The sequence below is a fragment of the Pleurodeles waltl genome, chromosome 1_1, assembly GCF_031143425.1.
Source record: "Pleurodeles waltl isolate 20211129_DDA chromosome 1_1, aPleWal1.hap1.20221129, whole genome shotgun sequence".
NCBI classification, from domain to species: domain Eukaryota; kingdom Metazoa; phylum Chordata; class Amphibia; order Caudata; family Salamandridae; genus Pleurodeles; species Pleurodeles waltl.
This window is the reverse complement of record NC_090436.1, coordinates 271,437,729-271,581,907: the sequence shown is the minus strand read 5'-3', so window position 1 is coordinate 271,581,907 and position 144,179 is coordinate 271,437,729. Positions and strand designations below refer to the sequence as shown.

At 45.3% G+C, this 144,179-nt stretch overlaps 1 long non-coding RNA gene across 1 annotated transcript; it reads right to left on the bottom strand.

The window, feature by feature from the left end:
• Positions 1-45,994: 45,994 nt before the first annotated feature.
• Positions 45,995-100,661, bottom strand: LOC138283671 (uncharacterized). The gene is made up of 2 exons (XR_011201287.1): positions 100,578-100,661; positions 45,995-46,834 (listed from the first exon to the last, which is right to left on the bottom strand). It is a non-coding gene; the product is annotated as an uncharacterized lncRNA (long non-coding RNA).
• Positions 100,662-144,179: the final 43,518 nt, after the last annotated feature.

Sequence of the window (144,179 nt, the reverse complement as noted above, 5' to 3'; positions counted from 1 at the left end):
ATATGGCGCCCACATTCAAAAGAGGTATCTCTTCCACTACTATTGACTACTTCTTAGTGGATGTTAGGTTGAGGCCTCTATTGAAAGATATGAAGGTGGAATCCTGCTGCGAAAGTGACCATAATCCCTTGCTTCTTACTCCATGTGGAGATGTATTCGGGAGATCCTCACACACTCAATGTACAGTGGTTCCTACTCCATTGCCGAGCAGCAATCATGGAAGAGTCTGTTGGCCGAAGGTTCTGTCCAACCCCTACTTAATAACTGGGATTTATAAAGCTTTTATTAGTGTGATGGCAGATTACGAAGAATATGAAGATAGCAACACTCCCATCCTTAGCATTCATAAATCTTTGTTGAAGAAACTGCAGAGTTTCTTCTATAAAAACATCTCTTCTAAATCTTTAGCTCCTAATGTGACGGTTACCAATGTATGGTTTAATGAGGATTGTGCTAAGGCAAAGTTGGCATTAAAAACTGCAATCATAGAAGGCTTCCTGGGGGAGATTCGATCGACTAGATGTACATTCAGAAAGGCCACAATCCACGCCAAAAAGGTTTGAGAAGATTCTGTCTGGCAGGATCTGCTTGTTGCAATTATATTAAACCAAGAACACATTATTTTGGGAGTTACTATCCAAAAGACAAAGAGGGAATAAGTGCGACATTAGGAATCATATACAACCAGACACTTGGGTAACTCACTTTTCCCAACTTTATGCTGCTCGCTGGAATCCATCTTACAGCAGTTTATGTGACTCAGCCCTCTCATTACCACTTACTTCTAGTGATACCCTTTACCTATTTGGCCAGGATACTTATACTCCAGGAGACAGCATTGTTTCTCTTTGAAGGAAACATTAGATGCGATTAATTCTTTAAAATCAGGCAAGGCGCCTGGACCAGACAAAATACCTTGAGATCTATATAAATCAGCACCAACTATTTGGTCCTGGTATATAAATCTGCTCTCAAATAAGATTGCCAACGGTGGTGCTATCCTGAGTACCTGGAAAGATGCTGAAATAATTCCAATGTATAGGAAAGAAATGCTAACTTGCCTGTTAAATATAGACCCATTAGTCTCGTTGATAATCTCCTAAAAAAATTAGCAAAACAGCTTTTGGAGAGACTTACGAATTGGGCACAAGATCACCAGGTTTTTTCTCTGTTGCAGGCGTGGTTTCGTCCCAAAACCAGCACAATAGACCAGGTATTTAGATTGGTGCTTCTATATTGGAAGTACGTAGTTCTTGCCAAGCTACCTTTATATGTTGTTTTCGTGGACTTGCGATCAGCTTTTGATCTGGTCCTGAGAGAGAAGCTATGGGAAGTACTACTTAGGCTAAAAGTTCCATTTAACATAGTTGATCTTCTATGGTGGTAAAACAGAGTACTTATGCACAGGTGAGGTGGGGAGACCAAGGAGAGTTGACAGAAAAAATTCCCATTCAGAGGGGTGTGCGCCAGGGTTGTGTTATGGCCCCGTTTTTATTTACTTTATTTATCAATGAGGTGGTACCAATATTGTTCTCTTGTCAGAATGATGTCCCTATATTGAATGCTTACAAGATCCCCATTTTACTCTTCGCCGATGATTCACTCCTAATCTCTAAGACTCCGATGGGTCACCAAATTCTAGTTGATAAGTTTAAATCTTTTTGTTTGGATTATGGTTTGTGGTTGAACGCTAACAAAACTAAGTTAATAGTGCTTGGCCCGGGTTCCCATTGGAGATGCACCATTGACTTGGATGGGTCTTTATTGACTTGGGTTCACTCAATAGATTACTTAGGTGTGAGGATATCAAGTAATATGTATTGGTAGGACCAAATCGGCAAGAGTGTAGGGCTTCTTCACCATAGAGCAGCCGCTATCTTGCGTTTTTATAAAAGTTCGGTCTCGAAAGCTGTTTCTCCTGCCATTAAAATCTATTTGGCCAAGGTGCAGGGAGCGACTGCCTATGGTGCTGAAATATGTTTTTTTTTCTATTGTAAAAAACTATCAGTGGGAAAAAATAATTTTGCCAGGGCTGTAAATGCTTGCCCACGTAATACCCCTTTAATACCACTGTTTTTGGATCTTGGGTTCAAATGTATAACGGATGTGATAATTTTAAGACTGCTACTCTATTGGATAGGAATTTGGACTGTTCCTGAACTTGCTACATACAGGGATTCCTTTTATGATCTTTTAAAGAGACCAACTGTGCCTTCCATCCCATGGGTCAAACATGTGTCTAAATGGTTTCATATACTGGGATTGACTAGTTTTGGGGAAAACCCCAAAGCTTGGAAAAAACTTACAGTTCTGTTTTGAAAACAACTTATTGGTCCTATGCAAGAGCGGAGTTAATTTGCTGTAACTCCAATGGACGTCTCACTAACTCTTTTATGGACTTCAAGTGGGTTCCCCAGTTTGAACCATATTTTGATTTTATACCTGATATGTGGGGGTAAAGGTTGTATGCATGTTTTTGGTTTGGGAATCTTTCACTGTTATAATTTTCAAGATGTTGGGGGTCTACTCCATTATCCGATTTATGTCCTGTAAGTCATGGTAACTCAGAAATGGTGGAGCATTTTATGTTTTCCTGCCCTGCTTATTCCATTCCACGCTCAAAGTGGATTCGTACTATCTGTCGAGCCTTGGGCCTGAATCAGTGTTGCATAGCAAAGAGAATTTTAAGGAGCGATACTTCTAAACCCTTGATTGAGGCAGTTAGCAAGTTTATTTTGGCTACATGGCACATACGTAGTCGTTTTTTTAAAATAGTAGTTTTTATGAATTACTTTTAGCATACAGTATTTTAAAAAACAAATTTTATGCTTGGGATTATATTTTATAAGATGGTTATATAATGTTATATTTTTGCTATATTTCCTTGGACTTTTTACTGTATTTTGATTGTATATGATGATGCTTTGATGGTAATGTTGACCAAATAAAGCTTGTGTTGATGATGATGATGATGATGGCATGTGCAAGACATTTGGGGTGTCAGCTGGGTAAATTCTGACTTTCAGTGCACTGACAGGCAGGCTGAAGAAGGCTTGGGAACACAACCTAGTGGAACACCACGGATCAGAGACCTATCAGAGGCTTTTGATCTACAGGCATAGTAGGTGAGAAACTACATTTTGCAGGGCTCTATTTCTGAAACACACATACAAAAGTCCAGATATCAAGAATAAGTGGGCCCACCATCTGGGCCTCGATATCTCAAACTAACAATGGGCTTCACACTAGAATATGTGAAGAAGGTATAAGTAATGTCAAATTCAAGTGCATGCAATTCATATATTTGCACCAAGCATACCTCACACCACAACTCATCCACTGAATGTTCCTCATGCATCCTCGGAGTACACTACTCTTGGATTCAGACTTTTACCACATGGTGTGGACCTGTCATGTGCTAGAGTAGGCATAGGAAAAGGTACTGAGGCAGTTATCCGACATTGTTGACTGGGCTATACCCCACAAACCATAGGATTGTCTGCTGGAGTTAATGCCCACATCAAAGAAAGAAAAATGCATAGTCAAATTTATCGACTTTGCACTCATCCTGTTTAGGTAGAGGAGACCGTGTCATGGAAATCTCAGACAGCTCCGAACACTCTGGGCTGGCTCAGTGACTTATGCAAATGTTCAACTTCTAAAGCTGACAGGTCAGCTCTACAAAAAAAGGTGGCAGGGGGCCGGTAGTGTTGATCTGGGATACATACCTAATTAAACTGGGAAACAAAACTGCCAAAAGATCACCATGAAGGCCACACATGCACACAATTGCTCATACTGCGGTCCCACTCCTTAGCGCTACCAAAAACGTACATGGGAATATGGCGGGCAGTACCTGAATGAGATGATCCTAGCTGTTGAATTACTCAGCACTGTTTAAATATGCTCTGTGCCAGGGCATAGTATGCCCACAGAAGGAGCAACGTACAGTAAGTATTGACACAATACACCTGCCATGTTCATAATCTTGCATATAATTTCTCAGTTACCCCACTTGCTCTACTTAACCACGCCATGATGGTCTGGAATACTATCAAAGTCATTGCATTTGCCTCTAGTCTCATACCATTTTTCCTTCTTCATGCGCTATTTGTAACAGCGATGTTTCCCTAGCATATGTGAATTGATGGGCAGAAGCTATGATATAAGTGTTAATTTTACAATGCCTACACTGTGTCCATACTGTGAATGTTGTAGATGTTATAGAAAGTGTAAAATCCATTAAAATATTTGAAAAAAAGGTGGCAAAGTGATCGGCTACATATTTCAAGTTATTCTCACAGATATTAGTGACAAAACTGAGTACGGCAGAGGTACAATTAATTCATCAAGGTTGATCTTGTGGAGCTCTTGCCAGTCACATGATCCTTCCTTGCCCCGCAAGAGAACCCTAGGCTTTACCAAACTTGTGCTCCATCACAATATGTCTGAAAAGATGCTTGGGATTTAGTCACTCTTGCTCCTAGACTATCATTGTTTTTTACACTATTATTGTTTGTAATGGGTGTTAGGTGACATTTATTTTATAAATTCATAGTTCTTGACCCAATTAAGCAATGGTTACTATTCTAGTGTGCTTGTACTTATTAAATTGTTCTTCTTTTAATAAAGTAGTTTGGAAGCTTGAGTTCGTGAATTGTTGATCTACTGTAAAAACTGTATCACAATTGAAGTGTTACCCTCCCAAATTACAAAAACATTGTGCAGGAGTCTGTCCCTCTATGTAATGTGCAAAGCTGGGCACACTGTGCAGGGGGTCCAGGCAACCAAACATTGGTTTACTGGGGTAAAAACTAGATCACCTAGGCCCTGATTTATACTTTTTGGTGCAAAACTGCACTAACACAGTTTTGCACCAAAAGGTTTAGCACTGGCTTGCACCATTGTTGTGCACCAGCCAGGCACCATATTTATGGAATGGTGCAAGCCGGTGCAAAGGGTAGGCTAGCGTAAAAAAAAATGACGTTAGTCAGGTGGGGCTGGCAGTATGGAAGAAGGGGGTTTTGCACCAAAAAATGCTGTTAGGCAGGTTAGAGTAAAAAAAATGACTCTAACCTGCCTAGAGTCATTTTCTGATGCAAACCCATCCATGGTCATTGCACCCAGTGCCATGTAGGAGTCCCCATTTCAGGTCCCTCAATGGCAGTTAAAAAAAAAGAAAACTTACCTGTACTTACCTATACTTACCTGGGATGGGGTTCCCCATCTTCCACTATCCCTCTGGTGTGGGTGGGGGTGTCCCTGAGGCATGGGGGAGGGCACCTGTGGGCTTATTCCATGGTGTTCCACCATGGAAATAGGCCTACAGATCCCCTAACACCTGCCCTGATCCAGGCATAAATAATAGGGCAAAGCAAGCTTTGCCCCATTTTTTTGCTCCTCCTTCCTCCCGTGCACCATTTTTGCACGGGAGTATAAATATGGTGTTATGGCAATAGAGTCCTTTTTTGCACTGGAACGCCTATCGTGCATTTCATTGAGGCAAGGTAGGTTTCCACGTAAAAAAAATGACTTTAACTCTATAAATTTGGCGCTAGAAGGGTCTAGAGTCACAGTATAAATATGGAGTTAGTTTTACACCAAATTAGAGTTTAAAAAAATGATGCTAACTCGGTGCTCTTGTAGTGAATCCTAGTTCGTTTTAATGGGATAACAGGAGTTAGCTTAGCCTCTGGCTTGCAGACTCGTAGCCCCGTCACCTAGTGACTTTTAACCTACTTAGCTTGCTCTGTCTTAGCCCATTTAATTATTTAATTCTTCTAAGATGGCTGCCTTGTTTATAGTTAGGCCACTTGTTATGCTTTGCATTATCAGTATCACTGCGCTAAGGCGTCAAGATTAAGCAACAAAGACAAACAAACAGTAGGTGTTCACACTTAGGGATTTTCCTTCTCTATACTTTTGAGGGATTGTTTATATTAATTGCTGTCCCAAGCATGTCTGTTGTCTATTGTTTGGGAACACACCTACATCAGGGGTTCTTGTAGATCTGTATAAATACATCGCACTTTAGACAGATAATCAGAGGGATTCCGACCAGAGGGCATCGCCACCGTCGCTGATATCGATGCTGCACGTCCTCTTGACGCTGACCCAGTCTTCGTGTCCCTGAGGAGTCTGAGATAGAGACCTCATTCCAAGGTCACGAGGGTTGGGGGCTCCTCTCATGGACATGGCATTGGCAGATTGGGTTTAGCAAACCCAGCTCTTCTTTAGGTAGGAGGTTAGGCCTCTCACATTAGGGTATTAGGGCATATTACATCTCGTATGTCTTTTCCATGCATTGCAAGATGGTGGGGGTCTTTGTAATAATGACGCTCGTCTTTACAATTCTGTTCCTTGCATTATTCATTATCCTAATCATTGCAGCCCATTGCAGTTATGTTAAATAAAAACTATTGAAACTTTACTGCATCTTTGTCATTGCCTGTGTTTGTATGAGACACAACATATCTATGAGAAAGGGGTAATTTCCGTTTAACCACGACACTCCCTGAGATGTCTTATTCTTGAGTCCAAGCGTAAAGGCTGCCACAAATCACCTTTTACTATTGTGTTTCTGGTGAGGTGCTGCTAGTGAGCCGGTAATGTTGGGACAACAGTTGCGACTTGTTGTAAGATAGGCATGGTCGCCTACAAACAAAAGTACTGTCATACTTTAACCAGCAGTCTTGCCTGAGGCAAGAGTCAAAACTACTTTTAAGGTGGCATGATTGAGCAGTTAGGCCAATCTTGGAGAAGTGCAAAGCATTTGTTGTACTCACAGCATCAATCTTGCAACTCACACACTCAATAACACAGGAATAACTTGAGACAAACTTATAAAAACACTTCAGATTTTTATGAAATTTTTCAGACCAATATTATCAAAATCAGTTAAGTACTTCTTGAGATATGAATTTTTGAAGTTTAATAAAAAATAGTCTTTTCGTGAGTAATTATGCACCATGGGAACCAATGGACGATCTCATTTAAAAATATCTATAAAATCATACAGTTGGTTTACCAACTTCTTCTTTTGCGGGTTAGTCGAGGTCTTAGGTGGGCACACTGTGCCCGCTGATGAAGCTCGGCTAGCTCCTGGTTCTGGCAGGAGCAGCGTTGGAAGGTCTCTGGTGCTGGTGCAGATAAATTTAAAGGTAGTTCTTCGGGGTCACCTTGAAGTCTCGAGGTCGCAAGGGGTGGGGGGCCCTTAGGGAACAACAGGTTTTTCATTGCATGGCACAGTGCAGCAGTGTGCAGAGCGAATCAGTGAGCCAGGAGCCAGCAGCTGTACACAAGGATGTCCTCAGAAGCAGGAGGTCAGTTGGTTCAAGGATCATTTGCAGGACAACAGGGACACTCTGGCAGGAGGTACAGGGTGTTCCTGAAGTACCTTGACTTGGGCTTCCTCCTGGTCCTTTTTCAGCCCCGGGCAGGCTGGTTTTCTTGGTGTCTGACGTTAGCTGACCAATACTCAATGTATTGGTACTGTTCGACCACTGGAGGGCACAGTGTCACCAAACGTGGCACACTTGCAGAGATTATCCTCACTGCCATTAGTGTTTCATTTGGTCCAGCTGCATCTTCCGGTTTGGGAGTTAGCAGCTGGTCAGTAAAGTGACCCTCACTGGCTTGCAGGTTACTTGCTCTTGTAGAGTGGTACCTTCACTCTGGCAGGAGCTCTATGGTGATTTTCAAAGCCTGGAGGTCCTCTGGGGTTCTTTGAAGTTTTCCAGCTGTCCAGCAGCTCCTCAGTGGCGATTGTCGGGTCCTGGGTGCAGCAGACAGAGTTTGGTGCCTTTTCTTTGTTGCAGCAGGTCTACAGTTCTCGTGCCTTGAATCTTCTTGGTGCTGGTCTTCTTTTGTCCATTGAATCTGATGTCCTGGTCTTGGGATGCCAGCTAAGTACTGTATTTAGTGGGTGTTGTAGAGGGCCCCTGGTAGTGTCCAATGGGTAACCTACCTTATGGTGCTACACCCACTAAAGTGACCATTTCTTGTAGGAAGATTCACTTCCCTGGCCCTGATTGGCTATTTTTCTTTAATCCAAGATGGAGGAAAATGAAATGAAGTGCCCACCTCGCAGGCAACACCTTAGGGGTGGTGCATGCCAGGTGAGGCCACTCCTCCTACCCTTTGTGTAGTTCCCCCCCCGCTTTGTTCCTACCAAAAGTGGGGGTTTGCAAAGAAGGTGACCATCTTCTGCTAGCATCAGGCCTGAGGGTTGAGTTTCAAAAGTGGTAAGTCCTTTGAAGCTCGCCGTCAAGGCAGTACACATTTCTGAGGGAGGAGTCGTTAGCACCTCCATCCAGGAAGGGCATTGTTCTACAAACCAGAGAGACGGATCTCTTCCCCAAGGTTTGAAGATTGGGTGTCTGGAGGTGGCAGGCTGGATCAGACCAGTCAGCAACCATTCCAGGGTAGTTAGCTTTTACAGGGGGCACATCTAAGATGACCCTTTGGTACATTTTAGGATAAATTCAATACTAGTACCAGTTTGGATTTATCATTCTGAGTTGTTTGATAACAAACAACCCAGGGTTCAGAGTGGCCATCATGTGGCTGGGAAACTCATAGTGACCAGTGTCCAGCACATGTATCAAAATGGCTGCTCTATTCACTCACTATGTCCCAGATTTGGCATGGACACAGTGGGAGCATATTGTCCATGCAGCTATGCCCTCACATATAATATGGTGCACCCTGCATTAGGTCTGGAAGGCCTGCCAGAGAGGTGTCTTATCCATAGTGTATGCAGTGTATGGTGGACACAGTGCAAAGGCAGTGTGTCATGTCAAGTTTGTGTTTTAGGGTTGCACCAGGACACCCAACCTCAAATGGCAGGGCTGGGTGCATCTGGATGCATGACCCTAGAGGGTGGCACAATCAGTGCTGCTGCCCTCAGGGACCTACCCTTAGTACCCCATGCCATGAGTACCTAAGTACCTTTTACTAGGGACTTATAGTGGCAGCTAAAAGTGTATCCAATTGTGACAATGCATCACAACAGTTTTAGGGAACGAGCTCTGGCCCAGGGAACCTGTTTGGCACGGGGCCTGGGCACTACAATTTTTAGACTACATCATGCATCAGGCAAAAAGTGAGGGCTAACCATGTCAAAAAGAGGCCTTTTCTCACACATCGTCAACTCTGCAGCTTCATTATATTGATGTCTTTATGATTTGGGAGGGTGACACTGCATCTGTGATGCACTTTCTATTGTTGATCAACAGTAGGTCACCGGATATACAATTCACCATGGAATATGACTGAAATATCATCACTTTTCTTGATTTGACCATTAAGTTGGATGAGGACACTTTATACACTACACTGTTTAGGAAGCCTACAGGGAGAAACTCCCTATTGATGTCTCTAGCCATCAGCCTAGGAGCCTCCGAAGCAATTTGCCCTATTGGGAGTTACTTAGGATATGCAGGAACCATGCCAGGAAAATGATTTTTTTTTAAAAACGAACTCCCTTATATCCAGGGTTCATGATAGGAGTTATCCACTGAGATAACTAAAACAAGCAAGGAAAAGAGCCTGGTACTCCAATAGGGAAGATTTACTGGTCCCTATAACCAGTCAGATGGAAGGTGTCCATATGATCTTTGTGAGAACATTTAATACCATTAGTAATGCAAATAAAAACAGTAATGCAGTTTAAAAAAAATTGTAAGCATAGGCATCTGGTTCAAGACACTACTTTAAAGGCAAAAAGGGTTGTAAGTAGTGTACCCAAAACCCCAGATTTTCAGATTACTTCTGGAACCAAGAGGAACCTCTGCCAAGGAGAAGAGATGAAGAGCTGGAGGAGCAGTACTGCCTCTGTGCCCGTGACTGTGCGTTGCTGGGTTGGCCTACAGTTGCTGCTCTGCCTGAAAGAGAACAAAGACTGGACTTTGTGTTATATTCCTGTTTGTGAAGAATCTCCAAGAGCTTGGACTGAGCCTGCCTCCTGTTTTGAAGCCTCAGGGCCATCAAATACTTCCTTTGCCAGCACCTGAGACTCCTGCCCTGCCAAGTGGTGCTCTATCTAATCCCTGGGCCCTTGAAAGGTGAAGTTGGTAAAACAAGGACTGAAATCCACACACAGGAAGCCATGCAGGGAAAATTCTGATGCACACCTGCAAAGCGGCTGTAAAAATGATGCGACACCCGCCTCGTGGCTGAAATCGATGCACAACCTGCATTGCGACTGGAAAATCGATGCATCACCTGTATCGCGGCTGGAGAAACGATGCAACACCTGCTTGCAGCTGCTGAAAATGATGCAAACCCCACGCAGTGCGGATTTTAATTACCATGCGGCCAGATTTTTCATGCAATGATGCGTCAAAATCAACATGAACCTGTGTGGACACAAGGTACCACATCCGGAAAAAGAAGCACAGCCTCATTTACGAGTGAGAAAACGACGCAAAGCTGACTTTTTCGACTCACACTCGCCCGTGCAGCTTTATCTTTGACACAAACCAGGTACTTTGTATAACAACAAAGTTTCCATTGTTTTCTATGGAGTAAAAATCTATTATTTTAAACATTTGTAACTTTATTTGTGTATGTTTGATTTTTGTCATTTTGGTCTTGTTTGATTTAGATAAATATATTTTCTTTTTTTCTAAACTAGGGTGGTCTCTATTTGGTAGAGTTTTCACTGTATTACTGTGTGTATTGGTACATATACCTTACACATTGCCTTTGAGATAAGCCTGATTGCTTGTGCCAAGCTACCAAGGGGATGAGCAGTAGTTGTCTCAGGAGTGTAACTCCCTTACCTTGACCAGAGTAAGGGTCCCTGCTTGAACAGAGTGCAAACTGACTGCCAACCAGAGACCCCATTTCTAACAGAAACACAATGCTGTGATTTGGTGATATCACAGCATCATAACGAAGTTGTTCCCAACAATCCGATGCCAAGGATGCCAGTCACGGAGTCTCACAGACCCCCAGGTACAGTACTCCGTAAAAATGAGGAAACAAGCAAGTGCGTGGAGTCAGGGATTGAGGTGTCACTGGATCCTGTGCGGTGTCGGTTCTGGTGCTGCTGAGCAGAGGAGCGGAGGCATAGATGCGAGGTGTCGGGTCCTTCCTGTGGAGCTGTGGAGATGAGGCGATATTGGTATGAAGCATCAGCTCCTTACACTTTCAACAGGGTCAATGTCCTCTGGTCAAAACCCAGTGGGTTGACCTCACAGGGTTGTGGTCACGCTACAAGGTTGCAGGTGCCGCTGTGGAGTCGGGTGTCACGGACGTTGGTGACACGGCACTTTGAGACTCACAGTGTTGTGGACTTCAGCAAGGCTGCGGTGGAGTCGGGCCTGCGGGGATGGTTGGGGACATTGCACTCCAGTGGGGACCATGGCTTCAGTTTCAGGCAGCATCATAGGATCCGGCGGTGGCGTAAGTCCGGGCATCGTCCGAAGTTGGTGCACTTGGTTTTTCTTGGTTTTTCACCAGCTTCTCCTTTCAAGGGACCAGGGCCTGGATTAGGCACCACTTGGCAGAGTAGGAGTCTCATCAAGAGTCTAGGTGCTTGCAGAGGAAGTCTTTGATGGCCCTGAGACTTCAGAAGAGTGAGTACACTTGCCAGGTCGAACCAGCAGTTTAAAACTGCACACACAGACACTGCAGTGGCAGGTCTGACCCATCTTTACAGGGCTACTCATGTGGGTGTCACAATCAGTGCTACAGGCTCACTAGCAGCATTTGATTTACAGGCCCAGGGCACCTTTAGTGCACTTTACTAGGGCCTTACTAGTAAACCAAATATGGCAATCATGGAAAAGCCAATAACACATACATTTTACACAGAGAGGGCTTGCACTTTAGCACTGGTCAGCAGTGGTAAAGTGCCCAGAGTATCACAAACCAGCAAAAACAAAGTCCAGCACACAGTCACAACATAGGAAGACAGGGAGACTTTGCCAAATATGCCAGGTCTAACAGCACTGCAGGACAGGTGACTTATTCCCTAAGTCCTAAAATGGCTGCCAGAAACATTTTCCTTATGTTGCTGGCAGCAAGTGGGAGTGCTTGCTCTTGCTGACTGAATTGAAGTGGCTCAAGGGAAACAAAGCTCCCTGGGATAATCAGAAGACTCCAATTTAAACTGGTGCTCCCAACCATTACAGTTGCCATATGTTTTTAAACATTCAATTCTCAAAAAATATTGAATGGATTCACATTAAATCACAAAAAGCACAATCTGTGAATCAACTTCTAGCTTCTTATCAAATTTGGTGGAATTCCTTTCATCAGTTTTCGCTGCAGTCCTGACTAAATAAGTCGAGGGTAAATGCATAGGGATTTGCGTTGTGGGACTCTCCTTTTTTCTCGGCTCTCACTTGACAGATTTATTTAAAAATAGACACCCAGAGGAAATGTGTACTGGCACGGTGATCCTGCAAAGAAAAGTGAGGAAAATATGCTTTTTTAAGCACATTTTTAGGTTTGCAGGGAGTCTCAGTAAGAAAATGTTGGGGGATCCATGCAAGCCACACACCCCTGGACTCCATGGGCTGTCTAGTTTTAAAACATGTTTTCTTAGATGACCTCCGCACCGGGACCAAAAATGCAGGTGCACCCCCCTGAAAAAACAGGTAGTTTTGTAATTGATCATTTTGACTTGTCCAAGTCCTTTTGTGATGTTCAAATTGTGAAAAGAAATGCCCTTAAGTTATGCTTAAAAGATCCTTCACCCACCCGAGACACATAGCATGTCACAGGTGTGCTTCGACGCCTGATTACGGTGATGTGGGTTTCTTCATTTTTAGTTTTGTGACACATACTGGTTAGATTCGGGACGAGGGTGAGTGATGGTTCAATAGGTCAAATTTTATTAACAAGAGATTTCACAAAAATGAAATGCACTTTAATTAACTAAAGGCCAAAAAAACGGAACCTATGACTCACAGCTCGTGAGCTGTAAAGCCATGACAAGGCACCAACTGCTTTACAGTCCATTGACACACCTTTCATACATGACGCTCACAAGACCATTCACACCACCAGCGGCGGGCCCAGCACATTTCAACACTTGCATCAACAGACAGTGCCATTCTAGGGCCTATCACTTCCAGATGCCCACACACCTGACATACCACTCACATCAGCTGATGGAGTCTGTGGACTGGCATTTGGTTAGCAGTCTCACTATTTACACCGCTAGACTAGCGCCACTCCACGCACACTGTCATCACTTTTGTTTTTTAACAAAAAAGAAAACACTAATTATACAAAACTACAAACACAAAAGCTCTAACTAAATACATGACAGTAATGCCAACCGTGAAGATAAACATATGAAAATATTAAACAGGCAGTTTACGCTCACGGTAGTTCCCAATAATTATTTTGGGTATGGTAACTCCTGAAACAGCCGGCCACACTGCCCAGGCTTTGAAGGACAATCGGGGCAGTACATACGAGTCTCCCCTCCGGATACTTCTTTGGGCACAGACTCTACATTTCTTAGTGGGAAAGTATTTTTTGGGAGTGGGAGGAATCTGATCGGGAAAGTGGTGCTCGTTCAATCTAGCCACATCCTTCACGATTGCTACTCGGGGAACTCTTGCCTAATCTACCACAACAAGGCTCTCTACCACTGACTCCTGAAATTGAATGAATTTCATCATTGACTCAGGGGGACAATCCTTGGACACAATAAAAGAATTAAAAGTTGCTAAAAGAAACAAATGTATAGCCATCTTTTTATACCAAACTTAAGATTAACATACAACAGTGTAAGGCTCCAATGTCTGATCTACTCTATCAATATCACCCATGTGCTTATTGTAGCCTAAAATGCACGCAGGTTTGCGCACTTCAGCAACCTGACCCAAAGTACTCTCATCATGGTGGTAGTTAGCATGTAGACATCCCTCCTGTCTAAAGATTTCACAGCTAGCGGCTCATCATTTCGCAAGGCACTGCACTGTCCCCTCTCAAGTTTTTTACACACAACGCCCCTTGGATAGCCACAAGCAACAGTGTCCACTCTGAACAATTTCCTGAAAAACTGCACTCCAATGTAGAAGTTATCTAGGAACACCTGGTGACCTTTGTTAAACAGTCATCTACCAAGTTCCCACACAATTTTCTCACTAACTCTAAAACTAGACGGACAACCAAAGGGGTCAATACTGGAATCCCTAACAGTGCAGACCCGGAAATTATAAACATGTCCTGTACTACTTTCAGACAGCATATACATCTTAATTCCATACCACGCTCTCTTGCTAGGAGTGTACTGCCTAAAAACCAAATGGCCCTTGAACAAGACCAAAGACTCATCTACAGATATTTCTTTCCCTGGAACACAGACCTCTGGAAACTGATCTACAAAATGATCAAGGACAGGCCTGATCTTAAAAAGACGATCAGAATCAAGGTGATCTCGTGGCAAGGCTAAAGCATTGTCAACAAAATGCAGTATCTGAAGAAGAAACAAATACCAATTACGAGTCATGGTTGCAGGAAATATAGCCATTGCCATCAAGGGACTAATACACCAATAAGAAGCAAGTGACGGCTTCCTTACCAACCCCATCAAAAAGGTCAAACCCAAGAACTTTTTTATCTCTTCCAGATTTGTGGGAATTTACTGGGTAGCTCTAGAATGTGGCCCAAGTCTGGCAGCATTGTCCCTTAAATACTGCTCTGCATACAAATTAGTCTGCTCAACAATCTCTTCCAAAAATACATCGTCCATAAACAACTGAAAGAAACTGACAGCCAAATTGTTTTCTGTATTCACTCTACACCCCGGGAGCCCAATAAAGGCTGGCAACTCTGGCTCCTCCATGTTTGGGGCAACCCAGAGTTCAGGTTTTCGAATGGGAAACTTTTCAGCCCCAGGCTGCTGCACTATTGGCACATCAGTGTTCTCCCCTAAAACAGGCCCTCCATATGCATTGAGAGTGGCTTCCTCATCAGGCAGAAAATTCACTGACAGAATCTCACACTTCCTCCAGACTTCCAGATGCAGAGTCAGTCACCTAATCATGGTCAGAAGACGACTCAAAAAGCATATCAACAACCTGTTGAGCGGTCACCCTGCAGCTTGCCATGATACTTTCTAAGAAAAATAACTTGCCAAATGTGTCTAAAATAAGTAATAAACAAAGTGTGGCTTTATCACAAAGAGTTACGTACTCAAAAACTAAACCACTCACGTGCCTGAAAAAGCTAGACTCACCAGCAACTACTTTGCACACAGCAATCACCAAAGATAGCCCACTAAAAATAAAATGGTAAAGAAAATTATACATAAGACAACACAAATATAATTGTGCACAAATCTAAGGACAATTTCAACCACTGCCAAAACCGCAAGGAGCCACAGCAAAGGAAGCAAAAGCTTTGAACTAGAACCAAAAGGAGAAATAAACTGTTATAATCACAAATGTGAATACTTTGCCGGTTGACAAAATTTACCCTGGTAACTAGTGATTTCTGCCCCCCTCAGGGGCAGATGGGCCTGAAAAAACTAGGTTGATCTGCCGCAACGGTGGGCGGAAATGGCCAACAGTTATGTGCCCCCTTTGGGGGGGGGGGGCGACCCATACCCAAGGGGCTACCCCCCCACACAAATAAAAAAATATATATATATCCCTGGTGTCTTAGTGAATTCTGCCCCACTTGGGGCAGATGAGCCTAAAAAATAAATAGGCCGATCTGCCCCCAAGGGGGGCAGAGATGGCTAAGAGTTGTGTGCCCTCTTTGGGGGGCAACCCTTGCCCAAGGGGTCACCCCCACATAAATAAAACAAAAGAAAAAAAATCCCTGGTGCCTTAGTAGCTTCTGCCCCCCTTGGGGTCAGATGTGCCAAAACAATAGGCTGATGTGCCCTCAACATTATGTGCCAACCTTGGGGGGGGTGGGGCGACCCTTGCCCAAGGCCCCCCCAAACAAACAAAACAAAACAAAAAAAATCCCTGGTGTTTTTGTGGCTTCTGCCTCCCTTGGGGGCAGATGGGCCTTAAAAAAGCAAGGCCGATCTGCTCCCAAGGAGCGCAGAACTGGCCAACAGTGCTATGCCCCCTTTGGGGGGTGGGGGGGATGACCTTTGCCCATGGGACTGCCCCCCCACAGAAAAAAACAAAGAAAAATACCCCTGGCATCATTATGGGTTCTGACCCCCTTGGGGGCAGATTGGCCTAAAAATAATTGGCCAATGACGATAAAAAATATGCCCCCCTAAGGGGAGTGACCTTGCCCAAGTGGCCACTCCCCGCCACATGAAACTGACCAAAATGAACTCCCTAGTGTCTAATGGGCATTCCTGCTGCCCGATCGGGCAGCAGGAATGCTAAAAAAAACATTGAGAGAAAGGAAAAGCCTTTCCTTTCCCCGATGCCCCTTTCACAAACAATCCCACCCAGCCGCTGGAGAGACTTACCTGTTTCTCCGTCGTCATGCTGGAAGCAAATGGCTTTAGATTGGGGTAGGGATGCGGGGGTGGAAGAAATAGCGATTCCCCTTCCATCCCTGCTCGGGGGAGGGGGCGTGGCCGGCCCACGGGACAGAGCACTAGCAATACCCCTGTGGGCCAGGTGCTGGGCATAACGGGTACGTCCTTGGCACCAGAGCACTGCTGACAAGGACATAACCATTACGTCCAGAGCACCAAGGGGTTAATTCTATGGTTGCAGTACATAGACAATTTATTTATAATCTGAAATGGCACACAGAAGGATGTTATGGATTATTTCACAAGCTTGAACAACAACAATATTGGCCTAGAATTTACATGTAGAAAGCTAGACTCACATGACTTTTCTTGGTGTTGCTATATATGTGCAAGATATCACCTTATTCAGAAATGCAACTGCAACAGACATTTTCTTACATGGAAGTAGTTTTCACCCCACCACACTAATTAAAAGCATACATTAGGCAAAGTGATTTGCATGAGGAGAAACTGTTCTAATGATGCTGATGCACATATGAAATATGAAGAGGTCATTCAGAGAATAAGGGGCTATAAACGGAGTGATGTAAACAATAGTAGAGAGAGGGTGATGTTGAAAGTGGAGACTTTGATCACCGACAAAAAAAAAAATGATTGCTAGAAAAGATAAAATTCAATCAAGATTAATATTAACCTACAGCAAAAAAAAGCACTAAAATTTGTAATAAAATTAAGAAACATTGGCACATACTTTTTAAAGATTCGGATATTGTTTCTGGACTGGGAGATAAACCCCTAGTTATGTGTACAGGAGCACCATCGCTTAAAGACAAATTGGTCAAAAAACACTTTTCTGACCAACAGGCAAAGACTTGGTTGGATGATCTACAACTGGGATTTACTAACTGAAACAACTGTAAAGAATGTAAAATTGATATCAACATTAACACATTATTGGATGTCAAGTGTTGAAAATCAAAAATAATTACTTGCAATATGCAGTTTGTAATACATGTGATTGAGAGTTCTTGTGGCCATAGATACATTGGCAGTACGACTTCTTTGTTAAGAAAGAGAACATATCACAACAGTAAAAAATAAAGACATGGCATATGCAACTGCTAAACATCAGGCTCAATGCCATGAGAGTGAGTGGCAAATATTGAGAGACTATGGCATTGACATGGTACCACAGCATGAATGTGGAGGAAATCAAATCCAGACCTTATGTAGATTGGAATCAAAATTCATTATCCGACTAAGAATCATGACCCCTTTTTTACTTAATAATGATGAACAACTGTATGTACATCTATGAAGAACAATGGGTAGACTGTGACAACAAACAGTTTTTTTACAATGTGCTTTAGACAGTTGGAATTGATGAGTTTCAAGCAACCCTGTACATATAAGGAAGTGTGGAGGATGTTTACTCTGAATTGTTGTAAGCAATTAACAAATTTAAATTTTGGGACATTAGTTTGATTGTGTCACATTACCTGGATTCTACGTAAAGGACAGAGTACTATACTGCTATGAGAGACCACACTTCAGTGATTCTTCATGTCACTTATATATGAAGTCTATGAGGCTGATTATGAGTTTGGCAGATGGAAACATCAGTCCGCCAAACTCCTAAAAGGGAGGTCACCAAGGTGCTGGTGACCTACCCACCAGTCCCATTACGAATTTCCCACTGGGCTGTCAGGTGGGACCCACAGTTTCTGCCGGTCAGCCCGGTGGAAAAGGTACGGCAGCATTGCTGCTGGCTCATAATAGAGCCAGTGAAAAAGTAGAGCAGACAGTGCACATTATAAGGGTGCTGGGCCGGGGGGACCCTTGTGGTGCTGAGTTCAGCGCCACCCTGACTGATTACGACCAGCCCACCGGCAGCCAGTTGGGATCTATGATCCTGGTGGGGACGGCGGTAGGTTGGAGGGTCTGCAATCCAACCTCATAATGTTGCGGTCAGACCATCACAGCTGCAGCGGTCTGACTGCCACTGCAAGTCTGGCGGTCCTAGGATCGTCAGACTCATAATTGGGGCCTATATGTTGTTAGTGCCACTGAGGTTCATCCAACAATATCCAATATTGAGAAAGTTGGATAATCATACTACAAGGGAACATTAGACCTATGGGGTATACTTTTTAGAATCCAGTATGATCAGAGAAACATCAACACATGATTAGTATGTTAATTATAGGTCCATGTTTGTTAACATCATCACTGAATACAAACATTATTATTTAACATTATAGTGATTATTAGCTTGAATTGCCTACAGCTCATGTTACATACATAGGCAAGGTTCTTGCTGATTTTTTGGTGTAACAGGTAGATGCATAATATTATTGTGCTATACCATGATTGTTACTGTGTGCTCAGCATTGAGGTGATTAAGGGCCATATGTACGAACACTTTTTCCCATAGACACAGAAAGGGTAAAACCTTTGCTACATCTGGCCCTAAGTTCCCTTATTGTTTTAAATATTAAGGGCCTCATTACGAGTTTGGTGGTCATGTTGGCGGTGGTGGGCATACCGCCAACAGGCTGGTGGAGAAGACTGCCAAAATCTGACCATGGCGGTATTCCCAACAGAATACAGCCAAACCACTGCCGGCACCTGCGGAGCGGTCTGGCCGCCACGGACAATGGTAGTCACCTGCAGGCCGGCAGAGACCATGGTTCGCCGAACAGATTACGAGGTTGCATACCACCAAGGTTTCCGTCCAAGTGGAAACAAACTCCATAAAAGGAGACACTCACCTCTAGTAAGCCATTCTCGACCGAAGCCACCATGGAACTAGAATGCCACCTCATCCCGCTGTTCCTATTCACCGAGAGACTCACCCACACTTACCTGTTACTGTTGTAAATTGTCAAAGTTCATACGCTCACATAGCATACCATGGGGAATGGGGCGCGAGGGAGACACACACACACTCCTAACCTGACACTGACACGCACACTCACAGACAGCCACATACACCCCTGCACATACACAGTACACACACTGTGGCCATCACATGTACACACAAGTCAAAAACACACACCAACTCCTGGAAACACAGCACCGGCCCAGTCACACACAATAACCCACAACACGTCACAACAACACCACAACCGCTACACCATCAATACATTGGCAAGCACTCACAATAGACACTACCCAGTGACAAATCACACATACAGCACAACGTACCACCAACAGGGAACGAGCACACACAATCATCCAACCATACAATGCAGCAATCGACATACACAGAAAACACACAGCACATCATATCTGACATACCATGCACCAAACATGCACATGTCACGATTCACCCTGAGCTTACCGTCGATGTTGGAGAGAGGCGGTGAGCGGCCCCGGTTCCTGCAAGTCCTGCTCTGCCCGAGGTAGGGGCGACCCCTTCCGGTAGCCACGGTGGTGTTGTACAATAGTAAGCCACTACAGTCCGTGCCCTCTAGAAGGAGTCCCAGAGGAAAAAACCCAAAAGGGTAAAAAACCTCCAACAGGAACTCCCTGAAACAGATGGAAGACACAAGGAGTTAGAACTTAAGATTCTGTAATTCTGTAATTCTGGAGACTGAAGTCAGATCAAGAACAACTGGCGCCACAAGAGGAAACCAGCCGGAGCGTGACTACCACTGTAGGAGTGTTGCAACGCAATGAGAAGGAAGATAGATTCCCCTTATATACCCCTACACAGGAAGTGGGAAACAGGAAGTAGTAATACCACCATCTTGGTTTGAGAAAGGTCATAACTTAAAATAGAAAACATGCTCCTGAGAAAAGAGATACAATGCATGCAGGGAAGAGAGGAAGTGAACAGCATGCTGGGAAGGAGAAAGGCATGCATATAAGCTAGTCATGTGTAGGCAGACGGCTTTTGAATGTGTTACAGGTAAGTGGGTATAAGGAGGGAGGTCCCGGGCATCCTAGTGCGTTAATTAGTGTTTGCGTGTTGAGCGCAGCAAGGACCGTGACCCGATTCGGGGTCGCTGGCCCTGCCACGCTTGCCAGGTAACTAGCGGCCGGAGAAAAGTGCTGCGGCAGATGCCGCGACCCTGGAACTGAGCCGCGGCTTCTCCTGCGGCCCACCCACGGGCCGCCGCGGTTAACTCGGATTGCGCCGCAGTGGCTCGTGCTCACGGCCGCGGCACAACAGTAGGTCCCCCCCCCCAAGGCCCCAGGCTTGTGAGGAAAAAGACGGAAGAAATGACAGACCAAAAGAGGGGCATGAACCGAAAGTGCATCTTCCCAGGAACACTCACTCATAGGGTAGCCTTTCCAATGAATAAGATATTGGAGGCGACCACGGAAAAACCGAGAGTCACAGATCTCCTGGACCTCATATTCGGGCACATTATCAATCAACAGAGGAGGAGGACAGGTGAATTGTCTGTGAAAAGGATCTGGAAGGTAAGTTTTGGGTTGTGAGACATGGAACACAGGATGTATTTTCCAAGTCTGAGGCAGACGAAGGCGCACAGACACAGGATTGATCTTCTGGAGAATCAGGAATGGACAATAATAACGAGGTTTAAATTTGTTCTGGGTAAGTCGGAGAGGCAAGAATTTAGAGGAAAGCCAGACCTTATTGTGGACCTGATAACGCAGGGCCTCACAACGCTTCTTATCAGCCATCCTTTTCATGCGTGTCTACAAGATTCGAACGGATAACACATTGGATACCCCGTAGTTGCCGGACATATGAGGAAATGGCAGGAAGATTGGAAGTATCTTTCAGAGGAGTAGGAAAAGCCTTAGGATGGAAACCATAAGAACCATAGAAAGGGAAGACTTTCGAGGCACTGTGTACTGAGTTGTTGTAGGAGAATTCCGCAAGTGGCAAATATGTAGACCAATTACTCTGCGTAGCATTGCAGAAGCTGCGTAAATATTGTTTGAGGCCTTGATTCAGCCGTTCTGTCTGTCCATTAGTTTGAGGATCAAACCCTGATGATAAGGCCACCTCTATTCCTAGGGTCTTACAGAATTGTTTCCAAAACCGGGAGATATATTGAGGACCCCGATCTGAGATAATGACCTGCGGTAGTCCATGACGCCGGAAGATCTCCTGAGTAAAGATTTGGCTTAGTTCCTTAGCCGTTGGTAGTTTTCTTAACGCTGTGAAATGTGCCATCTTTATGAAGGAATCAATGGTTACCATTATCACTCGATTTCCAACTGAAGAGGGCAAAGAGCACATAAAATCAGTGGAGATAGTGTGCCATGGACCTGGGGGAACAGATAATGGGCGAAGTAATCCCACTGGTTTAGTACGGGGTGTTTTGGCTTGTGCACATATGGGACAGGACGACACATAGGGCCTGATTCTGACCCCGGCGGTTCCTTACCGCCGGGGCCAGGGTCGGCGGCAGCACCGCCAACAGGCTGGCGGTGCCCCGCAGGGCATTCTGACCGCGGCGGTTTTGCCGCGGTCAGAAGTGGAAAACCGTCAGTCTCTTGCCGGTTTTCCGCTGCCCATTAGAATCCTCCATGGCGGCGCAGCTCGCTGCGCCACCATGGAGGATTCTGACAACCCATGCCGCCATCCTGGTCCTGGCGGTTCTCCCGCCAGGAACAGGATGGCGGTATGGGTTGTCGTGGGGCCCCCGTAAGAGGACCCCACAAAGAATTTCACTGTCTGCATTGCAGACAGTGAAATTCGCGACGGGTGCCACTGCACCCGTCGCACCTTCCCACTCCGCCGGCTCAATTCTGAGCCGGCGTCCTCGTGGGAAGGGAGTTTTACACTGGGCTGGCGGGCGGCCTTTTGGCGGTCGCCCGCCAGCCCAGTGTAAAACTAAGAATAGCCGCAGCGGTCTTCCGACCGCGGTGCGGTATTCTGGAGGGAGGAAGTCTGGCGGGCGGCCTCAGCCGCCCACCAGACTTAGAATGAAGGCCATAGTCCTCATTATCAGCCTTGATAGTGGGCCACCAGAAAGAGCGAAGCAGAAGCTCTTGGGTAGCTTTCATTCCGCGATGACCTGCAATGGGGGAGTCGTGGCACATACGTAGGGCTTCTCTCTGGACTATCTTAGCAGGTAAGAACAGGGCTTTGTTGTGGTAATAGTATCCCTGCTCTATATGAAGCTGCAGGCGCAAATTGTTCATCTCTGTAGTTTCCAAGTGGGAATATTCGGATTTGACCTGGTCTAAGAATGTCTGTACTAAACCAATGATCTTATTACTTTCAAATAGGTTCTGTACAGGAGAATCGCTACACTCAGGGTAACGCCGAGACAAGGCATCGGCCAAGATATTCTGAGAACCAGGGATGTATGTAGTGTAAAAATCATATTGACTAAAAAAGAAAGGCCATCGAGCCTGCCGGCTATTCTGACACTGAAAGTTTCTCAAGCATTGTAAGTTTCGGTGATCTGTCCGTGCCTCAAAGGGTTCTTTCGAGCCCATCAGGAAGTGTCTCCATTCCGTGCAAGCTGTCTTCAAGGCGAGTAACTCTCGTTCTAACACCGAATAGTTCCGCTCCGAATCGGATAATATTTGCGAAAGGTAGAATACAGGATGCTCTAACCCATCATCATCTTGTTTCTGTAGTAAGGCAGCCCCTATGGCTCTTTCTGAGGCGTCTGCAACAACGATGAACTGTTTGGTGGTGTCTGGGTGCCGTAAAATGGGAGATTGAATGAAGGCTTCCTTTAATTCTTGAAAAGCCAACTCTGCGTCTTGTCCAACAAAAACCTTTACTGAGATTGTCTTTCATAAGGGTTTGTGTAATATAACTGGTTCTCTGGGCAAAGTCCGCTATAAATTGTCGATAGAAATTGGCCAATCCCAAAAAACACTGAGTTTCTTTGATGGAAGAGGGGGACGGCCAATCCAGAATAGCTTGAATCTTATCTGAATCCATGGCAACACCTATTTGGTTAATGCAATATCCCAGGTATTTTACCTCTGTTCGGTCAAATTCGCATTTTTCTGGCTTGCAAAATAGATGATGTTGTCTGAGTCTATCTAGGACTTGGAGTACATGTTTAGTGTGTTGTTCTGGGTGGACAGAGAATATTAAAATGTCGTCCAGATAAACAACCACCGTTTGATGTAGAAGATTGGAAAAAATAGCGTCCATGAATCTTTGAAAGATGGAGGGGGCATTGGTTAGTCCAAAAGGCATTACTCGGTATTCATAATGACCGAAAGGTGTTCTGAAGGCGGTTTTCCATTCATCACCTTCCTTTATCCTTAAAAGATGGTATGCTCCTCTAAGATCCAACTTGGTGAATCTCTTTGCCCCTCTGACAGCATCTAAGATGTCCTTAATAAGAGGTATCGGGTATCGATCCTTAGTAGTAATCTTGTTTAATCCTCTAAAATCAATACAGGGACGCAAGTCTTTCGTCTTCTTTGGTACAAAGAAGAGAGGAGCCCCTGCAGGTGAGGAGGAAGGGGCAATCAACCCACTCTGTATGTTCTCCTCTAGGTATTCCTTGAGAATCTGCTTCTCAGGTTCTGTTAGAGAGTACATTCGCCCAAAAGGAACCACGGCATCTGGTTCTAAAGGAATGGCGCAATCGTATTCTCTATGGGGTGGCAGTTCAGGTCTTTCTGGTTTCTGGAATACATCAGCATATTCTAGATAATGTCTGGGTACTCCTTGTAGAACGTTAATAGAACATCCCACCTTAGGGGGTGCCATTAAGAGACTCTTTGGGGACCAATAGTCTCCTGCTAAGTAACAGTGGTGTTGGCAGAAGTGAGAGGATAAAGAAATGGTTCTGGTTTCCCAGTTAATGTAAGGGTTATGCCGAGTTACCATGGAATTCCCAGGATCATAACGTGATGTGGTGAAGAAATCAAATCAAAAGAAATGTTTTCTTGATGTTTCTCGAATTGGAGACATAGGGTAGGAGTGGTATACTGTACCGGTACCGAGGCCAAGAGTGATCCATCCACCGTGTGGACTTGTTCGGGTACTTCCTTAGGTATTTGCAAAATCTGTCTTTCCCTGGCCCAGGTTTCGTCTAGGTAGATACCACTGGCTCCACAGTCCAGCAAGGCCAGTACCCTTTCTTCACGGCCATCTGTTAAGTGGAGGATAACAGGTAAGAGGAAAAGAGCAGTTCCTTCCTCCCTTGAGGAACAAATGGAAGGTATTTCGAAATATCCCGTCCTAACCCTTCTCACTGAGGACGGGAATTGGCATTTCCCAAAGGCTTGGCTGGACGAACGGGACATGTGCGAATTAGATGACCAGCAGCACCACAATACAGGCAAAGTCCTTTCCTTCGTCTGTTTTCCCGCTCACTAGATGATAATGGCCCTCGTGCCATGTCGATTTGCATAGGCTCTTCATCGTTAGCACCCTTAGTTTCAGAACGAGCCTCCTCAGAACGATGAGGAAGGGTGCAGGATGTCACCGAGTGTGATGGTAAGCGACTCTTCTTTCTTTCCATCCTTCGCTCATTTAACCAATATTCAATTGTCAGGGTCTGATCCATTAACCCCTTAACATTCTCTACTCTGGCAGAGTGCACCAGTTCATCCTTAATGTCCTCTCTGAGACCCCTGCGAAACAGGGTCACCAAAGTACGCTCCACCCAGGAAGTCTCAGCTGCCAATTGTCTGAAACGAGTGATGTATTGTAAGACGTCCTGATTTCCTTGTTGAGAGCTTCTTCTGCTGAAGACTCAAGTCCAGGATGCTCAAACATCTGCTTGAAGGCAGTGACAAAGCTGGGTCGTTGCTTGTCACCAAAGGGGTTGCCCATGCCAAGGGTGGTCCAGATAGGGCGCTAATCAAATACCCCACCTTGGTCTTGTCTTGCATGAACTGTGAAGGACGGAATGCGAACTAGACCGTCAAGGCATCTAGGAACTCCCGTAATTTGTTAGGATCCCCGGAGAAGCGAGGCGTAGTGGCGGAGACCGTAGGAACATCGGTGGTTCTAGAGGCAAAGGTTTGTCGGAAGACTGTGTTTTCGGTACGTAGCTGTTGGAGTTCTTGGGCCTGTTCTTGTATAGTCAGGAGCAGGGTTTGGCTTGTTGGTTCTGTACTCATCACTGGATTCTCCATGGTTCCGGACGGCAACTGGAGTTTTGGGCGTTGCAATCTGTCACGATTCACCCTGAGCTTACTGTCGATGTTGGAGAGAGGCGGTGAGCGGCCCCGGTTCCTACAAGTCCTGCTCTGGCCGAGGTAGGGGCGACCTCTTCCGGTAGCCACGGTGCTGTTTAACAATAGTAAGCCACTACAGTCCGTGCCCTCCAGAAGGAGTCCCAGAGGAAAAACCCCAAAAGGGTAAAACACCTCCAAAAGGAACTCCCTGAAACAGATGGAGGGCACAAGGAGTTAGAACTTAAGATTCTGGAATTCTGGAATCCTGGAGACTGAAGGCAGATCAAGAACAACTGGCGCCACAAGAGGAAACGAGCCGGAGTGTGACTACCACCGTAGGAGTGTTGCAACGCAATGAGAAGGAAGATAGATTCCCCTTATATATCCCTACACAGGAAGTGGGAAACAGGAAGTAGTAATACCACCATCTTGGTTTGGGAAAAGGTCATAACTTAAAATAGAAAACATGCTCCTGAGAAAAGAGATACAACGCATGCAGGGAAGAGAGGAAGTGAACAGCATGCTGGGAAGGAGAAAGGCATGCATATAAGCTAGTCATGTGCAGGCAGACGGCTTTTGAATGTGTGACAGGTCAGTGGGTATAAGGAGGGAGGTCCCGGGCATCCTAGTGCGTTAATTAGTGTTTGCGCATTGAGCGCGACAAGGACCGTGACCCGATTTGGGGTCTCCGGCCCTGCCGCGCTTGCCAGGTAACTAGCGGCCAGAGAAAAGGGCCGCGGCGGGTGCCGCGACTCTTGAACTGAGATGCGGCTTCTCATGCGGCCCGCCCACGGGCCACCGCGGTTAACTCGGATTGCGCCACAGCGGCTCGTGCTCGCGCCGCTGCGCAACAGCACAGGCACATAATCAAAGCACACAAAGTCACACAACACTGTAACAAACAAATGTCAACACCATTCAATACCATGACCACAACATGACCCCAACATATACATGCCCATTACTCAACACACACCCATCAGTGTGGGACAAAAACACTGCACACAACCTTACATGTTGACCAGACAAAACAGGTAGCACAGGCACCACTTACATAATATTCACACAGAAACAATGTCAGCCATGAACAAATCTGCCCCAAGAAAAAAAATCAGGGCAAATATATAGGGCCTCATTCTGAGGCCGGCGGGCGGCGGTCACCGCCCGCCTGGCGGGAACCGCCATATGGCCGCTCCGCGGTCGAAAGACCGCGGAGGCCATTCTGGCTTTCCCGCTGGGCTGGCGGGCGACCGCCAGAAGGCCGCCCGCCAGCCCAGCGGGAAACCCCTTCCCATGAGGATGCCGGCTCCGAATGGAGCCGGCGGAGTGGGAAGGGTGCGACGGGTGCAGTAGCACCCGTCGCGAATTTCAGTGTCTGCTAAGCAGACACTGAAATTCAAAGTGGGGCCCTCTTACGGGGGCCCCACGACACCCCTCACCGCCATCCTGTTCCTGGCGGTCGGAACCGCCAGGAACAGGATGGCGGTGAGGGGGTTGGAATCCCCCATGGCGGCGCAGCAAGCTGCGCCGCCATGGGGGATTCCTCAGGGCAGCGGAAAACCGGCGGGACACCGCCGGTTTTCCTGTTCTGACTGCGGCCATACCGCCGCGGTCAGAATGCCCTGCGGAGCACCGCCAGCCTGTTGGCGGTGCTCCCGCCGACCCCGGCCCCGGCGGTCCTTGACCGCCGGGGTCGGAATGACCCCCATAATGTCGAAACCAACAACTGGTTGGTCCAAAGGTGTATAAATTATAAAATAGATAATTAATTAAATGTCCAAGGCCATAGGCCAGTCCAATTAGAAGATGTGCAACATGCATACAATGCATACAATGCACATCTGTGTGGGAGGGGTGTTTGGGTCCACGCTTAGTCTGACGTGTATGTGTGGGTGTTGTGGATGCGTGTTTGTGAGAGGTATGCTTGTGGGTAGTGTGTGTCTGTTGGGTGGGTGAGTGAGGGTGTTTATGTGTACGGGACTGAGAGGGGGTGGAGGTGCTGGAGGATGACGTGGTGGGTCGGTGACTGTCTGTTGGGGTGGTGACTGCAGGTATGCAGTAGGAGTGTAGGAGTGTCAGTGGTTGTGGTGTCTGCAGGTCTGGTCACTGGGGTACATATCTGACGGTCAGCTATTGGGCTGACTGTGGGTAGGATAGGTGTAGTGGCTGGATCTGTGAATATTAGTGTGGTGTCGGCAGGTTAGGGATGCTTGGGGAGTTAGTGCAGATAGTGAGTGTTCGTCTGCAGGTGGGTGTTGTTTGTGTGCATGCCGGTGGTGGGTTTTGTGGTGCTTTTGTCTGTCAGAGCTACCCTTGGATGTTGAGGTGGATGCATGCCTGTCTGTGTGCTTTGGCTGGGTTGGGGAAAGGGGCTTTGGGTATGAGAAGAGAAAGGTGGAGGGGGGACGGGAGACAAAGGGTGACTGTCAGTCAGTGTGGAGGCCAAAGCCTGAAAGGATCTCTGTAGGCCAGCCAGTGCACTGTGAATACCCTCCAAAAACGCATTACTCTGTTGTATCTGGGTTGCCAGTCCCTGGATGGCATTCATGATTGTCAACTGACCCACAGAGATCGACCTCAGGAGGTAAACAACTTCCTCACTGAGGGCAGCAGGGCTGACAGGGGCAGGGGCAGAGGTGCCTAGGGGTATAGAGATGCCCACCCGCTTGGGTGAGCGGGCACGTCCAACTGGGTGAGGAGCTACAGGGAGGGCAGTGATAGTAAGGGGGGTGGCAGACTTAGATGGTGCTTGGGTGGTACCAGATGGATCCGCCACCGCCAGGGAGTGTCCACTGGAGGAGAATTCTGAAGATGAAGAACTGGATCCTGACTCCCCCTTGGCACTCCCCTTGCCCTCTGGGCCACTGGGTCTCTCCGTGTCAGTGGTATCATGACTTTGGGCCCTGTGGCCAGCAATTTCCCCACTCGGCTGTGCCCAGTCTCCTTTGCCTGCTGGTGCGATGCTGAGAAACAGAGCGAGAGACAGGGTCAACACATTCTTAACATACATATAAATTACCCCATACACAACAGAAACATCACATCTATGTGTAAAACACCCCCAGGTACAAACCATTTTGAGTCAACATCATGTCACAACAATATACTTTCCACAACCATATATAAGACAACATTTTCACACATAACTAACTATCTGACCACAACATCAACATCCTTTCAGTACAGCTTAACACAAACTATAACTGCATAAGATGCTTTGTCAACATTAACAGTGTGTCCTTATACAGAGCATCACTGTGAAACAACATTCCATCAATGGTTATTAGTATTGACTCTGATATCACATTTATACATATTCCACATCTACACCTGCTCAGTCTATTACTAGATGTCACGTCGTATGAAAATTACTGCATCACATTCCAATGACAATACAACATGTTGCTTAGCAATCACATTCATAACTTGTAACTGTGTCTGTAACATTCACAAAGGCAAAATCTACAGATACACCTACTCCATTTGGCACATCTAAAGTTGGAGTATAATAGATTTCAATTCCATTTCAACAACACAAGTATCAGTGGTGTTTTTGCTAAGGTTGATGCATACTTTGAGGACCTACTCATCTTAATGATTCTCACATAGTAAACAAAGTTGCAGACAACAATAGGGCCTACTCAGCACACAGGGTGTATACACAGACAACTACCATTTCAACACCTTCAATACAATGGACACCTGTCATGTGCATGAAGGCCACATACATTTCTACTGATACTGTTGATTATCCATCTCACATCAACAATATCAAAATCCCAACATCACTATCAGCACTTACCTTACATCAGTATCAGTAACCTTACATCTTTGGAGTAAAATTACACTGACATAAGCAACCTCTTCAGTGACCATGATTAAGACATACAACTATAGTCCAGCAAATTGACTGATAACATGTACCATTCCACCAACATGTGAATGTAAACTACAAAACCAGCAACACAATCAAGTAAGTTCAAATTGAGCTGTGCCATACTAACATCCATCAGAGTCAGAATAGCTAAAGCAAGTATGCCAAACTTGGATCAGAAATCTTGAAAATGGCAGGAAATTATCAATGTACACATGATGTTGGCAATAAAGTAGTGTATATTGTACCATTTAGGAGATGTCCTGCTCTATGTCACATGCCAACAATACATTGACTAAGGGAATAGCAGGCTAGCCACTTACCTTCACAATACCATGTACATGGGACAAATAGTCTGAACTCACATTTCAATGACATGTCTTGCACTAGGAATGTAGATATACCACCATGCTTTTCAGCATGTAGGAATGTCCACCCTGATTATACATCAAAGTTTTCCAATGTACAGTCCACATTTAACAATGGTGACACCTCCTTACACCTCTGAGTAAGTGTAGCAAGTATGCCATGTGAAATTTCAGATTGAGATCACACCCTCACATGAACTTCACATCTAGTTCACAACTCATGAATAATTGGCCTGTTTCTCACCTGTCAGCTCCTATCTTGTACATAGAGCTAGATCCAATGGAATAGGAATGGACTGATACCAAAGACCCGAATAACTTACCAACAGGATATCTAGAGTATGGATCAGTATGTGGTAAGGATGACCCAGCAGGTTATATATGGAGTAGTATAGTGGTACACATATGACACTGTCACATGTGCATCACCACATGTTTGAATACAATATGGTTCATATTGTTGAGTTTTATGTCCCATACACAATATAATCTCCACACCTGTATGTCAATTTTATAACCTGTAGACGTAGGTGTACCTAGGGGACACTTAGCCTTTAACATTTACCACATTGTCACAGCTTAAATACTTACACATTATACACTGAGCTGGCAGAGGGATGTACATGTGTGTAGTCAGTACTTACACCCTTGTGGCTGCTGTGCTGCCCGAAACGCCCATCCAGCTCAGGGCAGGCCACCACCAAAATGCAGTCCTTTATGGGGGTCAGGGTCCAACGGGCACCCCTCCCATGCTGGGAGAACATCCCCAGCTGGGCCTCTGTTGTCTTCTGGGGCCAAAATCTCAGGTCCTCCCATCTCTTCCTACAGTAGGTGCTGCACCGGCAGTGGACCCCCAGGTTCCGCACTCGCTTAGCAATGGCATGCCAGAGTCCCTTCTTCTGATGGGTGTTGACCTGCATAGATGACAAAGACAAAACAAGAAAGTTTTGTCCACATGCACAATCCCAAGACAAGTGGTCAGAACACTTCAGTCACAGTAAGTAGGCAAACATACCCTTTCTCTCAGTCAAAACACATTCCCAATTTACCATCTGTGCCAGCCGATGTGTGAAGTGGAGTCTCCCACACAACATGCATGAACAGTACCTGGTATTGGCTAGACACACATGACCAGGCCACATGATTATCCATAACATGGTGTGTCTCTATGAACATTTCTCTATTTTTGTTGTATATGCTTCAATCTATGTTGTGTATCAAGGAAGTTAGAGTACACACTAGCTACCATGTATCACTACTGTATGTCTGCCTATACACATGTACACATTTACATACACCCAGACATGATTGCCCAATCCCTCTCTACCTCCCATTGCAAGTTCACTATCATACACTCTACCTTTCACACATTGATATACCATTGGACTCACCTGCCCCTCCTGTGCACCATATAGCTGTTCATACAGGGGTAGGACCTCATCCACGAGCTTGTCCAGCTCTTCTGGAGTAAAGGCTGAGGCCCTATCACCTGCAGAACGTGGCATGATAGCTCACAGAGGCAGTACACAGCAGCTCAGGTAGTGGAGGTCTTGATAGCAGCAGTGTCAGGATTCAAGTGAGCAATACTACAGAAGATGGTGGTCACGTCCACCACGTACATGACCGTCAACGCTCGCAGACATAGCCATTGGCCAGGTCCGCTAGAGGCAGCAATGTGTTCCAAAGGCAATGTCCACCGTGGTTGTGACCGCCTACCATCACGACGACATCCGCCGGAGGAGTTAGGTCAATTCCTCATCTCCAGTACAATAGTTCAGGCAGATGCCATTTTGAGGCAACTATATATGTGGAAAAGTCATGGATGATTCTCTATATTGTGCAAACTATTAGTAAGTGCTGGCTTCATGATTAGTGGTCTAATTGTGCATGTGAGTAGTAAAGTCTGGGTAACAGAGGAATTTGTGGTAATGGAAATGATAACCTATTCTTAACATCCTATGTGCGACAACAATGGAGTATGGGTGCCAAAAAAGTTTCACATGTAAACTAAGTTGAACTATCAAACACTGACAGCAACAAATAAATATGCATGTATAGTACATCAGAGGAATCAGGGAATGTGTAATAGGATGCATAGCAATATGCTATACTTCTGACATCATATGGAGATATACATGACTTCTATTTGAACATATTCATTGTAAAAGTCACCTGCAATCTATTTTTTCCTACAAAGTTACCCTGGCATGAGGAGAGGAAGACAACCGCCAGTGTACTGCCTACTGGACACCATGGAGGAGAGACACATTATACAGATCTATCACCTAAATAGGCATACAATCATGGATCTTTGTGATCAACTGGAACCAGATCTGATGCCTTCCATTTGCAATCCCTATAGCATACCTCCCATTGTTCAAGCTGTGTCAGTGCTGCACTTCCTGGCCACTGGGCCCTTTCAAAATACAGTGGCCCTAACTGCAGGGATGTCTCAGCCCATGTTCAGTCTAGTTTTGAAGGATGTACTGTGTGCATTGTTGAAACACCTGGACAGCTACATCAGGTTTCCTCAACGTGCAGATTTGGTCTATGTGAATGCAGACTTGTATGCTTTGGCACACATTCCACATGTGGTTGGAGCCATAGATGGCACCCATGTAGCTTTGGTTCCCCCCAGTTCCAATGAACAGGTATTGGAACACGAAAAACTACTACTCTATCAACGTCCAAGTGGTGTGTTTGGCAAACCAGTACATTTTGAAAGTTTGTACAAAGTATCCTTGATGTGTCCACGATTCCTTCATCACGCGGAACAGCAATATCTCTCTGCTGATAACACAAATCTACACAGAGAGGGCCAGGCTGGTTGGTAAGTCACATTTCACATGTGTGTTTGCAAAGTTTATCTCATGATATCACAAGTGTGCATGTTCATGATATATGTGTTTGTGTTGTTGTGACTATTCCTTACAGGGGACTCTGGCTACCCAAACCATTCTGGGTTGTTCACACCAGGGAAGTACCCAATCACACCAGGGGAAGTCTGCTACAATGAGGCCCATGAAAGGATAAGGCGTGTAGTGAATCAGACTTTTGGGATCTTGAAGGCAAGATTTTGCTGCCTAGACATATCTGGAGGAACCCTTCTCTACTCACCCAACAAGGTAGTCAAATAATTGTTGCCTGCTGCATGCTCCACAACCTTGCCCTGAGACGTCAGCTACCATTTATATGAGATGATGGGGAGCTAGCAGAACCTGTGGGTGGAAATGCAGTTTTGCCAAGTGAGGATGAGCCAAATGAAGATGAAGCTGTAGACTTCAGGGCAGATCTCATCAATCAGTACTTCAACTGACTAAAGGTATGTGATGTCTTCTTAATAGTGAGATTTCATGTTGTAACCTACAGTTAATGGCTGGCATGTCACCTCCTATTTACCATCTTCTGTGAGGTCTTATTTAGCTCCAATGCCAATGAGTCAGGTATACATGCAGATTGTAAGTTAGTATTGTGTACAGTACATTGTGGCATACCATCTCCTGAGATATTACTGCACAAACAAAGTCACACTTGTACAAATGACTAGTCAGAATTGATGTCTGTTTACAGATATGTCCTTCCCTTAACTCTGCCAGTCACAGATTTGTTGAGTTTCTGTTTGGATCTTCCTCATTGGCAAGTTACAGACAGTTTCAGAGGCAGATGGGAATTGCACACAGCAATGAGATGTGGACATGGATGAAACCAGGTACTGATTGACATGAGTATGAGGAGTGTAACTAATATGGCCAGACTGTCAGGACACTGTGGTGGAAGTGTGTTTTCCCACCAATAAGACCTGTCTGGTACTGGAATGGTATCATGTATGTGTCCATATGTGTCTGACACCTGTGAAAATGAAAAACCGTAGCCTCTACAATTATAATGGTTTCTGTTGTATGTGACCTACCTTGAACACAGCTGTCAGTGTGTGACTACTTTGCAGACCAATGTGCATGTCTCTGTGGACTGGCATAGGTGAGTGGTAAGCCTAAAAGTACGTGACCATGTTAAATGAAAGGTTCCGGGACTGGGGACATCGGTACTGACCTCTGTCTGTATCATGGGGAAGGATTATTAGGAAGCTAAGGTAGGGGTATGTAATAACATAATGATACAAAGGACCAATCTTTATGGCTGCAGGCTTGTAGGAAGACTGGCATGTCCCTTATTTCTGTGACCTGTGGGTTAGCAGTGTATGACACCTAAGCTGACAATCTGAAGTCACTAGCAGTACTACTCTATCTGCTGTTTGCAAATCTAGAAATAAATGTGTAGAGATGTCCAATACAGCTGGTTTGGCTTATGTCTATGTTACAATCCTGTTACAATCCCAATGTAAAGAGTCTCCTGGTGATACAGTACACATGTGATGTCCATAACAAAGGTTGTACAATACAGAGGAACATATTGCAGGACGCGCATTGAAGCAGCTGGGCCAAAGGACTTCGAGTCCCATGTGAAGTGGAGGCATGGGGTGGAGCCAAAACCCCGGTGAGCACTACAAAGCTCTAAAACTCTTCAAAGCCATGCAGGATGCGCATTGAAGCAGCTGGGCCAAGGAACTTCGAGTCCCATGTGAAGTGGAGGCAGGGGGTGGAGCAAAAAACCCCAGTGAGTGCTACAAAGTGCTGAAACTCTTCACCGCCACGTGGGATGCGCACGGTCTGCGCACGGGCAAAGCCCGGGCCAAGGGCCAGCTCGTCCTTCGCCCATTAGCGATCGACAGAGGCCGGGCTGGGCCACCCCTCTTTATTCTTGCATGTAGGGTAAGTGTGAGACCATTGCTCAGGTATTCAAAGGCTTCTGTGCCATGCTTTAGTGCTTTCAGGCTCCCTCCCGAGTCAAAATCCTTTATCCCAACCTGTACTTGTGACTGTAGTTGATCTGCCCTGTCAAAGGCTATCCCCTGTGTACAGTGATGATGGGCAGGAGGAAGGGCCTGCAAACTGAGGCCAAAAGTGGTGGCGGAGTGCAGGGAGGCTCAAACACAACCCTGGACTCCTTTCTTGCCAGAGCTGTTGGGGTAGTGACCAAGGAGATTGACCTGGGGGAGAGGAGGCTTTCCTTGGATATGGCTGACTGGCGCCAAGCTTCTGTAGCAAGTGATGCTTTGGGGGTCCTGGAGGATGAGGTGGTTTCTCCGGGAGAGAGCAATGTGTTGCTTCTGAAATTCCTCTACCTGTACAAATGGAGGCTTATGGTGGGTCTGGGCCCTCGAGGAAAAGCAAGAGGCTCTTGTTGGATACTCCCCCGGTTTGCCCCCAGGATAGGTGTAGCCCCCCCCTGAAAAAAAAGGCATTGAAGAAAGCTGGAAATAAACCAAAATCATCTCTGTCTGCAAATTCAGTGGGCCTGATAGATGGCATTGACCTTAACCAGCCCTTGGGTGATGGTGTAAATAACTTACTGCCGAAATTCAAGGGGATGATTGAGGCCAGCCTGACTCCTGTTTTGGTGAAATTGTTGGCTCTTGAAAAAGCAGTCTCCCGGCTGTGTGAGCAGGAGAGACTCAGCCCAGTCATAAGCAGACCCTTGGACCCTAGCTGCCAAAACCAACTGTGCGAGGGGGCATTGTTATATGAGGGTGCTCCCAGAGCACTGGAGAGAGCCACATGGCAGCCTGCTCACTCTGTAAATCCAGGGGCACAGGGTTTTTGTGCAGAGACTTTCCCGGCTGTACCAACTGCCCTATCGACAGGTGCAAGGGAGGAAAACAGGCCTAGTCATGGCAGACAACTTGACAGTGGGCCTGGGGAGAATGGGAGGGAGTCTCAACATAGTGGCAGAATACATAATCTGCATTTGATGAAGAAATGTTCCCCACTGGTTTGTTTGGAGCTTCATCCGGCCTGTGCCCCCTATGTGGTGATGTTGACAGACGTCCCTGCTCTTGTTCCATGCTCTAGTGAATCTACGGACCAATTGAAAAATAAGACTGGCCATTGGCTGAGTAAAAACTGTGATTTTGCTTGTAAGGACCTTAGGGATATCTTGTTTGTCAGAAGAATTGATTGGGTTGGGCCCCAAGGAAAAGTGGGAAATGGGACTGGGACCTGGCTTTTTGACAGGGTCATCCCCAAACTTTTTGCCTCCTTCCTCCTATTTCTTCTGACCTGTTGTTGTTGGCTTTTGAACTCTGGGCACTTTACCACTGCTACCCAGTGCTAAAGCGCATATGCTCTCTGTGTAAATTGTACTGTTGATTGGTTTATCCATGATTGGCTATTTGATTTACTTGTAAGACCCTAGTAGAATGCACTATATGTGCCTAGGGCCTAAAGATTAAATGCTACTAGTGGGCCTGCAGCACTGGTTGTGCCACCCACTTCAGTAGCCCCTTAACCTTGTCTCAGGCCTGCCATTGCAAGGCCTGTGGGTGCAGTTTCACTGCCACTTCGACTTGGCATTTAAAAGTACTTGCCAAGCCTAAAACTCCCCTTTTTCTACATATACTTCACCCCTAATGTGTGCCCTAGGTAACCCCTAGAGCTGGGTGCTGTGTGGGTAAAAGGCAGGACATGTACCTGTATAGTTTATATGTCATGGTAGTGTAAAACGCCTAAATTTGTTTTTACACTACTGTGAGGCCTGCTCCCTTCATAGGCTAACATTGGGGCTGCCCTCATACATTGTTGAAGTGGCAGCTGCTGATCTGAAAGGAGCAGGAAGGTCAGATTTAGTATGGCCAGAATGGTAATACAAAATCCTGCTGACTGGTGAAGTCGGATTTAATATTACTATTCTAGAAATGCCACTTTTAGAAAGTGAGCATTTCTTTGCACTTAAATCTTTCTGTGCCTTACAATCCACGTCTGGCTAGGTTTAGTTGACAGCTCCTTGTGCATTCACTCAGACACACCCCAAACACAGGGTACTCAGCCTCACTTGCATACATCTGCATTTTGAATGGGTATTCCTGGCCTGGGAGGGTGGAGGGCCTGCCCTCACACAAAGGACTGCCACACACCCTACTGGGACCCTGGCAGACAGGATTGGACTGAAAGGGGACCTGGTGCATTTCTTAGCCACTCTTTGAAATCACCCCCACTTCAAAGGCACAATTTAGTATAAAACAGGGCCTCTGCCCTACCTCATCAGACAGTTGCTGGAGAAGAAACCTGAACCAGAACCTAAATCCTGTCAAGAAGAACTGCCTGGCTGCTCAAAGGACTCACCTGTCTGCTTTCTATAAAGGACTGCTGCCTTGCTGTTGGCCTGCTGCCTTGCTGAAGTCTTGTCTGGCTGTAAAAGTGCTCTCAAGGGCTTGGATAGAGCTTGCCTTCTGTTCCCTGAAGTCTCAGGACCAAAAAGACTTCTCTTTTTTATTTGGACTCTTCGTGCGCCGAAATCTTCGACGCACAGCTTGTTCCACTGTGAAAAATTCACCGCACGCCAATCCAGAAAGACGCCGCTCGACGCGACGCCTGCGGTGCGACCGGAACTTCGACGCACGGCCTCGCATGGACAACGCCGCCCTACTTCCAGAGGAGAAATCGATGCGATGCCTACCGTGAGAAAGAAATTTCCACGCACAGCCTCCCGGAACGACGCGCAGCCCGATAACAAGCCGAAGAATCCACGCACAGACCCTGGGACATCTGGTAATCCCGCAATCCATAGAAGGAGGCGGTCCGCGTGCCAGAAAACGACGCACATCTTCCCCGAGTGAAAAATAACGATGCAAGTCCGTGTGTGAAGGGGTGCAACCAAAGCACACACCATTTTTCCTCCCGTAGAATGACGCACGTCTCCCCGCGTGAAAAATAACGACGCAAGTCCGTGTGTGAATGGGCGTAACCGACGCACACACCATTTTTCCACGCATCTCATATTCTGCGGCCCTCTGCGGAGATTTTCCACTCCAAACCAGGTACTTTTTGCTTGAAAGAGACTTTGTTTACTTTTTAAAGACTTAAGACACTTCATATCACTTTTTAGTGATATCTTTACAAATTCATATTGCATCTTTGATCGTTTTGACCTGCAAATACCCAGATAAATATTATATATTTTTCTAAACACTGTGTGGTGTATTTTTGTGGTGCTATATTATGTTATTGTATGATTTATTGCACAAATGCTTTACACGTTGCCTTCTAAGTTAAGCCTGACTGCTCAGTGCCAAGCTACCAGAGGGTGGGCACAGGATAATTTGGATTGTATGTGACTTACCCTGACTAGAGTGGGGCTCTTGCTTGGACAGGGGGTAACCTGACTGCCAACTAAAAACCCAATTTCTAACATTGGTGATCAGCAGTGAGGATAGGACTTGTATTTGTGCAGTGACAGACAGTAGCTAAGTATTTCACTACCTACCCAAAGTTGAAGGTCAACTTGATTTTTCATCTTTTTGCTTTTGGTTCTCTGATGTCCTCCTGGATATATTATTGATATTTTGGACTTTGGATTTTGTTTTTTGCCTGTGATACCTTATCAGATTGAGAATGGGTATCTACCGTATGTCATTCTTTGTGACTACTGAATCCCTCACTAAGGCTGACCTAAGGAGGCTTTGCAGAAAATGGGGACTTCCTATGTCAAGGAGATCTACTAAGATGGAACTGCTAGATACCTACATAACCTAGGGGGAAGAAAGATGGGCAGAGGAAGAGGCAGCAAAAAACCAAATGACTAAGGACTCCTCAGATGAGGAGGAGGACTGCTCAGATGAGGAGGAGGGCTACTCAGATGAGGAAAGAGAACCAGTGAGAGATAAATGGCTCCTAGAGGCAGAGCGGTCACTGGAGGAGCTAGATGACTTTATTGAAAGGGCTGAGGCAGCAAGAGCCTTAGCCCTGGAAAAAGAAAGGATTGCAGCTCAAGAGCTGAGCTCTGAAGAGCTGAAACTGGAAGCCGGAAGGGCTGAGTCCAGTTCAGATGGTGGCAGCAAAAATCGTGCATCCAGTACTGCTGAAGAAGGGCACAAGCCCAGAGATGTGGTGCCCAACTTGAAGAAGGGAGTTGACACACCCCAGGCGGTTCAAGAGTATGAGGTAGTTCCCGTTATGCACAGGGTCCCTGAGAAGGATTGGGGAACTGGCACAGGGAGTCATATTCCTGCTGGGGGGAGGGACACTTTACTGTCTCTAGAAGAGAGTGACAGAGAAAAGGGTTCCCCCCTGGTGGACGTCCTGGATACAGAGTGTGGAGACATCCCAGAAGAGTATGGGTGGAGTGTCAGGGACAGTCAGATACTGTGTCACCAGTCTCAGGAGGGTGATGTAGATTGCTTTTTCAAGGCTGAGTCACTGGATGGTTGGGGGAAGGGTACTGTGGTTAATACATGTGAAGGGCAGAGTGATGTAATTGATGTAGAGCATATGTCTGGTCCTTATTTTCCAGAGCTACGCCAAAACCAGGTGGAGTGTGAGTTCTCTGACCCCAGGGACCTTACAATGGAGGCAGACTTTTGGGTGAATACCAGAGAGTCTGAAGAGGCATTTGAGGGTGCTCCTGAAGGGAGTGGTCTAGGTTTTTTTCCAACCAAGTGAGGTGTGAGAGGATTGTAGTGTCTCAGGTAGGTCCCAGGTCCTAGAGGGTTCCATGAGGGAACGCCAGGAGGGAAGCCTAGCCTGTACCGTAGGGTCACCTGTTGAGGGAGGCCCGCAGTGTCAGAAGAATTTGGGGGGGTGACTGTAGCCAGCATCCCACCAGTTCTGGTGTCTGGCAGTACCACTCCTAGTGGGGGGGTGCGGAAGTCCAGACAGAGGGCTGAGAGGGGGTTGTGGACCCCAGTGGAGGTCCTTGAGAGTCAGGGGTCAGCTCTGAGAGCAAAGCCCCCTAGGAATGACCAAGGTGAAACCGTTTCTGGTTTGGGGGAGATCCATACTCTGCCAGATGGGCAGAGGTCAGGAGACCTGCACCAACCAGACTCTTGTGTAGCCATTGGGGACGGTGTGTCTCTTGTGGGGGCGTGAGTGTGCCCCCCAGGAAGTCCTGCCATGCCAGGCAATTGTTCAACCTCAGGGTAGTGACTCTGGGTTGGATGCCAGGTTCAGGAGTTAAGCTCTGGCCTGGTGGGTGGTCAGGGTGCCCCCCAAGAAGTCCTGGTGTGCCAGGCAACTGTTCAACCTCTGGGTGGTGACTCTGGGTTGGATGGCCAGGTTCCGAGGATAAACTCTGACCTGGTGGGGGATCAGTGTGCCCCCCAGGAAGTCCTAGCGTGCCAGGCAATTGTTCAACCTCAGGGTGGTGACTCTGGGTTGGATGGCCAGGTTCAGAGGTTAAACTCTGACCTGGTGGGGGGTAGGCGTGCCCCCCAGAAAGTCCTGGTTTGCCAGGCAGTGGACCAGTCTGAGGGTACAGACCCTGTGCTAGAAGACCAGGTTCACGGTGTCCCCCCGGATCTGGAGGGAGGGGCTACTGATAACAGTGCCCCTACCATGTTGTCTTCTGAGGAGGCCACTCCTAGTTGGAGGGTGCTGGACCCCAGAAGGAAGGGCAGGGGGAGGGAAGCCTCACCCGGGCCCTAGTCCAACCTGAAGGTACAGACCATAGGTTGGAGGGCCAGTTGCAGGTTAACAGCCCTGCACTGGTGGAGGAATGGTACAGGGCGGCTTCTATGAGCACCCTGACCATGTTGGACTCTGGGGGTACCGCTCCAGGAGGGAGGGTACAGAGCCCCAGAGGGGAGGACCAGGTCCAGGCTGTCATCCCTGACCTGGTGGAAGGGAGAGCGGTTAAAGGGTGCCCAGCACCTGGGGCTACCACCCCCACTCTCCACACCCACAGTGGTTAGAGAGCTTTGAGAGGCCTGGGGCCTGGCTCTCATCCCTGACAGCTGTCAGTAACCACTGTGGCTTGCTGTCCGGGTGGACAGAGTTATCCCTGGGGAGGGGACAAGTGTCACACCCCGGGGGTAGTGTGGGCAACACCACTGTGTTGGTCCTGGTGGTACTATCCTGCTCCTGGGATACGTCTGTGAGCAAAGTAAGGTTAGGTGCTGCACAGATGGTATCCGCAGGTAAGGTGAAAGGTTCCCCATGGGTTGGCTTAGTGGGCCCTGAGAGTATGGACAGAGGGATCCATTTGGAGTCAGGAAGGCGGAGAACTGGAGCATGCCCCTGCTGTTGTGGGCCTGGGCACGTTACCACTGCTAACCAGTGCTAAAGTGCATATGCTCTCTGTGTAAATTGTACTGTTGATTGGTTTATCCATGATTGGCTATATGATTTACTTGTAAGACCCTAGTAGAGTGCACTATATGTGCCTAGGGCATGTAGATTAAATGCTACTAGTGGGCCTGCAGCACTGGTTGTGCCACTCACTTCAGTAGCCCCTAAACCTTGTCTCAGGCTTGCCATTGCAAGGCCTGGGGGGGTCAGTTTCACTGCCACTGCCACTGCCACTTCGACTTGGCATTTAAAAGTACTTGCCAAGCCTAAAACTCCCCTTTTTCTACATATAAGTCACCCCTAATGTGTGCCCTAGGTAACCCCTAGAGCTGGGTGCTGTGTGGGTAAAAGGCAGGACATATACCTGTATAGTTTATATGTCCGGGTAGTGTAAAACTCCTAAATTCGATTTTACACTACTGTGAGGCCTGCTCCCTTCATAGGCTAACATTGGGGATGCCCTCATACATTGTAGAAGTGGCAGCTGCTGATCTGAAAGGAGCAGGAAGGTCATATTTAGTATGGCCAGAATGGTAATTCAAAATCCTGCTGACTGGTGAAGTCAGATTTAATATTACTATTCTAGAAATGCCACTTTTAGAAAGTGAGCATTTCTTTCCACTTAAATCTTTCTGTGCCTTACAATCCACGTCTGGCTAGGTTTAGTTGACAGCTCCTTGTGCATTCACTCAGACACACCCCAAGCACAGGGTACTCAGCCTCACTTGCATACATCTGCATTTTGAATGGGTCTTCCTGGCCTGGGAGGGTGGAGGGCCTGCCCTCACACAAAGGACTGCCACACCCCCTACTGGGACCCTGGCAGACAGGATTGAACTGAAAGGGGACCTGGTGCATTTCTTAGCCACTCTTTGAAGTCACCCCCACTTCAAAGGCACAATTTAGTATAAAACAGGGCCTCTGCCCTACCTCATCAGACACTTGCTGGAGAAGAAACCTGAACCAGAACCTACATCCTGCCAAGAAGAACTGCCTGGCTGCTCAAAGGACTCACCTGTCTGCTTTCTACAAAGGACTGCTGCCTTGCTGTTGGCCTGCTGCCTTGCTGAACTCTTGTCTGGCTGTAAAAGTGCTCTCCAAGGGCTTGGAGAGAGCTTTCCTCCTGTTCCCTGAAGTCTCAGGACCAAAAAGACTTCTCTTTTTCATTTGGACTCTTCGTGCGCCGAAATTTTCGACGCACAGCTTGTTCTGCGGTGAAAAATTCACCGCACGCCGATCCAGAAAGACGCCACTCGACGCGACGCCTGCGGTGCGACCGGAACTTCGACGCACGGCCTCGCATGGACAACGCCGCCCAACTTCCAGAGGGGAAATCGACGCAACGCCTGCCGTGAGAAAGAAAATTCCACACACAGCCTCCCGGAACGATGCACAGCCGGATAACAGGCCGAGGAATCCACGCACAGACCCTGGGACATCTGGCAATCCCACGATCCATAGAATCCATAGAAGGAGACGGTCCGCATGCCGGACAACGACGCACGTCTTCCAAGAGTGAAAAATAACTACGCAAGTCCGTGTGTGATGGGGCGCATCCGACGCACACACCATTATTCCTCCCGTAGAACGACACAAGTCTCCCCACGTAAAAATAAAAAACAAGTCCGTGTGTGAAGGGGCGTAACCGACTCACACACCATTGTTCTTCTGCGGCCCTCTGCGGAGATTTTCCACTCCAAACCAGGTACGTTGTGCTTGAAAGAGACCTTGGTGGTCATTACAACCCTGGCGGTCGGTGTTAAAGCGGCGGTAAGACCGCCAACAGGCCAGCGGTAAAAAATTTGGAATTACGACTGTGGCGGAAACCGCCAACAAAGACAGCCACATTAACACTCCGACCGCCATGGCGGTACAAACAAACAGCTTGGTGGTCACCGCCAACAGACAGGCGGGAGACAATGTACCGCCCACACTATTGTGACACGCCAATCTGCCACCTTTTCCGGGGTGGATTCACCGCGGATAAAAACAAGGCGGAAACAGGAATCCCGAAGGGAAAACGCTCACCGCTACACACTCCACGAGGAATGAGGACGCCATGGACCCGAAACTCCAAATTCTCCCTGCAATAGTCTTCCTGCTCCTCTACCAGAAGCACGAATGCCAGCGGCGAAGACCACGGTGAGTACTGCACCTACGACACAGGGCAGGGGGGAGGGAAAAAACAGGGACACACACATGCAACACCCCCACCCTCTACAACACACACACTAATGCATATCAATACATCACAGTTACACCCCCAAGCCCGCCGGAAGAATGCAAAGACAATAGAAAATGAGTGTAACCATTGTAATATATTAAAAGCAAGTAGGCAGAAATATATATATATATATATACACACCATGTACATAATATATACCAAGCATAGTAGTCCAGGTAGTGCTCTAAGAAAGTCCGTGGAACACTGGGATCACACGGTATGGGCGAGGCCCACACAAGATCCCCGACCATGATGGAGAGAACACTGTAGGGGCATCAGACAGCAACTAAACAGGCACCTCAGGGGAAGGGAAAGGGGGGGGACCTCAGCCGCTTGAGTGCACGACGCCAAATCCATGAGGGGGCCACATGAATACTGTTCAATCCTGGGGAGTGCAAAGCCACAGTCCCACAAGTCTCTACAGTGGGTGGTTTGCCCACTGTTCAATCCTGGGGAGTGCAAAGCCACAGTCTCTCAAGTCTCACAAGTGGGTCGTCTGCCCACTGTTCAATCCTGTGGAGTGCAAAACCACAGTCTCACAAGTTTTTACAGTGGGTGGCTTGCCCACTGTTCAATCCTGGGGAGTGCAAAGCCACAGTCTCTCAAGTCTCTACAGTGGGTGGTTTGCCCACTGTTCAATCCTGGGGAGTGCAAAGCCAGTCTCTCAAGTCTCACAAGTGGGTGGTTTGCACACTGTTCAATACTGGGGAGTGCAAAGCCACAGTCTCACAAGTGGATAACAGTCTCCACTGGTTCTGGAGGGGGCTTTGTGCCCAGAGTGCTTCATCCTGCTAAGGACTGAGGTAGTGGATGTATCTCTCCACTGGTTCTGGAGGGGGCTTTGTGCCCAGAGTGCTTTATCCTGCCAAGGACTGAGGTAGTGGATGTATCTCTCCACTGGTTCTGGAGGGGGCTTTGTGCCCAGAGTGCTTTATCCTGCCAAGGACTGAGGTAGTGGATGTATCTCTCCGCTGGTTCTGGAGGGGGCATGGTGCCCAGAGTGCATCATTCACCCCGTGACGGACTCAGTTGCATCAGTGCCCTTGCTGCTCATGGGCCAGCGGTGCTTGAGATGGCGGTGCCCTGTTCAGCGGTGCTTGAGATGGCGGTGCCCTGTTCAGCGGTGCTTGAGATGGCAGTGCCCTGTGCAGCGGTGCTTGAGATGGTGGTGCCCTGTTCACCGGTGCTTGAGGCGGCGGTGCCCTGTTCACCGGTGCTTGAGATAGCGGTCTCCATACATGATTTCATGCACGCCACACTCTCCCCCCTTCCTTCTTACATCCAGCCCTCTCCACACAGGCATAGCCCATACAACATGCTCCCTGTGTACATACCTGTTTGTCTGGAGGACCATAGAGTAGCGTATACTGGGGGAGGACCCCATCCACGAGCTTCTCCAACTCCTCCGATGTGAAGGCAGGGGCCCTTTCCCCAGACACTCGAGCCATTTTCTCTTCCAGACCGATTTCACAGCAGCACTTGCAGTGTAGGTCCTCTCCTGTCGAATATCAGGTATCAAGTGATTGAACAGATAGAAAATGGCAGTCACGTCCGCAGCGGTGCGTACCGTCACCGCCGGCGTACATCGTCATTGGCTCCTGGGACCCATAGGGTCCAATGTTAATTAATGCAGCATTGCGCCGCGGTCTTCGACCGCCTACCGCGACGGTGTAGAACGTCAGCGCAGTTACCTCACATCCCATTGTCCCACTTTAGAGTTCAGGCAGCCGCCATTTCAGGGGCCCACATGGCTTCATTTCCAACTGCGTCACACATACCTAGGCCTAGACTCAACACACATACAGGCCACCTTTTGTGTATGATTGCTATTCTGGGTAAACTGTGGGTACGTACCTCTGAGTTGGTTGACTCTGTGCTCGCTGTTGTCCTTCATAGGCACTGTCCGCTGGGACATGTGAGGAGATGGCGGCATCCTCCGGTGTACCGACCGTTGGTGGACCTGTCGACAATGGAGGAGCGACATGTCATAATCACATACAGGCTTGACCATGCCACAATCCAGGAACTGTGTACCCAGTTGGAGCCAGACCTGATGTCAGCAATCCGCCATCCCACAAGAATCCCCCTTCAAGTGCAGGTGCTGTCAGTGCTCCATTTCCTTGCAAGCGGGTCATTTCAAACAACAGTGGCCATAGTATCAGGGATGTCCCAGCCTATGTTGTCCAACGTATTGTCCAGAGTGTTGTCTGCCCTTCTGAAACACATGCGGAGCTACATCGTTTTCCCTCAGGTGGAGGATTTGCCTACAGTGAAAGGTGATTTCTATGTATGTGTCATGGTGTGCAATGGGTGGGTGACCGTGTACCCCAGTGCTTGCATTCCTGTGTGGGACCTTGTGTGATGATGGTTTAGGGGGTTGTATGGGCATCTGCAGTGGGCATGCTTTAGTGATGTGTGTCCATGCTTTGTTGTTGCATGCAGGGCTTGGTGTTGGGATGGGTGGTTTGTGATGTTGGGACATATGTGAGGAGTTTGGGTGCTGGGGGTGAGGGTGGGTTCTCTTGATAAACTTCTATAATGCTGTTTGGGATGTGGGGTGCCAAATCAGGGTCCTTTTTCAAGTTCTCCAGAGGCTGGCATGTCCCTTATTTCTTTAACCTGTGGGTTAGTACTGTATGACACCTAAGCTGACAATCTGATGTCACTAGCAGTACTACTCTATCTGCTGTTTTCAAATCTAGAAATAAATGTGTAGAGATGTCCAACACAACTGTTTTGGCTTATGTCTATGTTACGATCCCAATGTAAAGAGTCTCCTGGTGATGCAGTACACATGTGATGTCCATAACAAAGGTTGTACAATATAGAAGAACATATTGATAACAGAATTGTCACACATGACAATTGTACATGGTTGATCAATGACACTTACACAGAACCTGTTTTTAAGTTGTATTTATTGGGGAGTGCAAAACAATATGTGTGAATTCAAACAGAAATAACCCAAATAAACAGTGAGTTGTTCAGTTATGGTGGCTGAAATCATCAGCGTATCTGCTACACCATTTGGAAACACAAGCCTAGTGTCCTTGCACCATAGGTAAAAGGAGTTAGGTTTTAGAGCAGTCAATAGGGTGTATCTGTGGCACACAAGGAGAACCAATCAGAGAGGTTCACTTCCTGGCAGTGGATTTGGTCTTGGCATCTGCTCCTCCTGGATGTCTGGGTGGATGTCCATGTTTGCGCGGGGTCCTCTGCTATTATAGAGGGTGGATGTCTGAGGCATGTCCTTCCCAGGGCAGGGCCTCCATTCCACTAGTAGCTGCAGTTGTTAGAGGGCCAGAAGAGTCATTACTAGTGGAAGAGGCCTGATGTTGTGTGACAGACCTACTCAGGGTAGTGTTGATGTCCCTCAGCACCACAGCAATGGAAGCCAGGATGGCATTTCGTGCCTGCCACTGCTGCATGACTTCCTGGTGGTTGCCCCTCTGCAGCTGTTGGATTTCCGCCATCACGGTGACTATCTGGCCCATCATGGCTTGGGAATTTTGGTAGGCTCTCAAAACTTGGGAGGCTCTCAAAACTTAGGAGATGGTTTCCTGGTTGATATTGTACCTTTGAGCCCCCAGGCTGACAGTTGTTGACTGACCAGGAGTTCCTGATGGGCCAGCTTCGTTCTCGGTGTTCACTCATCCAGGGGTGTTGTACTCACTGGGGCCTTCATCCAGAGGGCTAGTGGCAGTCTCTGGTATCCTGTTCATGGTGCAATAGCAAGGTTATCTGTGGGAGAAGTAGAACAGAGAGTTGATATAAGCAATACAACCAGTGATGTTTCAGTTTGAGTATTAGTGAAGTTGTGTGAGATGCACACAGTGACTTAACACGATCCCCAGAAATGACAACAGCTGCTTCCAAATCTTACTTAGTACAACATGAGACTCAGAAATGACAATACCATACACCATGCTCAAAGATGTTTAACTATGTTGGTAGGTATTAGACTGCTGACACCCTTTTATATTGTCTGACTATTGACATTGGTGTTATCCTTTCTTGCCTAGTGAAGTGTCTGGCATGATACATGGCACAAAAAGCTGCACAATGCACAATAGTGTCAGAGTTTGGGACACAGTATGGGAGTAAGCAATTGACATTGACTCCTATCTGGATGTACTGCATGTGCATCTACTTTGGCATCTATGACCCCTCCACTCCAGATGTACTGCATGTGCATCTACTTTGGCATCTATGACCCCTCCACCCCAGGTGAGTCAATTCCATTTTTGACATTTTTTTGTTAAGGGCAGTTTGATGGGGCACTCAGCTTTAGCTTTTGATTGTAGTGATAGTGGGAGTGGGCCATTGCATTACTGCCATTGCCATAAACTGTTCCACAGTGGAACATTCATGATGTATTAGATAGGTATTTAGTTTCACATGCGTGACATCTCACACTTGATGCACTGTTCAGGTTTTCTTAATGATGGAATATTGCCTTCTGAGAGTTGTAGTGCTATCAGTTCCCAGTACTTCACATGCCATTCCAAAGGGTTGTAGAGCCAGGTAAGTTTAGTGGGCATGTGACATGCCAGAGAGGGGTATTGGGACATTTGGACAGAGGGGTGATGGGTAGTTTGTTAATTGAGGTGTGGTATGGTGGTGAGTGAGCATGCTGGACAAAACAATTGTGTGACATGAATGTTGCGGGACTTACTAGACTCCACTCCCCCAGATATTCCTGTCAGGCCCTCGGGATGCAGGATGTTGAAGACATTCTCCTCCCAAGATGTGAAGATAGGGGGAGGAGGTGGGGGCCCACCGCCAGTCTTGAGGACTGCCAGCTGGTGCCTGGTGGCCATGGAACGTACCTTCCCCCTTAGGTCATTCCACCTCTCCCTGATGTCTTCCCTTGTGCATGGATAGCTGCCTACAGAATTGATCCTATCGACTATTCTTTGCCCCAACCCCGTTTTTCTGGCTATTGATGTTTGCTAGACCGGTGGCCCAAACAGGTGTGGCTCTACCCTGAAAATTTCATCAGTGAAATGTGGGCATTTTTGTGGGGACATGGTAGTGGTGGTAAAGACTGTGATGTAGTGTTAAAAAATAATAAAATATTGAACAAAAGGTAAGTGATGAGGTGTAGGTGCTGTGATGTGAGCGGGTGATGGTTGTAGTGTGTTGTGTGTGAAGGTAAATTGTGTGTTGTGTATGTTGTGCAGGTGTGTGATGTTTGTGTGATAAAATGTGTAGGTGACAAAAGTTGTCATAGAAGTTCAGTGATAATAATTCCTCCTCTGTGGCTGTGTGTGGCATTCTTGTTGCAAGGGATTGTGGGTTCTGTAGGGGTGTGTTATATAGTGGAGTGTGTAGATGTGTTGAGTGTTTGGATGTGTGTCAGGTGTTTGATATTCAAACAGTGTAACTCTTAATATGGCTGTCCGATTACTGCTAACATGGCAGCCACCACCGCGGCGGTCTTACCGACAGACCACCAAAGTAGTAATGAGGCCCTAATTGTTTGATTGTTTTATGTTTGGACTACAAATCCCAGAAAGCTTCATAAGAGGCAGAACCGGCTGTACTATAAATACAGAAAACAACAAAGATCTCATCAACAGTGAAAAAGACCAGCATAAGTCAAAATGCCCACTCTTTTTCATGCAACTCTCTGCCTCCCATGTTTCTCGTAAGTGCTGCAGAGAGAGTCTAGTATGAGTGACCAGTGCCCTCATGATATAGGTTATCCTGTCAGCTGTCCTGCTCCCATGGGAGCAAGAAACCCTGCAGGAGCTCACTCTGTGACTGGTTGGATGCAACTTGAAGAGAAATGTTGTGGCTGCCATTACAGCACATGGGGATTTGGTGCCTGTGTCCTGAAAATGTAAACTTAAGGTACAATGGGCCCCCCTGGTGGGGAGGGAAGGGGTCCCCCTGGGGCCTCATTTAAATAAAAATATTTATTTGGGTTGCTGTGATCCTGTGGGACCCTTGCACCTGTGAGAGTCCTGTTTTCCTGTCGGAAAATTATTATTTAAAAAAATGGGGTGTGGGTCTCTGTGGTGGGTTGGCTGAAATAGGCGGTACCTCTGCAGCCAATTCATGCATGCATGGCTGAAGACCATGAGTGATGGAGGGGCTGCTTGCTGGGAGCAGTTGGATGCAGGGTCTGACTGCAGGACAGGCCCTGTTGCCAAACTTATGTCAAAACAGGCAAGGGCAGTGAGAAGTGGGAGGCTGGCATAGTTATGTATGGTAATAGACTATTGTTTTACATTACAAAAATCTTACAAATTCCCTAAAAAGAAAAAGGTTAAAGTGACGTCATAGTTAGATGAAAATGTCAGCTTAAAAGTAATATTTTAAACTAGCCTACCACAACAAATACTACAAAGGTAAACAAATCTCATATTACTAATCTACTCTCTATTTACATCTAATCTTGAGTTCCAGACTAGCATGTTACTAGCAACAAAGCCTTTCAAGGCATCTTGAGAGATAGTAAGGGGCTCATTACGAGTATGGCGATCCCAATGCAGGACAGCCAAACTTGCGCAGAGGATGCCCCCCCACCCAGCCCTATTACAAGTTTTCAGCCAGTCTGACCTAGCTGACCGTCAGAAACCTTGAAATTGAGTGCTATTGCCAGTCAGTCCAGCAGGAACAGTGCTACAAGAAAGCACTTGGCTTCCTTAAAGGAGCCGAGTGCTATCTTGTAGCACAGAGGAGGCCGACCAGCACCCTTCCGAGGGTGCTGGGAAGGGGGTCCCCTGCACTGACCATGACATGGTCAGTGCAGGTGCCCCCCTGTGGCCCACTGCACTACCTTTCCACCAGCCTTTTCATGGTGGAGTCCCTGCGATGAAAAGGCTGGTGGAAAGTGGGGTTGTAATCAGCATGGCAGTGAAGAGTTCAGCACCACAATGGCTGATTACAAGCCCGACTGCCATCATGCCATCGGGAACCATGTTCCCGGTTGAGACCCCAGTCCTTTGGCAGTCTGACTGCCAAAGTTGTAATTTGGCAGTCGGACCATCAAAGTTGCAGCGGTCCGACCGCCACCGCGAGTCTGACGGTATGAAGACTCCCAGACTCGTAATGAGGCCCCATGTAAATACAATTTACAATTACACTTTGTTCTCCTTAGCTTATATTGTTTCTTTTGTGGTGTAAATAACACCAGGCTGGTGAAATATATTTGCAGTAATTTTGTAATTAAATTAGAGTAACACAAATTAGCAAACATGCAACTGGTTGGACGTAATGGCCCTCTCAATCTAATTGCAAATATATTTAAATGTCAGAAACTTGCCTCACTGACTTTACACATATGCAGCAACAAGGATTGTTTTGTGACCAGTGCTCCCAGGCTGGAGACATTTTCTGTTGTATGTTTGCTAACGATGGAAAAAAAATTCATTATATGTATTGTTCGGTATTCTGGGCCTTTTTGGTGCTTGGGCCTGATTTAGATATTGGAGGACGAGTTACTCCGTCGCAATGGTGATGGATATCCCATCAGCTGAAATCTAACTCTAAGGGTCCGATTATGAGTTCAGCGGTTGAACTGCCAGAATTCCAATACGGCGGTGGTGGGGCAACCATCAAGCTGGCAGCCTCACCAATGTCATATTACAATGTTTCCACTGGGCAGACCGGTGGAAACATTCCCTCCGGTTTGACCAGCGGAAACAGTGCAGCAGCATTGGCCTGGGCTAGCTCAGGGATTCAGAACCAATGACAGTGCACATTCTGAGGGTGGTGTGTGCGATGTCTGCCAGAGCAGACAGTGTTCATTCCGAGGGTGCTGACAGGGAGGACCCTGCACTGCCTACAACATTCTTGTGGGCAGTGCTGGGGCTCCCATGTGGCCCCTAACTCTGCCTTTCCACTAGCCTTTTCATGGCAGGGAACTTGTCATGAAAAGGCTGGCAGAAAGGAAAGTCATGATCAGCATGAACTCGGCACTGCAGTGGCTGACCAAGACTTTCACTGCTGACAACCCATTGGGATCCCAGCAGAGGCGGCCGTCTACTTGTGGTCGACCACCAGGATCATAATCTGGCAGTCAGACCGCCAGGATTGCAGTGATCAGCCTGCCACCATGAGTTTGGCGGTCTGAGGATTGCCAAACTTGTAATAAGGACCTAAATCTAAAATCTAACTAAATAATATCTAAATCAGGCCCTGAGTGCCATTTAGCAAAGAACACATACAGATAGCTCTTTTTATTCCTTCATTTGTAATGTGTCTGATAGCATATTTTACAATAGTTGAAGGTGGTGATGTTTAAATATATGCTGCATAGCTGTACGCATACTTTTTTAATGGCATTCAGCAGACAATGCCTAACCCGACATCGTATTTATTCAGAAGTCAATTGTATTTAACTCCTTTCCCTACATGTCTAAGTAATAACTTTGAGTAGGTTTTCATTTAAGTTCATTTAGGGTTTCATTGCAGAGCAGGTGTTTGTTTCATAATTTTACACAACTCATTGTTGTGTGTGCTACACTGTTATTACAATTAATATTGTTTACTTCTACAAGTTTCATATCCTCAGATTGCTTGCTAGCTCAAAAGCCTTCTCCGTCTTTATTCCTAAAACTCTGCATCAAACATTAGCCTTGTCTTAAATGTACCAACTGTTCTTCTTTCTTCGTATGAAATTACTCTCTCCCCACCCTCCATCCATTGCCTTACATTCTCTAAATGTACGCCACCGTAAGTCACATACCCACATGTGTTATTCTGTTATGATATTTCTGAAAATTGCTCACACCTCCCTTCATAGGTCACAGCCATCTTTATTTAAAAAGATATGTCTACAATCTATCAATCACTAATTGCCTGCGGCCTATCAAGTCATCCCATCGACCGCTTGCATGAATTCGCTAATGATCACACTTAACTCCGATTATTTCATCCTACCACAATGAAATTGAAAGAAAAGTTTAGAATGTTATACTTGGGAGCACAACACTAATCCTAGAAAACAATAACCACTGGATTAACTACTAACAAATAGATTAACTACTAATCTTGGGTTTTAGAGTAGCTTGCTGTCGGCCTCAAAGGACTTCAATGCCTCATCATCAGGACCAGTAAGTTCCCTATTCTCATGTGCTCCTTATATGTAATTACAATTTGGTGCAAAGGCTGAAGTGAGCTGACTCTTTGCCATATGCTGTATGTTCTGGCGGACGGCGTTTCTACAAAATATTGATTAAAAAATATCAGGAGATGGAAATAGAGAAAAAAAAATATCATAATGCACAATTATTTTGATGTACAAATATTGTTGATAAAAATATCATTTTTTGAGGTTAGTAATATTGTTTTAAATAATATTGGTTTTTAATATCATTTTCAATAAACCAGTGGTTAAAATATATTTTCTAAGTATATTGTGTTTTAGATGCTATGTTAATTTTATTCATTACTATTGTTTATAAACATGTCATAACTTTTTTTAAATATAGCTTGTACTTTTAAGTGATTTAGAATTTTTTATAATTTTTTTTTATAGTAAGCTATAGTGTTGTAGAAGGTTGTTGAGTTTATAGGGGGATAGGGTAGTAAGTTAATTATGGATTAACTAATTATTAATTATTTAATACATATTTACTTATTTTGATTAATATTTATTATGTAAATTACATAATATTGACTTATCTTTTATATATTTTATTTGTGGGCTGTTTGGTTTGTAGGGGTATAGGGTGGTAAGTTAATCAAGTAATAAATATTTAACAATTAACTATTCATTTTTGATTACTTAATTGATTTTTTATTGTGCAAAATATAGAATACTGATTTATTTTTCAGATATTTTAGTTGTGATATGTTAGGTTTAAAAGGGTATAGGGTGGGACTTCCGACGGGGAGGTTGCCGCCATAGTGGCTACATCCCCAGCGGGCCCATTAAGAGTTTTCCACTAGCTCAGCGGGTGGAAACCTGAGTTTCTGTCTGCTGGCCTAGTGGGAAACAGCCAACAGCATTTTCTCTGGCTCGTTGCTATAGGATGCAGGGTGCACAAGAACCCTTGCAATGTTCACTGTCTGCCTTTTCATGGCAGAGTTACCGCCATGAAATGGCTGGCAGAGAACGATGTCGGATTAGGACAGTCACCTACTGCATGACTGTCGGGATCCCTGATCCTGGTGGAGCTCGTGGTCCCACGCGGCCCGACCGCTATGGTTGTAATGTGTGACCACTAGACTCATGATGGGAGCCCTAATACTTAAATGATAAATACTTTTTTATTGAATGAAAATTGATTCATTATTTTATTATTACATATATAGGTTTTATGACAATTAATACTTTTTATATTAAGATTTTAATATTTTTCTAAATTCATGGTGTTACTCCTTCAAAGGCCAACATCTCCCTACTTATTGCTCTGCTTGGAGTGGGAATAATAAATGCAATTGATACACTTTCCCTACTGTTGCATAGATTGGAGTGTCAATAGTATATTTTACTACTCCAAAGTACTACACTTTCCCTACTGTTACACTGTTTGGAGTTGGAATAGTAAATGTAACCCCTCTGAAACCCAATGTTTCCCTGCTGTTTTACAGACTGTTTTGAGAATAGGAAATGTTACCTGAGCAAAGTCAAACACTTTCCCTACTGCTGTTTAGAATAGAGGGGGAATAATGCATTTCACCCCTCTGAAGCCAGTGCTTTCCCTACTATGGCTTAGACTGGAGGGGGAATAGTAAGTTTAACCCCTCTGAAATCCAACACTTTTCCTACTGTTGCACTGAATGGAGTAGGAATAGTACATTTAACTCCTCCAAATTCCACTAGTTTCCCTACTATTTCAATAACTGAAGAAGGAAAAGTAAATGTAAGTCCTATGAATTTCAACACTTTCCCAACCGTAGCATAAACTAGAGTGGGAATAGTATTTGATATTCATAGACTCCAGTAATTTTTATAACAGTGCTAAATTAGAAATGTATGCTATTTTTAGATTATTGTTTAATTTTAATTTCATGTTTATAATACTTTTAGTAAAACATTTTTGGGCGGGTTTTAAATTTTTTCAAAAGTTCTCTGAGGAGGTGGTGGTCCCCAGGGCTGTGGGAAGGGGGCTGCATAGCTCCACGCATTCTATTTACGGAAGTGCCCATTCTATTTGCAGAAGGGAGGAGGTTGTTGCCAGAGATGTTGGGGGACCATATGTTCCAGCGATCAGTGTAAGAAGTGCCCTGTGGAGGTGGTAGTCCCGGGGCTGTGGTGGAGGTTGTCTGGCCTCCCCCACACACACAATGGAATTTGCCCTGGAAGGTGGTGGGCCCCAGGGTACGGGGGCAATGCAGCCACCCCCACGCATATTTTACTAATCTCCCCATGGAGGTGGTAGTCCCTGGGGCTCCTGGAGAGGCTGTTGTGCCTACCCCACACAAACAATAGAATTTGCCCAGGGGAGGAGGTAGACCCCAGGACCCGGGGCCCATGTGGCCCCCATGCACTTTGATTACTCTTTGCCCTGGGGAGGTGGTGGCCCCTGAGGCTAACGGAAGCCATGGGGGGGCGTGTACCCCCTCCCTATTGAAGTCCCCAATTCCACCCATGACCTGGCCCACCCGGGAGCTGATAAAAAGAAAAGGGTGGGAGACTGCCCTTCTTAAAAAAAAAAAAAAAAAAAATGCTATTAAGTCCTGGTGACATCCCTCCGAAACCCCAGCACAAAAGCTAAGGGGTAAGGGTGACTCTACCCTGGCCCCTTTTCTTATTTGTTCGCTTTTTTTCTGGGACTTGGCTGAAGCAGAGGGACTTCCTTGTTGAAGTGTTGTCAGCCAATCAGATATCAGCATGGGGACAGTTGGATCTGAGTAGGATCCGCGTCCCTAGCTATCTATGTTTTTCAACCATTAATATCTCCAAAACTACTGAACAGATTTCCACCAGAAGCGTAATCTGCCGAACAGGATCTAGCTTCCTGCCAAATTTGTTGTAATTCCGTTCAGCAGTTTGAGCTGTAGGAGTGCCTAAAGACATATAGAAAATTTAATGAGGAAAATGTTTTTTGGGTCCCCCCTTTTTCTCAGCCCCTGCTTGACGGGTCACACTGAAACATCCACAACATCTGCCGGCCTGATAAAAGTATATGTTTTGAAAATTTCAGAAAGATTCGTCAAGCGGTGCCAAAGTTATTGGCAAAAGGAAAAATACTCCATCTGTGAAACTGGGTCCTAACTATTACTACCTAGTGGTGAATATATATATTCATACTAATACATTTAAAATATTATAAAAATTCAATGTTAATTCATAAAAAAAAAAAAGTAGCAGTGCAAATCAGAGAGCGCAACAAGATTACTGATTTAAAACAGTTTTTTACTATGAAAATATAGCTATATTTTCCTAGTAATAAATTTAATATATTGCTAATTTCATATGTCAAATACATATTTGTATTAAGTATGTTACACCATACATATGTGTGTGTGTGTATACATATATATATACATATATATATGTTCCACAAACGGTGAGAAGCTGCTCACCAAACGGCTGCACCAAATCAGTCACCGACCCAAAGGGCAGAAGAAACCAATTTCTACAAATAATGTTCATCAGCTTTATTTCCACTTGTAATAAAATTGACGCTGTTACCACAGAAATGTCTACGCGTTTCGGCTAGCGCCTTCTACTGGACATTTACGGCCATCTTCGAAATCCCTACAAATACATACCTAAACCCTTATGTGTTTCAATGATACACTGGTGCAGACTATGGAAGGGGCCATCTTAGAACGTGCATTTTGCTAGATTCCAACTTCTATACCTATTGTTATGATGTTATCTATCAACACTCTTAGTAAAACACATCGCAATTTTGAAATAACACTGTATTATAGCTAAAAATATCATATGTAGTCACAATGATGAATACTAAATGATACATAAATAAAGTCACTACAAACTTATTCAGAGCTCTATTATAGCAATTGAAACATTCCTAACAGTGGAATCAATGCTTTGTTTAGATCAGAATAGTGTTTCTGCTCACGATTTAAAGTGTCTAGTGCCTAGTATGTCTATAAAGATCTAGAAAGATCTAACATGACTTATAGCAGCAATGTATCAATGAATGCCTGTCTATGCATGGATTTCTCAGTAAATAAATCGCTGTTCATCATAACATATGTACATGTATACTCAATAATATGTGGAACCAAATATTACGCTATCAAAATATGCAATTCCGGCCATATTATATAAAGTGCCTAGTGCAAAAGTGCTAACACATCTATAAACATAGTGTCATAAAACCAGAAATACGTGATAAAAAAGAAGGAAATAATCGTAGCAATTCCAGCACCTACATATAAAGTATCCACATATTTTCAAACATTATTCAATTAAGAGGACTGTCTCTATACAGCACTAATATGTTGACCCCCTGGGATATCTTAGATCACAACATGGGGAGATAAAAAGCTATAAATATAGCTAAAAAATGCAATTCTACTGATGTCATATTAATTCCATCTTAATGAGTCATCATAAATGGACATATAGTTCTGGATCAAGATTATGTCCCCATGGATTTTCTGAGCCAAGCAATAGTATCATCTTGGATTCCATTTGTCTTAACTCCAATGTTCTATCACCTGCCCTCAGGCTCAGTTTAATCGATTTGATTCCATAAAAGCTTAAAGTGCTACAATCTCCCCCATGTATGTCCCAGAAGTGTTTAGCCAACGGATAGGATCTATCATGATTTTTAATTGCTCTAAAATGTTGTAAAAACCTAATCTTGAGTTTATGAATGGTGCTACCTACATATTTCTTCTGGCAGCCACATTCAATAACATAAACGACATATTCAGTTTCACAAGTGATCCGATCTTTGATCTCACAATTTCTACCCTCAAATGTTCGGTAATTCTGTACATTTTGTGCATATTTACAAGCCTTACAGTGGCCACATTTCCAAAAACCTAAACTCTTTTTTGATAACCATGACGTACTATCCTTTGTAGAAAAAATGCTCCTGGTCAAATGATCCCCTATTGAGTGAGCCTTACGATAGGTAATTTGGGGATGTTGACCAATGGTGTCCTTAATATGAGGATCTTGTTGCAAAATGTGCCAATTGCATTGTAAAATATTTTTGAGTGCCACATGTTGTTGATTAAATTAAAAAAATATTCTCGGAGGAGATCTTTTGATGTTCAAATTATCCTCACTGGGTGAATTCTTAAAAAGCAATTCTTCTCTAGTTTTCATCTTGACCCTGTTCTGTGCATCAATCAAAATTTTGAGAGGATATCCTCTCCTCAAGAATCTTTGGGTCATTGCCATAATTTCTATTTCAAACCCATCATCTTCCGAGCATATCCTGCTAGCCCACAGGAATTGGCTATAAGGTATGCTCCATTTCAATGCCTTTGGATGCCCACTATTGCCATGCAATATATAATTGCATGCAGAAGGTTTGCGATATACTGTGGTCTCCAACTTGTCATTCTTTACTTCCAGCAGGACATCCAAAAATTCAATAGTGTGTCTATTATAGACTGATTCAAGATGAATATTTAACTCATTGTTATTTAACACACAGATGTATTTCAGCAAGAGATGTCCATGACCATCCCATATGAGAAAGAGATCATCAATGTATCGCACCCACAATACTACTTTGTCCATGTAGATATTGTGGGCATCAGACCACGCTATTTCTTTCTCCCACCATCCCATATAGAGATTTGCGTAGGTGGGAGCAAAAGATGCCCACATAGCTGTACCCTGCTTTTGAAGATAATATTTGTTGTCAAACAGAAAGATGTTGTGTGTAAGGCAAAACAGTAGCATAGACATGAGCATATTTGTATGTTGAGAAAACTCAATTGGCCGTGTTCTTAAGACATATCTACAAGTTTTCATCCCATATCGATGCTTAATAAATGTATAGAGAGAGGCTACATCCATAGTGACCATCAAATCATTTTTATGCCATGGAATATTGTGTATTTTGGATAGAAAATCATTAGTATCACATAGATAAGATGGTAATTCAGTGACATAAGTACATAAGAAAAGATCCAAGTGTCTCTAAGTTTTTTCTAACAGGGACTGATTCATGCTAACAATAGGTCTACCTGGAGAATTAAATTGGTCTTATGAATTTTATGTAAGAAGTAAATGCATGGAGTTTCTGGAAAGTCAATTTTTAAGTATAGATACTCATCATAATCAATAATATGTTCTGTGAGCCAACCTTCTAACATCCCACTGTATGTTTGTTGGTATTGAGCCGTGGGATTAATGCATATTTTATCATAATGATCAACATTAGTTAACTGGTGATTGGCTTCTTTAACATAGTCTTGTACATCCATGATAACAATATTACCACCCTTGTCAGATGGCTTAATGATAATGGTGGTATTGGATTTGAGTAAGTTCAAATCATTCCAATCTTTAAAGGTGACATTTTCTAGACTTCTTGGATTGGAAAGTCATGCTAAATTTGTCAATATCTCCTACTACCATTTCATGGAACGTATCAATCAAATTCCCACTTGGTAGCTGAGAATTGAGCTCGAAGGTTTTAAAGAGCTGGTGGCGTGACAGTCAGTTTTGAAGCCCATCCTATTTAATGTAGTGATATCTGTACGCACATTCTCAGTTATCTGCTGTTCACCTATTGCAGCCTTGTTTCTTAAATCGTTGATCAAAACCAGTTCAGAGGTATCACCGATGTTAAATCCTGAGAAATTGACCCCACTGGTTTCACTATTGGAATGTGAGATCGAGGTTTTGCTTGAAAAATGTTTCATCAGACGCAATTTGCGATCAAATTTGTACAGTTCAACATGTGTCTTCACATAGTCCCAATGAATAGTGGGACAAAAGCTAAGTCCTAAAGTGAGGCTGCGTTCTTGCTTAGTGGTCAAATTGACTTTGGAAATATTTACAATCATATTAATATTGTTCAGGTCGGTCTCAGAATGGAACCATGTATCTACTCCTAGTGTTTGTTGTCTGTTCCTCTTCCCCTGCCTTGTCTTGTGCCTCCACGCCCTCGTCCTCTGCTTTTGCCTGATTGTGGCGTGGCCATTTGCATGAGTCGCATTTTCCCTCGGAAATCCAATTTGTAAAGTGGTATCTCATCCACCGAGGAGCCCGGGTCAGAACTCTCATCTGTATCAATATGATGTGCACTCACGTCTCCTCCGTTATTCATCTTCTCTTTCATTCTTAATGTGTCATACTTGCATGCAAAAGTATAGATCCTCCCAAGTTCATAATCCATTTTGTCTCCATTGAACTTGTATGCCTTACGTATTTTGATCTCATCCTTTTTTTAAAAAAATGTGTTCTTCCATTTTCATTAATAAATGTTGTACTTCTTGCTGATTTGCTGCTCTTTCTAATTCTTTAGTCGATTGTTCAATGATTTTAATCTGTTCCTCTATGCGTCTTTTGGCTTGGGTGATCAAAGTACCCATAAGCTTAAGGGAGCAGTCCGCTGAATGGGTCCTCCACTGTTCTAACAGATCCAAGTCCATGTCACCTAGGGTCGGTAATATCAAAATATGCAAACCCCATGGTACTCTGCCATTCTCAATATAATTTGTTAATGAGGTCATCTCCCACCACTTTTTCATTTCTGAAATACGAGCTTTTTCCAACTCGTTAATAATATTTGATGTTGTAGGACTACGGGTACCCTGGGGTGCACTGACCTCCCTGCTTTCAAAAAATAATTCAGCTGCTGCTTGTTCCCATAGCTGTCTACGCTCTGCCATTGAGCTCAAATCTCAAAAGCACAGCACACGATCTGATCTCAAATCAGTCAAATGCTGCCAATATAATTTAGAATGAATTCAGTATGTGAAATATAAAGTTGTGCTGGAATAGAAGCAACTTCACTAGAGGCAGTGTTTGAGAATATTCAATATTATGTATTTACAGAAAAGCAGATGAAATATAGTCCTCAGCACCTATCAGTGATATTGGGATTCATTGCTCCATGTTGTCGGTATTGTTTAATAAGCCGGACTTGAAACGCCAACCACTGGCCGCGTCTGGGCCGTGCGCCCCTATTAAATGGGACAGCCACCCATGAATTCACGGTATATATATATCTTCACTGAAAAAATCCTAAGTTACAGGGATGTTACATTTTAAGCATACAAAACCTTAGAAATTCCCCAGTTATAATTAGAGTTATTTCAACTAACTATAACTCATGCCCTAAGGTAACTATAACTCACGCCCTCGCCATGCACTGGTAAATACCCACAAATTATGGCACTTATGGCATCTTTGATTACATCATTGATAATATCAATGTAATATTTGCAGTAAAAATTTTGACGGAAAAACTTTACATGGCAGGGCGCGAGTTAAAGGTACCTTAGGGCACGAGTTATAGTTAGGTGTGAATAACGTCCCACTGGTACTGATATTAGGTGGTTAAAAATAACATAGCGAACAAGAAAGAGCCCTACCCAGTGCTTAATTTGGAAATAAAAACATGCCGTTGCCCAAGGCTCTCCTCTTAAACACGCAGCTGCTGCAATTATATGTACGAACACGGTATACTGAGGCAGCGTAATCCTGAAGCCTTCTCAGTCCTCCTTAATCCAGTTACAGCCAATCCCTGTCCCTTCAGCTCACTCCTGCAGCTTTCTGCTTTCTCCCATTGTGACGCTTTTTCATTTTTCTCTTCCTCTGTCTTTGCCATATGTGTCTTTTGCTCACAGTAAATGCTTGAGGCAGAAACATAAGTACTGGCCCTCAAAAATAAGTGCTGGTGCTCCACACCCAAAACAAGCACAAATTAAGCATAGCCCTACCTAAGCTCAGCATCCTGTTTCCACATCTGTACCTGTCCCTTTATTCAATACAACGTTTTTTTTTTTTTAAGTTACATTATCTTAGACAAAGAAGGCTTTTTAATTTTACATTTATATGCATCAGAGTCTATTTTTAGAGGTGTGGGAAACCATTTGCTGATTGATTTCATATTTAAAACAAAGAGATTTGCACTTATACATGTAGTGGAATCCCTCGAGATTAGTTGCTGTTGGAATTTCTTTTGCCTTTTTCTCACTTCCTTTTGACAGTAGTTGCATCTCCTGCAGTGAATGTGCTCTGGCTTTCCTATCATTTGTTTTGTGAGTTAAATGAAAGAAATTTATAAAACATTTAATATATCTTTACTGTCTAAAAAATCACTGTATATATTTCTAACAGCTGCATTCTAAGTGTATTTATTAAAATATAAACAACACTGCCAATCAGAAAGAGCAAGGAGACTACTGATTCAAAACACAATGAAATTGTCATGGACTACGCTTTTTTTCACAGAGTTGGAACACTTAAATATATCATATGAACAACTCGAACTAATAATTCTGGGGGTTTGTTTATTTCAGAAATGTGTAGCAGCAGATATAATAACCATTTGTCTGTACATATTCAGCCTTCCACACCAGAAATTGAGTGATTCAAAAGATGCCTTCTACAGTAAAATGTCTCCCAGAGTAGGGACATTCTATGAGCAAGGTGAACATTTAAATTCTTTATTAGAACATTGAGATTTTGATAGGCAGCTGCTAGGAAAAGAACGTGTAGTGATATATATGATGATGTTGTAATAACACTTATTTCAGATACTAGCTATGAATCTCCTGCGTGACTACTGAGCAGATAAGACCTAATCTAAAAGCAGCATTTTGGTAGTGTACAATTGTCTGATTTACAAATGTTTGTGTTTCTTGAAACTGTCTTGAGTAAATACTAGGAATCCGAATTTCACAAATATAATCCGTGAGGTATTTGTGCAGAGAATATTAGTATTATATTCCACAGTTTGATGTACTTTTATACATAATAGTATTTAAAAAAATAACATTGGTCAAAAATATCCAAATCCCACCAACAACTTTTACCACTAGATACCACTGCAAAAACAGGTTCTGTGCTTTGGCCCTTGTTCAGTTGTAGTGGTGATAACTCTCGTGACAGTGAAGGAGAGGTCTATTGACAAATAAACTGACCTTTGACCCCAGCCATATCACATATGTGCATTTGTCACGTTTTTCCATAACATTCAGGCCCATATTTATGCTTTTTGCCCAAAAACTAAAAAACATTAGCGCCGGATTGCATCATTTAACAACGCCAGCCGCACATTGTATTTATTGAATGGCGCAAGCCGGCACTAAACTTGGGCTAGCGTCTTAGAAGAAGACTGTAGGAAGGTAGCCTCTTTCTAGCCTTGTCACCCCCACTTTTGGCCTGTTTGTGAGTATATGTCAGGGTGTTTTTACTGTCTCACTGGGATCCTGCTAGCCAGGGCCCAGTGCTCATAGTGAAGACCCAATGTTGTCAGTATGTTTGATATGTGTCACTGGGATCCTGCTAGCCAGGACCCCAGTGATCATAAGTTTGTGGCCTGTATGTGTTCCCTGTGTAGTGCCTAACTGTATCACTGTGGCTCTGCTAACCAGAACCTCAAGGTTTATGCTCTCTCTGCTTTTGAAATTGTCACTGCAGGCTAGTGACTAATTTTACCAATTCTGATTGGCACATTGGAACACTCTTATAATTCCCTAGTATATGGTACCTAGGTACCCAGGGTATTGGGGTTCCGGGAGATCCCTATGGGCTGCAGCATTTCTTTTGGCACCCATAGGGAGCGTAGACAATTCTTACACAGGACTGCCACTGCAGCCTGAGTGAAATAACGTCCACGTTACTTCACAGCCATTTTACACTGCACTTAAGTAACTTATAAGTCATCTATATGTCTAACCCTCACTTAGTGAAGGTTAGGTGCAAAGTTACTCAGTGTGAGGGCACCCTGGCACTAGCCAAGGTACCCCACATTGTTCAGGGCAAATTCCCCGGAATTTGTGAGTGCGGGGACACCATTACATGCATGCACCACATATAGGTCAATACCTATATGTAGCGTCACAATGGTAACTCCAAACATGGCCATGTAACATGTCTAGTATCATGGAATTGTCCCCCCAATACCATTCTGGTATTGGGGGGACAATTCCATGCATCCCCGGGGCTCCAGCATAGAGCCCGGGTACTGCCAAACTAACTCTCTGGGGTTTTCTCTGCAGCTACCGCTGCTGCCAACAGTCAGACAGGTTTCTGCCCTCCTGGGGCCTGGGCATCCCAGTCCCACAAAGGCAGAACAAAGGATTTCCTCTGAGAGAGGGTGTTACACCCTCTCCCTTTCAAAATAGGTGTTAAGGGCTTGAGAGGAGTAGCCTCTCCTGGCCTCTGGAAATGCTCTGAAGGGCACAGATGGTGCCCTCCTTGCATAAGCCAGTCTACACCGGTTCAGGGATCCCCCCAGCCCTGCTCTGGTGCGAAACTGGACAAAGGAAAGGGGAGTGACCACTCCCCTTACCAGCACCTCCCCAGGGGAGGTGCCCAGAGCTCCTCCACTGTGTCCCAGACCTCTGCCATCTTGAATGCAAAGGTGTGAGGGCACAATAGAGACCGCTGAGTGGCCAGTGCCAGCAGGTGACGTCATAGACCCCTTCCTGATAGGTGCTTACCTCTCTCTGTAGCCAATCCTCCTCTGAGGGCTGTTTAGGGTCTCTCCTGTGGGTTTCTCACCAGATAACGAATGCAAGAGCTCACCAGAGTTCCTCTGCACTTCCCTCTTCGACTTCTGGCAAGGATCGACCGCTGACTGCTCCAGGACGCCTGCAAAACTGCAACAAAGTAGCAAGAAGACTACCAGCAACATTGTAGCGCCTCATCCTGCCGGCTTTCTCAACTGTTTCCTGGTGGTGCATGCTCTGAGGGCTGTCTGCCTTCACCCTACACTGGAAGCCAAGAAGAAATCTCCTGTGGGTCGATGGAATCTTCCCTCTGCCAACGCAGGCACCAAACTTCTGCATCACCGGTCCTCTGGGTCCCCTCTCATCTTGACGAGCGTGATCCCTGTAACACCGGAGCTGGATCCAAGTGTCCCCGACAATCCAGTGGCCCTTCTGTCCAAATTTGGTGGAGGTAAATTCTGCCTCCCCACGCCAGACAGTAATCCTGTGTACTGCATGAACTGCAACTTCTAGGGCTTCTGTGCACTTTTGCAAGACTTTATTTGTGCACATCATAGCCCAGGTGCCCAGCACTCTGTCCTGCATTGCCCAACTCGCTGAGTTGGACTCCAAATTCGTGGGACTCCCTTTTGTGGTGCTGAGACAACTGCTGTGCTCAGATCTTCTGAATGCCTGTTCAGGTGCTTCTGTGGGTGCTGCCTGCTTCTGCTTGGGCTCTCTGTGTTGCTGAGTGCCCCCTCTGTCTCCTCCTCCACGGGGCGACCTTCTGGTCCTTCCTGGGCCCTGGCAGCACCCAAAATCTTCAAAGCGACTCTTGCAACTAGCAAGGCTTGTTTGCACTCTTTCTGCATGAAAATAGCTCTGCATCCTCCAGCACGCTGTGAGACATCTTCTGACCAAAGGAGAAGTTCCTGGCACCTTCTGTCGTTGCAGAACCTTTGGCTTCTTCCACCCGGAGGCAGCCCTTTTGCAGCTTCATCCGGGGTTTAGTGGGCTCCTGCCCCCCTGGACACTTGTGTGACTCTTGGACTTTGTCCCCTTCCTTTGCAGGTCCATCTTCAGTGCTTTGCATTCAGTTGTTGTCTTTGCAGAAACCCCTATCTTGACTTTAATGTCTTTCTGGGGTGGTAGGGTAACTTTACTCCTACTTTTCAGGGTCTTGAGGTGGGGTATCTTGGACACCCTTAGTGTTTTCTTACACTCCCAGCGACCCTCTACACACTACAGTGGGCCTGGGGTCCATTTGTGGTTCGCATTCCACTTTTGGAGTATATGGTTTGTGTTGCCCCTAAGCCTATTGCCTCCTATTGCATTCTATTGTGTTCTACAGTGTTTGCACTACTTTTCTAACTGTTTACTTACCTGATTTTGGGTTGTGTGTATATTTTGTGTATTTTACTTACCTCCTAAGGGAGTATATCCTCTGAGATACTTTTGGCATACTGTTACTAAAATAAAGTACCTTTATTTTTAGTAACGCTGAGTATTGTTTTTTCTTATGATATAGTGCTAAGTGATATAAGTGGTATGGTAGGAGCTTTGCATGTCTCATAGTTCAGCCTCAGCTGCTCTGCTATAGCTACCTCTATCAGCTTAAGCTGCTAGAACACCTCTAATCTACTAATAAGGAATAACTGGACCTGGCACAAGGTGTAAGTACCACAAGGTACCCAGTATAAGCCAGGCCAGCCTCCTACAAAGACACTAGTCCATTGAGGGTGGCAGTAGGGAAGGAGGGGTTTTCACGTCAGAAAATGGTGCTAGCCTGGTTAGAGGCAAAAAAAAAACCTCTAACCAGACTAGCACATTTCCTGGCACACAACCACCAAAAACATGACTCATGTCTTAGGAAAGCCAGGAGTCATGCCCACCACCCCAATGTCCAGCACAGGGGACAAAAGTCCCCTGGACATTGCCATTACCTGTGCTGTGCAGGGGGCCCCAGGTTAGGGCTCCCGATGGGACTTAAAAACAAAAAAATACTTACCCTACTTACCTGGGATCGGTCCCGTCATCCTCTAGTGTCCCTCTGGTGTGGGTGGGGGTGTTTCTGGGGCTTGGGGAGGGCAACTGTGGACCTATTCCATGGTGTTTAACCATAGAAATGGGTCCACAGGTTCCCTAACACCTGGTCTGACCAGGCATTAGATAATGGTGCAAATCAAGCTTTGCACCATTATTTAGCCCCTCCTCCCACCCATGCGTCATTTTAGCATGGGGCGAAATACAGGGCTATGGGATAGCACCAGTTTTCAGATGGGAACACCTACCTTGCATATCATTAACGCAAGGTGGGTGCATGCATCCAAAAATTGGTGCAAACTCCTACATTTTGACGTTAGATGTGTCTAATGTCAAAATATAAATATGGAGTTAGCTTTGCGCCAAAAATGATGCAAATTTGGTGCAAACATAGTATAAATATGCCCCACAGTACGTATTTTAGCACCATTTCTAGTTCTGTGAAGTGTTACCTCTGTCCATTTTTACTTATTGTTTCTGAGTTACAGCACAACATCATCTGTGTGTTAAACCTCATTGCTTATTACTTTAAAGCAGTTTGAATGCATGTTACGTTAATTAGATGTGGTGTAAATGAAATTTGACTTTTGAACACGATTTTGCCATTGTAGTTCTGCTTTAAATTTTCTGTGATTTGGACACCCTTATCTTATTTCAAAACGAAGATGATTTTGGGGCCACTACTGCAATTTCAGAAATGCCTTGTGCTAAGTACAGAACTTAAAGTGTGTGGACTCCTTTATTATGTTAGTCATCCATATTTCATTTTTTGTAAATTATGAAATCTTTTTTATATATATTTATTTTAGCCTTGTCTTAATCCTTAGTATTGATGCAGATAGTGTATGTTTTGAAATGATAAAGATTGGAAGATGCGTGAGCTGGCCAAGTGTGAGCTGTGCCCTTAAGGTTTCTGAAATGGAAAGTTAAATGTTTTGTTCATTTGGACATTTCAGAAATATTACTTAGCATAGCTGTCTGCACACATGCTTCCTTTTAGGTTTGGTCTTGAGACAAAAGGAAATGTGGCAGGATCCTTATGTAATACAAAAAATTGTAAATGAAAATGCATACCTATGTACATACTTAGAGAGGCTTTGGGTCAGCCCACTTCATCCATTGGTATGTTCTGTTGTCATTCATATTCTGCTTCTGCCCGCCACAAATCACTGATACATGGTGCGCGTGGTGAACAATATTGTTGGCAAAAATATTGTGTCAAAAATATTGTTTACCACAATGTTGTGCTTCTATACTTATAATGGTAAGTACAAAAATATTGAAAAAATATTGGTGACACTAATATTATCTAAAAATATAAAAAATATTGATTTTTTAATATAAATAGAGTTTAAAGTAGTAGATGTCAAATATTTTAATATACACATTAAATATAATGTAAATTAAATTCCACTAATATTTTATACTGTATATAAATATATACTTATACAAACACACAAACACACACACACATATATATAATCACTTAAAAAAACAAAGGCTACAGGGATGTTATCGTTAGGATCTGAATTTACTCACTCAAAATCATAGAAATGTAGCAGTTATATTTATGGTTAGCTAACGTAACTAGAACTCATGTCCTAAGGTAACTATAATTCGTGACCCAGCCACGCACAGTTTTCTCCTAAATAGTTTTACTGCAAATGTTACACTGATATTATCAATGTTATCAAAGATGTCATGAGTGCTGTAATATGGGGCTAATTAGCAGTGCATGGCGAGTGCAAGAGTTATAATTACCTTTGGCAGTGCGGGGCAGGTTTGTGAGCGGGTGTATGAGTTTCTGAGCAGGTCTGTGAGTGGGTGCATGAATCTCTGATTGTATGTGTGAGTGGGTTAATGAGTCTGTGAGTGCGTCTGTGAGTGCATGAGTTTCTGTGTGTGTCTATGAGTGAGAGCATAAATTTCCGAGTAGGTCTGTGAGTGGGTGCATGAGTCTGTGATTGGGTTTGTGAGTGGGTGCCTGAATGTCTGAGTGAGTCTGTGAGTGGATGCATGAGTGTCTGAGTGAGTGTCTGAGTGCATCTGTGAGAGGGTGTGTGAGTGTCTGTGTGGGTGTGTCAGTAGCTGTGTGAGTAATTTGGCCACAAAGGTACCTCACCTGCCCTTTTATCCAACAAGTGTCCACAGTTTTGCACAAAACATCTACCCAAGTGGAATTCTTTCTGCCTCCTTGGGAAAATGTCCAGTACATATTCTACATTACAGCTGTTTGATGGAGCACAAGGAAATGTCATCAGTGACCTTGTGTGCGCATTGGCAATATGGTTGTTCCTAATGCATCTTTATCCAGAAATATGTGATAACATGAATCCTGCTATAGAGAGGCCAACAAGACTACAAAAACATATATCTCCACCGAACCAGGGTTATCTATGTGACGTAAGGGCTTCTTTGTTTTGTGTAGATGTCCTCATATTCCTCAGATTTAAGAGCGCACCATCAAAATCGGCAGGAAATGCTTTGGGGGGCCTTTTGGTAAGCTGTCCATCATCCAGGTAAAAGGCGGGAAGACCTTTGCATACTACTAAGGTGGACAGTTCGGGCGAAGCAGGCTGAGCTTCCAGGTGATTTGTATAAGTGTATACTTGTAGCAGTTTAAAGGGTGAACCATTTACTCTACTCACACCAGGAGAATACAAGAAAGAACCAATTTGTCAGTCACATACAGATTATGCTTCAATGGATCAGCAATGCATTCACCTCCACAAAGTATTTCAGATAATTTTTCAATATGGAATCCCTCAGAAAACACACTTAATAGGAGAGAGGGGCTGAGTGACCCCCTCACTGGGCTGATTTTGGCCCCTGGGAGCCCATGTCCAGGGGCATGGCCATGTCTCAACCAGTGTGCAAGATAGAGACCACAGGGGGAGCCTCAAGGCCCCCCACCCTAGCCAGCTCCCTGCCTCCTGCAGGAGCCGGCATTGCTGTTACACACAGGGAACTGCTGGAAATGCAGCTCCCTGTGTGCAAGAGCAATAGTCCCATCTCTTTCCCTACCCACGTGTCTGCTGGCAGTCACAGAGAGGTAGTGGTCCTCAGGGCCTTAACCAGCCTGGGATTGGGACATGTAGTGAGTGGGTTTGCTGGTTATAGTTACCCTAAAGTACAAGATATATTTACTTGGGATAACTATAAGTATCACAGGTGAATTTCCATTGTTTTGTGAATTTAAAATGTGAGCCTACCTATAACATCCCTGTAACCTTTGTTTTTTAAGTGAATTTCTATGGTTATCTAAATTAAATTTTGTGACTATACCCTCCCTGTAACCTTTGTTTTTCTTTCAGTGAGTTTCTATGGTTCAATCGTTTTTTTTAATGTAAAGTAGTAAAAGTTAAAGCAATTTTAATTACTATACATTAATACAACCACCGACATGCACAGCCTTTGGCTGTGAGTGGCAGAGGTTGGCTGCAGGGTCTGGCCTATGGCCAAGACCTGCGGCCAACCCCTATAGTCCCCAGCCCTGCGCCACAAATGCCCTTTGGCCATGCGCAGTGGGTGTTTTCCTCAGGGCCAGACCTGCGACCAACCCCTTATAACTACCTATCACCGCGTCGCACACAGCCTTTGCCTGTGCATGGCGAGATTGGGTCTCAGCGACAGTTCACAAGAAAGAACCCACTCATCACAGTCACTACATGAGATATTGTGCTCAAAAAAGGTAAAGTTGTAAACACCTTCATCAAGGATTACAGATAGCTTTTCAAGGTGGAAAGCTAGAGAAAAAACTCTTGCTTTGCTTTGACTATGAGCAAGAAATTAGGATGATTAGTACTTTAGGGCATAAGATATATTTACCTCAGATAACTCTAACTATAACAGGAGAAATTCTATGGTTGTGTACATGTAAAATGTGGGCCTAACTATAACATCCCTGTAACCTTTGATTTTATTTAATCAATTTCTCTGTTTTTTTAATTCTATTTCCTAACTATAATATAATGGCCCTGTAACCTTTGGCTTTTTCTGTGAATTTCTATGATTTTTTAAACATAAAAATAATTTTAATTACTATATGTTAATCCATCCACCGACACGCACGTCCTCTGGCTGTGCGTGGTGGAGGATGGCCACAGGACCTGGAGGCAACCCCCCATAACCTCCCAACCCTGTGCCATGCACACTGGGGTTTGGCCACAGAGCCTGGCCTATGGCCATCCCCTTATGACCACCCAACACTGCGTCGTGCACAGCCTTTGGCTGTGCTAGCGGGGTTGGGTATCAGCAACAGTTCATAAGAAAGAACACACTCTTCACAGTCACTACATGAGATATTGTGCTTGAAAAAGGCAATGATGCAAACACCTTAATCAAGGATTACAGATAGTTTTTCAAGGAGGAAATGCAGAGAAATAACACTTGGTTTGCCTTGCCTATCTGCAAGAAATTAGAATGATTACTACTTTACAGAAGTGGAGCTTTCACTTTAACTGTTTATATTTGTAAGTGCTTCCCACTGAGGTTTAATTACTCTGAAATGAGCATCATGCCAGAATGAATCCTGTCTTGCACATTTATCCAAGAAGAGACCACCATTTTGTGTAAAATGTCTACCCAAATGGAGTACTCTCTACCGGCTAATGAGTAAGTGCTACCTCAGTTAAATATATAGTGTATCACCTATGCTACAGCTGTGTAAGGATGCCAAGGAAATGTCTCCACTTAACATTTGTGTCTTTAATTGTGTCAATGTGATTGTTTCTCCATCCTCTTAATCAGATAATTTTCAAGGTGCAGATCGATCTGCAGTTGCTCCTTGAAAATTATATATTAATTTTTTCATTTTTGGGTGACAGCGGGGGGCCCCTTAAGGCTGTCCCAGCTGGCTCCTGGCTCCAGCGGGATCTGACATTGCTCCCGCAAGCTGGAAGCTGCTTTAATTAGCAGCTCCCTGCTTGTGGGAGCAATGTTTTTATGTCTTTCCCTGGACACATATTTGTATGCAGGAAAAGAGATAAAAACTGTCGTACAGCTCCCGCTTGCTGAATGCAGCATTATGTTTGCTTTGGCTTGGCAAGCAAGGAGGGGGCATTTCGAGAGGTAGCAGGAGCCAGCTTTGGGGGGTGGAGGCTCTCAGGGTCATCTATGGCTCCATGAGGGAGGTTGTACGGAGGGGCCTCAGTATTTCATTTTAGCCCCTGGGAGGTGGTGATCGCCAGAGATCCGTGGTGGACCCCCTACATTATGCTGTTGGAGCCCCAGGGAGGTAGTGGTCCACGGGGCATGGGAGCTGTGTAGCCCCCTCATATATTATATTGATTTCCCCAGCACGGCGGTGCTCCTGTACCAGTCAGAGATCTGGGCTTAATCCATCATTCTTTGGCTCACCATGCCACTTCAAGTTTAGACCCAGCGATATTCAAATCAGATTAAACCCAGATCTCTGACTGGGAGTGAGTGTTTGAAAAATTTCAGCACTCCATCCATCATCCTTTTGTGTTGCTAAAGTTGCCCTAAGTGGGAAGGGTGTACCCAGACGTAGGTCCTGTGCTCGCTGTGCCACTGGATTCAAGCTAGCTTGGCTGATGAAGGGTGATACCATGAAACTGGTCCCAGGATGCTTGTTTCTAGACCAGGGAGAACCTGGCCTGGGTGTTCAGGCTGTTCTGTTTATGTAGGGAGCAGAGTCAAGACTGATTTACATATGGCTGGGTCCTAACTGGCTGTGACAGAGTGAGCAAAAGAATGATGGATTAAACCAGGATCTGTGACTGGGATAAGTTTTGACAAGTTTCAGCACTCTGTCAGTCATCCTTTTGTGCTGCTAAAGTTGCCCTAAGTGGGAAGGGTATTCCTAGACGTGGGTCCCATGCTCACTGTGCCACTCAAGCTAGTCTGGCTGCTGAAAGGTGATACCCTGAAACTGGTCCCAGGATGCTTTTTTCCTGGCCAGGGAGAACCTGGCCTTGCATGGTAGGCTGGACTGTTAGGGAGCAGGATCAAGACTGATTTGCATATGGCTGGGTCCAAACTGGGGTGGCATGGTGAGCAAAAGAACGATGGATTAAACCCAGATCTGTGACTGGGGATGTGTACTTGAAAAGTTTCAGCACTGCCTCCATCATCCTTTTGTGTTGCTATAAAAAGTATGTGGCTAGAAAAACTCGAATTATGCAGCACATTCTCTGCAGTATTTTCATCCATTTGATCATAAAGCATTTAGTTGTGAAATTTGCAAATGACGTGAAGTATATTGCAAATTACACCTCAAATGAAATTAATTCATCATTATGTGGTAACTGTTACAGCCACAAAATCACACAAATTACCTGATATTCACAATTCTGCATTACTTCATCAACAAGGTATTCCTTAATGATTCCTAAACAAAACCTAAAAACATTCTAATTCCAATTAGTTGGATGCAGTTTGAGGAACACAGCCTTTTGCAAGCTACCTACACAAAAAGAAACATGTAATATATTTAAAAAAAAGATAATGAGTAACTTGTGTGATGTAGCCCTATATTGCCATCTCGAGGTTTGGATGATATTTACAAACCACTTGATTTCAGTCTCTTAGTTTATGATGTCATTAGAGCATGTCGATACAAACATTGGACTATATTGTACAGTTGTGTTATGTACTGTGTGTGTGAGTGTGTCTAAACTAAACAAGAGGGGTTGAGAACGTTCACAATAAATTTTATAAAAGAAATGAAGGATCAAAATAGGTCTAACGAAACAATTGCATCCTGTGCTTGGAGCAGCTTCTGAAAGGTTAATGCCAGTAGACAGAAGTACATGGTAGTGGTTACCTGATCACAATATTATTCTTGCTTAATAAGGATAGCAGGACAAAAATACACAACCGTGCCATCCACGCTAACCTATATTTTCCTGTTATATTTTGCTTTGCTTTTGAGACTGAGTAACCTTTTTGATTAAACCTTCCATGCTGTGGTGGCCACAAGTTAATTTGAACCAGTATTGAATATGTATACATTTTGATATTGGTTATCGTGACACAAAAAAAGGGGGCGGTAACCAGATGTAATAAACGTCTCGAAATATTTGTCTATAGGTTGAAACCCATTCTGGGCCAATTTTACAATTTACATGGTTTTCCAAAGGGATTTCTATTTTAACTCTGGCAGCTGATGTCTTCTGGGATTTCAAGCTTTCCTCTCTTTCGGCTGTAGAGACACAGTGGTCCCAGATGGTCTCTGAACATGACCTCAGTAACCTCTGCACTTAAGGAAAGAATCCCATAAAACGTAATCCTTTGTTTTCAAAAACATGCTCATTTTCTGAAGTATTGGTTTTTGCAGGCATTTATGACTCCTGAAATCGTATTTTCTAAAAAAAAAAAAACCTTACTTGTGGTTCAAATACTACAGGGTAGGGATAATTATATTTTAGTAACATACAACCATGGAAGCTCAAGGACAAAAGTGTATCTTGCATGGAGATTGGAAAGTTAGGACAGAATTGATTATGAGAATTTTGTACTAGTACAAAACTTGAGTTAGCGGTCTTTTGTGCCCGTTTTGCTGTTTACAGATACATTTTGCGTCGGTGCAAAAAGGGATTTTTTAATGAAAGGAATGAATTTTTTTTTCTTCTAAAATGTGTGAAAATTAAACAAATGATGATGCCAAATAAGTGTATTTCTTTTTATGAATGCAGCATAAATAATGCATAGCATTTTATATTAACAAAGAATACTCATTGATTAAATGGGCACTGGTTGAAAACTGTATCACACAGATGAAAGAAATAATCAGGAAAATAGGAAGCGCACTCACTTTAATCAAATATGAAATAAATAGTTAATCGAAATTGTGATAGATAGGAGTGCTACCGCGGTTGCTTTAATTTAAAGAAATAATATGATTGTAATTAAGTGTATGTAAAATCACGACGTTTTCCCACGAAATGCCAGAAAAACTGCTTAAATTGCATTTTCTGGTATCTTGAATCAGATTGAGCATAAGGCCATGCCAGGCATTCAGAAGTCATTCGAGATACCATCAATGTGACCAGTAGCAGAAAACGTCTCCTGGAGCACAATTTCTGCTCAAACTGGTCTCCCACGAGACATTCCTGCTCAAACATTAACCTGCAGCGAAAAAAATTGTAAAATTACGTTCCGTTGTAATGACCGAAAATTCAAATAATTTGCATAATGTGGATAATAAAATGCGTGATTATGTGAAGATAGCATAGGCCTCTTTGCATAATGGACTTCTGCAAAATCTGATTGTTCCACTTCCTATCATGCAAGCAGTGTACACAGTGCAAAACAGCATTCGACACGTTGCCTGTAGGCTGACAAAATAGATACAAACTGTAGCCAGAGAAGACCAATGGAGAGAGTACCCGATTCTGTCTGAAGTCGTATTTGTAATTGTAAATGCCCAGGTTATTGTATAAATGTCTGACAATGTTTCTAAGTGATTCCAACCTGAGTCTCCAGTTGAGAAATGCACAACACCAAAAAAGGTACAAGTGCCTACGATTTGCTTGATTACCTGGATTTTGAGGGACTACTCCGCACAAGTCAGACAGGAAGCAGTATGCAGATTGCTCTAACCGGCCATTCCAGTGGCTGAATTTGAGCTAAACCAATCCCAATTACATAATAATCACTGAACTCCTAACCAAACTACAGGGAATACTACTAGTTCCATAGTTTCCTTAGAGTTTGCAGGTCAGCTCTCACCATTACTAGCAGATTGTTTGTAGAGCAGAGGATCTACAAACATAGCATTAGCAAAACTCTGTAACTGCAGTTAAAATTCTTATCCTTTAGTTTTTTACATTGTTTTAACATAAACAAATGTATTCTGCTCTGCTTGCTGAAAAAATTTGGCTTATGTTTTATTTACTTTTAAACAGAGCTTATTATCCATAAAGAGGCACTCAAGCGCATTAGCAGACAGGTAGTATCAATCAATCATTTGCAGAGCATGTCGCTGTCACACTTGGGTGCATGTGGCCACTGGGGCGAGATGTCTCTGTCGAAGAGCCAGGTCTTGAGTCCCTTCCTGAAGTCTGCCAGTGAGGGTGCATTTCGGAGGGGGAAGGAGAGGGCTAGGCAGTTCCAGGCCTTGGCGGCAATGTAGGAAAAAGAGCAGCCACCGCAGCATCTGTGCAGGATTCACGGTGTGTGTGCGAGGACCACAGAGGAAGATCGTGTAGGGCTTTGTTGGCATATGTGAGGTCTTGAAATGACATCGCTCCTGGACGGGGAGCCAGTGGAGGTTTCTGAGGTGGGGGTGATGTGGGTGTGTCTTGGAAGGTCCAGGCTGAGTCTGCTGGTGGTGTTCTGTATTGTCTGGAGTCCCCCCAGGAGCTGGAAGGATATGCCGGTGTAGAGGGTGTTACTGTAGTCGAGGCGGCTGGAGCCAAGGGCCTGGGTGACAGTTTTCCTGGTGCTGGCTGGTACCCATCTGAAGATTCTGCAGAGCATGCAGAGCGTGTGGAAGCAGGAGGAGGCAACTGCGTTGATCTGCAGCTTCATGGTCAGTTCACTGTTAAGGATGATGCTGAGGTTTCGAGCATGGTCTGTTGTTGTAGGGGTGGGTCCGAGCTCATCTGACCACCAGCTGTGGTCCCAGATGGAGGTGTTTTTCCTGAAGATCAGGATTTCCGTCTTGTCGGAGTTGAGCTTCAGGCAATTGGTTTTCATCCAGTTGGCTATGGTGGTCATGGGGTTGTGGAAGTTGGTTCTGGTGATGGAGGGATTTTTGCTAAGCAAAAGGATCAGTTGAGTATTGCCGGTATAGGAGATAATATTGAGTCTGTGGGAAATAACAATGTTGGCCAGGGGGGTCATGTAGGTGGTGAACAATGTGGGGCTGAAGGATGAGCCTTGGGGCATGCCGCAGATTATGGTTTTGGGTGCGGAGATGAAGAGGAGTAGTCAGACACTCTGAGTGCATCCTGTCAGGAAGGAGGTGATCCATTTGAGGGTGTCATTTCGAATTCCAATGCCTTGGAGTCTGTTGATGAGATTGTGGTGGGAGACAGTGTAGAATGCAGAAGAGAGGTCAAGTTGGATCAGGGCGGCATTTTCCCCACAGTCGAGGAGTTCTCTTATGTCATCTGTAGCAGTGATGGGTGCAGTCTCGGTGCTGTGGTTGGAATAAAAACATGATTGGGAGGTGTCCAGTAGGTTGTTTTCTTCCAGCTAGCTGGTGAGCTGATGATTGATGGCCTTCTCAAGTACTTTGGCTGGGTAGGGGAGTAAGTTTTGGTGGAAGTTTTTTTCAGAAGGGGTTTGATTTCCACGTTTCCATCTGCCCAGAAAGACTGCCAAGGTGTTGAGCATGCTGGTAAGTTCTGTGCTGATGAGGCAGAGGTTGAACAGGTGTTGGGGGCAAGGATCAGTGGGTGCCCCAGAGTGAATGGATGACATGATGGCCAAGGTGGATTGAGTGGTGAACTGTGCCCATGTGGAGATAGTATAGTTGATTTGTGCTGGGAGGTTCGAGAGAGCTGATTTTGGAGGTCATGGGTTGGGGGTCGAAATTGTTGTAGATGGTGGCAATCTTGCTATGGAAGTAGTCTGAGATAGTGTCTCAGAGTTCTTGGGAGGGGTGGATGGTGTTCTCGGTCGCAACTGGGTTGAAGTATTCTTTGACTATTCTGGAAAGTTATTTTGTGCGGTTGGATGCTCAGTCAATGCTGGTCGTGACAGCCGTTCTCTTGGCCTCCTTGAGTTGTTGGTGGTAGTTGCTGAGGGCTGTTTATTGGGCCATTCTATTAGAGGGGTTTCTGGTGGAATGCCATTGCTTCTCGAGTTTGTAGCAGCTGTGTTTGGTGGCTCTGCGCTCCGAAAGGTACCAGCTGGAGTTTCTTGAGGTTTTGTTGGTTCTGACAGGTTTCAGTGGGGTAACTGAGCCGGCACATTCAGTGATCCAGGAGAAGTGAAGGATGGCCTGGTCAAGGTTGGATAAGGCCTTGGGTTTGGATAAGCCAAGGACTTGCATCCACTGTGATTCAGTTACTCTTTTCCAGCTGCGATAGTTGGGCCTCTGGTTATTGGTGGTGATGTATTGGGCATCAGTTATGATGAAGTGAGTGATGCTGTTGTCAGACCAGGAGAAATCTATGACGTGGCTGAAACTGACTCTGTCACTAGAAGTTCAAGTGTGTGTCCGGCCTTGTGTGTGGGTGCGTTGACCAGTTGGGTGAGGACTAACTTCCCGAAGAGGGTGGTGGAGTTGGCGCTGTTGGGGTCGTCGATGTGTAAATTGAGGTCGCAGAGTAGAATGCAGTGGTTGGAGTTGATGGCTAGTGGTGCAATAATGTTGGGGATGGCATCACAGAAGCCAGGCCGGGGTCCTGTATACGAAATATGTAGTTTGCGGCAATGCATCAAATGGTGTTCTTGAAGATGATTGTGATTACCCCGCCGTGTTTGTTGGTGCAATCTCAGTTCATGAACTTGTAGCCATCAGGTGTTGCTATGGTGATATCAGGGCTTAAGGAGGGTTTTCGGTGATGAAGGCTACATCTGATTGGAGGGAGGTGATGGTGTCCCAGATTCCTGTGGCATGTTTGCAGGGGTATCAGGCATTCAGCGGGATGCATTGGAGTGGTTCCGGATTCACCGTGGCCTTCCGGGAGGGTGTCGTGCAGGGTCCTGTGTGGGCTGGCTGCCCAGTGCTGCAGGAAAAGTGGCAGCAACAGCAGGTGAAGAGTCCTTTGGTTGCATGAGGGGGTGCGCTGCAGCAGTTGTTGTGGCCCCCGGGATTCATGGCCCTCAGTTGCTTGGTGGAAAACCTGAAAAACTTCCGCCCCATCTCTCTCCTGCCTTTCCCAGCCAAGGTAATAGAGAAGACCGTCAACAAACAGCTGACCACCTTCCTGGAAAACAACAACCTGCTCGACCCTTCACAAACCGGATTCCGAACCAACCACAGCACGGAAACCGCCCTCATCTCAGTCACAGACGACGTCAGAACCCTGATGGACAACGGTGAAACAGTCGCCCTCATTCTCCTCGACCTCTCGGCTGCCTTCGACACCGTCTGTCACCGCACCCTAATCACCCGCCTCCGCTCCACCGGGATCCAAGGCCAGGCCCTGGACTGGATCGCCTTCTTCCTCTCAAACCGTTCCCAAAGAGTTTACCTCCCTCCGTTTCGCTCAGAACCCACCGAGATCATCTGCGGCGTACCTCAAGGCTCATCACTCAGCCCGACACTCTTCAATGTCTACATGAGCCCCCTCGCCAACATCGTACGCAAGCACGACATCATCATCACCTCCTACGCCGACGACACCCAACTTATACTCTCCCTCACCAAGGACCCCGCCAGCGCCAAGACCAACCTACAAGAGGGTATGAAGGACGTCGCAGATTGGATGAGGCTCAGCCGCCTAAAGCTGAACTCTGAAAAAACGGAAGTCCTCATCCTCGGCAACACCCCGTCCGCATGGGACGACTCCTGGTGGCCCACGGCCCTCGGCACCGCACCGACCCCCACAGACCACGCCCGCAACCTCGGCTTCATCTTGGACCCTCTTCTCACCATGACCAAGCAAGTCAACGCCGTGTCCTCCGCCTGCTTCCTCACCCTCCGCATGCTCCGCAAGATCTTCCGCTGGATCCCCGCCGACACGAGAAAAACCGTGACCCACGCCCTCGTCACGAGCCGCCTGGACTACGGCAACACCCTCTACGCTGGGACCACAGCCAAACTCCAAAATCGCCTGCAACGCATTCAAAACGCCTTGGCCCGCCTCATCCTCGACGTACCCCGCAACAGCCACATCTCCGCACACCTGAGACACCTGCATTGGCTCCCAATCAGCAAAAGGATCACCTTTCGACTTCTCACTCACGCACACAAAGCCCTCCACAACAAGGGACCGGAATACCTCACCCGACGCCTCAGCTTCTACGTCCCCACCCGCCCCCTCCGTTCCTCTGGCCTCTCACTCGCTGCCGTCCCTCGCATCCGCCGCTCCACGGCGGGTGGGAGATCTTTCTCTTTCCTGGCGGCCAAGACCTGGAACTCCCTCCCTACCAGCCTCAGGACCACCCAGGACCACTCCGCTTTCCGGAGACTCCTAAAAACCTGGCTTTTCGAGCAGCAGTAACACCCTCTATCCCCTAGCGCCTTGAGACCCGCACGGGTGAGTAGCGCGCTTTATAAATGTTAATGATTTGATTTGATTTGTGGAGTAGCAGTGGGGGGCTGGAGGGTCAGGGTTCCTGGCTCTGGGTGTGGTCCAGGCGCGGACAGATGCAGATGGGCTTGCCTTTGGGGCACCTTTAGTACAGCAGCGGCACATCTGCACTACGGCCTCCATTAAGTAGGTCCTGGGGGGAGGAAGGGCGGGTGGTGGGAGGCAGGAGGAGGAGAAAAGTCGGAAAGCTGGTGGAAGGGGGCAGGAGAGCGGTGCACAATGGACGTGAGTAAAAGAGACAGAAACAAGGCAAAAAAGAGGCTGAAAGAAGTCAGAAAAGAGACAGCAATGGGACAATAAAGAAAGAGGCAGGAAAAGAGGCAGAAAGAAGTAAGAAAAGAGGCAGCTAATAGACAATAAAGAGAAGAAAAGGCAGAAAAAGAGGCAGAGAGAAAAACAGTAAGAGGTAGAAAACGGCAAAAAGAGGAGAAAAATGAGTGAAAAAAGCAATAGGTTAAGAGAACTAGGAAGGGGTGGCAGACGCAGGACGGCAGAGTCGATAGACCTGTCGCGAGGAGAGCTGGTGCCAGGACCTGCTCCAGCTGTTGTTACAACTTGGGAGAGTGCTTGGCTGCAAGAGCGCAGGAAGGGAGTGAGTAGTACGCGTTTTCTTTCTTGATTTATATTTTATTAATAACTAATTCAGAAGCACGGATGTTTTATTAAAGCACGAGAAACACTCATGAGTGAATGTATAAATCTCATTTTTGTTGGTTTACGTTGCTTAACTAGCATTTCATCGTATTTAAAGAAACGCATAAGATTACCAGGCTGAGCTATCCTTGCTGCTACATAGTCGACATGTAAGGGCTTTAAACCTCTACGATATTTTGTTTATTTGTGAGTGAAGTATTCAAAGAGTGATGTCTAGCCTTTAGCCACAGAGTCGTATACCAGCAGGGCTTATTTATGTTTTCATCTTTCATTCTTTCGGTCTTGATGACATATCTACCATTCAGTTGGATAATAATAATAGTTGTTGACGGTGCTGCAAAATGTCATATATGCAGAAGCAATTACTGTACAAAAATTGCATTTGCAATTTAGCTTTGCACTTGTAATTTATTTGCTTTTCGATGCCGGTGTGGCAAATGAGAACGAAAAGAAATGGCGCCTTACTCTTGAAATCAAATATGTCCCTGGGTCTAATCAGTAAGATGGTTGTCTGACAGAATTGCTTGTGCACATCTTCTTTACATGATATTCCCTGTGTCAGCTGAACCAACTGAAAGATGGCGCGGAGGGTGACTCCTTTGAGGCCTGCTACAGTATTGATTCTTTATTAAGCCATCAGTAGGGAAAGGGATTTCAGACTGCTTATTCAAACATTACACTAGCAGACTCTTATTAGCGTTATTTAGCTATAATTTCCCTGGCAGTTTCCAGATATTTTTTCAATCCATTTTTTTTAAATTCATTATTAGTAATGTTTTAATGTTAGAACACGTGTATAAAAGGCCAATTCACTTAGACTAAACCTTTTTTAATTAACATTTTTGTATATCTATTATTATGCTTAATACAACGTTATTTATACAAGCGTTGCACTTCACTTAAGATGGATGTTTGCTATGATTTATTGATAATGAGTGGTGCACTAATTTTGCCCTGGTGGTCTTCATTAAAACATGCACTTGAACATTACATACTTAAGCAGTTGGCCTGATTAAAAACAGGTGAAATTAAACTCAGTGGGACAAAAGGTGAATAGATAATATAAACTGCAAACATTCCAATATTGAAAATAATGAATTTGACCAATTACTTTTTTACTAAAATTGTGGTCAAATAGTACATTAGTTCAGCATGAAGATAGAGTTGTTCGTGCTTTGTTATGGAAAGAAAGAAGAGGGACAAAGATAAATAATGAGTCAAGTCCAAATCTACAACACAAGCAAAGTAGGCCTGTAAGAAAGCAGATAAGGAGTCCAATCATAATAAATCAAGAAAATACATTACAAAAATAACAGAACAAAAAACAAAGGAAATCCTCCATCAATAAATATTAAAAAATAAAGTGGAAAGGCATTAACTACTACTGCTTGCAACAAAAGTATCAACATGTTCACATAAGGATAGGGGTTAAAATTCTGCTTATTTGTGTATCTGTATTTGCTAAGGTACTCTGGAGGGCTACGAATGTGATGATGGTTTGAAATGGTTTATGAAAACATTTTACTCATTGTACCGCATGACAGTTAACTGTTTTTTCTGTGTACATTTTAGTGGGCTAATGAGTTACATTCAAGTTGGGAGGGTTAACGCCTAAACTGAACAGTTTAACGTGTGCTGAAGCATTCTTACTGGCAGGGACATGATGTTTACTGAGGAGCCCGTGATAAGTGATATAGCTACTTCCAAAGGGAAGAATACACTGTGACAAAATGAGCTAGTGACCCACTCAGAAATGCCTGACATATGATGGCACAGATGCTACCAGAAACCCCGGGCTGGGAATAAAGCTGAGACTGATTATTGAATATTAGGGAAATTTATACCACTGGGGATTAACGTTGCCTGGGAAATGTATGTCTCTGTACTGCTACAGGCAAGAACACGAGTTAGTCAATTAAAGTTCAACGTTATATGCTGCCCTCGCTTGATGTATGGAAAGTTACATGTGGATTATCGTGCAGCGCTTTCATCTTTGGAGAAAGGAGTTTAAATCTAGGTCAGGTCCTGCTGGTGGCCTTCTTTACAGATGTATTCAAACAGTGAACAGCAAACGTGTTTTTTACATCTTGGACATTATCGGTGTTTGATTCCTGACATGAGAACACATTTTATTAGCATTATAGATTGCTTTCTATCTCAGAAACGTTTTTTTGCTATTTGTTGGAAAGGTACATTTAGGTTCTTTTTTCTGAAACTTTTCATTACATTTCTGACAGAAATAGAAGACTTTGTAAGCAGACAGCAGACAGGCATTGATACCGTCCAAACTGGCTAAAATTCAATTCAATTAGGCCTTCCGGCCTTGCTGTATAATCAACGACAACATTAAACAATACAGCAACCGAAAATAACAATGCAGTCACCAGTAGCACCACATCTCACCTTGTACTTGATGCGGATTACTCCACACCTCCATCCCATCCGCCCCCTCTCTCTCCCTGGTACACTCATGCTGTGAATGCTCTGATATCGGATCTAGGGACCCTTCTTGCTGAGGACAGTGTTCAAGGCATATCCAGCGGTAGGCTGCCCAGCCTTCCTATAATTTGTACTGTTTCTTAGGGCAATCCCTAGCTATTGTATATCGGAGTTCCAACCCTAGGCTGCGGTCTAATCCCGCTTCCAACAGTCCACGGAGAGAGCATGGGTATCCTTCCATGCTTTCGCAATATCTCACTTGGTGATTGAAAGACCCAGCCAATGCAAGGTCTTCTGATATCTGCTTCCATCTACCTCCTATGTGATGTGCAGCAAGGCACATTGTGGGGTCCTTGGCAAGTTCAGTCCCAACTCTTCCTCCAAGCGGTCAAAGACCCCCGCCCAGAAGGGAGCCAAGACATCACAGCTCCAGACCATGTGCTGGAAGTCCTCCATCTCGGTCTGGCAGCACAAACGTCTGGCAGACACAATCAGCCCCCTCCTCCACAGTCTTCTCTCTCGTGAAATAGACCCTGTGTAAATAGTGCAGCCGTATAAAGCGGGATTGGGAGGCAATGGCCACCACACCAGGAGAGGCCAGTGCCTCCCTCCAGTCCTCATCAGCAAGGGGGCCTAGGTCTCAAGTCCAAGCTTCCTGAGGAGGCCCAAAAGCATCTGGAAAATTAACAAGTGAGGGCCGATAAATGTCAGAAATCTTGTGTTTTGGGATGCTCGTCAAAAGTAGTTTACCTTTCATTGGACTGAATTCTGGGATGTCAGCTAAATCTGTGATATGAGGTGTGAGAACATGATGGAGTTGTAAATACTTGTAAATTGGGTTCAGTGGAGCCCAAACTCCTCCTGAGGGCAGCAAAGGTCTTACGTGAAGTACTCCAGAGTATGTCATTCAGCTACCAGATGCCAATATGGTCCTAGTGAAGGAACTCCTGCAGTCCAGACACCTTGCGCAGGACCATGCCCACCCAGAGAGGAGTCTGCAACATAAGCCATCCTGCCCATCCCATAGATGACCCAGCCACCCTCCATATTGCAAGAACCACCCTGGTGGTAGGGGTAGTTGTGGGGGAACTGTCCCACTGTACAGCAAGTGCAGGAGAGCCATCACACCCAGCGTCCAGCCCTCAGATAAATAAGCTGGGTCTCTGAACCCTCCAAACCACCAGTCATTCAGGACAGTCAACTGAGACGCCTTATAGCAGAACTATTTGTCTGGTGTGGCAATCCCACCATCGTATGTTGATTTGCAACACTTAGATGGAGCAATTCGAGGAGCACCATGATTCCATAGAAAACCCTGCAGGAATAAATCGATGAATGTGAAGAGGGATGCAGGAACAGTGAATGAGAAATTCTGAAGTTGATATAGTAGGCAGGGGAGAGCCACCATCTTAAAGAAAGCTGATCTCCCCAAAAGGGAGAGAGGAAGTGAGGTCCAAAACGTCTAGTCTGTTGTAAACCTAAGTAGTCTGTATATTCAGAGCCCATGCCTGAGCCACGTCAGTGGTAATGTGAACACCCAGGTAGAGAAACCCATACCAGAGAACCTTGAGCTCCGACTCTTAAGGATAGCTCTGGCATACCATCTCCCACTACATAAACTGATGACAACTGAGGTGTACCCGAAGCCCTGAGAAATCTCAAAATATCTCCAGCATCTGTAGTGCACACAGCCCTGAACGTTAGAGATCTGGTAGGGATAGAAGCACATTGTCAGCGTGTGATGCAGTCGTCTCCTTGTCCCTCCAGTCACCACTCGAACCCATGCCAGAGGCCGGGGGTCCCATCCACTGACATGATATCTCCCCATCCCAACCTGGCTGTGCCTCTCCTCTGCTGTGGTCCCCACCTCCTCCTTCACTGCCTGATCTGACCTCCGAGCCTCCTGCAAAAAGGGGTCTTTCACTCTGAACAGGGCATGTCACAATCACACACCTCACCACCAGCCAAAACACCACCTACTCTTCCCATGTGGTCTGGGGCATCAGTTGCTTTGGGGGGGTAGAAGGGCTCCAACCTCAACCCTCTGCTTCACCAGTTCTCCAGCGGGGAGCAGATAATTTGACTCACGGCTCTCCTGGCTGGCAGCAACTCCAGGCGGCTCCACACTGATGCATTCATTGCTCACGGGTGCAAGTAAGCCACAGGGATCTCCGTAGTCTGCTGGCCCACTCCTCGCTAGATCGCTTCAGCTGGGCCCTCAGCATGTGTCACCACTTTCTCTGCAGGCTTCAGGGTGTGGGTATTTTGCTTAATGACCGCAAATCCCTTTGTGGATTATGACGAATTACTTGTGAGCAGCGGGATCACAGCATAGAGCCACCCCCATCTTCGGTGGCTAAGCCACACCCCCCACATCTATGTTCTTTTTAGTAATGCTACCAATGATAATTAAACCATGGGTAATATAAAAAGGAATGCATTAATTAAATGCTGCTTGTAAGTAAATGTATATATATATATATATATATATATATATATATATATGTGTGTGTGTGTGTGTAACAATATGGGGAGTGATCCTGTTGTGGCAGTAGGGGGCGAGATCAATTAATACAACTACATACAAAATGGTACCCCCTACACCATGGACTTTGTATAGTTTTTGTGCAGGCTACATAATTACTCCTTGCCTCTAAAACTCAACACTCATTGGAAATACTTTTATAAGTATTATTCCTCATATCTATTCTAATTCTCCTTTGCCCTTGCTTCTTACATGACATATGGATCAAGACAAACATGTGGCACACAAAATGTTTCATACATGAGGTCTTTGTTACAGATTTCTTGATGTGTTTCTTCAAACAATACAAATGACATAACTTTTTATTGCATAACATTTTACGCATGATTTATCAACAATCAACAGTGTCCAACTAATATTGTACTATTTCTGTTACGAGCAAACATAATTGTCCAACATATGCAATGCTTCATATATTCACAAATTGAAAAGATGTGTCCAACTGAGAATTATACGTCCAACAAAAAATTATTTCCTCTCATTGAAGGCAAATTAATATTTTCCAACTGTATGGTCCTCCAGATACCATGGGGCCCTATGTTGTCGGGGTATACTCTTCATCTAAACTTCAAATGTTGAGGAGGGAATAACTACTCTCAATTTATGAACTATAATTTCTTATTTATGCAGAGATATATGCCCTTAAACCACTTTCAAATGTGCCTACAAGTTTTGACCTTCTTGGTGGGCCTGTTGATTTAATTTAGGTATTCCTCAAGGCTGTATATTTTTTGATAGGAAGGACACTGTGTATAAGGCTTAAAAAAGAAGGGGAAATTAATGCCATGTTTTAAAAATAGTACAATATCATCATGTCAATAGCCAGAGGGACCTAAACCTAACACGTACCATCTCTTTGTTCCTCAGGTTATTACCTCTGGCTTATCCTTTCATGGGTGATACTGTGTGACTGAATTTCTCCATCTAAGTTACACCCTTTGAAATAGGAAGAGATAGGGCTTTCAGACATTAACGGTCATATATTATTACACTTAAATCATACAGTGCTGTGATTAGGATACGGCTGGGTCTTACTTGTCTAAATAGGGGTTGCATCCTCATCTTTGCTATTCCATCTCCTGCCACTTGCATTGGGACCTTGCGCCAGAAAAAGGGGCAATCCTCTGTCAGTAAAAAATGTTGCGTATGAGAAACTATATGCCGCATGATTCCCATAAAGTCATGTGCGTACTTACGGCCAAGCATTTATTGAGGAAGTAATACTGGTGTAGCCAATGTACACAAGACCAGCAACACCAGGAGCTCAGCCTCACCTGTTTATTAAGGGAGAAGGTAGGCCCCAAGTTCCACATGGACTACCCCCCTTTTTCATGACTTTTGATGCAATCATTAAAAGAAATTCAATCTCCAAGTGTGACCCTACCCCATGCCGTTGTCTTTTTAATAGCCTCGGTAACGGCTGTGTGTTTGTCAACTCAGATGGAGGTAAACAACTGTGTCATATTACAACCAATCACATTCTGCCACTATTCTACCTCATGTCATGTGGTAGGTAGGAGGCATATCACCATTTGAAATGAGTGAGGCGCAGTCAACTAGCACTATTATCAGGGAGAGGCTTTTGATTTTGAAAAGAGTGTGTAACGAGGTCCACTAATTTGAGGGTAGTGGCTAATTCTAAGTAAAAGTTACAACAAACGTTTTCTTAATTATAGCTAAGTTTTAATCATTGTTTTTTTCATTGAATTTCAATGGTTTTGTAACATTTTTAATAAAAATGTGTTTCAAATTGTAGAGGCCAGCGTCGCAAGTGGAGAGTTGTTGTGTGCAGTGTCGTACAGAACAGTGGAGAAGAGTGTTGTAAGGTCTATTGTTATAAACTGGAGTATTGTAGAATGGAATTGAGTAAAGTAGAGTGTAGTAGTGTATTATAGAGTGTAGTAAAGTGTTATATAGTGAAATAGCATGGTGTCTCATATAGTGGAGTCAAGTTCCATAGAAAAGAGCAGCGAGTTGTACAGTGGAATGGTGTGTTGAACAGTAGAGTAGGGTGTTGTAGAATGTCACAGAGTGGACTAGAATGTTTTAGAGTGGAGTAGGGTGAAGTAGAATGTCATAGATTGGAGTATCATCAAAGTGGAGTGTCCTAGGGTACAGTGGAGGACAGTGCTGTAGAGTGGAGTGCAGTGTCATATAGTGAAGTGGTATATCTTAGAGGGATGTTGAGTAGCGTGTTGTGGAGTGTCATACAGTGTAGGACAGTTGCATAGAGTTGATGGCATAGATTAGCATAGAGTGGAGTACAGCGTTGTAGAGTGGAGTTGCATACAGTGAAGTAGAGTGTCAAACAGTAGAGCATTGTAGAGCAGATTGTAGTACAGTGGCATAGAGCGGGATAAAGTGTAGTAGAGTAGAGTATAGTGGAGTGGGGTACACAGGAATGGAGTAGTGAAGTGTGGAATAAAATCTCATAGAGTGGAGTGGTATGTTGTAGACTATAGTGGTGTAGAGTGTAGTACAGTGGAGTGGTGAAGCATACAGTTGAGTAAAGTGTCATAAACTGGAGTACTGTGTTGTACAGTAGACTGTGGAGGGGTGTTGTACAGTATTGGAAAGTGATGTAGACGACAGTAGAGTAGAGTGGAATACAGTCTGGTCTATTTTTGTAGAGTAGAGTTGTATACAGTACAGTGTTTTAGAGTGTGGTGCAGTGGATTGGTATGCATTGATATTGAGTACAATGGCATTGAGTGGTGTAGAGCAGAGTGCTGTACAGTGCAGTAGTGGAGTAGAGTGGGGTACTATGTCAGAGTAAAGTGAGGTTCAGTGGCATACAAAGAGTTGAGTAAAGTGTTGTATAGTGGACTAGATTACTGTAGAGGAGAGTGGAGTAGAGTGTGGTACAGTGGCATACAGTATAGAATATTGTTGTACAGTGGTGTGAAGGGGGATATACAGCAACAAAGTGTCAGTAAAGGGCATACAGTGTAGTGGAGTGTTGTAGAGTGGAGTTGCATAGAGTACAGTATTATGTGAAACAGTGGAAAAGCATAGTATGGATTGTTATACAGTAGTGTAGAGTGAGGTAAAGTCTTGTACAGTGGAGTAGAGTCAAATGGTGTGGTGTAACATAGCATACAATAAAGTACAATAGAGTGTATTGGTGTATCGTTGAGTAAAGTAGCATGGTGTGGTGTGTACTGGTGTAGCATAGATCGTAAACTGTTATAAATTGGAGTGGGGTCTCATTCAGCAGAGTGGAGTGCTGTGTCATATAGAAAAGTGTTGTATAGTGTGATAGAGTGTTGTATTTTGGAGTGTAAAGGGATAGAGTGAAGTAGAAAGTCAGTAGAAGTGTGGTAGACTTTTACACTGTGGAGTTATGTAGGGTGGAGGAGAGTGTCATACAATGGAGCGGCGTAAAGTAGAGCACAGTATACTGTAGTATGATAGAGTGGATTGCCATAAAGTGGAGCAGCATACAGTGGAGTAGCGTACAGTGGAATACTGTGCAGTAGTGAGCAGAAAAGTGGAGTGGCATAGAGTGGAATAATGTAGACTGGAATGGCAGAGGAGTGGTGTAGAACGGAGTAGGGTACAGTGGATTAGCATAGAGTGGGGTGGCATACATTGAAGTGCCATAGCATAGAGCTGAGGAAACATACATTGGAGTAGTGTCTCATATAGTAGAGTGGAGTGTTGTGTCTTATGGTGTGGGAAACTGTCATAGACTGCTGTACAACAGAGTGTATGGGCATAGAGTCAAGTGCAAATTTGGACAGTGGAGTGTACGGGGATAGAGTGGAGTAGAGTCTAGTGGAGTAGCAAAGAGTGTAGTTGATGTTTTGTAGAGTGGAGTTATACAGAGTGGAAGAAAGTACACTGGGGTTGTGTAGAGTAGAGTAACGTACAGAGGCATGGGAAATGTTGAATAGTGTAGAGTGGAGTAGCTTACACTGGAGTGGTATAAAGTGTTTTAGCATACAATGTTGTAGCATGAAGTGAGGGTTTAAAGTGTAGTGTCATATAGTGTAGTATTGCACAGTATAGTGACATACAGTGAAGTGGATTTGACTGGAGTGGTGTATTGTGGGATGGGTAGAGTATAATAGCATACAGTGGAGTTGGGTACAGTGGAAAATCATTAAGTAGAGGGGCAAAGACTGAAGTTGCATACAGTGCAATAGTGTAGAATGGAGTGGCATATAGCGGAATAGTGTATAATGGAGTACAAAGGAGTGTCATAGAGTAGAATAGCATAAAGTGGAATAGTGCATAGTAGAATAGCGGCATACAGTGGAGTGGCATACAGTTGAGTGGTGTAGAGTTTAGTAATGTAGAGTGGAGGGAGTAGCGTGAAGTAGCAGATAGTGGGGGAGTGGCATACAGTGGAATAGTGTAGAATGGAGTACAAAGGAGTGGCATAGAGTGGAATAGCGCATAGTAGAATAGTGGCATGCAGTGGAGTGGCATACAGTGAAGTGGTGTAGACTGGAGTAATGTAGAGTGGAGGGGTAGAGTGAAGTAGCATATAGTGGGGAAGCATAGAGTCGAATGGTGTAGAGTGGAGTGGCATCCAATGGACTAGTGTAGAATGGAGTGATGTAGAGTGGAGTGGTGTGGTGTGGTGTACACTGTACAATAGAGTGGTGTAGAGTGGAGTTGCATATAGTGGAGTAGCATACAGTGCAGAGGTGTACAGTGAAGTTGTGTAGACTGGAGTGGCATACACTGGAATGGCATAGAGTGGAGTAGAATACAGTGGAGTGGCATACAGTGGAATAGCATACAGTGAAGTAGCATACAGTGGAATTGGGTATAATGGAATAGCATATATTTGAGTAGGGTATAACAGAGTGGCATACAATGGAGTGGCATACACTGAAGAGGCGCAAAGTGAATTTGCATACTGTGTAATATTTAGAATGGACTGGCGCAAAGTGGAGTTAGGTACAGCTTAATATCATAGAGTGGAGTGGTGTAGAGTTGAGGGTTTTACAGTGCAGTGGCATAGAGCGTACAAGTATACTGTATAGTGGGGTAGCGTACAGTAAAGTGACATATAATGGAGTGATGTAGACTGGTGTGGCTTACAGTGGCATGGGGTAGAGTGTAATAGCATACAGTGGAGCAGCGTACATTGGAGTGTGGTCCAATCAAATAGCTTAAAAAGAAGTGGTGTAGAGCGGAGGTGTAGAGCGGAGTAGTGTACAGTGGAGTGGCATACAGTGGAATTGCATTCCGTGGAGTGTTGTGGAGTGGTGTGGCATAGAGTGGAATAGAGTAGAATGGAGTGATGTACAGTAAAGTGACAGAGAGCGGAATAGCACATAGTGGAGTAGCATCCAGTGGAGTGGCATACGGTGGAGTGAGAAAGACAGGAGTGGTATACAGTGGTGTTGCGTATAGTGTAATAGCGTAGAGTGGAATGGCATAGAGTGGAGTCTTATGAAATGGAGAGGCATCGAGTGGAGGGGCAATAGGATGTTTGTGAAATTTAGCACACAATGTAGATTATGGTGTACAGTGTGACGCAAAACAGCAAAAAGTGCTGCCTTGCATTTGGCCTTGTGTTTTTTGTAAATCTGTTGTAAGTATTGCATTGCCCATGCAACACAATGAGTGATGCAAGGGTACTGCAATCCAATAATACAGCTAGGCCTTAGTTATATTTTGGGCCATGGTATACTTTGATAACTTTGCAGTATACTGTGGTATATGGTGATGACAAGCCAATATATATGAACGCATAGACAACGTATAGACAACAACACACACAACAGCAAGGAACTTTTTTCCATCACCAAAGAACTCACCAAACCCAAATCCTGCACCATCGACCCTCCTCACTCCCAAGACCTCTGCAACTCCCTCTCCAACTACTTCCACCGCAAGATCGCAGACATACATGACAGCTTCACATCGTCATCACCCACCATCACCACCACCGACACAACCAGCACCACAGCACCCTGCCGCACCAACCTACTGAACACCTTGACCCGCACCGACGAAGAAATCAGCAAAACCATGAGCTCCATCCACTCAGGCTCCCTAACAGACCCTTGCCCCCACCACATGTTAAACAAGGCCAGCCAAATCATCGCTCCCCAGCTCCGGGCCATCATCAACAGTTCCTTTGAGACCGCAACCTTCCCAGATGTTTGGAAAGCTCTTCTCAAAAAACCTAAAGCAGACCCTGAAGACCTCACAAACTACCGACCCATCTCTCTACTCCCCTTCCCCGCAAAGGTCATAGAGAAGATAGTAAACATACAACTGTCTCGCTTACTAGAAGACAACAACATACTCAACGTCTCCCAGTCTGGATTCTGCAAAAACCACAGCACTGAGACCGCCCTCATCGCCTGTACAGACGACATCAGGACCAGATTGGACAAGGGCGAAACCGTCGCCCTCATCCTCCTAGACCTCTCCGCAGCTTTCAACACCGTATGCCACCAAACCCTCTGTACATGCCTCTTCATCGCCGGAACTCACCACAAAGCCCTGGACTGGCTCACCTCCTTCCTCTCTGAAAGAACCCAAAGAGTTTGCCTCCCTCCTTTCCGGTCTACAGCCACCAAGACCATCTGTGGGGTCCCCCAAGGATCCTCCCTCAGACCCACCCTTTTCAATATCTACATGGCTCCTCTCGCTAACATCATCCGCCCCCACGGCCTCACCATCATTTCATACACCAACGACACCCAGCTCATCATCTCCCTCACGAGGAACCCATCTACCTCCAAGAACAACCTACACGCCGGACTCCTCGCCATCGCTAACTGGATGACAGCAAGCCACCTCAAATTGAACTCAGAAAAAAACTTAGATCATCATCTTTGATCCCAACAAAACAGCATGGAATGACTCTTGGTGGCCCACCACCCTTGGACCACCCCCAATACCCACCACCCACACTCGCAATCTTGGTATCATACTGGACTCATCTCTCTCCTTGACTCAGCAAATCAATGCCATATCATCCTCCTGCTTCAACATCCTTCGCATGCTACACAAGACTTTCAAATGGATTCTTTTATAAACAAGAAGAACGTCACCCACGCCCTCATAAGCAGCAGACTGGATTACGGCAACGCCCTCTATGCAGGGACCACAGACAAGCTTCAGAGAAAACTCCAGCGAATCCAGAACGCAGCTGCACGTGCCATCCTCAACCTCCCTCGCCACAAACACATCTCTGCCCACCTCAGATCCCTACACTGGCTGCCCATCAACAAAAGGATAATTTTCAAAATCCTTGTCCACGCTCACAAAGCCCTCCAAGACACCGGACTGGCCTACCGCAATGAACGAATCAACTTCCACAAACCAACTTGACCGCTCCGCTCTGCCGCCCTCGCTAATTCCCCCGCATTCAATGCTCTACCTCCGGCAGCAGATCCTTCTCCCACCTCGCTGCCAAAGCCTGGAACTCCCTCCCTGCCAACCTAAGCAAGACCCAGGACCTCCTAACCTTCAGAAAGCACCTCAAAACATGCCTTTTCGAGCAGCAACCCCCCCCCCAGCACCTTGAGACCCTACCGGGTGAGTAGTGCGCTTAAGAAATTTGTTTGATTGATTGAATATATGATTGGATGATGGCTGTTTTTTGTGAACAAAAAGGCAGCCATCTTATTTTTCCTCCACTTTGGCTGGGTTCAGTGTTAAGGCTTTAGATATAGGTAAATAGTAGGTACCTTCCTATTACCACTACATTTAAGTGGTAACAGGCAGAGAAATGCATTTATGTTTTATGACCATGAAACATGGTGGTTTAGAAAGATTTTGTGAAATTCCATGAAAGTACTGTAGTGACAGATATCACTAAGTTTAAATGCCTTCTAACTCAACAAAGTCTTATCCTACTTAACTGCAGTACACAAAAAGCATAATCTCGGCACCATGATGTATAATCCTTCCAAATTTGATGTAAATCCATTCAGCTTTTTTCATGCTGCACCAAATGCATTGGTGGAAAAATGCATTTTGGGACCCCTTTTATCTTTGTACTCCCTTAAGGATTCACCACAAAAAGTTACATCATCTAAAAATGTAGAAAATGCTATTGGTTTGGAAAGTTTTGTGGTGATTCGTCAAACTAGTGAAACGTTTTTAGGGAACTAATATCCAAGGAATTCCTATCTTTGGTAATTCTAACTATAACTACAGATTGGCAATCAGGTTTAATTTGATTTCTTTCTTTTGAACTATTCTATTTGTTATGTAATTACTTATGGGTTTACATAATCATGTGACCATAAATGTGTCTTTTAGTTTTTCATGTGATTCTGAAACTTTACAAATGCAGTCTACTTTATTTTTCTGTGCTTCCTTGCTACTTTTAGTAAGATTGAGCTACATATAAAGCCCAAAGTGACTGAAAGCCAATTTTTAAAAAACTGAAGATTTTTTTTTTCCCTAAAGGCCAATTATCATGTCCTCCATATAGTAGTTTTTGTGGCTCAATACTATGAATGTGTTATTTTCACTTTTCATCATTGAACTCAAGACCTCCTCCTTCAGAGGTATTACCATAGGTATTGGGATATTTTCCTCTTTTTACCAATGAAAGGTCTCCACTTATTCACCCAAAAATTCAGAGCTCAACATTATTGCACAGGTAAGCTCCATGAGCCACAGTTGAACCAAAAGAAAGAAGTACACAGACTATTATTGAGTGAGACATATTTCTGATAAGACCTTAGATAAGAGAGTTTAATTTTTTTTGTTTGGTGTTGTGGTTGTTTTCGGATCCAGTCATTGTTCTGGTGTGTCCATGTAACTCAACTGTATCTGCCGAATACTCCTTGTAGTCCTTTGTTAATGTGAGTACTTCTAGGCATTTGGAGACATAGATGAACATGCGCATTTATATTGTGGGATGGTACATTCATGGGGACTGTAGCCAGGAGGGATTGTGTTGGGGGACCTGTACTCCAATGATCACATAGGGGGTCATTCTGACCCTGGCGGCCGGTGACCGCCAGGGTCACCGACCACGGGAGCACCGCCAACAGGCTGGCGGTGCTCCCGAGGGCATTCTGACCGCGGCGGTTCAGCCGCGGTCAGAAAGGGTAAACCGGCGCGCTCCGCCGCCATGGGGATTCAGACACCCCCTACCGCCATCCTGTTCATGGCGGGAAACCCGCCATGAACAGGATGGCGGTAGGGGGTGCCGCGGGGCCCCTGGGGGCCCCTGCAGTGCCCATGCCAGTGGCATGGGCACTGCAGGGGCCCCCGTAAGAGGGACCCGCAAAGTATTTCAGTGTCTGCTTTGCAGACACTGAAATACGCGACGGGTGCAACTGCACCCGTCGCACCCCTGCAACTACGCCGGCTCAATTCTGAGCCGGCGTCCTCGTTGCAGGGGCATTTCTGCTGGGCCGGCGGGCGCTCTTTCGGAGAGCACCCGCCGGCCCAGCGGAAATGTTTAAATGGCCGCCGCGGTCTTTTGACCGCAGTGCGGTCATTTCACGGCGGTACCTTGGCGGACGGCCTCCGCCGTCCGCCAAGGTTAAAATCACCCCCATAGTCTCCAGAGGAAGGAGTGTTTTCTCTACTTACAGTTTTGAAAAAAAACTTACCAATAAGTTAAAAGTATATGGTTCCAAGTATCCTGTGGACCTGGAGGTTAAATGTCAGTAGTAAGCCACAACCCATATTGGGCCACTGCCTGGCTGCAGTAACCTTGCTGCACAGGTTTACACTTCCCTACCCAAATTTTACAAGCCTAAACCCTGCTTTTATATATTAAGAAGTCCCACATATTTGGCCTTAAATGGCCATTATGAAGGGTACATGATATTTAATAGTAGGACATATAACCATTTCATGTGAAAGCTGTCCTTACAGCTATGTTCACTGCAACAGTGTTTGTGGTTCCATAGGAAAGCACTGGAATGCTTTATTAAAGTTAATAAAGTTGTCTCTGCCTAGGAACCAGATACAAAGTTAATTATTGGCCTTTTTAAAATATTTATTACAAATCTATTTAATTTGCAAAATCAGGTTTGTAACACATATTTCACAAAAGATGCTATTAAAAAGTTACCTTTAGCCTCCATAAAGCCTGTAGAAGTCCACCTGCCTGATCTTCCAACTGTCATTAAGGAACTGCATAGCTCCATGATTAGGTGCGAATTGCCTCCCAGAGCTGAAACATAGGGCCAGATGTAGGAAGGCTTTTGCGCCTCACAAACGGCGAAAAACGCCGTTTGCGAGGCGCACAAACACTTACGCGATGCAGAAACACATTTTGCGAGTCGGTACTGACTCACAAAATGTGTTTCCGACTCGCAAATAGGAAGGGGTGTTCCCTTCCTATTTGCGATTCGCACCGCGATGTAGAGTTGATTTGTGACTGCGAAAGCGGTCGCAAATCAACTCGCAGTTACTATCCACTTGAAGTGGATGGTAACTCATTCGCAAATGGGAAGGGGTCCCCATGGGACCACTTCCCCTTTGTGAATGCACACAAAAATATTTTTTCAGAGCAGGCAGTGGTCCTATGGACCACTGCCTACTCTGAAAAAAACCGAAACAAAAAGGTTTCGGTATTTTTTCTATTTGCAGCTCGTTTTCCTTTAAGGAAAACGGGCTGCAAAGAGAAAAATAAAATGCTTTATTTAAAAGCAGTCAAGGACATGGTGGTCTGCTGTCTCCAGCAGGCCACCATCCCCGTGAGTGCCTAGACTCGCAATGGGGTCGCAAACTGCGACCCACCTCATAAATATTCATGAGGTGGGTCTTTGCGACCCCATAGCGAGTCGCAGAAGGTGTCTGAGACACCTTTCTGCATTTCCTTTTGCGAGTTGCAAATTGCGAGTCGCTGGGACTCGCAATTTGCAACTCGCAAACGGAAACCTACCTACATATGGCCCATAGTCCTTGGGTGACCTTTCCCTGTGCAGGTTTAACTGTACACCTTTTGACAGCCTAAAACTCTCCTTATAAATATTAATAAGTCATCCACTCACAGGCTTTACATGGCTATAAGCAAGGTGCAGGATATTTAAATGTAGGACATGTAAAAGTTTAATGTTAAGCATATCCTTAGAGTGACAATGCCCGAAAAGCTATTTTTACTGCAGCATTTTTATTTGTTCCAACGGAAAGAACGGGGACACTTTATTAAAATTAATGAAGTTATCTCTGCCTAGACACCAGATAAAAAGTTAATTCTTGGGCTTTTTGAAATATTCATTACCAATTCAGTTCATTGGTAAAGTCAGGTTTGCAACAAATATTTCACAAAGGTTATTATTAAAAAGGTTACCTGTAGCCTGCCTAAGGCCTCTAGAAGCCCATTTGCTGAGCTTCAAGTTCTCAACTGGTGAAACAGGAACTGCATGGCTTCATGATTCGGCATGAATTGCATCCTACTGTGCCCAGCCCATTGCATATCTTCAAAGGATGCCTACCCTGTCACTGGCATATCACACCTAGGCCTGCATTCATTTTGTTCAACTAGCCAGCCAGGTGGTGGAGGAGCTGCCTATAGACCTGATTTTGAGTGACAACAAGGAAGGATTGGCTCACTTCTGTGGCCACAGCTCAAAGATGGGCACAGGTGCTCTGCAGAAAGGAAGAAATGGTCCTCCTTCAATGGTTTTAGGTAAAGAGGGGCACTGTGGGATTGTTTACAGTAGGGCACACAGGAACAGATTCAAAAGGGGGGAAGGTTAACCTGGGGAACTTTTCCCCTATTGGTTAGAGAGGGGCCAAATATCACCCTGCCAACAGGTTAGTGCCAGGCATAAATGTGGCACCCCTGGATACCTTCTTCAGGACACTAATGGATATCATGGAAGACAGAAAAAGGACTGCACCATCTGTTGTGACCTGTGAGGAGAACCCTTAGTAATGGACCTGCTCCTGCTTCAAGAATACTACATTCCTGAAAGAGCCCAGTTGACCAGTTTCAACTAGATCTGCCCTTGACCCTTGTGGATCCTTCAAGTGGAGTGAGTCCTTAACCCAAGTAAGATTACTGAGGTCCTTGAACCAGTGTCTGATGGTGAAGTGTACTCCTACTGCCCAAACTACAAAAGCTAGGAGTTGGAAACTTTTTGCCAACTTTCTTCCTGCTAAACCAATGGAGAGTGGGATCAGTGTTGGGGCCCAAATCATTGACATGTGTCAGAAATGGTCCTTTTCTGCAGGGTCATCGCCAGAACGTTTGCCTTCATTCTCCTCTTTTTCTGAACTTGGTTTTGTTGGCTTTAGGACTTAGTGCACTTTTTCAATGCTGACCAGTGCTAAAGTGCATGTGCTCAGTGTTTAAAACATGGCAAAAGAGGCGTCTCCATGATTTGAATATTTGATTTACTAGTAAAGTGTACTATGTGTGCTGAGGGCCTCTAAGTCAAATGCTACTAGTGGGCCTGCACCAATGGCTGTGAAACCCACTACAGCAGCCTGTCAAACATGTCTCAGTCCTGCCATTGCAGAGCCTGTGTGTGCAGTTTTAACTGCGATTTCAACCTGGCAAGTGTACCTACTTTCCAGGCCCAAATTGTCCTTTTTATTAAGTGTACGTAACTGGTAAGTTAGGCCCTGGTTAGCCCTAAGGGCAGAGTGTAGTACATTTAAAAAGTGGGATATGTATTTTTAAGTTTAACATGTCCAAGTAGTGAAAAACTATTAAATTCATTTTTCACTATTGCAAGGACTATCTCTCCCATTGCTAACATTGGGGTTACCTTGGAATATCTTCTAAGTGCAATTTCCAATTGTGGAATTATAGAAAAATGGAGTTTGTTATCTCTGGACTCATAACTTAAAAATACATCTTTTGGTGAAGTTGCTTTTAAATTGCAGCTCTGAAAATGCCACTTTTAGAAAGATTACATTTTCTTACTTTAACCATTCTGTGCCTTGAACTGTCTCTAAATAAAAGTCTAGGTTTAGGAGACAGCTACATTTGTGCATCCTCTCCAGACATCGATAAACAGGAAGGATTGGGTGTGACAGGAGATACATCTGCATTCATCTGCACACTGATAGTCATCCTGGGCACGGAGAGGGAGAGGCAGTTCACACTTACACCTGAATAGGCTGTGTCCTACAGCACAGTGCTTAGCCAAACAGGAGCATCACTGAAAGTGACGCTCCTGTGGCGTTAGGGGCCTATGATGCGCCCATTAGTTCCAATGGATAGTTCCAGTACATCGTAGCTGTAGTCTACAGCCCTATGCCAAACCTGCATGTCACATGAATGGAGGCCCAGTTGCCACTATTGGCTTCATCATATCTTCTAAGTGTGTTGTCTATCCTTATTGTGTCTTGATGGCCTCTTCTCTTGTTCTACCCTCCCTTTGCATCCATCTGCATGGTTAGACCTTGCAATGTGTGTTGCATTGCTCATGCCACAGCACCACACATGTCAATTTTCCCCTGTCCTAGTCTTACATGTTTCACATACACAGCAATGCTGTGCTGAGACCTTGCACAACCCCAGTGATGGCATATTTGCAACACTTTGCTCTTGTTGCCATTGATGTCTCCTCATGTTGTCATTTGTGTTTGTGTGTTACTTTGCATAGAGCTCATGGAACTGGCAGAGTACTGTATCATCTCCTGTAGGTGTAGGTTCTTTACCTTACTAAACACCTATGTCCACCCCCTCAATCCAGCCTTCCTTGCACTATGATACATAAGTGCAGCACGGTGACCGTTCAGCTCATGTGACAAAATAACAAGGTTGAACCCAGGGATGGGAAATATGGGTATGAAATTTCTGCAGTGTACATCATTCTGTATGTGACAGTGACTGATGCTAAATGTGTCAATGGACATGCCAATTCAGAGGAATGGTACTTCAGGGCCTGAGGGAGGTTCATATTTCATGTGCATCAGTCCAAGGGGCACCTGACTGCCACTGTGTAATTGTTCACCACCTACAGCGCAGGTGGTAGTGGCAACTGTTGTCAATGTGTAATGCTCCATGGGCCAATGGCCTGGACATGGCATGTTACCAGCAGCTGACAGGCTGGCTATGGCATCTGTCCTGTGACACCAGACCAGTGATACGTTCAACACTACCCTCTAGGTATATTTCCACATTTCCTCCAGCCTTTGACTGGTGGTGTAACCCCCATGAAATGGTTGTTGGTGAAGTGGTGTGGCCCTGGGTGCCCCTGCACAGCCCACATGCTTGACATGGGCAGTGCAGGGTGTCCCATACCTTGGCCCTTTGCCCTTTCCACTGCCGTATTTGCAGGGCTGGGTGCAGCGAGTCCTGTTACACCCAATGCAGGCCGCAACTGGCACTGGCTCTATATGATCCATCTATAATGTCTAGTAAGTGCCCCACAGAACTACCATGTGCAGACATATTACCAGCCGCCATAACAATGTGTGACTGATGCTGCCAAGTGCAATGGGTACAACAGCGGGCTTGCCATGCACCATCCCCCGCCCATTGATGTGGAAGTAACCGCCATTATGTGACAGCCATACCCCATGTGTTATACGTGTGTGCTAGAGCAAATATCTAAGAATACCAGGGCACACCAAAGGTAGTCTGAAGATCAATTCCAAAGTGGAAAGAGAAGTCCAAAATCCAAACACAATGTGGAGGTTGAAGAGATTTTATTCTTCGTGGAACAAATATATTCTGCGAACAGCCGACACGTGTTTCGTCACAAGGACTTTTTCAAGGCTGTAGATCAAGAATCATGGACACAGAATAGCACAATCAAAATGTGGTATTAAAAGTTTAAAAAGCTAACAAACTCAAGCCAAAGTTTAAAAGAGAGAAATAAATAGGATAGTCGAGAAGAATAAGTGAGCAATAGGAGAAATAGAAAGAAATAATATGAGAAAGAAAAAATAAAAAATAAAATAATTAAGTAGTTATATTCAAATTAAGGTGGCTCAAGAGGAGGGAGGAGATGTGCACACGAGTAAAAGCAACAAATAGGACAAACGCTGTGATGCGTGGAAACCAGGGTGGAGAATAGAATACATAAAGTGAATCGTAATAGAGAAGTGAGTGAAGGTGAATGGGATCCTAATTATGAGAGACAGAAAACATGAAAAAAACTCAATGGAACTAAACAGCTAGTCTGTTAATTAATATATATAGCATGCCAGAAAGTGACAACAGAAGAAATAACCTAAGTGAAAAAATTATGTGAGTCATGCCATTAGAGTGGAAACAAGAGACATACCGAGATTATGGATGTAGGTAGTTCTACTTTGAAAAGCTGGATAGTTTTCAAGAGTCCAAAAATGTGTATGGGTCTGGTAAAAGATGTACCATGTGCCGATATAATGGTGCTAATTAAATTCTGAGTAGGCAGTATCTGAAGTCATGGATATGAGGTCAGATGACGAGAAAGGCCATGATACGCCAAAAGGTAAGCTGAAAAGTAATAAAAATATTTGCATTAGAAAACATTATTAAAAAGGAACAGAGTATGTCTGTAGAAAATGATTAAATAGAACTGAAAAAGAAGGGGTTTGTGTTTGGAAAAAAAAAAAATGATGAATGGGACGCGGAAACAAAAAAAAAAATGGGACGCGAAACCAGTCATGGAAGTAGAGTCGTATAATGTCTATAAATGTAGACAGAAAGAAAAAAGCAAACAGGTAAATGGTAGAAAAAGATTAAAAATACTCCCAAAATATATATATATATATATATTTTTTGCATAAGGGGAGTGCATGTAAATAGCTGCATTGTCGTGAACTCACTCGCACCAAAGGCCGGGCACATATGAAAAAAACCGAAACAGAATGTTCTGAGATTGCCGACGTTTGTTAACAATAGTGCGTTTTCTGCAGGCGAACTTAGTACTGAAACCCAATTGAATAAAACTAAATAAACAAACCAAAGCCAAAATAAAGGTGTCCGGAAGTCAAAAAAGGTTAGCAACTCATACAGTGATAGCGGAGAAAACATTGAAAATTACATTAGAATGCTATCGGTTCGGAAATGGAGGAAACATGGCGGCATGTCAAATACAAAAATAAACTAGTTGAAAAACAAATGCGGGACAGGATTAAACCATCTCAAACATCCCCTGTGTACTGACAAATAGAAAAATTGAAAAATAAACCGCAGACCCAAAAAGCGGTATGCCAGTGTGTTTAAACAGAGAAACCTTTCAATCTCCGAGGAAATCATAAATTAGCGGACGCTTACCTCACGAAAATTCAGTCTACGCGACAGGGAAGTGAGAGTATAGGTATTACTTGAAGCTAAAAAAAAAAAGGCCATCCTATTTAAGGTCCCAGTGAAATAGAAATAGAAAAGGGACAGCGAGTTAGAAAAGGAGCAAGTTGAAGAGTAGTCCGTGGGCACCATAGTGGAAAGGCTCGGTTTTAGTAAACACATTTGTGATAATGGCTCTGGGCCATGTAATATCAGTGTGCAATGTTGAAAATAGACATCGTGATGATTGTGAGAGGCAAATTAGTGCCAGACTTCTGGGGAAATGACCAAAAAAGAGCGACAGAAGCATGCATGGAGAAGGCAAAATTGATAGTACAGTTATGCTATATTATACAACAATACAGACTGGAAAGGTGTATGCAAAGTGTATAGATATTGTAATAAGTCATGCAACACAACAAAATATTATGATGGTCATCCCACACAGAGACCATCATGGGTTGATTAACAACACGTCCTTACAGCAATGATCTACAAGTAATATGGAGAGGTGACTGTCAGATGGTAGGAACAAAAGTGAAAGGAATTCTAGTGATACAGTCGTAATATGTCCATAAGAGATCAAACTAGGAAAATGTATACAGCGTGTATGAATGTTTTCTTGTATCATACTGCGCAACAACATATTGAAATGGTACAACATAAAGAAATAAACAAAATGGGCTGATTATCATGGTGTATTGGATAGAAGATACAGTATTGTGAGCATGTGTGATGAATCATAGAAATACATGTAGGTCCTGTTGTACGTGTTTGTTTATTTCCCCAATCCCAGTGTCTGACATGGTTGTGTCCAAATAGTTGTTGGCTCAGCCTGTGACTGTTGTGACCTACTGTTTGCTATATGTGGTACATCTTTTCTGAAGTGGCACATTTCAGTTCAGCATCAAGATGTGTGGTTGAACACAACTTCAGTTTAGTTGGCCTGGGTAGTGGCATGTTACCAATGATACCAGTCCAGCCTGCTATTCCCCCAGCACCCATTGAGTTAACACCCTGACTGCATCATGTAGTAATTGCTGCCTCCTATGGATGTGTTGTCTAAGAGTGGTGGTGCTACCCGCACATGCCTGGGTACTGCTGGGACAGTTGCAATGACTAGTGTGCTGTGAGATGCAGCACACTTGCATTTGGGCAATGAGGCAAGGCTGTTGCAAAAAGCTACAGCAAGGGCCGCCACTATGTAGTTACCCCAGGAATTGTGTTCACTGACTACCTGGTCTCTGGGGTCTTGGTCGGGTTAGTGGTATTGATGTGACTACATGCAAGGGATATTGTGATGTCACAACCAGTGGCACGGTGATTATACATGCTATCCATCTCATATGCTGCATTTGTACATGTGGGTATTTAGGCCTGGTGCTCTTAATATGTCCATGTTGTGTATATTTCATTGGTGCATGGCACTCCCAAGGTGTAGGTACATGGGTAAGCTTATGTTGCAACTTGCTTAGTGTGCATTGTATCCCTCTGTGCTCCTTTGACATACATTGTGTGAATCCCATGTGCTTCCCCCTTCTTGCAATTGACATTTATGCATATATTTCCCCCATGTAACTTACCCTGCAGCTGTGGTGTTTCCTGGTATTCTGAGCTGTCCTGTCCTTGTATCCCTGTGACACTTTTGTCTGGGATGACCACTGCAACCATCTCCTCCATCTCATTCATGTCTTCTTGCGGTGCTGGGCTCCCACCTCCTGTTTGCGGTGCTGCCTTCCTGTTCTGTGTCATTTTTTCCTTGGTCCTTCTCTTGCAGTCATGCCAGTGTTTCTTGCACTCAGTCACAGTTCTCCTGACCTCTGCCACACTGCTGATCTTATCCACAATCTGCTGCCATATTGCCTCTCTCCTTCCAATTGGAAATTTAGAGGTGACGAAGAGTTGATTATGATGGTCCATCACCTCTCTCACCAGTATTTCATGCTCTTCTGCGCTGTAATGACACTTCCTTTTTTTCTTCACCCTCCCCTGGGTCTTGTCTGTGTCCTATGGCTGGTTCCTGGTTAAATGAGGTCTCCCTGGGGTCTCCCCTGGCTTCTGGGATCCATTTTGGGGATCCTTTGCACTGTTTGCTCCGTTAGTGTCTGTTTTCAAAGCTTTTGCAGGCAAAAATGGTGCATTTCCATTTTGCAACATGTTTCCACGTCGTAAACCGGATTAGAGTAATTTTTCCTCCGTTAACATCATTTTGCCTTACGACATGGCGCAATGGTTAATGTGGGGAAAATGACTCTAAACTATTTTTTGCGCCACCCAGCGTCAAAGTATAAATTTTACGCCCAAGTGGCATTAAAAAATGGCGCTAGTCAGTCCTAACCTTTTTGATGCAAAACTGCGTTTGCACAGTTTTGTGTCAAAAAGTACAAATCACAGCCTTAGTGTGTATCTTACTTGTGCTGATGAGGATTGTGGTTCCTACTTGAACAGAGTGCAATCCTCTGCCAACTGGAGACCCAATTTCCAATAGGCCTCAATTTGCTGGTTTGACCTACAGAAGGAAATCTGATGTCTAGAAAACATAGAGTGCTTCCCCTGGACCAACACCAAGCAGTACTGATTGACTTATAGTGCAGGGCCCAGTAACCCCTGGGGGTGATAGTGATGTGCTTTAAAAAGTTTCTAAGTCAGAAAGAAAACTTTCGACCAGGATGTGTCTGATCGTTGATCCATAGTGGTTGCAATTAACTTTTGACTTTGGCCTGGTCTAGCATGCCCAGTTTTGGTTGACTCTTTGACATTTTGGGCACTAATTTTATTTTCAAATTTTATAAATTCATATTCCTAGCTGCCCTTATTGGATTTTTATTTTTTTGGTGTAATTGTGTTAATTGCAATATTCTTTATTTTTATAATTCACAATGGGACTTTTATTGTGTTCTGTTTTTAACCTTTTAACTGTTTTACTACTTTTAAATGTGTTACACTTTTTCTTAATACTGCACTTTTTCACAACACATAAACCAGGTTCCAACTGTTTGAAATGTCCCTTGTAAAACTTTGCATTCAGGTCATAACGTTCACAAAATCAGGGGCAAAAATATGTGCACGTTATTCCACATTCTGTACAGTAATTATGAGGCATACACCAGTCCCGGCTTGCGGAGGTACCTGGGAGCGGGGAGGTGCACTGTGGGATTTTAAACATTTAATAAAATAATATTTTTTAAAATGTACCTCTGCTCCCACTCCGCGCCGCTCCTCTGCTCCACCCAGGCACAGGCTCCCAGCCTGCTCTGTGGCCAATCCTGATGCTGCTCAAAGCAGCTTCAGGATTGGCAGGGAGCACCCAGCCAGGCCGCTCCCAGGCAGAATGGGAGCCTGTGCAGGCTCTCTCCAGCCCAGCAACTGTGTTGCTGGGCTGGAGAGAGCACTGTGAGAATGTGTGTTTGGCCGGCCGGAAACGGCAAGGCAAACACACATTCGCTCTGAGAGAAATGCACAGTGCACTTCCCTCTGCTCGTCACCCCCCAATGCCCCGCCCCTTTCACAAGGAAAGAAGAATAAACACAGTTGAATATCCCTTTCTTGTGAAAGGATTTGCAGCAGTTGCTGCTGGGGGGGAGGCAACACTCTTCCGCCCTTATTGAGGAGCCACCCCCAGCATACACACATATCTGATACTCAAAATATTTTTATGTAAGGGAGGTTTTACCCTCATCAATCAATACATTTTCAATCAATCAGTCACTCAATCAACCAACCAATCAATGAATCAGTAGATTTGTAGAGCCCTCCTTGTCTCCTGTGAGGGTATCCAGGCACTGGCAGGGTCTAGTTAGTTATCTGAATAGCCAGGTGGTCAGGGACTTTCGAAACTCCAGAAGAGATGGGGAGGTCCGGAGATGAAAGGGTAGCTTGTTCCATGTCTTTGATGCTAGGTAGGAGAAAGAGAGACCCCCGCATCTCCTACATCGGTTGCGGGGTGAGGGTTTCTAAAAGGGAAGTGGAGCGGAGGTGTCTGGTGGACTGATGGATGTTCAGGTGGTGGTTAAAATAGGCAGGTTCACAGTAGAGTAGGGCCTTCAATGAGAAGGTCATGAGCTTGAACTGGCATATTTTCTGTACAGGGAGCCAGTGGAGTATCCTGAGGTAAGGGGTGATGTTTGTTCACTTAGGGAGATCCAGGACAATTCTGGCTATGGTGTTCTGTATGGTCTGTAGTCAACGAGGAAAGTGATCTGTGATCCCTGCTTAAAGAGTGTTGTCGTAGTCCAGTCAGCTGGAGATGAGGGTCTAGGTGATAGTCTCTCTTGAGCTTTTGGGTAGCCAATTGAATTACTCATGAATCATGCGAAGGATTAAGAAGCAGGAGGAGGAGACAGAGTTGACCTGAGTCATCATTGTTAGCTTGTTTCCCATGGGGAGCTTTTGTTTCCAAAGTTCAGTACCTTTGTCTTGTGCGTGTTAAGCTTCAGTACCTCTGTCTTGTCTGTGTTGAGCTACATTATAACAGCCAAACTCATACTGACCTTCTGAGCAAATGTATCATGCTAAATAAAGTATACTTGGTCTGCCACCCTGGCTAAATCCTAAAAACATTTACATGGAGGATGAACAATGAGATTCTCGCACAATATGTGGCAATGGTACACTTTAAAGCCCAGCATACCAAAAATGGTTAAAAGTGAGCAGGACTGAAAAATACATTTGAGAGTTTTACTACAAAAAGGTTTGCTAAATTAATACATGTATCTGTATATATAAATCACATAAGCCCTTCACCACTAATGAAAACTGGACAATATCTAAATAAGTTTTTGCAGGAGAGTGTGGGATATCCTCAAGGAATTTATTGGCCAAATAGTAGTACGCAAATCCACCCAAACCACTGATCTAGCTTATCAATAGCTGTCTAGGGTAACAAACAGGTTCTGAATATTTCCACAAACAATATTGTCTTCTCATTGAAAAATGGATCTAGGTGGCTTTGGGCCACCTTTCAAGGAGTCAGACCATATAGTGAGAAAGTCTTCTCTGTCACACAATCTATCCTCAAGATTCTGATGTTAAATGAGCTTACAGATAAAAAATATAATTGGTGCCCCCTCCACGGTTATTCCAGCCCCATGGTGCCACTGTTGCATAGCACAGTTTTACAAAAAGGATGCCTTGTGCCTAGACACATGAGACTACAGCGTTCTTGCTTTGGGTAAGGCTCAGCATGGGGTTTCTAGTAGTGTCCCCAAAAAAGGCATAAATGTTTTAAGTTGCTTGGAATACATGGTCTGCTTTGGTCCCTGAAGAGGCCATATTCTCTTTACTGATGCTGAGTACTTTGTCATCAAAGGATACACATGGCCACTCCTTCTGCATGAGGCATTAGGCATTATAGGGCCCATAGAAGAGCAGATTACATTGACAGCCCTAGCTAGAATGGAGGGAGGAAAATGTAATTAGAGCAATACGAACTACAAGTGTTTGAACACATAATTTTACAGTTGATGTGGATATACCTGAGTGAGGACAACCAGGAAATGAGACTGGGGCATGGTGCAACCCTCAATAAGATAAAATAACCCTGGTTTATAAACTGCTCATTCATAACAAAAGTGGTATCTTGGTGCTTGAAGGCAGAAGTGTTTTTTTAATCTAACCCAATGGTGCTTATTTTATCTCCCTTGGAGGAAATACATTCTGATTTGACCTCCTGTATTTCAAACATGTAAGCAGACCAGTCTTTCAAGGGTACTATTTTTGGGCTCACTCCATCCCTCACTTTCTATCATCCTGAGGTCAATAAAACGAGTACACTTGAGTTGGGTAAAGAAAACACTGATTAAAGAGAGAATAGGGAAAAGAGACTCATTGGGCTAAACAATTGCTTTACTAATACACATTATATTAGTAGTAAATATAGGCTCCTACTATATGCTGGACCAAAAGGCTGGCAGAACCCAAAGGGACATTACATATTAAAGCTCCTTAATAAATGGGGTGATTCCAGGGTTAGCAACCATAATAATAACGTGTGTTAAAATAATATCATGTTTAGGCATTGGAAGAGTGAAAATCTGAGATGACATTACCATTGACTTGAACTTGTGAAGTGCATGCCAGGCTGCTGAAAGTCTTATAGACAGTGAAACAAAGACGAGAGTTGCTGTCCCGGGACAGTCTGCTTATAGGTAGTGTAGAAAATTGAAAGCACATGGCACAGCCTGACTCTCATTCAATTTGTTCTCACTGATTACTCTAACTCTGCAAACCTGATACAACCTTACCAACTGCCATAGAGAGATGAGGTTAAAGCAGATGTGTTAGTGTATAGCATGGCATGGTTACCATTTCTCTTTAATTCAGCTTGTGCCCTGTACCCCAAGCTTCACCTTTCAAACCGGTAAGGCTTTGGGTTTTCACCAACAGTGTGTCTGATGTATTTAGGCCTGAAAAGAGCTATAGTTTTAAGTGTAGCATCTATTGAACACCTAAAAATTTTTTTTTTAATACTGATGAGAGATCCTTAGGGGAATGGTTTAAACCAGTTTATAGCTATGCACTTTTATGGCTTCTACTACACAAAACATAGGGGGTCATTACAACCCTGGCGGACGGTGTAAAATGTGGGGTAATACCGCAAACAGGCCGGCGGAAAAAAAAGGGAATTACGACCCTGGCGGTAACCGCCAACAAAGACAGCCACTTTAACACTTTGCCCGCCACGGCGGCACAGACAAACAGCGTGGCGGTCACCGCCAACAGACAGGCGGGAGACAAAGTACCGTCCACACTATTACAACACACCAATCCACCACCTTTTACGTGGCGGATTCACCGTGGATAAAAACACGGCGGAAACAGCCTTTGCTATGGGAAAACGCTCACCTCAACACACTCCATGAGGAACGACGACTCCATGGACCCGGAACTCCAATACTGCCTGCCCTTGTCTTTCTGCTCCTGTACGAACAACAGCGACGTAGGCGCAGAACATACCGGTGAGTACTGCATCGACGACACGGGGAGGCAAAAGTTAGGGGGACACCCACCAAACACCCCCACCCCCACCCTCGCGTATTACAACATACACACCAATGCAGTCAAAAATATCACATTAACAACCCACAATCCTCCCGGAAGAATGCAAAGACAAAGCGAGATCCGTTCAAATATTGTAATGTGCCAATATACATGTCATATAAAAATATACTGAATCATATCTCTAAATCTGTCATATTTATATATACAATACAAGAAGTAGTGCAGATATGCACACAACAATGTCCGTGCACCAACAGTCCAAGAATGCATGGGCGAGGCCCACAATAGATACCTGACCAAAATCCAAGAGAACACTGCCGGGGCATCAGATTGAAACACTACAGGCACCTCAGGGGGAAGGGAAGGGGGGGCACCTGAGCCAGATGAATGCGAAGCCAGATCCATGACGGGGCTCCATGCCCATTGATGTATCCTGGGGAGTGCAAAGCCACAGTCTCTCAAGTCTCTACAGTGGGTGGATTGCCCACTGGACCATCCTGGGGAGTGCAAAGCCACAGTCTCTCAAGTCTCTACAGTGGGTGGCTTGCCCACTGGACCATCCTGGGGAGTGCAAAGCCACAGTCTCTCAAGTCTCTACAGTGGGTGGCTTGCCCACTGGACCATCCTGGGGAGTGCAAAGCCACAGTCTCTCAAGTCTCTACAGTGGGTGGCTTGCCCACTGGACCATCCTGGGGAGTGCAAAGCCACATTGACGCAAGTAGATGCAGTTCTCAACTGGTACTGGGTGGGACTGGTGGCCAGACTGGATGAGTCTCCCCGTGAAAGTTCCTGTCCTGTCACTGTCCCAGCTGCACATGGGAGAAGGATGCCTGATGTGGCGGCCTATTCATACCCACACGGTGTTTGCCCTGATCAGCGGTCTTCACCATGGTGGTCTTGGCCTTGTTCAAACGGGCTTTGCCATGGCTGGCTATGGACTGTTCAGCGGTAGCCTGAGGTGGCGGTTCAGATACTGACATTGGTGTGTGGCAGGACGAACTCCACACTGGACATTTGGGTGTGGCATGACGAACTCCACACTGGACATTGGGCTGTGGGATCCTGGTCCCTCCTGGGCACTGACTCCGGCAGTGGTCTCCTGACCAGTAACGATACTTGGGCCCTCCTGGGCACTGACTCTGGCGGTGGTCTCCTGACCAGTAACGATACTCGGGCCCTCCTGGCCTTCTCTCAGAAATTCTGGTCGTAGGGGTTTGTGTGTGATGTGGGTGTGTGTTTTATATTGTATTGGGTGTGTGGGAGTGGTGAGTGTATGTGTATCAGGTGTGTGTATTTCGAAATGTCCAATGTGGCGGTGTTTTGTAAGTGTGTGTGTATTTTGAGCGCGGTAGTGTGTACCGCCAATGGAATACCGCGGTTGAAAGACCGCTGCGTGGATTCGTGGGTTGTAATAGCATGGGCGTGTTTCTGTTGGCGTGGAGGTGGAGGATTTGTTTTCGCCAGTTTATCACTGACCTTTGGTGTGGCGGAGTTGTGTGGGTGTCTGAATTTCGGCGGATTCCGAGATGTGTGTCATAATAGCTGTGGCGGTCTACTGCGGCCGCGGCAGTGTATTGGCGGTCTTCTGCACGGCGGTAAGCGCCTTATACCGCCAAGGTCGTAATGACCATAGTCTTGAAAACAGCATGCAACATTTTAGTTAGTAAATAATTTACGGTGTGACCTTACTCATACCACATCATTAGTGCACCATAAAAACATCTTCTGACATCTGACTTGATTCCTGGTCCCATCCAACCACATTCAGTATGAGTGTCAAGCACTGGATTTGCTGAACATTGTTTTCCTCCATAGGATAACATTGAGAGAACTCTGAAAATTGGACTATCTACTTTTGAAACTGAAAAGTCTTTATGCTTAAAAGTCTACTTACCTGATTACAAAGTTCTTGGGTTTTAAATATTTTCAGAGTTCTCTTAATGTTATCCTATGAAGGAAAACAATGTTCAGCAAACACAAGATTAACAACGAATCATGAAGTCACCTCTCAGGGAGTTAAGGTAGGTACTGGGCACTGGTTAGATCCACAACACCAGGTCACTCCGGACAGCGCTAGGGCGGCCGGGTGGAGAGTTTCAGTAAGGTGTTGGGTGCCCAATAGTTTCCTATGGGAGTTTGGTCCTCATGAAGACAGGCTACGGGCTCTGGCTGAGAAGCCAGTCAGAGATTACAAACAGGTAGGTAGTAGACGTGGGGTGCTTGGATGTAGATGCACCTTTGGTCCTCTTCTCCTGTACCCAGGAGCGACAGATGCAGGGGATTCTTTAGGTGTCAGGTTTTCACATACGGGAGCGCTTGCTGTCAGGGGGTCCTGTATGTTGAGGCTGCAGCCTTTGTGGGAAAGTCCGGCAGAGGTGGACCCAGGGTGGACTCGAGCTCCCAGGAGCCAGGGGATGTAATTGGCACCCATAACTGACCTCAGATGGAGTCAGGGGTCATAAGTACAGTGGTTGCTGTAGCTGTTGGATTTACTCTCTCCACAAGCCTGTGGGAGAGGGGGCATGTGTGCAAGGGCTGCAGGTGACTTGGATGAATCCAGGAGATGTGACCCTCGGGTAGACTCGGGCTCAGGGCAGCTGGGGAGCCCTACTGGCACCATTGGTGGGCTTCTCACCAGGTTGAGGTCGTCGGGTGCAGAGGTCACTTCAGGTGTCAGGTTTCCAGGCTGCAGAGTCCTGGCTGGATGCTTTGTTGCTGAGCAGGTCTACTGTTCACAAGAGTCGGACTCGTTTTAGAAGACAGGCAGGTTTCCTGGGTTTCTTGAAGCTGCACCTGCAGGACACGTCTTCTTGTGCAGAGTCTGGTGAGATTAGCAGACAGGCTGGAAGGGCTGGTATCGAGTCAGCTGCTCCTTCTTACTTTTCTTCTGTGGGGTCGACTCTTCTTTGTCCTTCTTATTTGTAGGTAGTCAGGATCTTAGTTCAGGGGTGTCACCTAAATACTCAATATAGGGACATTACAGGGAGTGCCAGGTGGTAGTCAATGGACTGACCACCTTGAGGGTGACTACACCATCCTTATAACCACTTCCACTGAGAAGTGGTCATATCCCTAACCCTAGAGGCCTAATTCCTTCCAAACAAGGTGGATGAATTTAAAAAGTAGTGTCCATTTCAGCTTTTTCACCTTAGGGGTAGGACTGGCATGAAGTGGGGTCAGGACAGGGAGGTTGGTCATCTCCGCCATATGGAGAGACCTGGGTCACATTACAAAAGCGGCAAGTCCCCTGAAGCTCCCCGCCCTGGAATGTTCATCCTGCTTGGGAAAGGAGGGCACACCTCTGCCCAGAGCAGGCCTTTGTTCTGGGCCTTCAAGAGTGATGGCTCTCACCTCAGAGGGCCAGAACTTGGTCTAGGGTGGCTGCACTGGTTTGGAACAGTCAGTGAACACGCTAGTAGCTGGGCAGGTTTTCAGAGGGCACCCCTAAGGTGCCCTCTGTGAGCATTTTTTAACAAATCCATCACTGGGGTCAGTGAGGGTTTATTATTCTGAGATGTTTGATACCAAACATCCAAGGATTCAGAGAAGCCATCATGTAGATGGGGAACTCGTAGTGACCAGTGTCCACCACATGCATTTAAAATGGCTTCCCTCTACACTTGCTATGTCTGAGAATCGACAAAGACATAGCAGGGGCATATCTGCTTGCTCAGATATGCCCTCACATCTAATAAAATGCACCCTGCCTTAGGACTGCAAGGCCTGCTGGGGGGTGACTTGCATATGTGGCATGCAATAATTACGGGACATGGCAAACAAGCTGTGTGCCATGTCATGTTTTCAATTTTGGAAGCACCTTGTCATGCAGCCTGCAATAGAAGTCTGCATAAGGTTGGTGTGGGTCCCTCAGAGTGGCACAAGCTGTGCTGCAGCTCTGAGGGCCCCTCTTCAGGATCCATGCCCTATGTACCAGGGGTACCATTTCCTAGGGACCTATAGGTGGCTTAAGGGAAACAACACTGGCATTGGGTACCTGGTTAGCAGGAACCCAGTGAGCTTCAGTCAAAGTTGCATCTAAAAAAGGCCAAAAAAGGGAACCAGAACCCATCTCCCTACACTACTGCTAACCAGCATTTGCAAAGCCAAATATGTTTAGCTCATTTTAGGCATAATATTATATTTTTATGTGATATATCTTTAGGTAGAGCTGGAATTAGGGGTGACCCAGCCAAATCTCATATCTGAAAGTTATTATTGAGCTGTATTTGGGCATGCCCCAGTGAAATATGCTGAATTTGTCTACATGTTATTTGTCAATGCAGGGATACATTCAGCAGCTCCTGCACATCACCTGCTTTCATTTGGGAGCGGCAGCAAGAAAGGAGTGAGGAAGTGTTCTTATTTTCACATCAATCTGGGTTCAATATAAAAGCCTCAATTAACAGGCCAATAACCCTTCTTTTGCTGGATTCTCATCGCAGCTATGAGCTATCCCGGGAAACATTCTGAACAACTAGGTCCTAAACAACTACTTGCCTAAACCACTACTGCTAAACAACTAAAAAGTCTCTACAACGAAGTACTGAACAACTACCATCTAAACAACGATCTTGCCTGAATAACATATTTTAAGGTAAGTTTTTCTTTTTTTAATGGTTTATTAGTTTTATTAGAATTTTTTAGAATATATATATATGTATATATATATATTTATATCAGCAACAAAATTATTTTATGACAGCTGCACTCTCAGGAGGTCAAAAAGAGTAAGTTTATTTAACACAACGCGTTTCGGCTGACTAGCAGCCTTGGTCACGTGTATAATCCAACCAATACATACAGCATTAAATACCTAGCAATCATGGTCATAGAAACAGGACCACATTTTATACTCTCAGAATTACTATTTTCTTTTTTTCTAATTTTCTAAATATAGATATAAATACACATGTTAATCTCAAAAGAGAGAATGGGCATCAGGCTGAAAGAATAAAGAATATATATCAATTTCATCTATATACATCCACCTATCACCCTATATAAATAAATATGATATAAATAAATATAAATATCATTAGAATATCAAGGAATACTCATATACCAATGGATAATATCAATATAAATACATAAATAAATACATGATTGTATAAATATAAAAATATATAAATATCCATATAATATAAATCAAAACATAATTCCGGCTTATATATATCATTTAAAATATTTCACTTCAATAAGCTGTTTTTCATAGATATATATAGGACCAATGTCATAATTCAAAAATCGAATTCCTGTATCCAAGATGTTTGCCAATTAAGTATCATGTATATCATATAATGATTAAAGTATCTTCCTTCAGCCAAAGAAAACTATCAGGTAACATGAATATATTCTTAGTCTAGAAAATTTGATAAACTAATTCTTCCTTTTTAAATTTTTTACACACACTTAGTAAAGAAAGTAGTTATCACTGCTTCTATAAAACCAATACCCATCACCATGTGAAAAACTAAGCAATAATCAATAGTCAATACACGAGTCTGGAATCCAGCCGGACCCCATCATTCTGAAAAGACATAAATACAATAAACACATTATACTCAGAACTTATTCGAAAAATCAATTAGAGAATAATAACAATTGATTAAAATCAGAATCAAATAATCATGCTACTCATAATACAACTGCTATAAAATCATAACTACAAAAATCACCAATTCAATATATCTGATACTTCATCATAATAATTATCTCAATTATCAAATAGGTGGGTATTCAGCTCTTCACCAATATTTCTTCCATTCGGTATTTTAGTTTCTAAATCGACAATATATCTGTATTCTTTTTTCCTTAACACCAACTCTCTATTACCGCCTCTGTGATGTAATGGTACATGTTCAACACCATAATAGGATAACAAAGTGGAGTTAGAGTTGTGTTTCTCCTGAAAGTGTCTTGCTACAGGATAATGTGAATCCCTTGTTGTAATAGCACGCATATGTTCTAAGATGCGTTTTTTTACTGCATGTTTCATACTTCCCACGTACCTAAGGTGACAGGGACATTCCAATACATGTATAGTAAACGAAGTACTACATGTCAAAAACTTCTTAATTTGTCTGTTAGTTCCTGGTTTACTTGTAGGGTACTCGTTTCTAGACACACTATTATGACATGCTTTACAGTGGCCGCAAGGGAAAAATCCCTGCAAATTATGTTCCTTTATTTGAGCGGTAGATGTAATATCATTTGATCTCAATCTATCATGGAGATTTCGGCCTCTTCTAAAAGTAATTAAGGGCCACCTCTGTATCTCCTTACCAATAATGGGATCACTTTTCAGAATATTCCAATGTTTTGAAATGATCTTTTTAATCTGTGCCGTATCCTCATTATAGGTTAGGACCAGTCTAATATCATCGCCCTTCTCATTTTCTCTTTTCTCAGTATTGTCAAAAAGAGTATGTATTCTTTCCACTTTCTTGACCTTATCTATAGCCTTTCTGATTACCCAATCTGGGTAACCCCTTTGTTTGAACCTCCTAGTCATGTCTTTCTGTTCTCTTTCAAAAATCTCATCCGTATTGCTAATTCTTTTCACCCCTAATAGTTCTCCATAAGGAATACTCCATTTCAGTTTATCCGGATGTCCACTGGTGGCATGCAATAAGCTATTACCTGCTGTAATTTTACGAAAAAGTTCAGTGTGGATCATCCTATCCTTGACCTTAATCCTTGTATCCAAAAAATCAATCGAAGAGTAACTAATATTATATGTCAATCTAATGTTGTACTCATTCTTGTTAAGTTTCTCAATGAAACACTTAGCCTCATTGTTGGACTTTTGGCCATACGCATGGTCATCCCTAGTCTTTTTGCCTCCTTCCTCCTGGTTTTTCTGACCTTTCGCTGTTGGCTCTAGGACTCTGAGCACTTTATCACTGCTGACCAGTGCTAAAGTGCAGGTGCTCTCCCATCTAAAGTTGGTATGATTGGCTTATACCTGATTGGCATATTTAATTTACCTATAAGTCCCTTGTACAGTGGTATCTCTATACCCAGGGCCTGTAAATTAAATACTACTAGTGGGCCTGCAGCGCTGCTTGCGCCACCCACTGAAGTAGACTTTCAAACCTGTCTCAGGCCTGCTAGCGCAGGGCCTGTGTGCGCAGTTTTCTGCCACAGGGACCTGGCATCTAAATTTACTTGCCAGGCCCAGGACTCCCCTTTTACTACATGTAAGTCACCCCTAAAGTACGCCCTGTGGGCAGGGTGCCATGTATGTAGAAAGGCAGGACATGTGCCATATTGCATGGCCTGTCCTGGTAGTGACAAACAGCCTAACTTGGTGTCTCACTGCTGTGAGTGCTGCCTTCTCATAGGATTGCATTAGAAATGCCCTGCCTTATGTGTAGGGGTATTGTCTGATTTATGAGGGCTAGCGTAGGCGTGTTTGGTATGGTTGTGATGGTGATAATAAATACTGCTTACTGGTGTGGGTGTATTTTTTATTACTATCACAGAAATGCCACTTCTAGAAAGTGCGCATTTATCTGTGCTTATGATTCTGGTGTTTTGCAGCTTGACTCCAATCCACGTCTGGGCAGAGTGACAGTTGGGGCTTTGTGCATACTTTTCAGACAGCCTGTACACAGGGAGGGTGGAGGTGTCACTGAGGTGCATCTACATACTGAATAGTCTTCCTGGGCTGAGAGAAGGGAGAGGCGGGGCACATCTACATTTGTAAAGGCTGTGCCCTGGCCTCACACAATAGGGTCGTTAACCCCCCACTGATGTTTGGAGCCTGTGCTGAAAGGAGAGAGGGGGCACTCCCAGAACCAGTTGTAACTGGCTGGAACCTCCTCTCCCTACCACTGTAAAACACTGTAAGAACTGACTATAAGTACAGGGGAATTTTCCCCACAATTTGAACACTCTTGGAACTTGAAGCTGGACACAGAACGCTGATGAAGGGACTCACCAGGAAACCGCCATGGACTGCTGCTGCTGTGCTGACCTGTGACCTGCCTGGTCACTAGGAGGAACTGCCACCATCTGCACCCCTTGTGCTGGCCTGTAGCTCGACCCACCAGCCCTGTGCTCCTTCTTGTGTAGCTGTTCCCAGGGGCAGGGTGCTGTGGCCCCTGACCCCTGCAACGATCTTCTACATCTTTGCCCAGGATGCTTGAAGAGAAAAAAGGCATTCTTGGTGTTGCTGGGGCTGCCGATGTGCCCTCGCGCTTTGAAAGCGCTTTTCTGTGATAAAAAGAAATCACCGCCGCAGCCCGGGCTTTAAACTGTGCCCTAGCGCTTTGTGAAGCGCTTCTTCGTTGATGAAAATCACCGCCGCAGCCCAGGCTGCATATTTTGCCTAAGCGCTGTGAAAAGCGCTTCGTTGGTAAAAAAAATCACCGCCGCAGCCCGGGGAGATAAATGCTGTGAAGCGCGAGGATCGCGCTCCGCTCCGTGCCCCCGGGGCACGAGGAAACCACTTCGGAAATAACGAGGAGCAAGCCTGCTCCTAGCGGTGCCCCCGGGGTAGGGATCGCTCCGAGGAGCGCCCCCGGGGCACCGGCCGGCCCAACCTGGTGCCGGCGTTTGTTGTTGGAGCCGGAGGGAGAGGAGGACGCCTCTCCCTCTCCTGCTCCAGCCCCGAAGGGCTCTCCCCGACGTGTGCGGGCAGGGAGGCAGCCTCATCGGAGGCTCGCCCCCGCCGCCAGCTCTCTGGTGGGCCCCCTCGTGGGCCCAAGGCCAGCACAAAGGGGTCTCCCCTGCTGAAAGGGCCGACGGAGGCCCCGGGAGACCCCAGGAAGTTGCGGGCCCCCAGAGGGGCCCGCTCGCAGATCGGAGGGGGTGCGTGGCGCCCCCCTCCTTAACCCGAGGATTTCCCTGACTTGGGCCCCCCTTGGAGAGGGCCGGTGGAGGCCCGGGGGGCCCTCCAATGAACACGGGTCCCAGAAGGGGCCCGCCAAGGAAACAGAGAGGGTGCGTGCCGCCCCTCTCTATTTGCCAAGTTTAGGGAGGCCCCCGTTTTGCGCAGAAGAGCGCCGGGGGCCCCATGATTCGGTTTAGGCACTGGAAGTGCCTCTTCATCATTCCCAGGTACTTTTAAATGGACAAATATAATTACGATTTAAAGTTCTTTCTACAGACTTTATTAATTGTGGTATATTACCTACCTGTTCTATGATGCTTTTACATATGTGTGCACATGTTCCTTTTATGGGCATGACTTGCTAATATGTTTCCCTAACTTGCCATAGGTTTTCTAATGTTCCTACTATGGGCGTTTTATGATATTCTTATGACAAGTGTTCTAATGTGATAACGTGTTTCCTGACTACTGCTTATGTTGCAGAATACTGAGTAACCTGTGTGTTATGTGTGACTACTGCTAGTTTGCAGAGTAACTAATGTGTAACGTTCTGACAACTGCTAAGGTAGCAGGATAGTACTGTTATGTGATGTTGGTCTAATAATTACGTTGTGTACAATACAGTGTATTTTCATATAATCTGGTGTTGTGTTTCCTTTGTGGTGGGGATATTGCGTCACATGTATGTGTGTGTTGTGCAAACGCTTTACGCATTGCCTCCGGGTTAAGCCTGACTGCTCGTGCCAAGCTACCAAGGGGGTGAGCAGGGGTTATCTTGGACGTGTAACTCCCTTGCCCTGACTAGAGTGGGTAAGTTCTGCCTGGCTGAGGTGCATACCCTAGCCAACCAGAAACCCCATTTCTAACATTGGAAGTCAGCGGTGAGGATAGGACTTGCGCTTGCACAATACCATTGTGACTCATTATTTCACTACAAGGATTGCGTTTAGACCATCACATGTTTGGCTTCTCTTAACTTTCTCTCTTTGGTCATTTTTTCTGTTTTCAGTTCTCACGCTTGGGTATTGTGGTTGTCACAGTTGAGTTATTTGTACCTTTTCAAGATGGGGCTTACCTTTGATTTAGAGGACCTGCCATTTTACACGCAGGAGGAATTAGAGGGGTTCTGTAGAGAGAGAGGGCTGCCTGTAGAAGGGGACCTCAGGAGATCTCTGAATTTCTTTGAAAGGTTTGTGACATTTACCCAGGGAGGGAGTGTGCTTAGGGGGTACCCAGAGGATCCTGAGTGTAGCGAGGGTTCCCAATGGGAGGGCTCCCAGACCTCATCCCTAGAGAGTGGTAGAGAGACTGATCAGGAGGGTGAGAATGACCGGTTGGGGACGCCAGTTGACAGGGAAGGCCCCAGTGATAGGGAGTCCCTTGCTGGGTCCAGTGTAAGAAGCAGGGCTACCTCTCATTCCTTGACGCCTGATGAGCTAAGAGATAGGCGGGAAGAGAGGGACCTGAAGTTGCAGTTAGCGCGCCTAGCTGTTGAGGAGAGAAGGGCTGAGGTAGAGAAGGCCTTAGTACAGGAGAGAATGGCAGAGGCAGAGAGGGCCTTTGCCAGAGAAAGACTCGCTCTAGAGCGCAGTCTGAAGGTTCTGGACTCACCAGCGCTGCAGGTGGAGTCCAGTGGTGGCAGCAATGTACAGTGCTGTAGCAAAGATGTTCCTCACATACCCATAGATCTGGTACCTAGGTTCCAAGAGGGGGGTGACATACGTCAGTGGTTAAAGGAATATGAGAGGGCTCTGGTAGAGCGCAGGATCCCTGAGAAGGATTGGGGAACTGGCCTAGGGAGTTTTATTCCTGAGGAGGGGAGGGATGCCCTACTGACTCTAGAAGAGAGTGACAGGGAGGGGTACTCCGCTGTGAAGAACGCACTGATTGTGAAGTATGGTTTTTCCCCTGAGGAATACAGAAAAAGGTTTAGGGGTGGTAAGAAACTGTCCCACCAGTCTTGGGAGGAGTTTGTGGAGGATTGCTGCATTGCACTAGATGGATGGGTGAAGGGTAGCACAGTAAACAATTTTGAAGGGCTGTTTAATCTGATTCTCAGAGAGCACCTGTTTCGTTGTTGTTTTTCAGAGTTACGCCAACACTTGTCAGTGTGTGAGCTCTCTGACTCCAGGGAGCTTGCAAAGGAGGCAGACTTCTGGTTGCGTACCAGAGGGTCTGGTGTGACATTAGGGGGTGTTCCTAATGAGAGTGGTCTAGGTGTTTCCCAACAAGGTGTGGTGGGAAAGGAATGGAGTGTCCCAGGTAGGTCCCAGTGGACTGGGATGGGTGAGGGACCCCATGTCCCGTCTCTGAGGAGAGGGAATGGGGCTGGGCTGAGGCCCAAGGTGCCCAAGATACCGTCCCAGGCCCCTGAAGGTTCCATGAGTGAACGCCAGGAGGTGAGCCTAACCTGTGCCGTAGGGCCAGCTGTTCAGAAGGATCCCATTTTGTCATTAGGACTTAGGCGGGTGGCTGGTGATAGCGTTCCGCCGGTCCTGGTGTCTGGTAGTCTCGCTCTACAGCGGAAGAGGCGGAAATCCAGACATAGGGTTGAGAGGGGGCTGCGGGCCCCAGTGGAGAACCTGGAGGGTCAGGGGTCAGCTCTGAGTGCAGAGCCCCCCAGGAATGACCTTGGTGAGACCATTTCTGGGCTGGGGGGAATCAAGACTCTGTCCGATGGGCAGAGGTCAGGAGACCTGCGCCAGCCAGACTCTTGTGTGGCCCTTGGGGAAAGTGTTTCCCTGATGGGGGGTAGGTGTGCCCCCCAGGAAGTCCTGGTGCGCCAGGCAATGATTCAACCGCAGGGTGGTGACTCTGGGTTGGATGATCAGGTTCAGGGGGTAAACTCTGACCTGATGGGGAGTACGTGTGCTCCCAAGGAAGTCCTGGTGCGCCAGGCAGTGGTTCAACCGCAGGGTAGTGACTCTGGGTTGGATTGCCAGATTCAGGGGGTAAGCTCTGATCTGGTAGGGGGTAGGTGTGCTCCCAAGGAAGTCCTGGTTCGCTGGGCAATGGTCCAGTCTAAGGGTGTCGTCCCTAAGTTGGGTGGTCAGTCGCCAGGTAGTGATCCTGGGCTGGCGAGAAAGTTGTGCAGGGCTGCTGTACCCAGCACCCTGGCAAGTGTGGATTCTGATGATACCCCTCCTAGGAGAGGAGGGCGGGATCCTAGAAGGAGGGGTAGAGGGAGGAGAGCCTCGCCTCTAGCCCCTGTAGAACCTATGGGTGCGGACCCTAGGTTGGTGGATCAGTGGCAGGGTAGAGCCCCTGAACTGATCAGAAATGGAGTGGAGACAGGTTGCTTTGCACCTGGGGCTACCGCCCCCCACTCATTATGGTTTCAGAGACCAGAGGCTCCTAGATGGCCTGGGGCCTGGTTCTGGCCATTGGCAGCTAGAGAATCCCCGTGGGTTGGTCTAGGCTGCCTGGGACGCATTGACAGAGAGATCCCAGTGGAGTCAGGAAGGCGTAGAACTGGAACATGCCCCTGCTGTTGTGGGCCTGGGTCCTTGTTCTATCGCCCCAATCAGGAAAGTACATCAAGGTATTGATTGTTCTCCCCTGGATTTTGGCTGGTAGGGGGTTGTGTTGGACTTTTGGCCATACGCATGGTCATCCCTAGTCTTTTTGCCTCCTTCCTCCTGGTTTTTCTGACCTTTCGCTGTTGGCTCTAGGACTCTGAGCACTTTATCACTGCTGACCAGTGCTAAAGTGCAGGTGCTCTCCCATCTAAAGTTGGTATGATTGGCTTATACCTGATTGGCATATTTAATTTACCTATAAGTCCCTTGTACAGTGGTATCTCTATACCCAGGGCCTGTAAATTAAATACTACTAGTGGGCCTGCAGCGCTGCTTGCGCCACCCACTGAAGTAGACTTTCAAACCTGTCTCAGGCCTGCTAGCGCAGGGCCTGTGTGCGCAGTTTTCTGCCACAGGGACCTGGCATCTAAATTTACTTGCCAGGCCCAGGACTCCCCTTTTACTACATGTAAGTCACCCCTAAAGTACGCCCTGTGGGCAGGGTGCCATGTATGTAGAAAGGCAGGACATGTGCCATATTGCATGGCCTGTCCTGGTAGTGACAAACAGCCTAACTTGGTGTCTCACTGCTGTGAGTGCTGCCTTCTCATAGGATTGCATTAGAAATGCCCTGCCTTATGTGTAGGGGTATTGTCTGATTTATGAGGGCTAGCGTAGGCGTGTTTGGTATGGTTGTGATGGTGATAATAAATACTGCTTACTGGTGTGGGTGTATTTTTTATTACTATCACAGAAATGCCACTTCTAGAAAGTGCGCATTTATCTGTGCTTATGATTCTGGTGTTTTGCAGCTTGACTCCAATCCACGTCTGGGCAGAGTGACAGTTGGGGCTTTGTGCATACTTTTCAGACAGCCTGTACACAGGGAGGGTGGAGGTGTCACTGAGGTGCATCTACATACTGAATAGTCTTCCTGGGCTGAGAGAAGGGAGAGGCGGGGCACATCTACATTTGTAAAGGCTGTGCCCTGGCCTCACACAATAGGGTCGTTAACCCCCCACTGATGTTTGGAGCCTGTGCTGAAAGGAGAGAGGGGGCACTCCCAGAACCAGTTGTAACTGGCTGGAACCTCCTCTCCCTACCACTGTAAAACACTGTAAGAACTGACTATAAGTACAGGGGAATTTTCCCCACAATTTGAACACTCTTGGAACTTGAAGCTGGACACAGAACGCTGATGAAGGGACTCACCAGGAAACCGCCATGGACTGCTGCTGCTGTGCTGACCTGTGACCTGCCTGGTCACTAGGAGGAACTGCCACCATCTGCACCCCTTGTGCTGGCCTGTAGCTCGACCCACCAGCCCTGTGCTCCTTCTTGTGTAGCTGTTCCCAGGGGCAGGGTGCTGTGGCCCCTGACCCCTGCAACGATCTTCTACATCTTTGCCCAGGATGCTTGAAGAGAAAAAAGGCATTCTTGGTGTTGCTGGGGCTGCCGATGTGCCCTCGCGCTTTGAAAGCGCTTTTCTGTGATAAAAAGAAATCACCGCCGCAGCCCGGGCTTTAAACTGTGCCCTAGCGCTTTGTGAAGCGCTTCTTCGTTGATGAAAATCACCGCCGCAGCCCAGGCTGCATATTTTGCCTAAGCGCTGTGAAAAGCGCTTCGTTGGTAAAAAAAATCACCGCCGCAGCCCGGGGAGATAAATGCTGTGAAGCGCGAGGATCGCGCTCCGCTCCGTGCCCCCGGGGCACGAGGAAACCACTTCGGAAATAACGAGGAGCAAGCCTGCTCCTAGCGGTGCCCCCGGGGTAGGGATCGCTCCGAGGAGCGCCCCCGGGGCACCGGCCGGCCCAACCTGGTGCCGGCGTTTGTTGTTGGAGCCGGAGGGAGAGGTGGACGCCTCTCCCTCTCCTGCTCCAGCCCCGAAGGGCTCTCCCCGACGTGTGCGGGCAGGGAGGCAGCCTCATCGGAGGCTCGCCCCCGCCGCCAGCTCTCTGGTGGGCCCCCTCGTGGGCCCAAGGCCAGCACAAAGGGGTCTCCCCTGCTGAAAGGGCCGACGGAGGCCCCGGGAGACCCCAGGAAGTTGCGGGCCCCCAGAGGGGCCCGCTCGCAGATCGGAGGGGGTGCGTGGCGCCCCCCTCCTTAACCCGAGGATTTCCCTGACTTGGGCCCCCCTTGGAGAGGGCCGGTGGAGGCCCGGGGGGCCCTCCAATGAACACGGGTCCCAGAAGGGGCCCGCCAAGGAAACAGAGAGGGTGCGTGCCGCCCCTCTCTATTTGCCAAGTTTAGGGAGGCCCCCGTTTTGCGCAGAAGAGCGCCGGGGGCCCCATGATTCGTTTTAGGCACTGGAAGTGCCTCTTCATCATTCCCAGGTACTTTTAAATGGACAAATATAATTACGATTTAAAGTTCTTTCTACAGACTTTATTAATTGTGGTATATTACCTACCTGTTCTATGATGCTTTTACATATGTGTGCACATGTTCCTTTTATGGGCATGACTTGCTAATATGTTTCCCTAACTTGCCATAGGTTTTCTAATGTTCCTACTATGGGCGTTTTATGATATTCTTATGACAAGTGTTCTAATGTGATAACGTGTTTCCTGACTACTGCTTATGTTGCAGAATACTGAGTAACCTGTGTGTTATGTGTGACTACTGCTAGTTTGCAGAGTAACTAATGTGTAACGTTCTGACAACTGCTAAGGTAGCAGGATAGTACTGTTATGTGATGTTGGTCTAATAATTACGTTGTGTACAATACAGTGTATTTTCATATAATCTGGTGTTGTGTTTCCTTTGTGGTGGGGATATTGCGTCACATGTATGTGTGTGTTGTGCAAACGCTTTACGCATTGCCTCCGGGTTAAGCCTGACTGCTCGTGCCAAGCTACCAAGGGGGTGAGCAGGGGTTATCTTGGACGTGTAACTCCCTTGCCCTGACTAGAGTGGGTAAGTTCTGCCTGGCTGAGGTGCATACCCTAGCCAACCAGAAACCCCATTTCTAACACTCATTCTCAGAACCTTTCCAAATTATGAAGAGATCATCAATGTATCTAAGCCATAATATGGCCTGATTGGTTTCTGGGTATTTCTCTTCGTCTTTGAAGATCCCTTCTTCCCATAAGCCCATAAATAAACAGGCAAAACTGGGAGCAAAGCAAGTTCCCATTGCAGATCCGAGAACCTGTTTGTACAACGTGCCATTAAATAAGAAAATATTGTTCGTCAGACAATATCTTATCATCTCTATTAGCATATCAGTATGTGCCAAATATCTCAACAATCTTGTCTGCAAAAAATGTCTGCATGCTTGTATGCCCATCTCATGATCAATAATCGTATACAATGAATTTACATCTAAAGTGACAAGTAAGAAATCATCTTCCCAGACAATACCTTCTAATTTGCCTAGGAAATCTTTGGTATCACGAACATAAGAAGGCAAATTCATAACAAATTCCCTCAGGAAGAAATCTACATATTTGGATACATTTTCCAACACGTTCCCACATGAGGAGACAATTGGTCTCCCAGGAGGATTGTCTCTATCTTTGTGAATCTTGGGGAGAATATATAAGATGGGTAGTTTCGGATAATCCCTTTTCAAAAAACAGTATTCTTCCCACAGTAAAAGGCCCTTGTCCTTCCATTCTGTCAGAAGATCCCAAATTCCCATAATGCTATTCATATAAGTATCTTTAGTCACAGTCATATAGAATTGGGAATTACTCAATTGGCGCATAACCTCATCAATATATCTTTGTTTTTTCCAAAGTACTATATTGCCTCCCTTATCCGCAGGGCAGATAATGGTGTCACTATCCTCTGCTAGCAATCCGATAGTTTCATTTTGACTATATGTCATGTTACTATTAGATCTAGGTTTGAACCATGTACGATGTCGAAAATGTGTCAAATTTTGCACTGCCATATCGTAAAAAGTGTCAATATTGTCATGGATATATTTATATATAAGTTGTTTAGAATTGAGATATATATATATATATATATATATATACATATATATATATATATATGCAAAGAACTTCTTGTGATAACAAGAAAGGTCAGGACACTTCCAGTATAATTAAAGCTTTTTACTCTTCACAACAAAATTCCTCCCAACGCGTTTCAGCCGTAGCCTTGTTCACATCTGTGGCATTTCTCGAAGCCATGGTCGGACCGCCACTTTTTGAGCCTCGGTAATTCGAGTCCTTCTGGTGAATATATATATATATATATATAAATTCCAAACAACTCGCAAACTTTTAGAACTGATATATATATACAGGTAGGTGAAATATGTATATATTTATATTTAACCCCTTCCCCGCCACGGACGTAATGGTTACGTCCATGGCAGCGCCCGTGTGGCGCCATGGACGTAACCATTACGTCCTGGGACTGGCAGTCGGGGGAAGCGCTAGCGCTTCCCCCGAGGGCCGCCCCCCAACACCCCCAGGCCAGGGCTGAAAGGGGAATCCCTTCCCCTTTCACGCCCCCCCCCCCCCCGCCCCCCCCCCCCATGACGTCAGCACGCGATCGCGCGCTGATTTCATGGAAAGGGGGAAAGACGCGCTGGAAGCCATTTGCTTCCAGCGCGTCTAAGGGAGAAGGTGTGTTTTTCACCTTCGTGCGGGGTGGGGGTGCTCTCAGAGAGGCATCGAGGGAAAGGAAAGGGTTTTCCTTTCCCTCGATGTCTCTTTGAGCATTCCTGCTGCCCGATCGCGATGCGATCGGGCAGCAGGAATGCCCACTAGACACCAGGGATTTCAGTATGTGTGTGTGCTTATTAGTGTAGGGGAGCGACCCCTTGGGCAAGGGTCGCTCCCCTTTGGGGGCACATGTATTTTACGTCGTTTCTGCCCCCGCTGGGGGCAGATTGGCCCTATTTTTAGGCCGATCTGCCCCCAAGGGGGGCAGAAAGCCACTAGACACCAGGGATTTTATTGTTGCTTTGTATTTTTTGTGTTGGGGGGCGGCCCCTTGGGCAAGGGTCGCTCCCCTTTTGGGGCACATGTATTTTACGTCGTTTCTGCCCCCCTGGGGGCAGATTGGCCCTATTTTTAGGCCGATCTGCCCCCAAGGGGGGCAGAAAGCCACTAGACACCAGGGATTTTATTGTTGATTTGTATTTTTTGTGTTGGGGGGCGGCCCCTTGGGCAAGGGTCGCTCCCCTTTGGGGGCAAATGTATTTTACGTCGTTTCTGCCCCCCCTGGGGGCAGATTGGCCCTATTTTTAGGCCGATCTGCCCCCAAGGGGGGCAGAAAGCCACTAGACACCAGGGATTTTATTGTTGATTTGTATTTTTTGTGTTGGGGGGCGGCCCCTTGGGCAAGGGTCGCCCCCAGGGGCCCTCATGTATTTTTGGGCAGTTCTGCCCCCCTTGGGGGCAGAGAGGCCTATTTTTTTTAGGCCTTTCTGCCCCCAAGGGGGGCAGAATCCCAATAGCACCAGAAATAGTATGTATGTATGTGTGCTTTGTGTTGGGGGGTGGCTCCTTGGGCAAGGGTCGCTCCCCCCAGGGGCGCAATGTATTTATTGTCGTTTCTGCCCCCCTTGGGGGCAGATTGGCCCTATTTTTAGGCCGATCTGCCCCCAAGGGGGGCAGAAAGCCACTAGACACCAGGGATTTTATTGTTGATTTTAATTGTTTGTGTTGGGGGGTGGCCCCTTGGGCAAGGGTCGCCCCCATGGGCCCACATGTATTTTTGGGCAGTTCTGCCCCCCTTGGGGGCAGAGAGGCCTATTTTTTTTAGGCCTTTCTGCCCCCAAGGGGGGCAGAATCCCAATAGCGCCAGAAAGATATGTTTGTATGTGTGCTTTGTGTTGGGGGGTGGCCCCTTGGGCAAGGGTCGCTCCCCCCGGGGGCGCAATGTATTTATCGTCGTTTCTGCCCCCCTTGGGGGCAGATTGGCCCTATTTTTACGCTGATCTGCCCCCAAGGGGGGCAGAAAGCCACTAGACACCAGGGATTTTATTGTTGGTTTTTATTTTTTGTGTTGGGGGGCGGCCCCTTGGGCAAGGGTCGCCCCCAGGGGCCCACATGTATTTTTGGGCAGTTCTGCCCCCCCTTGGGGGCAGATATGCCTATTTTTTAGGCCTTTCTGTCCCCAAGGGGGGCAGAATCCCCATAGCGCCAGGGATACTATGTGTGTGTGTGTGCTTTGTGTGGGGGTGTGGCCCCTTGGGCAAGGGTCGCCCCCCCCCAAAGGGTGCAATGTAATCTGGGCGATTTCTGCCCCCTCCCCTTGGGGGTAGATTGGCCTATTTTTTTTTAGGCCCATCTTCCCCCAAGCAGAGAAGACTAGACACAGGGGAAAATGAAAAAATGGTTAGTGGCGGAGTGTTTGTCAACTGGCGAAGTATTTGCTTTTATGATAATAACAGTTTTTCTCCTTTTTGTTTTAGTTCAAAGCTTTTGCTGACTTTGCTGTGGCTTGTTGCAGTTTTGGCAGTAGTTGTCCTGCGGTTTGCGTAGTTGCATGTTTTAGGTAAGTAAATAAATTTACTCCAAGTGAGTATTGTTGCAATGCATGAATGACATGTTTGTAGGTGGTGTACTGAATGCAGGATTGTGTGTGAAATTGTCCTTAGAGTTATGCACAATGATTATTGTGTTGTCTTATGTCTAATTTGCTTTTTTTTTTCTCTTTTTAGTGGGATATCGTTGGTGATTGCTGTGGCTGTGCAGAGTAGTTGCTGGTGAGTCAAGCTTTTTCAGGCAAGTGAGCAGTATAGTTTTTGAGTTTATAATTCTTAGTGATAAACCTATACTTTGTTACTTATCTTACACAGTGCTGGTTGTTGGTGGTGTATTTGTCCAGTTAATTTTAGTAGGAAGGATCATGGCCAGCCGTAGGATGACCGCTCAGCAGGTTGTTAGTGTGCTTTTTGAGTCATCTTCTGACCATGAATATGAGACTGACTCTGCATCTGAGGCAGAGGAGGAAGTGCAGGATTCTGGAAGTGAATTTTCTGTCAGAGATGAAACATCTGATGATGAAGCCACTCTCAGTGCTGATGAAGGGCCTGTTTTAGAGGAGGACAGTGATGTGCCAATGGTGCAGGAGCCAGCGGCTGAAAGGCTTCCCATTGGAAGACCTGACGCATGGGTTGCACCAAACATGGAGCAGCCACAGTTGCCTGCGTTTACTGGTTTTCCAGGGTGTCGAGTTAATACGGAAAACTTTTTGCCCGTCAACTTTTTTGAGTTGTTTATGGACGATATATTTTTGGAAGAGATTGTTGAGCAGACTAATTTGTATGCAGAGCAGTTTTTGAGGGACAACGCTGCCAGACTTAGGCCACACTCTAGAGCTAGCTGGTGGATTCCCACAAATCTGGAAGAGTTGAAAAAGTTCTTGGGTTTAACTTTTTTGATGGGGCTGATAAGGAAGCCGTCGCTGTCTTCATATTGGTCTACTAGTCCCTTGATGGCAACTGCTATATTTCCTGCCATCATGAGTCGTAACCGGTATGAGCTTCTTCTTCGGATGTTGCATTTTGTAGATAATGCTTTAGCCTTGCCACAAGATCATCCTGATTCTGACCGTCTTTTTAAGATTAGACCTGTCCTTGATCATTTGGTAGATCGGTTTTCAGAGATCTATGTTCCAGGGAAAGAAATATCTGTAGATGAGTCTTTGGTCCTGTTCAAGGGTCGTTTGGTTTTTAGGCAGTACATTCCTAGCAAGAGGGCACGGTATGGAATTAAATTGTATATGCTGTCAGAAAGTAGTACAGGATATGTTTATAATTTCCGGGTCTACACTGGTAGGGATTCCAATATTGACCCCCCTGGTTGTCCTCCCACTTTTGGAGTTAGTGAGAAAATTGTGTGGGAACTTGGTAGACGACTGTTTAACAAAGGTCACCATTTATATGTAGATAACTTCTACACTGGAGTTCGGTTGTTCAAGGAGTTGTTCAGAGTGGACACTGTTGCTTGTGGCACAATCCGCTCTAATCGGAAAGGCTATCCAAAAGAGCTTGTCTGTAAAAAACTTGAGAAGGGACAGTGCAGTGCCTTGCGGAATGATGAGCTGCTAGCTCTGAAATTTGTAGACAAGAGGGATGTATACATGCTAAGCACCATCCATGATGAGAGTACTTCACCTGTGGCTGTTTGGGGTCAGGTTGCCGAAGTGCGCAAACCTGTGTGCATCTTAGACTATAATAAGCACATGGGTGGTGTTGATAGAGTAGATCAGAGGTTAGAACCTTACACTGCTGCTCGTAAGTCTTATGTGTGGTATAAGAAATTAGCGCTTCACTTGTTCCACTTGGCAACTTTTAATGCTTTTGTTGTGTTTAAGGATAGTTCTCCAGAGTCAAGGATGACATTTGTGAAATTTCAGGAGTCTATCATAGCTAGCCTTGTTGTGCTGGAACAGGCAAGAGTTCCTAGAGAAGCAGTGGTGGAGGATGTGGCTAGATTGAAAGATCGTCACTTTGCTGAGCAAATTCCTCCCACGGCCCAAAAAAACTTTCCTGCTAAGAGATGTAGAGTCTGTGCTCGAAGAGGTATCAGGAAGGAGACTAGGATGTACTGCCCTGATTGTCCTTCAAAGCCTGGGCTGTGTGTGGGTGGCTGTTTCAGGAGCTACCACACACAGAAGAATTATTGGGAAATTCCGTGAGCGTAAACTGGTGTTTTATATTTTTATATGTTCGGTTTCACGGTTGACATTAGTCATGTATTCAGTTAGAGCTTTTGTGTTTGTAGTTTTGTACTAATTTATGATTAGTGGTTTCTTTGTTGTTTAAAAACAAAAAAAAGGGGATGGCATGTGTAGAGTGGCGCTTGGCTGGCGGCGTGGGTGTGGTGGCGCTTAGCTGGCGGTGTGTGTGGGGTGGCGCTTGGCTGGCGGTGTGTGTGGGGTGGCGCTTGGCTGGCGGTGTGTGTGGGGTGGCGCTGGGCTGGCGGTGTGTGTGGGGTGGCGCTTGGCTGGTGGTGTGGGTGGGGTGGCGCTTGGCTGGTGGTGTGGCGCTTGGCTGGCAGTGCCGGCCAAACGCCAGTCCACACACTCATCAGCTGGTGTGATTGCTGTATCAGGCATGTGGGCGTATGAAAGTGATGGGCCCTTGACTGGCGCTGTCTGTGGATGCGAGTCTTGTAATGTGCTGGGCCCGTGGCTGGCGGCGTGAATGGTCTAGTGCATGTCATGTATGAAAGGTGTGTGAATGGACTGTAAAGCGGTTGGTGCCTTCACGAGCTGTGAGTCATTGGTTCAGTTTTTTGGCCTTTCAGTTATTACCAGTGCATTTCACTTTTGTGAAATCTCTTGTTAATAAAATTTGATCTACTGAACCATCACTCACCCTCGTGCCAAATCCAACCAGTATGTGTGGTACAAATGACAAAACCTGCTCCGCTGTAATCAGGCGTCGCAGCACACTTGAGACACGCTAGGTGCCTCAGGTGGGACCCCGATGATGAAGCATGCCACCAACTTGGTTGGTGGGTGAGGGGTCTTCTTCACATAACCTAAGTGTGTTTCTTTTCACAATTTTAGTGTTTGGCACATCACGGACGTATGTGCACACATCAAAGTGATATATTCCAAAAATACCTGTGTTTGGGGGGGAGGGCCCACCTATGTTTTTGGTCCTGGGTGCGGCCGTCATGTAGGGAAACCTACAAAACCCAGAAACTTTTTAAAACTAGGCACCCCAAGGAGTCTAGGGAGGTGTGGCTTGTGTGGCTCCCCCAACATTTTCTTACCCAGACTCCTCTGTAAACCTCACAATTTGCATAAAAAAGCATATTTTCCTGATTTTTCTTAGTAGGATCACCGCTCCAGCACAAAATTCCTACTCCCCAGTTTTCCCCTCAGTCTCCCAAGTAAAATGACACCTCACTTATGTGGGTCCCCAAAGCAGAGTCCGTCTAAAGATGTATAAAAGAATATGCCCTTATAAACTTGCTGTGCTATCCCTTCTATCCCTTCAGGTTTTGGGCCTTATTATGTTGCAGGCACCTGGGCCACCCACACAAGTGAGGTATCATTTTTATCGGGAGACTTGGGGGAACGCTGGGTGGAAGGAAATTTGTGGCTCCTATCAGATTCCAGAACTTTCTGCCACAGAAATGTGAGGAACATGTGTTTTTTTTAGCCAAATCTTGAGGTTTGCAAAGGATTCTGGGTAACAGAACCTGGTCCGAGCCCCGCAAGTCACCCCTCCTTGGATTCCCCTAGGTCTCTAGTTTTCAGAAATGCACAGGTTTGGTAGGTTTCCCTAGGCGCCGGGTGAGCTACAGGCCAAAATCCACAGGTAGGCACTGTTTTCTCCCAAAATTTTGGATGTGTCCACGTTGCGCTTTGGGGTGTTTCCTGTCGCAGGCGCTAGGCCTACCCACGCAAGTGAGGTATCATTTTTATCAGGAGACTTGGGGGAACGCTGGGTGGAAGGAAATTTGTAGCTCCTCTCAGATTCCAGAACTTTCTGCCACAGAAATGTGAGGAACATGTGTTTTTTTAGCCAAATTTTGAGGTTTGCAAAGGATTCTGAGTAACAGAACCTGGTCCGAGGCCCGCAAGTCACTCCTCCTTGGATTCCCCTAGGTCTCTAGTTTTCAGAAATGCACAGGTGTGGTAGGTTTCCCTAGGTGCCGGCTGAGCTAGAGGCCAAAATCTACAGGTAGGCACTTCGCAAAAAACACCTCTGTTTTTTTCCAAAATTTAGGATGTGTCCACGTTGCGCTTTGGGGTGTTTCCTGTCGCCGGCGCTAGGCCTACCCACGCAAGTGAGGTATCATTTTTATCGGGAGACTTGGGGGAACGCTGGGTGGAAGGAAATTTGTAGCTCCTCTCAGATTCCAGAACTTTCTGCCACAGAAATGTGAGGAACATGTGTTTTTTTAGCCAAATTTTGAGGTTTGCAAAGGATTCTGGGTAACAGAACCTGGTCCGAGCCCCGCAAGTCACCCCTCCTTGGATTCCCCTAGGTCTCTAGTTTTCAGAAAAGCACAGGTTTGGTAGGTTTCCCTAGGTGCCGGCTGAGCTAGAGGCCAAAATCAACAGGTAGGCACTTCGCAAAAAACACCTCTGTTTTTTTCCAAAATGTAGGATGTGTCCACGTTGCGCTTTGGGGTGTTTCCTGTCGCCGGCGCTAGGCCTACCCACGCAAGTGAGGTATCATTTTTATCGGGAGACTTGGGGGAACGCTGGGTGGAAGGAAATTTGTAGCTCCTCTCAGATTCCAGAACTTTCTGCCACAGAAATGTGAGGAACATGTGTTTTTTTAGCCAAATTTTGAGGTTTGCAAAGGATTTTGGGTAACAGAACCTGGTCCGAGCCCCGCAAGTCACCCCTCCTTGGATTCCCCTAGGTCTCTAGTTTTCAGAAATGCACAGGTTTGGTAGGTTTCCCTAGGTGCCGGCTGAGCTAGAGGCCAAAATCTACAGGTAGGCACTTCACAAAAAACACCTCTGTTTTTTTCCAAAATTTAGGATGTGTCCACTTTGCGCTTTGGGGTGTTTCCTGTCGCCGGCGCTAGGCCTACCCACGCAAGTGAGGTATCATTTTTATCGGGAGACTTGGGGGAACGCTGGGTGGAAGGAAATTTGTAGCTCCTCTCAGATTCCAGAACTTTCTGCCACAGAAATGTGAGGAACATGTGTTTTTTTAGCCAAATTTTGAGGTTTGCAAAGGATTCTGGGTAACAGAACCTGGTCCGAGCCCCGCAAGTCACCCCTCCTTGGATTCCCCTAGGTCTCTAGTTTTCAGAAATGCACAGGTTTGGTAGGTTTCCCTAGGTGCCGGCTGAGCTAGAGGCCAAAATCTACAGGTAGGCACTTCGCAAAAAACACCTCTGTTTATTTCCAAAATTTAGGATGTGTCCACGTTGCGCTTTGGGGTGTTTCCTGTCGCCGGCGCTAGGCCTACCCACGCAAGTGAGGTATAATTTTTATCGGGAGACTTGGGGGAACGCTGGGTGGAAGGAAATTTGTAGCTCCTCTCAGATTCCAGAACTTTCTGCCACAGAAATGTGAGGAACATGTGTTTTTTTAGCCAAATTTTGAGGTTTGCAAAGGATTCTGGGTAACAGAACCTGGTCCGAGCCCCGCAAGTCACCCCTCCTTGGATTCCCCTAGGTCTCTAGTTTTCAGAAATGCACAGGTTTGGTAGGTTTCCCTAGGTGCCGGCTGAGCTAGAGGCCAAAATCTACAGGTAGGCACTTCGCAAAAAACACCTCGGTTTTTTTCCAAAATTTAGGATGTGTCCACGTTGCGCTTTGGGGTGTTTCCTGTCGCCGGCGCTAGGCCTACCCACGCAAGTGAGGTATCATTTTTATCGGGAGACTTGGGGGAACGCTGGGTGGAAGGAAATTTGTAGCTCCTCTCAGATTCCAGAACTTTCTGCCACAGAAATGTGAGGGACATGTGTTTTTTTAGCCAAATTTTGAGGTTTGCAAAGGATTCTGGGTAACAGAACCTGGACCGAGCCCCGCAAGTCACCCCTCCTTGGATTCCCCTAGGTCTCTAGTTTTCAGAAATGCACAGGTTTGGTAGGTTTCCCTAGGTGCCGGCTGAGCTAGAGGCCAAAATCTACAGGTAGGCACTTCGCAAAAAACACCTCTGTTTTTTTCCAAAATGTAGGATGTGTCCACGTTGCGCTTTGGGGTGTTTCCTGTCGCCGGCGCTAGGCCTACCCACGCAAGTGAGGTATCATTTTTATCGGGAGACTTGGGGGAACGCTGGGTGGAAGGAAATTTGTAGCTCCTCTCTGATTCCAGAACTTTCTGCCACAGAAATGTGAGGAACATGTGTTTTTTTAGCCAAATTTTGAGGTTTGCAAAGGATTCTGGGTAACAGAACCTGGTCCGAGCCCCGCAAGTCACCCCTCCTTGGATTCCCCTAGGTCTCTAGTTTTCAGAAATGCACAGGTTTGGTAGGTTTCCCTAGGTGCCGGCTGAGCTAGAGGCCAAAATCTACAGGTAGGCACTTCGCAAAAAACACCTCTGTTTTTTTCCAAAATTTAGGATGTGTCCACGTTGCGCTTTGGGGTGTTTCCTGTCGCCGGCGCTAGGCCTACCCACGCAAGTGAGGTATCATTTTTATCGGGAGACTTGGGGGAACGCTGGGTGGAAGGAAATTTGTAGCTCCTCTCAGATTCCAGAACTTTCTGCCACAGAAATGTGAGGAACATGTGTTTTTTTAGCCAAATTTTGAGGTTTGCAAAGGATTCTGGGTAACAGAACCTGGTCCGAGCCCCGCAAGTCACCCCTCCTTGGATTCCCCTAGGTCTCTAGTTTTCAGAAATGCACAGGTTTGGTAGGTTTCCCTAGGTGCCGGCTGAGCTAGAGGCCAAAATCTACAGGTAGGCACTTCGCAAAAAACACCTACGTTTTTTTCCAAAATTTAGGATGTGTCCACGTTGCGCTTTGGGGTGTTTCCTGTCGCCGGCGCTAGGCCTACCCACACAAGTGAGGTATCATTTTTATCGGTAGACTTGGGGGAACATAGATTAGCAAAACAAGTGCTATTGCCCCTTGTCTTTCTCTACATTTTTTCCTTCCAAATATAGGAGAGTGTGTAAAAAAGACATCTATTTGAGAAATTCCCTATAATTCACATGCTTGTATGGTCACCCCGGAATTCAGAGATGTGCAAATAACCACTGCTCCTCAGCACCTTATCTTGTGCCCTTTTTGGAAATGCAAAGGTTTTGTTGATAGCAATTTTTTACTCTTTATATTTCAGCAAATGAATTGCTGTATACCCGGTATAGAATGAAAACGCACTGCAGGGTGCAGCTCATTTATTGGCTCTGGGTTCCTCGGGTTCTTGATGAACCTACAAGCCCTATATATCCCCGCAACCAGAGGAGTCCACCAGACGTAACGGTATATTGCTTTCCATAATCTGACATTGCAGGGAAAAGTTACAGAGTAAAACGTAGAGAAAAATTGATGTTTTTTTCACCTCAATTTCAATATTTTTCTCTTTCAGCTGTTATTTTCTGTAGGAAACCCTTGTAGAATCTACACAAATGACCCCTTGCTGAATTCAGAATTTTCTCTACTTTTCAGAAATGGTTAGGTTTCTGGGATCCAGCATTGGTTTCATGCCCATTCCTGTCACTGACTGGAAGGAGGCTGAAAGCACAAAAAATTGCAAAAATGGGGTATGCCCCAGTAAAATGCCAAAATTGTGTTGAAAAATTGGGTTTTCTGATTCCTGTCTGCCTGTTCCTGAAAGCTAGGAAGCTGCTGAGTTTAGCACTACAAACCCTTTGTTGATGCCATTTTCAGGGGGAAATCCACAAGCCTTCTTCTGCAGCCACTTTTTCAATTTGTTTTTAAAAAAACGAAATTTTCACTGTATTTTGGCCAATTTCTTGGCCTCCTTCAAGGGAACCCACAAAGTCTGGGTACCTCTAGAATCCCTAGGATGTTGGAAAAAAAGGACGCAAATTTGGCTTGGTTAGCTTATGTGGACAAAAAGTTATGAGGGCCTAAGCGCGAACTGCCCCAAATAGGCAAAAAAAGGCCTGGCACAGGAGGGGGAAAAGGCCTGGCAGCGAAGTGGTTAAAAATAAATTAATTTAATTTTTATCTGTATTCCAGAGGAACTCCCAAAGCCCCTTTTATTACTTATCCTTGCCACCCTATGCCCCTACCCACCTCTAAACCCTAAAAAATATCTTTACCACCTTAATACCCTACCCACCTCAACTCCTAAAATTACACTTACCACCCTATATCCCTACCCACCCCTAAACCGTAACATCTCACTACCACCTTATGCCACTATCCACTGCTTACTACTATAAATACCCTTACTACCCCATACACCTACTTACTCTTAAACCCTAAAAAACCCTTACCACCCTATGCCCCTACTCAATCTAAAATACTCACCCCTGAACAATAAAATACCCTTACAGCTTGATACCCCTGCCCATCCCTAAACCATAAAAAAAACCTTTTCATCCAATACCTTTATCCACCCCTAAACCCTAAAACACCCTTAAAAAACTATGCATCTACCTACCCCTAAACCCTAAAATGCCCTTACCACCCTTACCACTTTGTACCACTATAATCCTACCAACTCCTTAACCCTAAAAACACCCCTACAATCCAAGAATATGTGACAGAACAACTAGGTCCTAAACAACTATAGCCTAAACCACTACTGCTAAACAACTAAAAAGTCTCTACAACTAAGTACTGAACAACTACTGTCTGAACAACTATTGTTTCTGAATAACAATTGCCTGAACAACTAATATATATATATATTCTAAATAACTAATAAACCATAAAAACCAAAAGGAAAACCTTACCTTAAAATTAGTTGTTCAGGCAATTGTTATTCAGGCACAATTGTTGTTTAGACAGTAGTTGTTCAGTACTTAGTTGTAGAGACTTTTTAGTTGTTTAGCAGTAGTGGTTCAGGCAAGTAGTGGTTTAGACCTAGTTGTTCAGGATGTTTCCCTGTCAGGAAACCTTTGATCACACACTTATGAAGCCAATGAATCATACAAATCCACAAATCACTGTACAGTACAGAACATGTTACATATGACAATGAGGGATATATTGTGTAAAATTCACATATTCATACTGGTAGGCATAATAAGCTAAGAGTTCTTAATGTGGAAAAAAACAAAGTAAGGATGTAAAATGTAATGCAGTGGTTGGGTTGTCTAAACTAATAAGATTGTATTACGACCCAAAGAATCCCTTTTTAGAAACCTTAGAATTTCAAAAGATTGAAAAAGAACCCAATGTGATTCTAAACTTATGCTTTGAAGATTGTTTGCATCTCCTTGATGCAAGTGCATAGCTCACTGAGTTGTGTTAGTAGTGTAACTTATGAATTGCACATAATACAATTATCTTTGTAACAAAAGTTATAACCTGGTAAACTATCTCCAAAAAACACAAATCTATGACCTGTGTGTTGTGATTTGCTGTACAGCAGGCACTTTAACCCTTTATGCTATACCTTTGATTAGAGACAACACAAATATCTCCATCAAATGCAATGACCACCAGAGTTACCTTATCATTTTTATCCCCTCAGACCTGATGAGAACGCATAGATCTCCTTAGCAACTGTCTTATCCCATACAATGTTTTAAAATGCAGTCTGTTTGTGACCAGTAAAGTAAGCTTGAACAGATTTACTGTCACATTTGTCCTTGTTGACATGATTGTGCTACTCTCAAGTCATTCCCTTTTCTGCTGCCAAACTTTAACCCCTAATGTAAAGGATCGCAGAGTAAATGTTTCCTATTTCCAGCACTGTTTCGACGCAAAAATGGAGTGCACACCACTAAACTGGATTTCACAAAGATATATAGTAATTATCTTACCGTGCTGTGAATATGTCTCCATGGTCTTGGGGCTTCTACTAAAGTATGCAGATCGCAAGCAAAGACTTGGGCTCTTAAAAAAGCGAGATGGTTGACAATCAATGACACTCATTTTCACTTTTATATACTGTCTGATATTTCATGTTTACATGCTGCTGTGGCTAATTTAAAGCACAATCTCACAGCACTCACACATAACATGACAACTCTGTACTTTAGATGACACCACAACAAACGCCCATCCATATCGATGCTCTGTAAGACTTGGTCCTACTAACAGCCTAACTGGACACTGATTTGTATCCTCAATAAGAGGTGTAAAAAACACAGTAGAAATAGTAACTGATTATTAACTGTAGGAATTTATTTCAGGTGATGTCTCTGAAAAATTAACAGGGCTGGATGAGAGTCATTCACATGGGGAATACTCCAAACATATTATTGCTCAACATGTGGCTTAATCAGTCTGAGCTTATCCTCACTTTCATTGATACCAATCTGTTATAAAATCTCCCTCTTTTCTAAGCACATCTTACAATGATTCTCTTTTGTGCCTTTTCCTCCTACCCTAACATGTGGCAGTCACAGCTACTTCTCCAAGTGCTTTAAATGCTCAATGACTTTTCTTTAAACAATTATTAGAGAGAAACTACAAGTCCCATGTAAAATTGTGTTAATATCCTATTGTACTTTAAACAATGTGACTGATCCAGTGTGCATTAAAATGCAACATTTACCAGTTTTCTGCAAAACCTGTTTTCCATATGTTAAAACATATTTTATTTTGATCATTGCTTCTTTCCCACACTTATAAAAAAACAAGCTCTAACTGTCATTCATGCTTCCAAAGCTAACCAAAGAGAACTCCTAACCTTGCGTAAAGGTTTATGTAAATACTCTCACCTTTTGACGAATAACACTACTGTTGGACCTGGCCCATTTTCTAGGTTCATCCCCAAACTTTTTTGCCTTCCTCCTATTTTTGCTGACCTCTTGTTGTTGGCTCTAGGACTCTGAGCACTTTATCACCTCTGATCAGTGCTAAAGTGCAGGTGTTCTCCCTTCTAAAGTTGGTATGATTGGCTTACCAGGAGGACTTGGGTAGGTGGCTGGTTAGAGCGTTCCACCGGTCCTGGTGTCTGGTAGTCTCACTCCAGAGTGGAGGAGAGAGAAATCCTGGCATAGAGTTGAGATGGGGTTGAGGGCCCCAGTGGAGAACTGAGAGGGTCAGGGTTCAACTCTGAAGTCAGAGCCCCCTAAGAATGACCCTGGTGATACCGTTTCTGTACTGGTTGGGATCCAGCAACTGCCAGGTGGGCAGAGGTCCAAAGACCAGCACCAGCCAGACTCAAGCGCAACCCTTAAGGATGGTGTTTCCCTGGCAGGTGTGGGTGTGCTCCCCAGGAAGTCCTGGCTTGCCAGGCAATGATCAAGTCTGAGGGTGGTGACTCTGGGTTGGTTGGTTAGGTTCAGGGGGTAACCTCTGACCTGAAGGGGGGACGGTTGGTGTGCTCACCCCCCTGCGTGTAACTTCCCATGGTGTGTGGATGCAGAACTCTGGGAGCGGGGATCTGGGGAGGGCAAGACTCGCCTCCGACCTCGGTGCAATCCGAGGGCGATGACCCTGGGTTGGGAGGCCAGTTGCAGGGTGGTGATCCTGGGCTGGTGGGAAAAATGTGGAGGACGGGTATACCCAGTGCCCTGGGAGTTTCTGATTCTAGTGGTACCACTCCTAGGAGGAGGTGGTGAGACCCTAGAAGGAGGGGTAAGGGAGGAGAGCCTCGCCCCTAGCCCCTTTGCAGCCTATGGGTGTGGACCCTAGTTTGGTGGATCAGTGAGAGGGTAGACTCCCTGAACTGGTTAGAAGTGGAGTGGCGTGAGGTTGCTATGTGCCTGGTGCTACTGACCCCTACTCATGAGGTTTCAGTAGGCAGAGGCCCCTGGATGGCTTTGGTCCTGGCTCTGTCTACTGGCAGCTAGGGAGCCCCCATTGATTAGCCTAGGCTTCCTGGGAAGCATTGACAGAGGGACTCAACTGGGATCAGAGTGACGTAGAACTGTTGCGGGCCAGGGTCCATGTTCTATCGTCCCTACAAGGGAAGCCCATCAAGGTATTGATTGGTCTCCCCTGGCTTTAGGCTGGTGGGGGGTTGTGTTGGACCTGGCTGTTTTTGTCGGGTCATCCCTAAAATATGTGCCTTCCTCCTCCTATTTTTTCTGCCCTCTTGTTGTTGGCTCTAGGACTCTGAGTGATCACTTTATCACTGCTGATCAGTGCTAACGTGAATGTGCTCTCCCTCCTATAGTTGGTATGAGTTACACCTAATTGGAACATTTAATTTACCTGTAAGATCTTTGTACAGTGGTATCCCTATACCCAGGGCCTGTAAATTAAATGCTATTTGTGGGCTTGTAGCACTGCTTACACCACCCACAGAGGTAGCCTTTCAAACCTATCTCAAGCCTGCTAGCGCAGGGCATGCGTGCACAGTTTACTGCCACAGGGACCTGCCATTTAAATTTACTTGCCAGGCCCAGGACTCCCCTTTTACTACATGTAAGTCACCCCTAAGGTAGGCCCTATCTAGCCCTATGGGTAGGGTGTTATGTATGAAGAAAGCAGGGCATATGCCTGGTTGTAGGGCCTTTCCTGGTAGTGCCAAACAGCCTATTTGGTTTCTCACTGCTGTAAGTGTTGCTTTACTCACATGATTGCATTGGAAATGCCCTGCCTTATTTCTAGGGGGGATTGTCTGATTTATGAGGGGTAATGTAGGCATGTTTGGTATGGTTGCAATGGTAGTCATACTGTTTACTGGTGTAGGTGAATTTCTTATTACCATTATAGAAATGCCACTTCTAGAAGTGAGCATTTCTCTGTGCTTATGACTCTGGTGTTTTGCAGCTTGACTCCAATCCACGTCTAGGAAAGATTGACAGCTGGGCTTTGTGCATACATTTCCGACAGCCTGTACACAAGGAGGGTGGAGGTTTCACAGAGGTGCAGCTACATACTAAATGGTCTTCCTGGGCTTAGAGAAGGGGAGGCAGGGTACACCTGCATTTGTAAAAGCTGTGCCCTGGCCTCACACAAAGGGCTGATTTACCGCTAACTGATGTCTGGAGCCTGTGCTGGAGGAGAGAGGGGACACTCATAGAACCAGTTGTAACTGATTGGAACCTCTTCTCCCCCTCTTTAAAAGTGCTTTGCAAACCTGAATATAAGTACAAGGGATTTTCTTCATGTTTAGAGACACTCTGGAACAACTGACATGAACAGAGAACGCTGCTTGAGGACTCATAAAACCGCTTTGGCCTGCTGCTGCTGTGCTGACTTGTGACTTGCTGGTTCACTAGGAGTAACTGCAACTGACTGCAATCCCTTGCGCAGGCCTGTTGTTGGGCCATACCGCCCTGTGCTCCACTTGTGTCCCCAGGGGTTGCGTTCTGTGGCCCCCTGCTTCTATTTGGTTTCCAGTGCGAGGACAGCGCTGTGTTTTGCAGCTCCTGTGCTGGAGCCTAAGCACCAGCTGAGCACATCACTTTATTCACTTAGTGCCTTGAGAGAGCTCCTCCGTTTTTTTGCTTAGTACCTTGAGAGCGCTCTTTCCCTTATTCGTTTAGCGCCTTGAGATCACTTTTCTAATATTGCCGCTGGGAGGAATCACCGATGCGGCCGGGCAGGCTGCATTATCAGAGTGCGTCTGAAATGTGCTGTGCTGGGTGCCACTGGGGCACGACAGGATGGAGAAGCAGAGCGCGTTCCTGATCGGTACCCCAGGGGCACAGGAGTTCTGTGACAGCATGCCCCCAGTGCACAAGCAGGCCCCGTCTATTGTCAGAGTTCATCTCTGCAGTCCAGGAATCCAGAAGAGCACTTGCGCACCAGCTCGGGGCGCATGAGTGCATGTGCTGAGGAGGATGGAACGGCAGCCAAGAAGGAGGGCAACCTCATCAGAGGTCCCTCTCTCTCTCTGGGCTGCCCCAGCACCCACCACGAAGGAGCCTTGCACCTTGGGAAAGACGGGTGGCCCCCCTGAGGTGCTGGAGAGAGTGCAAGCCTCTGCTTTCCGCACCGGGTGGCGTGGATGCCTCAACGGAGACTCTGCCCGGATGAGGTCGAATCAGACCAGGTAACCCCCCCATCAGAGGAGAGAGCACCCTACGTACAGGACACTGGCTCTGCTAGGTCGCTGCAATTAGAGCGCGTGAGCTCCTTGTGTCTGTGAGTGAAGGTAAGCTTCCCTTAGTGTGGTGACAATATTGTAGGGCTGACACGACGGGGGAACCCTTGACATAGGTCCTGTGACTGCTCAGCCTTCTTGAAACTTACTGCGACCACTGGACACGAAGGGCCGAGGCACCTCATGACATATGTTTTAGGGAAATGTTTTACTGGTGGGTACGTTTATTTGTGTAGCCTATGAACAAGGCAGAATGTTGCTATGCTATGTTCTGCATGATGATGTCTTAGCATAGCTGATTGCGTGTTTACTAGGCTATATACCTTTTTTTTACTAGGCCATATGTATGATGTGTGTGTTGTGCAATCTGTTTACACATTGCCTCTGGGATGAGCCTGACTACTTGTGTTAAGCTACCAAGGGGGTGAGCAGGGGTTATCTTGGGTGTATAACTCCCTTGCCCTGACTAGAGTAGGTGAGTTCTGCCTGGCTTAGGTACATACACTAGCCAACCAGAAACCCCATTTCAAACAACTACAATATCTATTCAAAATAACCTTTTGCTATAGATGCTCTGAAAGGTTTTGGGAGAGAACTACAAATAGGATCTGCATATAGTCTATCACCAGTGCACTACAAAACCTCAAGAATAGCCTTTTGTGTGGCTAGATGTGAATTCAGAGAGGAGGAAAGAAGATGGCATGACATCATCCATCAACAAATTAACAAATTAACAATTGGGTATGCCAAGACACTCCACTACAAATAATGACAGAGAAGGAAAGCTCCCATTAGACGGTAGCTTCAAGTCAAAGACAGAAAAGGTGTGGTGGGCACAGCTGTAGGTTGTATCCACAAGAGCAAACATTACAAAACACATGTTACTGTCACTTCATAGACATACTCATATTGAACAGAAATTTTCAGAGTCGAAACAGATCTCCAGAAATCATGATTTTTACCAGCTTCTCCCATGTATCTTCATGGCCCACCCAGGCTTCATCATAGCCCTCCCAGATCCAGAATCCTAGAGCCGGGCCTTTCAACAGGTTAGGACTCCACCTGCAATGTGAAAGATAGATAGGGTGCACAGACCTAATCTATGCCTGGCGTGCCCATTTTACTGTGTGCAATGTTGCAAACATATATATATTATGGCCCCAGATGTCCTAATTTTTGTCTTATAAGGTGATCAAATAAATATATATTGTGCATAACTCCTGGATATTTAATCCCTCCATCATTCATGGCAGTTGATACTTGCTTAAGCTCACAACTGTACTAAAGCTAAACCTAGTATCAGCAGAGTCTTTCATCATCCTGTAAAATAACCTTTTGTAAAAGGCAATATTGAAAGTCAAAGAGTGGAATTATTCCACAGCTAAACCCTAGAACCGCTGTCTCATCTGCAAACTACACTGTGCCTATATGCGGGTGTATAGGTTGAAGGCATGAAACTGCAAGACACAATCAAGACAAAAAACGTGACTGCAGGAAGGCATAACAAAAACATACTGTGGCTAGAAAGTGATTAACAGTGATTTTCAAGTTAGACCCATGTGTGTATGTACTTGTCCGTGTAATATTATTTACAACAAAGGAATGAAATATTTAATCAAACTATTGTGACCGAAAAATGTGTAAATACGGCACGTACATGCACCGAATTGTATTGTACTAGTTACAGTGTTATAATTTGGTATTTTTTCTGAAAATGGAAGGGGGACATTAAAAACCTATTAACAAAATACTATTGTGATCTTCACAAACGTGCATTAGAGTCTGTAAAGCCGGGAATTCTAATTAGAGCACGGGGCAAACAGGAGACCTGCTCACGACGCCATCAGAATGAAAGTAGTATTTCTAATATTTGAAACAGGTACTTATGAAACCCTCGTGTACATATTTTTCGTCTGTGACAGTGAAAAATGTTTGGCGCACGCGGCATATGCAGGGCGATGTCAAGGCTGTGCCGCCTCGAGTGACGAGCGCTGTATCTGAGCTTTGCCCACACGTACTGCCGAAGCACAAAGCATTACCCTTTCAAACTGACATGCCAGCGATGTTTCTTATACATTCAGCCAGGGGTGTCATGATGGTTTTTTTTTTTTTTTTTTAAGGAAAAGAAGCACTTGTAGCGTGGAATTCTAAATAAAAAAATGAAGAACCAGCACACATTTCTGAATGTTTTCTCCAGACAACAATGCTCAATTGAATGTTTCGCAATTGAGCTGCAGGAAGCTGCTTCGATATTTGTTTGGTCTGACATTGGATTTTTCATTAGAAATATGTGGTTAACAGCAGAGGAGCTGATTTGAATGAGTGTGTTTCCGATTTGTTCACTGCTATGCCTCCTGTCCCCTACATCTTAATCACATCCAGGCGCCCGCCCCATTGCATTACCAGAAAGGAAGTGATGGACGTCCCTCGCCTCGCGCCATGACCCCCTGATAATCCTGTTTCACACACAGGCTCCCCGCAGCACACAGCACAAAAGCTGGCAGTGTCGTTCTTTACTTCCAGTCGATATTCTGACAGACTTGATCTAGCAAATTAGTATGCTGTGGTAGGGGCGCGACAAAAGACCCTTTTGACACACTCCGAATCGATACAAAGGCCAACAGAGAGCCATTTCACTGGAGTCCTGTTATTTCTCCCCTTTTCATGACCCTCGTCTTTAGCTTTCATGAACTTGTCAGATTTAAAAACATAATGTTGCAAAAAAATCACTCTTGTACGGACTAATGATAATTAAAAAAAAAATTCAATCCATGAGGAATATTTAATAAAAATGTACATACAAACGAACGATATTTTGAGACGTCAACGGTGCTTTTTCGTGACTGGCACCCTCTTTTCAGATAGCTATCAATTTGGCAAACAGTATGAGTTTACCAAGATACGAAATGTCTTTTTTACAAGGTGTCTGAGTGAACGGCACAAATACTTACTACTGACGTGTAAGTTCTATTGAGAGTAAATATCTCCTCTACACACAGAGCTTTGTTTCCGAAGTTGTTCTCTAATGTCGCAGGCTCACCTTTAACCGTGGCGATGACGTCATACCTCCTTCTTTAAACGTGCAAGGCCTTAATTAGCTAATTAAAAACAACGACTTACCTTACATGCTATGGCTCTAGAATTCAAATCGTTAAAGTGACGGACAGGCGGATTACGGAAAACAACATCAATATGTGGCATTCTTTTGGTCTCATTCCACTCATTCTGAATGGTGCTTCGAAGTAAGAACCACCTGGTCAGTGCATAATTACATTTCAAAAAGTGGCTTACATTACCTGCGTTTTGACGAAAATAAAGTTAAAAACATTTATTTGTCCAGTGCTCCGTCCTACAATCACACCCACTAAGCTAGCAACCCTGCTGACCAAATTATTTTCATTAACTTAAGTACCCTTGAATACTATTTACAATTGTGAACTGAATACATAAAATACAGTGCAACTTTTCTATTGCAAAATATATTTTGCTTCAGCAAACAATAAAGCATATACAAATATACACAGAGATAAACATTTAAAAGTGTGCAGTACTAAGAAACGTCGACAGGTCACATCAAAAAGGTCATAGATGTATGTTCATCCAATATTTCAAGTTGTCATATCCTGGCAACATGTATCATGGCAGCATAATTAGAAACCATAAAGCATAATGTGAATTTCATGCTAAAGAATTCCGATTCTTTAGGGCTTTCCTATTTATAAGCAATATCCATGTGCAACCATCAGAAACTCCAATG